The sequence below is a fragment of the Lissotriton vulgaris genome, chromosome 1_1 (genome assembly GCF_964263255.1).
Source record: "Lissotriton vulgaris chromosome 1_1, aLisVul1.2, whole genome shotgun sequence".
Lineage (NCBI taxonomy): Eukaryota > Metazoa > Chordata > Amphibia > Caudata > Salamandridae > Lissotriton > Lissotriton vulgaris.
The window spans coordinates 1668190822-1668320008 of NC_141685.1; the positions used below are offsets into that span (position 1 = coordinate 1668190822).

General features: G+C 44.7%; 1 protein-coding gene across 1 annotated transcript; it reads left to right on the forward strand.

The window, feature by feature from the left end:
- The first annotated feature begins 54821 nt into the window (after positions 1 to 54821).
- LOC147751023 (uncharacterized) lies at positions 54822 to 121193 on the forward strand. Its single transcript, XM_086932089.1, has 3 exons — positions 54822 to 55265; positions 74100 to 74160; positions 120704 to 121193. Exons 1-3 carry the CDS (start codon positions 54822 to 54824, stop codon positions 121180 to 121182), a joined length of 984 nt encoding a protein of 327 aa, XP_086788215.1. The 3' UTR covers positions 121183 to 121193.
- The last annotated feature ends 7994 nt before the right edge of the window (positions 121194 to 129187 follow it).

Genomic DNA, 129187 nt, shown 5'->3' on the forward strand with positions numbered 1-129187 from the left:
GTTTTGTGTGAGTAAAATAAGGTTTTGTAAATGCGAATTCCTAACTATATATGGTCTATAACCTATGGTTTTTTCAGTGAATATATATATATATATATATATATATATATATATATATATATATATATATATATATATATATATATATATATATATATTACAGTTCCACACCTCCTCAGAGGTAGCCGGGACACCAGGACAGCGGTGCTCCCAAGGGTCGGAGGTTACCCTTTCGTGTACTCCAAGATTCACAACGCAAAAAGAAATTGCTGGCGCACTCCCCTCCAAAGAAGCATGTTACCACTCCATTGTCAGTTGCAGAAAAAACGGGTTTATTATTCCATAATCATTAGCATGGTGTAACGAGCTGGATGCAACTGACAATGGAGTGGTAATATGCTTCTTTGGAGGGGAGTGCGCCAGCAATTTCTTTTTGCGTTGTGAATCTTGGAATATATATATATATATATATATATATATATAGAGAGAGAGAGAGAGAGAGAGAGAGAGAGAGAGAGAGAGAGAGAGAGAGAGAGAGAGAGAGAGAGAGAGAGAGAGAGAGAGAGATATGTTATTTACAGTTTTTGGCAAATGTTACCTATAATTAAAGGTATATATAAAAATGTAATATTATGTTATCGTTACCCTTTTTCTTCCAAGTAGTAACATTTAAGTATGGTTTATATAATTGCAATAGGTATTTTCTAGTTATATTTTATAGTATCTATTTATATTATAAGTATGCTTATATATATATATATATATATATATATATATATATATATATATATATATATATATATATATATATATATATATATATATTCGACACACACTGAGATGGCGTGCTCGAGCCTCTTGGATGGCGGGCTCACAACGGGGTTCGCCAGCCCCTATAATTTCACACACTCCAGGTTCGTGTTCATTTTGAGAAAAACCAGAGTCGGAGCCCAATTGTAGAACGGTGTTGTCAGAGTTTATTTGACAGACAAAAACACCCAACGCGTTTCGAGATCAGCCGATCACTTGCTCACGGGTGGAGCATGTCCGTACCATTGTTCTTTTTAAAGAAACATGCAGTATTATTTTTTGTCATGTGATCATAGACATAGTGGAAACATTTTGTGTAAACAAAGTGGGCCACCCAAATGAAAAGTTTCATGTGAACAAAAAAATTAATAAACCAATTTGGGACGGTGTTTCAGCAATTAAAGTTACATTGCATGGCAGATAATTAATGCAGCGTAAATGATAAAGCACTGGTCAAACAAAACTTCAAAAATAGCCATGTGGTCTATGAATTATAAACATCCGCCAAAAGGTTCCCATGGCAGAATTGGCTGTTTGTGTCACAACCATACATTAAAGAACCAGTCTGTTAGATGACTATACAGCCCCAGTGGGCATATGCTGCAGAGTTCAAAAACCGCCATTTGTAGTGACTTGTCCCATCATGCCTAAGTGGGCAAAATTCACAATTGCATCCCCACTCCTGCAAGGAAAGAAAAAAGCCCATTGCTACATGTAACACGTATTTCCATACAGATCACTGTTAAAACCAAGATTAAAATGTTATATCAAACTTCAGTTACCTAAGGCAGCAGCTTTCTCAGAACCCAATTTCGAACTCAATTCTCAGTTTTGGAGGTGAATTGCTAGTTCCTCCCCCAAGTTGTGCCCTATAGGTTGTATTGTGTTGTACATAATATTGTACTTAGATTCTAATTTCCTCAGCTCCAACCATCTGTTGCCACCCCTCACATTGCTGTCAACGCTGTCCAGAACACAGAATTTCATCAAGTTTGGGTTTCGATTGTGTTCATCGGCAAAATGCCTGGCTACAGGATATTGCTGGTTTACATTCCTGATTGCTCTTTGGTGCTCCAAAATTCTTAGCTTAGCCTGCTTGGTGGCACACCCTATATAAAATCTGTTGCAAGGACATTGCAGTGCATAGATGACATATTCTGTAGTGCAGCTAAGGTGTTTGGTGATTTTGTGTGGACACCGGTCTGTAGACAATTGTATAGTCTTACAATTATTACTGTACTTACAGGACTTGCACCTAAGGCATGGATAAAATCCTTGTATAGTGTCAGTTCTTTGGTTTTCTTTTAGTAAAGTGGTGCTAAGTACATCCTTCAATGATCTGGCTTTTTTAAAAGTCAAAGAAGGAACGTCATGTATTGCTTCCTGTATGTCCTTGTCCAGCCTGAGTGTGTCCCAATACTTGGATAGACTTTTGCGTAATTTCCAAAATTGGCTATTGTACGTGGTGATGAAATGTATTTTTTCATCTTGTACACGTTGTTTTGGGATTAAGAGCTCATCCCTGTCCATATTGTTAACTCTTGCTAGAGCCTGTTGGATTATTTTCTGGCTGTAGCCCCTTTCTAAGAACCGCTTCACCATTACCTTGCTTTCACAGGAAAAACTCTCAGCAGAACTACAGTTCCTCTTTGCTCTGATCAATTCCCCCATTGGTATGCTCCGAATTAGACTGGGAGGGTGACAGCTACCCGCATGGAGAAGACTATTTCCTGCGGTACTCTTTCGAAATAAGGAACTAGTTAATTTTCCCTCAATGATTTCAAGGCTAATATCTAGGAATTCTAGCCTGTCTTTGCTGGTAACACTGGTAAACTTAAGGTTCATAGAATTTTGGTTCAGGATGGACTCAAATTCCTGTAGTTGGTCCAGGGTGCCCTTCCAAACACAGAAGATGTCGTCAATATATCGTTTCCAGAGGGTGACGTGGGTACTGAAGTGGGAGATCTTATTCACCACCAGCTCCTCCCACCAGCCTAGATAAAGACATGCCAGGCTGGGGGCAAAGCAAGTACCCATCGCCACCCCCCTGATTTGTTTAAACAAAAGTTTGTCGAAGATGAAGAAATTGTTAGTTAGGCATTCCCACATCATGTCAAGGAGCATGTTTGTATGTGACAAATGAGAGATAGATCTCTCTTTCAGATAATGTTTGCATGCTTCCACCCCGAGTTCTTGTGGAATGCTTGTATACAGGCTGGTGACATCAAGGCTCACCAGCCAGTACTCAGGGCTCCATGTCATGTCTTTTATAATTCTTAGGAAATCAGATGAGTCCCTCACATATGAGGGCAAATTAGTTACAAAGGGCTGCAGGAACTGGTCTATGTATCTAGAAGTATTTTCATACATACTCCCTATCGATGAGACAATAGGTCTACCTGGTGGTGTCTGAAGGCTTTTGTGCAACTTGGGCAGTAGGTACAGTGCAGATAGTTTGGGATATTTAACATAGAGGTAATTGTACTCATCGTCCTCTATCAAACCCCTTGCTTTCCAATCTCTCAATTTGTCTCCATATGTACATTTTGCCACATTATACTCTTCCTTAGTTGCTCTAACATAGTTACTAATATCAGACAGTTGTATGCGACCTTCTTCTAGATACATATCAAGTGGCCAGACCACCACATTCCCACCTTTGTCACTGTTCCTAATGACCACATCCGCCCAACCCTCCATCTCCTTTAAAGCCAGAAACTGTTGTTTACTAAGATTCCAATTCACTTTGGGCTTCATTCTGTCCATCCTTCTCATCTCTTGTATCATGCCTTGTTCAAAGCTATCGATATAGCTGTTAGTGATTTGTGGTACAAAAATAGATTTGGGTTTAAACCCACTCTTGCTGCTCATTTCGACTGAGACCTCAGTGTCTACTAAGTTGAATAATGCGTCATCGCACACATTATCACAACCTGCTAGTATATGCACAGATTGCAAAAGTTCAGCATCATTCACACTTAGTGCACTGGGTTTGTCAACCATTAAGTATTTTCTCAGCCGAGGTTTATTCGCAAACCATTTCTTTAACTTGAGTTTGCGTGTGAAGCAAAACAAATCAATGCGGGCATTAGTAAAGTTAAATGTGGATGTAGGACAGAATGAAAGCCCTTTAGATAAAACCTCAAGTTGTGTAGGAGTTAAAGTACGTTTGAAAAGGTTTACCACTGTTCTGGGATTCACTTCTCCGCCGCTTTGCCTCTGGTTACGACGCCCACCGGACTTTGTGCTGCCTCGGATGATTTGTTGCCTCTTCCGTATCCGCCTCTGCCGCCTCTTCCACGCCCTGCTTGGCCCGGTCTGCTTGGCGACCCTTTGCCATTAGGGCTACCTCCTTTAAAATTAAATCTTTTACCGGGATTGCTTCGGCTGGCTCAGAAATATCGCTCTCGACCGATTCATTGTCTTCATCCAAGTTTGCGGGTTCACCCTGGATTGTTTCCATTTGGTTATGCACTTTTTTCTTTGTTGCCGGTGTTGCATGTACTTTGTTTTTCTTAGCAGCATCCCTGATAACATCGTACCTTTTAGCAAAGGTCAGGATTTGGCCTTTACTGTAGTCAATTTAATCTCAATGAAATTTCCGCTGCTTTTTTTCTTTGATTTCCTCCTCTATTTTTTCCAGGCGTTTATTCATTTTTTCCATTTCTGTGGTAAATTCACTCTCTGTGTATTTGGCCTTCAGTTTCATTATTAGCGCTTCCCCCTCTGTGTTCAGTTGTGTGCACTCCTTCTCTGCGTTCTTGATTAGCATTTTTAGCATATTAAGTGAACAGGTATGGTTATTGTCCATCCATTCACTAATAAGTTCGGGGTCGGGGTTTTGAAATGTAGGAATGACAAAAATCCTTAAACCTCGCGCTATCCTATTACGTTCAAGGTATTTGGTGAGGGCAGCCGCCTCCCACCAGCGCGACTGTTCACGTTTAAGGTTTTTCCACAATGCATCCCAAAGTGTCCTGAGTTCATCAATTTGCTTGCCAGGGAGTCTCATTTCCTCTCCACCACTGGCCTCTGTAGGTGTAAAGAGTTTCGCTGCTGCCTCCAATCTCCTATTGTTTCTGGATTCCGTCATATTTACTGACATGGCCAACCAGCCGGTATATAGCCGTGTAAACCGTTTGTTTCGTCTCGCTCTGTTTTGAAAATAAACTGCAAACCCCTTAAGGGCGGGAAATCACACTCAAAAGTAAGTAACACAATGCTCCGACGTGTTGGTCCACTAGCCGGAAACACTGTTGCAGGATAGCGCGGCTTCGATACACTTTCAAAGCGCCTTCGGTCAGAATGAAAAGTTCCGATGGCCGGATACAATGTTGCACGCTTACGCGGCTTTGATACAATTTTCAAAGCCCGTTTGTTCAGGTGATTGATTCCGAAGGCCGGATACAATGTTGCAAACTTACATGGCTTTCTTACAGTTCAGAGCCCGTATTGTTGCAGCGATTCCCCAAATGCAGCGTAGTTCCGATCAGGCGGGCAGGAGCAATTACTTGTAATTCGACACACACTGAGATGGCGTGCTCAAGCCTCTTGGACGGCGGGCTCACGACGGGGTTCGCCAGCCCCTATAATTTCACACACTCCAGGTTCGTGTTCCTTTTGAGAAAAACCAGAGTCGGAGCCCAATTTTAGAACGGTGTTGTCAGAGTTTATTTGACAGACAAAAACACCCAACGCGTTTCGAGATCAGCCGATCTCTTGCTCACGGGTGGAGCATGTTGGTACCATCGTTCTTTTTAAAGAAACATGCAGTATTTTTTTTTGTCATGTGATCATAGACATAGTGGAAACATTTTGTGTAAACAAAGTGGGCCACCCAAATGAAAAGTTTCATGTGAACAAAAAAATTAATAAACCAATTTGGAACGGTGTTTCAGCAATTAAAGTTACATTGCATGGCAGATAATTAATGCAGCGTAAATGATAAAGCACTGGTCAAACAAAACTTCATAAATAGCCATGTGGTCTATGAATTATAAACATCCGCCAAAAGGTTCCCATGGCAGAATTGGCTGTTTGTGTCACAACCATACATTAAAGAACCAGTCTGTTAGATGACTATACAGACCCAGTGGGCATATGCTGCAGAGTTCAAAAACCGCCATTTGTCACTACAAAGCTGTATAGACTCTGTTTTTTCTCAAAAGGAACACGAACCTGGAGTGTGTGAAATTATAGGGGCTGGCGAACCCCGTCGTGAGCCCGCCGTCCAAGAGGCTCGAGCACGCCATCTCAGTGTGTGTCGAATTACAAGTAATTGCTCCTGCCCGCCTGATCGGAACTACGCTGCATTTGGGGAATCGCTGCAACAATACGGGCTCTAAACTGTAAGAAAGCCGCGTAAGTTTGCAACATTGTATCCGGCCTTCGGAATCAATCACCTGAACAAATGGGCTTTGAAAATTGTATCAAAGCCGCGTAAGCGTGCAACATTGTATCCGGCCATCGGAACTTTTCATTCTGACCGAAGGCGCTTTGAAAGTGTATCGAAGCCGCGCTATCCTGCAACAGTGTTTCCGGCTAGTGGACCAACACGTCAGAGCATTGTGTTACTTACTTTTGAGTGTGATTTCCCGCCCTTAAACGTGAACAGTCGCGCTGGTGGGAGGCGGCTGCCCTCACCAAATACCTTGAATGTAATAGGATACCGCGAGGTTTAAGGATTTTTGTCACCCTACATTTCAAAACCCCGACCCCGAACTTATTAGTGAATGGATGGACAATAACCATACCTGTTCACTTAATATGCTAAAAATGCTAATCAAGAACGCAGAGAAGGAGTGAACACAACTGAACACAGAGGGTGAAGCGCTAATTATGAAACTGAAGGCCAAATACACGGAGAGTGAATTTACCACAGAAATGGAAAAAATGAATAAACGCCTGGAAAAAATAGAGGAGGAAATCAAAGAAAAAAAGCAGCGGAAATTTCATCGAGATGAAATTGACTACAGTAAAGGCCAAATCCTGACTTTTGCTAAAAGGTACGACGTCATCAGGGATGCTGCTAAGAAAAACAAAGCACATGCAACACCGGCAACAAAGAAAAAAGTGCATAACCAAATGGAAACAATCCAGGGTGAACCCGCAAACTTGGATGAAGACAATGAATCGGTTGAGAGCGATATTTCTGAGCCAGCCGAAGCAATCCCGGTAAAAGATTTAATTTTAAAGGAGGTTGCCCTAATGGCAAAGGGTCGCCAAGCATGCACCCCATCAAAAGGGCGTGGAAGAGGCGGCAGAGGCGGATACGGAAGAGGCAACAAATCATCCGAGGCAGCACAAAGTCCGGTGGGCGTTGTAACCAGAGGCAAAGCGGCGAAGAAGTGAATCCCAGAACAGTGGTAAACCTTTCTAAACGTACTTTAACTCCTACACAACTTGAGGTCTTATCTAAAGGGCTTTCATTCTGTCCTACATCCACATTTAACTTTACTAATGCCCGCATTGATTTGTTTTGCTTCACACGCAAACTCAAGTTAAAGAAATGGTTTGCGACTAAACCTCGGCTGAGAAAATACTTAATGGTTGACAAACCCAGTGCACTAAGTGTGAATGATGCTGAACTTTTGCAATCTGTGCATATACTAGCAGGTTGTGATAATGTGTGCGATGACGCATTATTCAACTTAGTAGACACTGAGGTCTCAGTCGAAATGAGCAGCAAGAGTGGGTTTAAACCCAAATCTATTTTTGTACCACAAATCACTTACAGCTATATTGATAGCTTTGAACAAGGAATGATACAAGAGATGAGAAGGATGGACAGAATGAAGCCCAAAGTGAATTAGAATCTTAGTAAACAACAGTTTCTGGCTTTAAAGGAGATGGAGGGTTGCGCAGATGTGGTCATTAGGAACAGTGACAAAGGTGGAAATGTGGTGGTCTGGCCACTTGATATGTATCTAGAAGAAGGTCGCATACAACTGTCTGATGTTAATAACTATGTTAGAGCAACTAAGGAAGAGTATAATGTGGCAAAATGTACATATGGAGACAAATTGAGAGATTGGAAAGCAAGGGGTTTGATAGAGGACGATGAGTACAATTACCTCTATGTTAAATATCCCAAACTATCTGCACTGTACCTACTGCCCAAGTTGCACAAAAGCCTTCATATACCACCAGGTAGACCTATTGTCTCATTGATAGGGAGTATGTATGAAAATACTTCTAGATACATAGACCACTTCCTGCAGCCCTTTGTAACTAATTTGCCCTCATATGTGAGGGACTCATCTGATTTCCTAAGAATTATAAAAGACATGACATGGAGCCCTGAGTACTGGCTGGTGAGCTTTGATGTCACCAGCCTGTATACAAGCATTCCACAAGAACTCGGGGTGGAAGCATGCAAACATTATCTGAAAGAGAGATCTATCTCTCATTTGTCACATACAAACATGCTCCTTGACATGATGTGGGAATGCCTAACTAACAATTTCCTCATCTTCGACAAACTTTTGTTTAAACAAATCAGGGGGGTGGCGATGGGTACTTGCTTTGCCCCCAGCCTGGCATGTCTTTATCTAGGCTGGTGGGAGGAGCTGGTGGTGAATAAGATCTCCCACTTCAGTACCCACGTCACCCTCTGGAAACGATATATTGACGACATCTTCTGTGTTTGGAAGGGCACCCTGGACCAACTACAGGAATTTGAGTCCATCCTGAACCAAAATTCTATGAACCTTAAGTTTACCAGTGTTACCAGCAAAGACAGGTTAGAATTCCTAGATATAAGCCTTGAAATCATTGAGGGAAAATTAACTAGTTCCTTATTTCGAAAGAGTACCGCAGGAAATAGTCTTCTCCATGCGGGTAGCTGTCACGCTCCCAGTCTAATTCGGAGCATACCGATGGGGGAATTGATCAGAGCAAAGAGGAACTGTAGTTCTGCTGAGAGTTTTTCCTGTGAAAGCAAGGTAAAGGTGAAGCGGTTCTTAGAAAGGGGCTACAGCCAGAAAATAATCCAACAGGCTCTAGCAAGAGTTAACAATATGGACAGGGATGAGCTCTTAATCCCAAAACAACGTGTACAAGATGAAAAAATACGTTTCATCACCACGTACAATAGCCAATCTTGGAAATTACGCAAAAGTCTATCCAAGTATTGGGACACACTCAGGCTGGACAAGGACATACAGGAAGCAATACATGACGTTCCTTCTTTGACTTTTAAAAAAGCCAGATCATTGAAGGATGTACTTAGCACCACTTTACTAAAAGAAAACCAAAGAACTGACACTATACAAGGATTTTATCCATGCCGTAGGTGCAAGGCCTGTAAGTACAGTAATAATTGTAAGACTATACAATTGTCTACAGACCGGTGTCCACACAAAATCACCAAACACCTTAGCTGCACTACGGAATATGTCATCTATGCACTGCAATGTCCTTGCAACAGATTTTATATAGGGTGTACCACCAAGCAGGCTAAGCTCAGAATTTTGGAGCACCAAAGAGCAATCAGGAATGTAAACCAGCAATATCCTGTAGCCAGGCATTTTGCCGATGAACACAATCGAAACCCAAACTTGATGAAATTCTGTGTTCTGGACAGCGTTGACAGCAATGTGAGGGGTGGCAACAGATGGTTGGAGCTGAGGAAATTAGAATCTAAGTACATTATTATGTACAACACAATGCAACCTATAGGGCACAACTTGGAGGAGGAACTAGCAATTCACCTCCAAAACTGAGAATTGAGTTCGAAATTCGAAGCTGCTGCCTTAGGTAACTGAAGTTTGATATAACATTTTAATCTTGGTTTTAACAGTGATCTGTATGGAAATACGTGTTACATGTAGCAATGGGCTTTTTTCTTTCCTTGCAGGAGCGGGGATGCAATTGTGAATTTTGCCCACTTGGGCATGATGGGACAAGTCACTACAAATGGCGGTTTTTGAACTCTGCAGCATATGCCCACTGGGGCTGTATAGTCATCTAACAGACTGGTTCTTTAATGTATGGTTGTGACACAAACAGCCAGTTCTGCCATGGGAACCTTTTGGCGGATGTTTATAATTCATAGACCACATGGCTATTTATGAAGTTTTGTTTGACCAGTGCTTTATCATTTACGCTGCATTAATTATCTGCCATGCAATATAACTTTAATTGCTGAAACACCGTTTCAAATTGGTTTATTCATTTTTTTGTTCACATGAAACTTTTCATTTGGGTGGCCCACTTTGTTTACACAAAATGTTTCCACTATGTCTATGATTACATGACAAAAAATAATACTGCATGTTTCTTTAAAAAGAACGATGGTATCGACATGCTCCACCCGTGAGCAAGAGATCGGCTGATCTCGAAACACGTTGGGTATTTTTGTCTGTCAAATAAACTCTGACAACACCGTTCTACAATTGGGCTCCGACTCTGGTTTTTCTCAAAAGGAACACGAACCTGGAGTGTGTGAAAATATATATATATATATGTCCTTATTTGCGGAACAGTTCGCGGATTGAACTGTGGGTTGGAGAGATGTTACGCACTCCACCGTGCGTTAAGGAGGCACCCGGGGTAAAGTGGAGCGGCAGAAGGTGGATGTGAGTTGTGAATATATATATATATATATACTCCCTTACACCAGCAACCCAGGTATGCCGAGACAGTGCATACTGGGACATGGAGTCCGCTACAATCAACACGGACTACAAACGCTGCGCAGAACGCGTTAAAGGGAGGGAACTCTGAGCCTGCAGATATTCAATCACAGAAGGGAACTGATTGGGACTGACTCGTTTAGGAGGAAGGCGCTGAGGAAGGCTCTTAAGCCGAAATGCATCCGCCGTTACCTGGACTTCTGAATTAAACGGCTACCTGAACCCAAACTCCCCGTGTGGCCGCTTCTCTTTTCTGCGAAAAGTGTTTGTTTCATTTATATATATATATATATATATATATATATATATATATATATATATATATATATATATATATATATATATATATATATATATAGATATATATATATAGATAGATATATACATACATACATACATACATACATATATATATATATATATATATATATATATATATATATATATATATATATATATATATATATATATATATATATATATATACCAATGATCTAAATCTGCAGTTCACTTACAACATGAGTAAGAAAGAGGTTAATTTTCTGGATCTTAGGGTCTTTGTGGACTCAGGCGCAATTCAAACTCCGCTTTACAGAAAGGAGACAGCGGGGAACTCCGTTCTTCATGGACGGAGTTGTCACCCTGGAACCCTCGTGAAAAGCATCCCCTACGGGGAACTGTTGAGAATAAAACGCAACAGTTCTCTTGAGGATGATTTTGAAGATGCAGCGGACAAAAGCATAAAACGCTTTAAATCACGTGGCTATTCGCAGACTGTGCTGCAGCAAGCAAAAAGAAAAGTGTTATCAACTGACAGGCAGACACTCCTGACTGAGAGACAGAACAGAGTAAAGAAGGGTGGCAATGGCATAATAAGACTAATCACCAACTATTCGGTGGCAGCGAATAAGGTGAGAGCCATCATGGTAAGGAATTGGCGCATTTTAAAATCTGATGCAGTCATTGGCAAAGATCTATCAGATCATCCAATGATAACCTTTAGAAAAACCAAGTCCCTAAAGGACAAGCTAGTACAGAGCCACCTGTCCAAAGAAAGACCGAAAACTGAACTACACGCCATGCATGGGTCGTACCCATGCGGGAAATGCAAGGCGTGCAGTACAAGTCAGAGAGTACTATCACATCAAGTGCCTCAGAAGGAAGCCAAGATCAGAATTCCGAAATTCATAACCTGCTCTACCACGTATGTAGTGTACTGCCTGAAATGTCCCTGCGGACACCGCTATGTAGGGAGTACAACTAAAGCAGTGAAACTAAGGATATTAGAACACCAACGGGCCATCGCTAATAAGGACGAGAACTATCCGATGGCCCGTCATATCGCTACGCACCATAGCAGCGATAGAACACTTCTTAGCTTCTTTAGTCTAGACTGCATCCGACAGGACTCAAGAGGGGGCGACTACAAATGGAAACTAAGACGTTTGGAGTCGAGGTATATTATTGAACTCCAGACAAAGTCACTGGGAGGGTTCAATGCGGGTGTATAACTAACATTGCATCTGTAACTATGAGGAATGAGAATAACGTTAAGCTGTGTCGATACCAGAGTACTTTTTCAGAATGAAATAAAGAAACCAATGTAGTGGAGAGTCAGGGACTCAACACAATAAACACAATACAAACACAATACAATGTACATTCCATTTAATAATATGCCCATACAGGGCTCTATTGTGGTAAAACATTTTAACACAACCATGTTTTTCCCGAGACACACCACTAAACGATATCATTATTCAGGTTATATCCAATAATGTTGGACAGTGTTCAAGTATGAATCAGAATGACATTGAATCAGAGTAACATCGAATTAACTGTTTTATAATGATTGCCCATCTAGGGCTTTAATGTAAGACGTAATTATTTATTTTGCGTAATACACACGCAAATAACACATGAATTATTTCCAACAGCAAAATGCATTGATATACCTGAACTGTTGAATGTTTATTTGGTTTAGCTATTACAAGATGGCGCTTATGATTTGGACACTGGTCCGTTTTTGATTTTGACTGTAATTGCCTTTATTTTGCTTCCGCCTCGCCTCGCCGTCGCCAGCTGACACTGACGAAGGCAAGTGCTGAAACGCGTCTGTTTGACATTTCTTTGTGCAATAAACCAAACTTGGTTTAACCTACTGGGTGTGCTGGTTTGTCGAAAGTTCTTTGACAGTGGAGCAAAGAATATATATATATATATATGGTGAATCTTGTCACACAGAACAACAGATGTCCGAATGCTTTGCAACAAAGAGGCGACCCAAAAGGTGCTGGTGAACGGTGTTTTATTTCGTGGAAGCCAGCGCTGCCGCCATGACGCGTTTCGCCTCCAAGGAGGCTTGATCACATGACAAACAGCGTGTATCGAGCTGGACTTTTAAAGTGACAGTGCATTAAGTTGTGTCATAGAAATGAAGGAAATACTTCAAAACGCAATTGCTGCATATATATACAACGGAATGGTAGATACAGCCCAAGTGGGCTACCATGATTCAAGATTAGGCAATTCACACATTTTCAGCCAATTATATACATGAATCTATACATACAAGATAAAAACATGTAAAAATTGCAAAACTTGATCAGTAAAAATATATATATATATATAGAGAGAGAGAGAGTTATATTCTCTTTTTATATATGTATACTATACTGATGTTTTGCAAACGCTCTCTATTGTTACAGGTGGATAGATAAACAAAACAGTTAGCTACTTTTACCTTGATGATGTTTTGATAAGGAATAAGCAACTTGCGATATTCTAAGAAAGAATTGCCAACCTAGGGGAGAATGAAAACAAGCATTAATAATGAATTTACATATTAGTATAAATCAAGCTGTTGTATGCTAAGAAAGAATGTAAGTAAATAAAAGTGTTTAGTAAAGAGTAGTTGTATTATTGAGTAAGTAGTAGAGAATAGTGTAGTAGAGTATGTACTATAGTGTATGTAGATAAGCATGTTTAAACATTGTGTAGTAGAGAGTAGTAAAGAGTGTTGAGTAGAGTGTGGTAATTTTGAAAGACATATTGAAAAAGAGTTGTTAACATTTTTTATAGAGTAATACAGGAGTAACAGTATGGTAGTATGCAAAATAGTTTGTAGTTGCAGTTTTATGTAGAAAGCGCTGAGAAATGTTGACAGTGCCTTACGTAAGTAAACCAATGGGAGTATGCATTTTTGTTTTCACTTTCATACTCGCCTTTGTATGAGAGTGCGGATTTGAGTGTGTGTGCGTGTTAGAAAGTATGTGTGTGTGAAAGTGTGTGTGTGTGTGTAGAGAGTGTGTGTGTAGAGAGAGTGTATGTGCAGAGAGAGTGTGTGTGTAGAGAGTGTGTGTGTAGAGAGAGTATGTGTGTAGAGAGTGTGTGTGCAGAAAGTGTGTGTGTACAGAGTGTGTGTGTACGGAGAGTGTGTGTTTACAGAATGTGTGTGTAGAGATGGAGTGTGTGTAGAGAGTGTGTGTGTAGAGAGTGTGTGTGTTTGTGTGTGTGTGTGTGTAGAGAGTGTGTGTGTAGAGAGCATGTGTGTAGAGAGCGTATGTGTAGAGAGTGTGTGTGTGTAGAGAGTGTATGGTAGAGAGTGTGTGGTAGAGAGTGTGTAAAAGTGTGTGTAGTAAAAGGTGTATAGTAGAGTGTATAATGAATATTTATTAAAGAGTAGTATAGTGTGCTTAGTAGAGTAACACAGTATATTAGTAGTGTGAACAAAGAGAAATAGCAAGTTATAAAAGTGCTGAGAAATGTTGACAATGCCTCACGTAAGTAACACTTTGAGAGTATGCATATTTGTTCTCAGTTGCGTGCTCAGTTTTTCATCACCATGTAAGTATATATATTCGTTTTTACGTGCATGCTCACTTTTTCATCATTAGCTTTTGCCAACTTATATTAGAAAATTTGAAAAAAGTAAAGAATAAAGAGAAAAGAGAGTGAAGAATACACAGTGTGTAGTATATAGTAAGTAGTAGAGAGAGTAATAGGAGGAGTCTCTGTAGTATATAGTAAGTAGTTAAGCATATTAATAAGTGTAATACAGTGTATAGAGATGTTAGTACAGTTGTAAGTGTTGACTAAGGTGCATGTAGTAGATTTCTGGGAAACTAGTAGGGTGTGTGTAAGTAATTTGTGTAATCTAGAGTGTGTATTAAGAAGTGTGTTAGATAGAGTGAGTAGTAGTTAATAGAATATTAGTAATGTGTGTAATAGACAAGGAGTATTAGTGAGTAGAAAACAATGTATTAGAGAGAGTGTTGTAAAGACAGTGTGGTACAAAGTGTGGTGCAGGGAGTGTGGTCCAGGGAGTGTGGTACAGAGACTGTGGTACAGAGACTGTGGTACAGAGACTATAGTACAGAGACTGTGGTACAGAGACTGTGGTACAAAGAGTGTGGTACAAAGAGTGTGGTACAAAGAGTGTGGTACAAAGAGTGTAGTAAAAAGATTGTGCTACAAAGAGTGTGGTACAGAGAGTGTTAGAGAGAAAGTGGTACTACTACCACACTCTCTGTACCACACTCTCTGTACCACACTCTCCGTACCACACTCTCTGTACTTCACTCTGTGTAGCACAATAATAGACACATGTCCCAGTAAAAATTTGGCTCATTGGACAACAATTCATGTTATATCACAAAATTTCCAATTTACACAAAACATTATAACAATTCGACGCAAACAATTTCCATTTTGACAATCATCTGCACGTACTATACATAAAACACAAGGACAAACTATTGTACTCCTTTATATCCAGTTTAACAATAGTAAAATACATCATTTGCATTAGGTAGCTCTCTTATTAGTAGTGAGGCTTAAATTCGCCCCTCTTCTCCATTGCTTGACTTTGTAAATAGCATACAGCCAATGGAGAACAGTGTTGTCTGTTAATTTAAGCCTCATCTTTTTGAGATTGAGAGGTGTGTTTTTTCATTTCTTTCTCTTTTTTAAGCGTCGTCTCTTTTAGACAGGTAGGAATGTTTATTTTGTTTTTTTTTTCCAAGGATGTTCTCATGTTTTTTTGTGTTTGTTGCTGGTATTTACAGAGCTATTTTCTAACATCTTAAGTAAGTTATCTTGTTTAACTTGCTCATGTTATGTATTTTTGTATTTGTTTTCCAGGTCAAGCCTGTCCTGTGTCGTCTCTGTGCAGTGGTGTGCACAAAGTAGTTCCGACGGTATGTATGCTGCTGTTTTCGTGTTTCATGTAAGCTATTTTTTTGCCAAAAATGGTGTCATTGCGGGCAGCGGTTTTGGCTGTAGTAGTCTAAAATCTATATGCGAATAAACACCCTATTCTTGGCCGCCACTGGACAGATCAGCCTAAACCTTTCCATGCACAACTTGAATTAGGAGGATATTTTTTCGGGAAATTTACGTGAAAATTCGTCAAATGTCTCTAAAGTTATAAGCAAGTCAAAAAACGCTTTTCCTATGGAAACTAGGTCCTAACTATAACTACCTACTGGCAACTGCTAATAGTTTATATATATATATAGTGTTGTTCCCGGAGACAAATATGGAAGATGAAACCAGCACACAGAATAATTTGACATGACTTGATATATCCAAAAAAGGAGCAGGGGAGAGTCCTTTCAAAGCTAAGAGTACTTTTGTTCCCATGATGCCAAAAGATGCTTTGGACGTTTTCCAGGAGTGCGTAGTAGAGGATTTTAAAAAACTCAATCAGAAAACAAAAAACCAAAAAAGAAAAAAATCGTACAATGAAATCCAATATGCAAACCTAATGAAGAAGCTCAGCAAAAACCCGAAGTAATAATCAATAAATCAGACAAGGGAGGTAACATTGTTTTGTTGCGGAAGAAAGACTATACTAAAGAAGTGGAGAAACAATTGGAGAATGTTGATTGCTATGAGAAGTTAAATGGGATGGAATACAAGAAAGCCAAAGAACAAATAAAAAAGTTACTAACCAACTACAAAAGGGAGGGCTTGATATCACTATTGGAATTTTCCTTCCTACACACGGAACATCCAGCAATTCCAATTTTGTATCTAATCCCAAAAATACATAAGATGACGACGTCGGTCCCGGGGAGACCCATTATTTCGGCAATCAACAGTATGAGTGAGCATATCTCTCAGAATACTGATTATTTTTTACAAGATTGGGTGAAAAATCTGCCCAGTTATATTAAGGATACTTGTGACTTTTTAAATAAGTTGAATAACGTACAGTGGCAGGAAGGGTGGTGTTTAATAACATTGGACATCGAATCACTGTACACTAGTATCGATCACATAACTGGAGTTAATGCTATCAAATATTTTCTAGGTGGAAAATCTTGTGAATATTACAGTCACAATCGAATGTTGTGTGACCTGGTGAGCTGGTGCCTCAACAATAATTTCTTTATATTTGGAAAGGACATTTGGAGACAAAAGAAAGGTGTGGCTATGGGATCCTGTTTCTCCCCCAGCTACTCATGTTTACATGTGGGCTGGTGGGAGAAACAGGTCCTGAGAGCAGCTCCAAATTTCGATCATGTACGTCATTGGTTAAGATTCATTGAGGATGTTTTTTTGTGTGTGGGAAGGGTATGAAACTAGTGCAAATGAGTTTGTAAAAACCCTCGATGTTAACAACTGCAATTTATTTTTTACATCCAATATCACTAAAGTTAAAGTTAAATTTTGGGATGTTCAGATCAATGTGCAGAATCACACACTAGAAACCACTTTGTTTCGAAAATCCACTGCGGGCATTAGCATCCTACATGCCAGCAGTTGGCATCAAAACATATGATTGAGAGCAGTCCGTACGGGGAACTACTACGATTAGAGAATCTGTAGTTCACCTTCTGATTTTGAAAAGTGTGCCAAGGCCATGGTGGAGCGACTTCAAATGAGAGGTTACAGCCAGAAAACTTAATCGAGGGCCCTCACTAAAGCACAGGACAGACCAAGGGAAACTTTGCTTATTCCCAAAGACCCCAATGAGCCAGATGAGGACAATACTCCTAGACTCATCACTACATTTAGTAAACAGGAAAGGCAGATTAAGTCAATAATCAAGAAAAATTGGCCAATTCTCATAACAGATGGGGTTCTGGGCAGCAGGTTACGAGCATTGCCTACCATCACATACAGGAAAGCAAGGTCCATGTGTAGCCAACTGGTAAAAAGTAGCCCGGAATTGGGTAGGAATGAGTCTTGGCTGACACCCAAAGAGGGTTTTTTCAAATGCTCATCATGTCGAGCGTGTAAATTTGGAAAGAACACAACCCATTATGGTACTCCTTTTTCCCCAGATCAGATAGCCATCAAAGGGAATTATGGCTGTAGAACTGAGTTTGCTGTGTATGTTTTGGTGTGCACCTGTGGTTTACGGTACGTTGGTAGTACGAAGTTGCAGGTGTACGTTAGAATATTGCAGCATCTCAGGGCGATCGTCAATAATGACAACTCTTATCCGGTCGCCAGGCATTTTAAAGCAATCCATGCTAATGAATTGCGATGCCTTTAATTTTTTGTAATTGATGCAGTGATGCCCCTTAGACCAGGTGGCAATCGAGAAAAGCAGCTCAGGAAACTGGAGACACAATATATTTTGGAATTGGACAATAAGAGACCAAATGGGATGAATACAACAGAAGATTTACATCATTTTTGTAAATAGTGCTGGCATCCAACATGCAGTATATGAGATGCCATCGACGAACAGCTCCCACATATATGAAACTAGAGCGATTCTGCAGCCTCGCTAGCGCACTCACTGTCTTTTTGTAAATATTTTTATAAATTCTTTTATACACTGTGGGTTTTAGAATCAAGTTTTTTAGGGTTTTTTATTCAAATATAACATAAATAGTTTTTAACAGTCTTATATATGTTTAGAGGACTGATAAGCACTTAAAGCACTTTTTCTAGGCCAGATCGCATGATTTGCACATAGATGAAGATAATGACACTCATGGTGGACTATATAAATGGAACAGGAAAAAGGGAAATCTGCCTGTTTTGCATTTGTGCAGTTAGAATATTGTCTAAAAGGACTAATTGAGTATACAGTGAAAAATATTCCCTTTATTGAAAGTTTACATGGTTAGAAATGTACACACTGAGCATATCTTTGCACATAAATCTGCACCATAGCAGTTTTATACTTGAATATTACATTTGAGATTATTTCATGCAAGGCAAATGCGGATAATGTTTTTATGGAATTTTATAAAATTATATATTTTTTTAATGAAATTGCCATACAACATTTTATAAAATTTTATTGGACATTTTATTCAAAGCATTGCACTTGTCACTTTATTCAAGCATTGAGGCTGGAATATGTAGTGTGTTTGTAGCTATACTTTTGCTATATTATATGTTTTCAAATGTTGAAACATACAAACTGTGTTTATTTGAAGATCTAAGAGAAATCCACGCAGAGTGTTTCTTCTATGTCTACACGAACAAACATGTGACTCACAAGGGGGGTGTAACACTATGCAATTATATAAAAGTATGGCTGACGCGTTTCTCTGCTGTGTGAGCAAGGGTACTTGGTGCTCGAAACTCGTAACAGAGGAAAGTTTCAATAAAGATCTACATGCTGGGTCCGCTGATGTCATTTCGCCCGCCTGGGAAGTGATGGGATTGTGAATTTTAAATATATATATATATATATATATATATATATATATATATATATATATATATATATATATATATATATATATATATATATATATATATATATATATATATATATATATATATATATGCCGCTTGCACTACAGGTACCAGAATGCTCAACAACAGGAAGTGACCTGCCAAGAAGTGACCATTGGAGGCTAGAAAAACACCAAAATCACCACGTACCTGCAGCAGCAAATCGGCTTTCCTTGAAGAACGGTGTTCTGCAACTGAAGAAGTTCGAAGGAGAACGAAACGCGTCTTGTGCAATGCCGTGCTGAGAAAGCAATTGGAAATAAAGGAGAATTGGCAAATCTGGTTGTCGTGTGCGGCTCCACCTTCCTCTGAGGGGAAAACTGTTGAAATATATGATCGGCTTGGTTCTGCCGAAGGAGACTGCGCTGCCATCTAGAGCGCCATACATCCTCCGACGTGAACCTCCTTGTTGCTCCGTGAATACGGCTGAGGGGGATGTGGTGCTCCCGGGTACTGGCACCCGGTATTGGACCTAAACGTGCTTGCAAAGGAGCTGGTTTGGGGAAACCTGTTGCCGGACAATGCTCCAAGAGAAACATATGAAAAACGCCAACGGCATTGGAACAACACCGTACCCACTGGAGGGTTAAAAACAATTAAAGAAATCGGGGAGCCGCTTGCACTACAGCAGAGGTCTTCAAACTTTTTGATGCCGAGACCCCCTTGTAAAAACTTTTTAGGCGTAAGGACCCCCTTCCGACAAAAGTTTCTAGAAACTGGTACTCCTCATCATCAACTTTTGACAACCATAAATGCGCCTGTTAGACCGCATCACATCCATCCATCATTCATCCACCCACACTTTCACACATCCATCCATCCTTTCATCCTTCCTTTCATCCTTCCATCCATCCTTCCATCCCTACATCCATCCTTCAACCATCCACCCTTTCATCCTTCCATCCATACATCCATCCTTTACCCATCCACCCTTCCATCCATCCACCCATCATTCATCCACCCACCTTTTCACACATCCATCCATCATTCATCCATGCAACCTTTTATCCATCCATACATCCATCCACCCTTTCATCCATCCATCCTTCATCCGTCCACCCTTTCATCCATCCATCCTTCATCCGTCCACCCTTTCATCCATCCATCCGCCCTTTCATCCATTCATCCACCCTTTCATCCTTACATCCATACATCTATCCTTCATCCATCCACCCTTTCATCCTTCCATCCATACATCTATCCTTTACCCATCCACCCTTCCATCCATCCATCCACCCATCATTCTCCATCCACCTTTTCACACATCCATCCATCATTCATCCATGCAACCTGTTATCCAAACATACATCCATCCACCCTTTCATCTTTCCATCCACACATCCATCCTTCCTCCATCCACCCTTTCATCCATACATCCACCCACCCTTTCATCCAGCCATCCACCCATCATTCACCCCCCACCTTTTCACACATCCATCCATTCATCATTCATCCATGCAACCTTTTATCCATCCATACATCCATCCACTCTTTCTTCCATCCATCCATCCTTCATCCGTCCACCTTTTCATCCTTCCATCCATCCACCTTTTCATCCATTCATCCACCCTTTCATCGATCCATCCACCCTTTCATCCATCCATCCTTCATCCATCCACCCTTTCATCCTTACATCCATACATCTATCCTTCATCCATCTATCCTTCACCCATCCACCCTTTCATCCTTCCATCCATACATGCATCCTTCATCCATCCACCCTTGCATCCTTCCATCCATACATCCATCCTTTACCCATCCACCCTTCCATCCATCCACCCATCATTCATCCACCCTTTTCACACATCCATCCATCATTCATCCATGCAACCTTTTATCCATCCATACATCCATCCACCCTTTCATCCTCCCATCCATACATCTATCCTTCATCCATCCACCCTTTCATCCACCCACCCTTTCATCCATCTATCCACCCATCATTCATCCCCCCACCTTTTCACACATCCACCCATGCATCATTCATCCATGCAACCTTTTATCCATCCATACATCCATCCTTCATCCACCCTTTCATCCTTCCATCCATCCATCCTTTAGCCGTCCACCTTTTCATCCATCCACCCATCATTCATCCCCCCACCTTTTCACACATCCATCCATGCATCATTCATCCATACAACCTTTTATCCATCCATACATCCATCCACCCTTTCATCCATCCATCCTTCATCCGTCCACCCTTTCATCCTTCCATCCATCTACCCTTTCATCCATTCATCCATCCTTCATCCATCCACCCTTCCATCCTTCCATCCATACATCTATCCTTCATCCATCCACCCTTTCATCCATCCATTCACCCATCATTCATCCAACCATCTTTTTACACATCCATCATTCATCCATGCAACCTTTTATCCATCCATATATCCTTCATTCATCTACCCTTCCATCCATCCACCCTTTCATCCTTCCATCCATCCACCCTTTCATCCTTCCATCCATCCACCCTTTCATCCATCTATCCACCCTTTCATCCATCCACCCACCCTTTCATCCATCCACCCATCATTCATCCACCCATCGTTTCACATATCCATCCATCCTTCATCCTTACATCCATCCATCCACCCATCATTCATCCACCCACCTTTTCTGTGCCTCTCTCATGGGGGGGGGGGGGGGGGGGTCAGTATCTCAGCTTCGTCTTCCTTCTTTCCCTGGAAGGGCATCTCTGTGCCTCCCTGCTGGGGGCGGGAGGGGGGACGTGTCACGGGACCCACAGCTCCAGGCGCGCAACATCCATTATACTCAAAGGGCTACACTACAGCCTGCTCCCCCAGACCCCACCCCCACCCACAGAGTAACCGTCCTCGTATCATTTCCACTCTAAGATGCCCCCCATACATTTCTACCTGTGATGCTGCAATAACAACTCTACTTTCCCCAACTGTAACCCTCCTCCACCCACCTTGCAACCCACTAGATAGGTCCTGCATTCCCCAGTTTCCCCACCTGCAGAGTGCCTGTCACTCAAACAGTAACATGCAATAACTAGAATAGGTGGTGTCTCAGCACCGCCGAGATAACTAGTAAAGAAAGGTACTTGGAATATGCCCCTGTGTAAACAATCACAGTCTGAAATGCCCAATTGCCATAAGTTCTATAGTATAGGAGATGTATCGATAGTCTCTGCTCACAGTTCCTTCTCTTAATTTTTTCTATTTTTTTATTTAGTTTTACAATGCAAGACTTAGTCAACTAGTGAGTGCCCAATTTGCTCAGACAGTGAGACTTGTACAGCGTTTAGATCACAGTAACACATTAAAACATTTAGCTTCCATTGTATTACACATGGTTATGGACTGCAACAACAGAGTAACAAAACTTTGCATCTCGTTCCTGTAAAGTTTTTATTCGTTTGGATGTGGGGGGCTTTCGTCTGGTGGGGATAGCTCACACTATGTGCCAACGTCTTCCATAGGTCTTGGTCTTTCTCCAGTTTGTCATCAGTTCTGGTTAATGTCATTTTGGTTTCTTGTGTGTGTGTGCCTGAAACGGTTTCAGCCAGGCTCACACACCCACTTCAACCCCCTCCGCCTCCCCCCCCCGACCCCCCCCCCCTCCCCCAGCTCGTGTGTGTGTGTGTGTGTGAGCCTGGCTGAAACCGTTTCAGGGACACACACACAGCCACACCCGAGTAATTGACATGTCTTTAAAATACCTTCTATTTGTTAATGAGCCTCTGATGTTTTTCACACCTCGGTGTGAATTAGACCTCTGACATGAGCACCCGCGATCACCCTCGATCAGCCCAACGCCAGGAATTGCATGCCCCTGACAGAATCTGCGACCCCCCTCCAAGGACTCTACGACCCCCCTGGGGGTCGCGCCCCACAGATTGAAGACCTCTGCACTACAGGTACCAGAATGCTCAACAACAGGAAGTGACCTGCCAAGAAGTGACCATTGGAGGCTAGAAAAACACCAAAATCACCACGTACCTGCAGCAGCAAATCGGCTTTCCTTGAAGAACGGTGTTCTGCAACTGAAGAAGTTCGAAGGAGAACGAAACGCGTCTTGTGCAATGCCGTGCTGAGAAAGCAATTGGAAATAAAGGAGAATTGGCAAATCTGGTTGTCGTGTGCGGCTCCACCTTCCTCTGAGGGGAAAACTGTTGAAATATATGATCGGCTTGGTTCTGCCGAAGGAGACTGCGCTGCCATCTAGAGCGCCATACATCCTCCGACGTGAACCTCCTTGTTGCTCCGTGAATACGGCTGAGGGGGATGTGGTGCTCCCGGGTACTGGCACCCGGTATTGGACCTAAACGTGCTTGCAAAGGAGCTGGTTTGGGGAAACCTGTTGCCGGACAATGCTCCAAGAGAAACATATGAAAAACGCCAACGGCATTGGAACAACACCGTACCCACTGGAGGGTTAAAAACAATTAAAGAAATCGGGGAGCCGCTTGCACTACAGGTACCAGAATGCTCAACAACAGGAAGTGACCTGCCAAGAAGTGACCATTGGAGGCTAGAAAAACACCAAAATCACCACGTACCTGCAGCAGCAAATCGGCTTTCCTTGAAGAACGGTGTTCTGCAACTGAAGAAGTTCGAAGGAGAACGAAACGCGTCTTGTGCAATGCCGTGCTGAGAAAGCAATTGGAAATAAAGGAGAATTGGCAAATCTGGTTGTCGTGTGCGGCTCCACCTTCCTCTGAGGGGAAAACTGTTGAAATATATGATCGGCTTGGTTCTGCCGAAGGAGACTGCGCTGCCATCTAGAGCGCCATACATCCTCCGACGTGAACCTCCTTGTTGCTCCGTGAATACGGCTGAGGGGGATGTGGTGCTCCCGGGTACTGGCACCCGGTATTGGACCTAAACGTGCTTGCAAAGGAGCTGGTTTGGGGAAACCTGTTGCCGGACAATGCTCCAAGAGAAACATATGAAAAACGCCAACGGCATTGGAACAACACCGTACCCACTGGAGGGTTAAAAACAATTAAAGAAATCGGGGAGCCGCTTGCACTACAGGTACCAGAATGCTCAACAACAGGAAGTGACCTGCCAAGAAGTGACCATTGGAGGCTAGAAAAACACCAAAATCACCACGTACCTGCAGCAGCAAATCGGCTTTCCTTGAAGAACGGTGTTCTGCAACTGAAGAAGTTCGAAGGAGAACGAAACGCGTCTTGTGCAATGCCGTGCTGAGAAAGCAATTGGAAATAAAGGAGAATTGGCAAATCTGGTTGTCGTGTGCGGCTCCACCTTCCTCTGAGGGGAAAACTGTTGAAATATATGATCGGCTTGGTTCTGCCGAAGGAGACTGCGCTGCCATCTAGAGCGCCATACATCCTCCGACGTGAACCTCCTTGTTGCTCCGTGAATACGGCTGAGGGGGATGTGGTGCTCCCGGGTACTGGCACCCGGTATTGGACCTAAACGTGCTTGCAAAGGAGCTGGTTTGGGGAAACCTGTTGCCGGACAATGCTCCAAGAGAAACATATGAAAAACGCCAACGGCATTGGAACAACACCGTACCCACTGGAGGGTTAAAAACAATTAAAGAAATCGGGGAGCCGCTTGCACTACAGGTACCAGAATGCTCAACAACAGGAAGTGACCTGCCAAGAAGTGACCATTGGAGGCTAGAAAAACACCAAAATCACCACGTACCTGCAGCAGCAAATCGGCTTTCCTTGAAGAACGGTGTTCTGCAACTGAAGAAGTTCGAAGGAGAACGAAACGCGTCTTGTGCAATGCCGTGCTGAGAAAGCAATTGGAAATAAAGGAGAATTGGCAAATCTGGTTGTCGTGTGCGGCTCCACCTTCCTCTGAGGGGAAAACTGTTGAAATATATATATATATATATATATATATATATATATATATATATATATATATATATATATATATATATATATATATATGTAAATATATATTACCTACTGGCGATAGCCAGTAGGTATATATAGTTAGGATTTAAATTCTATGTCTAATAACTTTGGCGTTTGTGGACGGAATTGGCTGACATTTTCAGGAAAATGGCACATTTTGTTTCTGAGCAGCCCCTCAAAATTTGGGGGGGGGGCCGTCAAGGGGGGGCCGAGAAAAAAGGGGGGTCCCAAAACGCGTTTTTCCCATTCATTTTTCCATAGGGCGGTTGGCCTCACTTTTAGCTCGAACGGCTGAATGGATTTGCACGAAACTTGGCAAAATTGTAGGGACTGTTAGCCCGATGTGCCTTTGCTAGGTCTCAATATATGTGCTTCAGTGGATTTTGAGAAATTAACGTTTAAAATAAGATATATATCTGTAACAGCGCTCCGGGCAGCGCTCCGGTTCGCGTACTTTTCGCGTAACGGAACTTTGCGATGCGAAGCTGATTGGCTCTCCGGTGTCTGTCAACATTCTAAACAGTCCGGAGCGGCCGCCATCTTGTCTCTCGGTAGGATCGAGAGACAAGAGGAGGCCAAAACAAACAGGGAAATGAAGGAAAGGGGGCAAGGTAGACCCCTTCTGACCCCCTAGGATTGATGAGGGGGATATTATAGAGCCACGCGGGGCCCAAAAAAAAAAAAAAAAAAATTCCGATTTTTTCGCCGTAGAGACGCGTCTTGGTACGCGAACCGGGCAGCTAACCGGGAAGCTAACCGGGAAGCTAACCGGCAGTGTAACGGGAGTCTGAGGAGTAGCTGATTGGCTGTCAACATTGTAAACAGTCCGGAGCGGCCGCCATCTTGTCTCCCAGTAGGATCAAGAGACAAGAGGAGGCCAAAACAAATGGGGAAATGAAGGAAGAGGGCAAGGTAGACCCCTTCTGACCCCCTAGGATTGATGAGGGGGATATTATAAAGCCACGCGGGGCCAAAAAAAAAAAAAAATCCGTTTTTTTCGCCGTAGAGACGCGTCTTGGTACGCGAACCGGGCAGCTAACCGGGCAGCTAACCGGGAAGCTAACCGGCAGTGTAACGGGAGTCTGAGGAGAAGCTGATTGGCTGTTATCATTGTAAACAGTCTGGAGCGGCCGCCATCTTGTCTCTCTGTGGGATCGAGAGACAAGAGGTGGAAAAAAAAAAGGTGTAAATGAATGAAAGGGGTAAGGCAGACCCCTCCTGAACCCCTAGGATTGATGAGGGGGCTATTAAAGTTCCCTGCGGGGCAAAAGAAAAAAAAATTGTGATTTTTCGCGGTAAAGGTGCTTCCTGGTACGTTAACCGGGCAGCTAACCGGCAGCGTAACGGGAGTCCGTCATATTGTGTTTTTTGAACGTTTGTGATATGTGCACGTGTGGATTTTGTCAAATTAAGGTTAAAAAAATATATATATATATCTTTAAGCGTGTTCTGGCGCGCTTACGTTTTGGGTTTGGTTTGCGCTGCAGAGACGATACGTCACGGTTATGCGATGCATCATGAGGCGTTTCACGGGCTACGTGATACGTCACTTAATAAAGAATATATTTTACAGCTATAGATATTAGCTTTTAGAAAAACGAATGAAATTCACAGAAAAAACCATAGGTTATAGACCATATATAGTTAGGAATTTGCATTTACAAAACCTTGAAAATTCAATGAAAAAACCATAGGTTATAGACCATATATAGTTAGGGATTAGCATTTAAAAAACCTTATTTTATTTGCACAAAACCATTGAAATTCCATATATAGTTAGTTGCACTAACTATATATCGCGGACCCGCAATCCACTGCTAATGATGTCACATATTACATCATTCATGACATGGTCAGTGACATCACTGATGACATCTCAAATGACATCACTGATGACATCACTGATGACATCTCAAATGACATCACTGATGACATCACTGACATCTCATTTGACATTACTGATTACATCACTGATGATATCATTTATGTGATAATACATCTTCAGACTCTAATATAACCTTAGATACACTCAGTGTAAACAGGCACTCACAGACTGTCACACATCCATGGAGTTACTCACACACCTAGTCAGTCATGCAAAGAATCAATCACATCTCCATTTCCTCAATTATACAGTTATACACACCTTACTTATTCAAACATATACTAACACATATTTACTCTCTTATACAATCCTTGATACAAGTTCGCAATGATTCATACAGCCACTCTCACATTCACTGGCTCTTATGTTCAGTTATTTATATATGTCAACTCTCACATGGAGTGTGTTTTACATATGTACTTACTTTGACATGTAGCACTGAGATATCCATTCACTCACCAATATACTCATGCACACAGTCAACTGTCCATGCAGCTGTTTCTACATGCACTTTTGAACCCATACACCTAGGGAATCAACTGCTCACACATCTATGCACAGAGTTATACACCTCCCAGCCACCCACACACATACTCAGTCTCCCATACAAATACTTGGGCAACCATTCAATAACCCATATAGTTTCTGATATAGCTACTGATTTAAACATGCAGCAGTTTACAGAACAACATAAATAATGATTGCCAAATTAAGACACTTTAATCACTAACCCATGCACTCAGTGAGACACATTTAATCATTCTCTCATACAGTCAGTCATGCACCTACTAAATCCTTCATCCAGACACTTATACATCCACTCATTCTTCAATATGTAAGACATATTTTAACTTTACAGAAACATACAGTCACTGGGTGTTGTCATCAGTGATGTCATTTGAGATGTCATCAGTGATGTCATCAGTGATGTCACTGACCATGTCATGAATGATGTAATATGTGACATCATTAGCAGTGGATTGCGGGTCCGCGATATATAGTTAGTGCAACTAACTATATATGGAATTTCAATGGTTTTGTGCAAATAAAATAAGGTTTTTTAAATGCTAATCCCTAACTATATATGGTCTATAACCTATGGTTTTTTCATTGAATTTTCAAGGTTTTGTAAATGCAAATTCCTAACTATATATGGTCTATAACCTATGTTTTTTTCTGTGAATATATATATATATATATATATATATATATATATATATATATATATATACAATCTCAGCTTTCTCTCACCAGGAGCCCAATTTCTGGATACCAGCGGTGCAGAAGAAGAGAGGAAGACCCAGAGTGCAGGTGAGCAGTGATTTTATTTAGTAGCGTGGAAGGCCCACCTCAGCATAACGTTTTGGCCTACACAGAGGCCTTGGTCACATGACGCATGGGGGAGGGAAGGCAGAATTTAAAGTGCAAATGCAAGATAATTCGAAACGTGATTGGTTGCAATAGTCACATGTTACTATGGACAAATAATAGACATAAATGACATATTATGAGGCTGCTCAGAGAATTGCGGGGTAATCCCCATTTAAATAGCTGTACATGTTAAAAGTTAGAGTGTAAACAATTATATCCAGAGATAACGTTTATGTACAATCAAATGAAAACATTTATTTACATAAAGAAATGTATATATAAATAAATGAATTTCATTTTGACATATATACCACAAATTATTAATAATAAATATATATTCAATTAAATATCATCAATATATACAAGCTGGATAAAAAAGCCATAAAAAGTTAAAATGCATGTATGCAATTAAACTGATGATAGAGAAACACTCTAATATACATATTTATACAATGCACATTGATGACACACTGTTAATGCTATTATAATTACTACAAGGAGGAGATAATATCTGTTTAAATACATTATCGCAGCCTCCCTTAATGCGATAGTGATAACATTTCTTGACCAACCTCCACATATAGCATATGACGTTGCAACCTAAGTGACAGTGCAAAGTGATAAGTGTCACACACTATTTTTTTCATTTTGCTTTGGTCTTACTTTTTTGGATCATAGCCTAATCCTAGGCTATGATGTACGACTGTATTGTCCACATTGCTCATCACATCTAGGGCCTATGATCTTACAACAGTATATAGCCCCACATGTACACTCGTTTCTTTCTTCTTTTTGAATCAGACATGAGCTGAGACCCTGGAATCTAGTGTATCTATACATACCAGTCTAATAGCGGGAGAGAGAGAGAGGTGTCTAGAGGCAGGTGTAAAAATCCTCTGTGGAATTGAGACCTCCCAGGGATTTGCTGTCCATCTCCAAGATGTATCTGGTCTCTAGCTTTCTCAGAGTACCCTCTCTATCTCCTCATCTTCTAAGGGGCCCTACAGAGTCAATGGCATAATATTTCAATAATGTACTGTTGTTATTATGGCACTCTTTGAAATGCTGTGCTACCGGATACGCGGAGTCATTGGTGTTAATGGCCCGTATGTGCTGGAGTATCCTTTTATGAACCTGCAGCTTGGTACTCCCAATATACCGCAGGCTACAAGGACACTCCAGCACATACACCACGTATTCACTTTTGCAAGTTAGTTGTTTATTGATCTTGCGTGGGGTAGCAGAAAAGGGAACAGTATATTCTGATTTGTTGACCCCATGGAGGCAGGCCTTACAGCTGGAACATTTCCTAAAGCCCTTGCTTTTGTCCAGCCAGTTTTTATGTATAACCACCTCAGGACTGGACTTAACCAGAGCGTCCTGCATGGAATATGCTTTCCTGAAGGTGATTGAGGGCTTGGCTGGCATTTTTCCTCCTATAATGGGGTCACATCTAATTAGATACCAAAATGTTTAGTTATAATCTTTCTGAGTGCGCCATGTTGCCTATTGTAAGCCCAAATCAGTCTACCTGATTGCTCCTTGACTCCTGTAGGTTTTGGTTTTTGCTTATGTTCCAGGGTCTGATTGCGAGGTGACGCATTTGCCTTACGCATCGCCTTCTTAATTACATCCATCTTATAACCCCTGGCCAAAAATCTAATTTTGCTGGCTTCCTGAGCTAGGCTGCATTGAGAATCAGTGCTGCATAAACGCCTAATCCGGAGCATCTCCCCAGAGGGGATGCTTCGTATAAGATGGGCGGGATGATGGCTGCTGGCATGAAGCACCGCATTCCCTACCGGAGGCTTCCTGTAAAATTTGGTCTGTACTTTCCCCTGGCAAATCTCAATAGTGATATCGAGAAAGTGTACATGCCCTTGGCTAATGTCTGATGTAAACGCCAGATTGAAATTGTTACAATTAAGAGTATCAATAAATTGCTCAGCTTCTGTACGTGTACCACTCCAGATTAAAAACACATCTCAATATAATGATACCACCGAACAATCGACCCTACAGCAATGTCTGAGTGTTCACCATAGAGGACCTGTCTCTCCCAGTAGCCCATATGCAAACAGGCATAACTGGTAGAGAAACAGGCCCCCATGGCCACCCCCCTGACTTGCTGGTAATACATGAAGAAGTTGTGATTCAGACAAAAAGTAATCATGGATAAAACCATACGATTGTGTTCAGCCATAATTAGAGGTCTCTGTCCCAAGTAAAATTCAATAGCTCTAATACCATCTTGGTGGACAATGCTGGTGTACAAAGATGTTACGTCTAACGTTATCAACCACCAGCTCGGATCTCAGTTGATATCCTTGATTTTACGGAGGAAATCACCGGAATCCTAGACAAAAGATGGTAGATTTTGTACATGTTCTTGTAGGAATGAGTCCACATAGATGGTTGTATTTTCCAGCAATCCCCCACACGCTGCAATAATGGGTCTACCAGGAGGTTTGGCTGAATTCTTATGAATTTTTGTTATCAGGTATAAAACAGGCATGATGGGATTGTCATTTTTCAGAAATTTCAATTCATCCATACTGATAAGTCCATATGACCGACATCCCATCAACAAAGAATAGAAATCTGTCTGGGCTTTTCTCACTGCCCCAACATCACAATGTCTGTAGCAGTCTGAATTGTTTAGTTGAGAGAGGGCTTCTTCCAAATATAGTTGTCTCGGCCACAATACTATATTGCCCCCCTTAATTGACTGCCTGACAATGATGTTGTCATTTTGCTGAATCTTATTAACTAGTTTTTGATATTGGTCGTTTTGTTGGTATTTGTGTTGCTTAGTACTGAGCATTTTAGTATACAGCACCTTGATCTCTTTGATGGCCGCCTCATGGAAAATGTCTATGTTGTCGTAAGGCATAACAGGAGTATATGTGGAACGTGGTTTGAAATTAGTTAGGCCCCCTAAGTTGGTATTAGGTTGTGCAGGCGTACTCTGTGATACTGATTGTTCAGATCTGAGGGACTCCATGTCCTGTAGCAACGGGGCATCCCGCGCCAAGAGCCCTAGGTTATCTGTTTCTGCTCGTGCCCCTGTTGCCCGTGTTTTATTCCCAGCGAAATGCTTTTGTAGCTTCAATTTACGGACAAATTTATATAAATCTATCCTAGTATTAGCATAATTGAAGTCGCTAGGAGGGCAGAAGGTTAGTCCCATCGATAAGATACGCAATTCAGATGCGGAAAATGCAGTATTGGTAAGATTTAACACAGAGAGGCCAGTACCTGCTATGGCCGATGGATCACTCACTTCTTGTTCCACCGCCTGTTGTATTTCTTCTTTTTTGGCAGATTTTTTCCTTGAGTTGGCTCTTCGGCGTTGGTAGCGCTTGGCGTTGCGGATTTTGTTTTTTCGGGCACTGGAATCCTGGGGCGAAGAGTCTCGCGTCTGTCTTTCCGTAGGCACTCCAACTCCTGGGCCAGTGTAAGTTTGGTAAACCCCAACTGGGATTCAGCCTGTGAAGTGTTAGAATCTATATATATATCTCAACACTCTTGGTTCCTTTTCTACGGGTGCTGCAGCGCTCTTTGTCGGTGCAATCTCCTGCAGCTGAACCACGTCGCTTTACATTCGAACACTTTTCCTCCACAAAGGAAAACACGGGCCGCACTCCCGAAGTGGGGTTTTAATACTTTTTTATTTGTACATACATTTCTTTTATGAAAGGGCTGATAGCGTATCTGATCGACGCATTTCGGTGTTCCACAACACCTTGGTCACAATCTATTAGCCCTCCCATTGGCTAGCATTTAAAACATTCAAAAAGTTCATGACATCATTTCCTGTCATCAATCCGGCCTCAGGAATTATGGTATTTGTAGTTTCTCTCAAAATCATGTTTACAAATGAAACTTTGAGTTTCTTACAGTTGAAATAAAAAAAATTCAAACGATTGTTCAATCTCTTTATCTAATTCACAAGAATCTGGTTATTTTAAACCATGACTTAAAAAAAAAAATAGTCATTGTTTTATTTTGACAATTTCTTTGTTTCCCTCCAGTGGGATTAATCCATATATCTTCATGGCCTACTCAAGAATAGAATGGTCTCCATTTAAAAGCCAAAGTTTTAAGATTCTTGCTATCAAATAACTAGTGATTTAATTTCAACAACAACTTTATTGTTCCTATTTTTTTCTTCTTCGTTTTCCCTTCCAATAGGGCTATTTATTTTGTATCCTTTAATCAACCCATTTTAGCCCAAAGCTCAAATTGCTTCATTTACAGATGAATATACAAGTCTTCCGACTGATTAAGGCCGTGTGGGTTCAGAGTTCTTAAGTTCAGAATGTAGCACGATTCCTTTTGTCGTAAACATTTTTCCCGAACTCCGCCACAATCTCTTTTTGGGATGGATTCTATTCCATAAAATTTAAGTTGTTTCCAATCTCCCTGGTGATGTTGTTCCATATGTTTCGATATTGCATTTGTTCGATCTTTATGTATCGTAGCTCTCACATGTTCCATGATTCTTTTTTTCAGCTCACAAATCGTACTTCCCACGTACCTTTGTGGACATTGACATTCTTCTATGTACACTCTGTATGATGTTTTACACGTGATCAATTGGCGTATTTCCCATTTCTTGTTGTTTGCCAATGTTATTTCTTTGGTTGGCTTGACAATTTGACACATTTTGCAAGCATGACATTTTACGAATCCTCTGGTTTTCAACCATGTATCTGCTTTCTTCTTTCCTTGGAAATGACTGTGAATCAAGTAATCCTTAAGATTTTTTGCCCTTCTGTAGGTTACTGTTGGGTGGAGGAGTGTGGCTCACTGGTTAGAGCAGGCAGACCCTGAAGCAGAGGTCAGACCCGGGACCAGGGTTCAATTCACGACGCGGCAGGGTCTTGTGCTCAAATGTCCACGGACTCGATAATTCTCGCTTCGGTGCCTGACCTAATCATGGGTTCACACTCTGCAACTCTGGGCATTAAGCTTGCATAATCTCCACTACGGCCCCCGCGGCGGGATGCCTGGCTTTCACCTTGGGGATGCCCTGTAGGGGCTATCTCACAGGGAAAAGCCAGGACGGGTTCCCAAGGCAAGCACTTAGAGACCCCTGGGTGATAAGCGCTATATAAATCCAATATACAATACAATATCCTTCACAGTGGTATCAAGTTGGAGAATTATTCAGTTCTTCCTTAGGATTTTCTCTATCTGTTTGCTTTCCTGAGAGAAGTCAGTTATCACTCTTATTTGTTCTGTCTGTTTTTTTTCTTGACTGATTTTTATTGCTAGGCATTCATCTTGTGTTTTATGGTTTGCTCTTTCCCAGCATTTTGTCACTACATTTGGTTTGTATTTCCTTTTCATTTTTTTTTAAGACGTTTATTAGCATTTGCAAGCAGTACACAATGTGGAGCCTACAACCCTGGGGCCGGCTGCAACACGACAATCAGTAGAAATAGTGATCATACATAACTCTCCAACCAATACCATCAGTCCATTAGCATGGAAAGTACTGTATGCATCATATGTACTTACATTTCATATTTACATTCAAATGGTGTCTTGTTTTTTCATTTTATAACAAAAGGAACCAAATCAATATACTCAACAGTTCTTATCCGGTTTACCCAGAAATTTTGTAATGTCGACGAGATCTTATTCCGGTATCCGCTGTGCTGATATATATGGTAGTCTAATCTAGACTCTATGATCATTTTTATTTGGATGTATTTCGTTGATTCACGTATTCAACCGGTCAATACATGAATGTACATTGCCCTTATGTAACGGTAAGCTTCTCTCCAAATAGCATTGTATTAGAGAGATTGCGGCACAAGTAAGTAAAGCAGCCTTATTGTATGCGGAATATATTTAACTTATATCAAGCCCTGCGGTAATGAGGCTAGGGCGGCTCTGCTCTACAACGTATCTGTGTTGTGCTGGATATTGCTCCGTTTGTAGGGCAATGTGGTCTCAGGATGTTGTGTATTGATGTCCTGTAGGAGGCGGCATGAGTGTGTAACTCTTGTGTGTATCCACCTCATGTCCAGCTGACAGTGTGTGGTATCATTTGGTGTGTCGTTTGGTCAGGGATGCCGCGCCGTGATTGTGTCTAGACCTCCTGATCAATACAGTTAAAATCTTAGCATACATGGCGGTTAGCCCGCCATATCAGTTCCCAAACCAGTTCCAATCGGGGAGTGAAAGACCCAAAAGGGTAATCAACCATGAAATGATAATACGGATGCGTCGAGTGCCTCTAAACGTTCCCGTAGTGCAGAGTTCTTCAATCTGTGGGGCGCGCCCCCCTGGGGGGGCACGACACCGTCTCAGGGGGGGGCGCGCACTCCTCCGTAAATCTCACCTTTGTCCTATACTGATTGAAGAAACAAATGGCAGAGTGGAGCTGCAGGGGCCCGAAGAAGGGGTGAAAACCATTAAAGCCTCATTAACAAGAAAAAGGTCTTTTAAAGTCCTGTGAAATACTCGCAGCTGTGTGCACAGGAAGCTGTCTCATCCAGGCTGCCACACACTGGGTTTGTGCGAGGGAGGGTAAAGTGGGGGGCTATCCTGGTTAATTACTACAGCTGAAATGCTTTAGCTGCAGTGGGAGGCAAGGAGCCCCCTTTTCTAAAACCGAAAGCAACTATTTCATAGCAGAGGAGACTCCTTGCCTCACACTGCAGATGAAATGAATGTCTGTTACTTGCTTTCAGTTTTAGCATAGAAGGCTTCCTTCCTCCCACTGCAGCTGAAGCATTTCAGCTCTAGGAATTTAACCCCATTGAGAAAGGCGACAATGTTGCTTTTTAAATTACACTGGCAGGAGCACAATGATCACAGGGCTAAAAGGGCTTTAAGTTGCCAAAAGACAAATCCCAGTCAGGTGTTTAAACAGCCTGCAAATTGCTTCTCTTGACACTAAACATGGGTTAAAAAGAAGTATGTATTCATTTATGATGTGACTTTTCTGTCTTTATTCCCTTTTATTATCAGTCATATCATTCAGGCAGCACTAAAACACAATTTAAAGTGCTCTCTATGTATATTTGCTGTTCAGAGTATGCACAGATAAGTGCTGAAAATAGAGCTTTAGGTGACTGCTTATATTTGTACCACCTGGGACATCAAAATAATGAGCTGGCAAACCTAATCATAAAACTGGAAATTTGTTGCAAGATCAGCCCAGTATTTATTTCCTCCACCCTCGATCCCTGGTTAATGCCATAATTGCAATAGCAATAGTTTAACATACCTGAAACCCAGCGCTGCTGTCAATAGCATGCTGAGTTAATGCAAGTGTCTGGCAATGCACCCTGCATTCAGACACTTTCATGCTCACCCTGCACTCACAGCGATCACAATTCCCTCATACTGACCCCCATGCACTCACACCATTCACCCAGCACTCAGTGATCACTCTGCTCTCACAATGCACTTCCGCGGTTTTCCCTGTACCTCAACCTGTAGCCACACAAGCACACTAAACACCCTGCACTCATGTGACACTTCACTCACCTACCCGCCCCCCACAGCTCAATCTGCAATCTCACTTAAACAAGCCCATCACTAACCATGCATTCATTAGACCTACTCTGCACAAACATGCACACCCAAATTCATATGGTCACCTCAGTAACCCTGCAGTAATTCCACTTACCCTACTCTCACACTGTCGCATACCTCACTGTGCACTCACATGAGCATTCCTGCCACCCTCACAGCACAGAGGGTTAATGTGCCTGCTACAAAGAAGGTGTACCATACAGATCAAAGAACTGAAGGGCATATGTTCAAGGAAGTTGCGGAGTGAGGCGTTAGCAGCCATGGGTTAAAGCCTCTCTCCGCCACTTCAGAAACGGAAGGCTGCACCATATTTACAACAATATGGTGCAGCCTTGCGTTTCCCCATCGCTGGGGCTACACTTAGCAGTGTAGTGCCAATGCAGACACCATTGCGCCATAGTGCAAGGGTGTCTGGGTGCAGGGAAAATATTGTTTATGTTCAGGAGGGGGACCTTCCTGTACATAAACAATCTTTAAATGCTATTCGTCTCACTTCCATGTGTGCTGCTTAATGCAGCACACACAGAAATCACAAAATGGATTTGTTTTAAAGAGTACAAATACAAGGCATTTTGCTTTTTCCATGTGTGCTGCACAAGGCAGCACACATGGATGAATCAAAAATTAGGAGAAATAATGCATTTCTCCTAGTTTCGCCAGCTTAAGACAAGGTTTTCCCTGTTTTTAATTTTAACGCTGCCTCACATTTACGCTGACCTTGTAAATAGGGTGCAACATCAAAATCAGTGGCTGTTGCAGTGGAACGCCCACTGCAACAGCCACTGCCCACCTTTTCACGCTAAGCATAGTATGAAAGAGGGCCTTATTTACAAGGAAGCATTAAGCCAAGTTAAGTAGCTTAACTCTGCGGTGTAAATACGGCAATGCCCCTATCACCACCACAATGTCGTAAAAAGTGACGGTGTGGTGTCTATAGGGTCTTGTACATATGCCCTTGAGTATGATGAAACTATGAGTAGCACTATATAAAAAATTATATGTTTGCCAGAAAGGTGCTATAGAGAGATGAGGTGCATTGTTGGTGAGTGGTAGTGAGGGAATTCATGGAGAAGGAGGAAACTCATCGTTTTGAACATTATTTGCCGGATATGGCCAGGGATATGCGGTCGATTATGTAGTGTACCAGATTTCAGAAATTTCTGTCAGGTGGTGGGGGGGCCGACATTTAAAAAAATTCAGCTGTGGAGGGCTCAACCTTCAAAAGTTTGAAGACCTCTGCCGTAGTGGGACGAGGAAGGAAGAAAAAGTGAAACAAAAGGTTATGCGGAAGAACAAGGGGAGGAGGATTTAGGGGAAGTGGGGTTGTGGGGTGTGTCATGAAGGTATTGTGCCGTGTCGTGTATCGTTGGACTTTCCTGTGGGTGGGCGCTCGGACCCGTGGCCAGTGTGGCAGAGGCGTGTTACAATCGGTACTTAATGGATCGGGGGAGGCCAAGCCCCCTCCTACCTGGAGGCGGCCTATCGTCAGTTCCCAGGTCCCGCAGGTACCAGGGGGGACAATGCTATGTGATCCCGTGGTATCCTCGCATCTCCCCAACATGTGTCTCCTCCAGTGCATTTGTATTTCCTTTTCATGAATCGTTCTGCTGTTTTTTTACTTTGTGTTTCCCCTTCCTCTTCTTCACTACAGATCCGCTAGATCCTTAGGAATTCTCCATAAGGGATGCTGGACAACAGGGAATTATCAATGTTATCAATAAAGCCAAAGTGGGCTTGTACATGCTGAAACAGAACAGCAGGCTGTCCCGAGCCCTTGAAGCAACCCAATGGGATTTTTATGAAGGAGGTGAAGGGCAAGCGGTTCTACAAAAGACGTAAAAACTTACCTGAACTACATCACCCAGAAGTCACAGCAAGTACACGCTCACTTTGGCTTTATTGATAACACCTGGCATGAACATGACCATAAGCAGGGAGCGCTGTGCCAGGTTCCGTCGCAAATAGTTAAGCGCTCCCTGCTTAATAAGCCTGCTAAAATGTGACACTGCCTTCTCAAGGCATTTAATGGAAAGCAATACTTCAAACAAAGACTCAAACTTACTAAAAGGAAATGTTCTTTGCATCACCGACTACATGTCCCAGTAATCACCAGTGATGCAGCTTTCAGCATACGCCCACTGGGGGGCCTGTAATGAATAAAAGACATTTAATTTAGTGATGTGAGCCTCGAGACCTGTTTGTGCAGTCCAGGAAGAAAGGGTTGAAATACCCTGAAACACGCCGGCATTGAATTAAAGAGGTGAACAATGACGGCAGGCTGCAGCACATAGCTTTTTAAACCACAAAGGTTACAGGGATGTATAGTTAGGAAGAAGAATTAAAAAAAATTACACATTCACTGAAAATAACAAAGGTTACAGGGATGTAATAATTAGGCTCAAATTTCACTCATTCAAAACCAGCGAAATTCAGCAGTTCATTTTACCTGAGCTAATTATAACTTACAACCCCACAATGTACTGCTTATGACCTCACATAGTACATCACTCATGACATTATTTTTGACATGACTGATGACATCACTGATGACATCTCAAATTAAATTACTGATGACATCATCCAGTGAGTGTAAGTATTTTTGAAATGTTTCTGAGTGTTAAACATAAACTAAGCTACTATAAAACGTAGATGTATAAAGTAGGTGTACTACTAATAAGTGATTCTACTTCTAACATATATTATGTGAGTGCCTGTGTGACTGTGTGTGTCCATGTGTGGGTGGGTGTGTGATTGGTTTTATGGATGTGTGAGTGGGTGTGTAAGTGGTTGTGGGGGTGTCAGTGGGTGTGTGAGTAGCTGTATGGGTTTGTAACTGGGTGTGTAATTGTACGTATGGGTGTCAGTATTCTTGCCACACCTCACTTTTCTTGACTATCACAATATACTGGCATGACTCATATCACACTTATGAATGAACAAACATCTTGTACCCTGATTTTTTACCAAATTACATGCTGTTGGTAATACCTAGCTGCAACTGGTGTTCCCGGGTTTGTTTTGAAAGGCTTAATAACTTTTAAAAATGTTTTACCATGCATATGCAAGGGCAGGTTTCAGGCACCACAGAAACATCCAGAAAATCCACCAGAATAAGCATCAAGTTGCCGGCGTAGATTACCTCAACATGAACCTTGCGGAAGACAGCCCTCATCAAAATAATCCCCTGCACCTGTTCCTGGCTATAAACAATTAGACTGCAATCTTTGTGAATATTCTAAAATACCTCCTAGAAGACAGCCTTATCAAATTAATCATCTGCACCTGTTCCTTTGGTATAAGAAATTAGAATGTGATCTTTGTGAACATTCTAAAACACCTTCTGGAAGACAGGCTCATTAAATTAATCATCTGCACCTGTTCCTTGCTATAAGCAATTAGAATGCAACCTTAGTGAATATTCTAAAGCACCTTCTATAAGGCAGCTTCATCAAGGAAATTATCTCCACCTGTTCCTTGTTACAAACAATTGGAATGTGACCTTGATGAACATTCTAAACCAGTCTTATTTAAAGACCGTCCACACTACTCCTCTTCACTTAGCCTCTTCGCCTGCCACTTACCTGTTTCCTGGCTTCTAGGACTCTGTCTTGCCAGCTCCCTTGATCCTCCTGTGTTGACCTCAACGCAAAGAACATCCCACATTAGTCTCACACCTGGATGGAAAAAAGAACAAGAAGAAAAGAAGAGATGCATTTACAGACTTGATTTTATTATGCGCTGAGCTCAGTCAGAACAACGTGCTGCAAACAGCTGTTGGCAGGGCTCTTCCAGAGAGGACTTGGGTGAAGCTAACCCTGTCCCAATTTGCTTGTGGGTTTGATGCTGAAATCATTCTCACTACAGCTTAGAGAACTTTGATGAAGGGGCCTCTACGGACAATCTAAATGAAAACAAAACTAAAGGTTAGTTGAGATTTGAAAAGCTTCTGTGAGGTGATACCTTAAGAGATATGGTTAATACTAGACTAAATCCTTATTATTTGTTTGTTATAAGTACCATATCGGCCAGTACCATTCATCAGACTGGTGTGAATGCCTGCTGCAGTGTTGCTGTTGAGTAGATGAGCCACAGCATCTTTGATTCTACATACTCTCTCCATCCAACCCCCTTCCCCCTGGGATTTGTTTCCGGAGCAGTGTCTCCTCCTGTAAACCGAGAGCAAGTCTCAGGAGGATTTGGGAACTAGCGTCGCCGCCCCATTGGAATCTTCTGGAATCCAGGTAGGTGGCTTATGACAATGGGTGTGTGACTGGGGGTGTGAGTGGTTGTATGGGTGTGTGAGTGGTTATGAGGTGTGAGTGGGTGTTTTGAGTGGGTGTATAGATGTGTGACTGGGTGTGAGTGGTTGTGTGGGTGTATGAGTGGGTATGTGAGTGGTTGAGCAGGTGTCATGGTTATACAGCGGAAGCTAAGAAGAAAGTGGTTAATCACACCCACTGTTAGGGCCTTTTCTCCTTTTCCCTATAATACAATGACTGGAGCGAGATGGGTGTCCGATGGCACGTTTATCATGAATTCACCACAAGACTACATTTCCCAGAAGTCCTTGGTATACCGGGCAAAAGGGAAAAAAACCTGGAACAATCTTGGTATTTATGTTCCCTATCCCGAGGTCGGGTCTTGACAATCCACTTCCGGAATCCTGTTTCCGGCATTTGCTAAGGTTTGTGTTCCTGGTGATTACCGGCTCTACCGCACCGCGTCCGAAGACCCCTGACAGAGAGTGTAACAGCCATTCCGGCTGTTTTCTGGATAAAGGGTGTGCTTCCCCCTTCAGCTTGAAGAGGTGGGTTGGGGGGGCGGCCAACCACCGGGAGGTCCCCACCCCCTGGTGGTTTGGGAGGGGCGGGGGGGGAGGGTTTATAGACACAGACGGACATTTTGTATATTGGGCTTGTTTTCGGGCCAGCCCAAGTGCAGCCCAACGTTTAAGTTCGTTGACTTGCCCCTCCCAGCCACCATTTTGTATTTTGGTGACCTGGTGGCTGGGTGCTGTTAGCTAGGGGTTTTGGTGGTGGAATTTTTTGTGGCGAATTTTGCTTAGGTACTTCATTTCTTGGGCGTGATGTCGTCGGAGGATGCCCGCGTTCTAGAGGCGCTTCACTTGTTGAGCGAGGCTGGTCGCCTTGATTTGGTTGTGGGCGATGTGTCTGGGCCTCCGCGCCCGGCGCGGCAAGCTTCGGCTGGTGTGGCCCCGGCGGTGGCGGCTTGCACGTCACCGAAGCGGCCCAGGTTGGTGGCAGCAGTGGAAAGGGGCCGCCAGCATTCGCGGAGGGCGAACCCGGTACGTCAGGACTCACATGGCGAGCCTGGAGGCGCTGAGGCGGTAAGTGAAGTGGACATTGAAGGCGGGAGGGCTGCGGGCGGCGTGAATGTGGCGGGGGAGAGAGGCTCTGTGAGTGGAGGGAGCGCCGCCGGTAGAAAGAGCGCGGCCAGCGTGAGAAGGGAAGAGTCAGTGATGCTGCTTTTAAAGGAGCAGCGGGCCCTTTCTGCGCCAGTGCGCGGTGCGAAGCATGGTGGGTGCCACGCTGGGAAGGGCCGCACAGCATCTTCCTCAGCGGGTCGCATGGAGCATTCAGTTTTTTGCGGGGAGCGAGGGGGACAGAGTGCACACAATGTTGGTGAGTCCAGGCGGCCAATTAGAATAGATGGTGATGGCCAGTTGGGGTCAGTGCTTGTTTCAGGCCTGGAAGCTGGCAAGTATGAAAGGTTGAGAGTGGTCAATGAGCCTTTTTAGCAGAAATCTCCCAGGGAGGTTGGAAGGAGCTCTGCGGGAAATATAAGTGGTGGAGGGTAATGGGCCACAGAGGCCAGGGCCCCAGTTAGAGCACAGCATTTTGTTTCAGTACAAGCTGGGCAGGATTTGGAAACAATGCGTGGCTGGGAAAGGAGGGATGACAGTATTGCCTTAAGCCCTCTCCTTTTTTCCCCCTCACCCAGCAGGAGCAGAGCATTTTCAGGGGTGGGCAGCTCGCCTGGGGAGGGAGAATGGGCACAGGTTGGAGGGTAGGGTGGCTTGCAACCTTTGGGGGGGTTTCAGAGCACTGCTTCGGAGGAAGGGTAAGCTGAAGGGGAGCATTTTGAAATATGTGAGGAAGATTTGAATCCGGCATCTGGGGCTCCCGCTTGGGAAGGCTTGGATGTTTTTCCTGCTTGGTCTGAGGGTGTCCAGAGTGTGGGGGAAAGGGTTTCCAGTGGGCCGGTGGCCGGGCGTCAGAGCGATGGTGTTTTAGAAGGTTTGCAGAAATGGCGCAATTATGAGGGGGTTCGCTTGGAATCTGTAGGGGGCGTTGGGGGTTTGAGTTCTGATTTTCAAGTGGTGTCAACGTCTGCACCTTTGGAACAGAATATGTTAGATTGGAGTGATGGTGAGGTGGAGGAGGTTCCTTCCTCAACAGTTTGTTCTCGGGGCTCTAAAAGTAGGTCGTTAGTGCTAGGTTTTGGTGGCACTGGAGCAGGGGCAGGGGTTTTGGAGAGTAGGCAGGTGGTTAGGCCAGTGAGTTTGTCTGGAGGTCTCAGCACACCAGTCCAAAATTTTTCCTCACAGGATAGGTACCGTCGAGGAAGGACAGGCTCGGTAGGGCGAAGTGCGGCCCGTCTGCGCCGAGGAGAAGGGAGGGTGGAGCCTAGCGCAGCACATTCCGTACCGGCGGGGGATCCCGTCGCGGTCAGCGCAAGAAGGTCCAGTGCGGCCTCGTTGGCCCCAACACCCAGCAAGGCCAGTGGGTCAGCTGGTGCCATGGAGAAGGGATTTTAAGTCAACCGTCGCAAAGGGGAGCCTCGGCAAGTACAGTCGGCTCCCCCACATGGATTAATTTCAGAAGCCTTTAGGGCTAGTGTTCATAAGGTTGGGCTGGGTAAGGCCCGGAGTGTGGGTTTTGTTTCTGATCCTCTACAGATGGAGGAACCGGTGATGTTGGATTATGAGGATGACAGCCCTGAGCAATGGGAAGTGCGGGACAATGAGGGGGGGGTGCCTTCTCATATGTCTCCTAGTGTTTTACAGACAATGCAGGTGGTGCAGCCCAGGAGGGCAGCGTCGTTGGGACCCAGGAGGGACACGGCCCCTCGTTGAGGGCTCCTCGAACGGTGGACTCAGTTGAGCAGTTGGCATGTAGGGCGGTGCCTGGTCAGGCACCATTGCTAGAGCCAGGTGAGAGTGTGGTCCCACGGGCCAAACCAAAGATGGTGTTGGTGGGAACCGGGGGTGATGATGTGCGGGAGGAGCTGGGCGGTAAGCTCCATAAGGTTACGTTAAAGATCAAGGTGTTGGGACGGGGGGAATGTGGCGCCAGGCGCAAAAGTTGAAACCGGTATGAATACTGAGCCAGAAGTGGCCGTTAAAGATCCAGTACCGAGCAAGGAATTAAAGTTTAAAAAGTTACCTTATATGGGTGTAACAAAGCCCTTGGGGGCTCATTTGATGTTGTCTACGAAAGAAAGAATTTGGAAAAGTGAATATGTGGAGATTTTAAAGTTATTGCACAGAGAAGTTCGATCTAAAGAAGGGTCAAAAGAAGAAGAATATGAATTGGCCAAGCGACCTAAGGTACCTTTAACCATTGAAAACTGGACTGCAGCTTTTTTAATATACGCTAGCGCTGCGTAGCCATATTTAAATATTTGGATGTGATTAGGAAGGCACAGATTACAGGGACTGGGTATGCCTGGGCTCAGTATGATGAGGAGTTCAGGGCTCGGATGGCTTGGGACCCAGAGGCAAAGTGGGGTGAACTAGATGCGGACTTATGGCAGCACACTATGGGGTCATCAGCTGGAGGAAAAACGGTATTCACTGCAAGTGGCTTGCCTTTAATTTATCGGCCCTTTCAAGGGAAGCCCACCCGGGGAGGGGTGGGGTCTGCATCAAGAACACAAGGAGGGTCAGGAGCATGTTGGGAGTTCAATAAGGGCATGTGCACCAGAGAATATTGCAGATTTAAACACGAATGCTCTCAGTGTGGAGATGTGATCAGGTCCCGCTGTCACCCCAGCCAGGACTGTACCCCCCCTAGAATCTTAGCGCTATCTGGGGTGTCACATACAAGCCCTTTCAGCCAAACTCCTCTGATCCGTAACATTGACGGAGCGGTAACCATGACCCGAAGTTCCCCGCCCCTCTCTCTATTCCAGGAGCCAATCAGCGGCCACCATCAACAGGAAGCACTTCGTCTCGACCCCGGAAGTCCCACCCCTGAGGCAGCGACAGAACTAGTGAAAAACGGACGCAACATCGAGAACGCCGTCGGAGTATCGTGGCAGGACACTCAGACTGGCGTAGGAGACGGAGAAGAGGAGCAACCCGAAGAAGACGTGTGGTCGGAGGACTGGTGGAGTCCCTAAGGAGGTGGCTGAAGAGCGGCCGTGGCTCACCGGAGAGCTACGGCGGACCGCGTGAGTACCGTAAACCTCCCCGTGAGCACGCTAGGTGCTCAGTGTACATACTCTGTATAGTTCTCTCCCTCTTAGTCACGTATCACGTAGTTAAAGCACTGTGAATATCGTAAAGCACCCTCACGGTATTTGAGGCAAAGAAAGAGAGTTCTCCCAAATGATTTTAGGTCCAGAGGGGGGAGACAAAAACAAGCAACGTATGCGAAATACCTCTAATTATGACCTATATTGCTTTTTAACAAGGAATAAATCCTAACAATCTTTACACAGGAGAGAATATCAAAGAGGAAAGCTAACACTTGAAAGTATTATCAAAACATATTTTTATTTATTTTTTATATAATTTATATCGATTTGAAAATATTTATGCATCTGCACATTTCATTTTGTCAGTTGGCATATTAGACAGAAATTCACCATCTTACAAAAAACAATTTGTATAATTAGGAAAAGTGCAAGATGAAACAATAAAACTGAAGAAAAAGTGCCCCTAACAATCTATTTGATCCTAACATTCTCGCATACACACTTACATACCATACATACCATAACAATTATTAAAATACATTCCTAACAAACATTGGGCCCAGCATCCACAAATCTGGATATAGTTTGGTCAAATCTACACGGACCAATTTCTAACTGGCAGAACCACTACTTCTAGGTTCTTTATGTAAACTACCAAGTACACCTTTTGGGTCTTTTTGTCTCATTGTGTTTAGTTTGTTTCCCAATGTTTGTTAGGAACATTTATTTAAAATTGTTTGGAGAGGAAAGGGGGGAATGTTATGGAAGGAATTGGTACCGTCTTTGAATAAATGGTTGGAAGGGGGGCAATGTCCTGATGTTTTGCTAATACATTTGGGGGATGATGACCTTTGCGGGGTGAAAGGTGTGGTTTTACTGAGAGCTATAAAGAGGCATTTTGCTCTTTTAAAGGAGAAGTGGGCCGGATGCCATGTCTTATGGACTGAGCTGGTGCCACGTAGGATTTGGAGGGGCGCTCGGAACCCCAGGACAGTTCACAGGGCTCGCAAGAAGGTTAATTTGGAAGTTTCTAGATTTTGCAGGTTTTTAGGTTTTGGCAGAGTTTGTCATAGGGACATTAAGTTTGAATCTGTGGAATTTTTCAGGAGTGATGGGGTTCATTTGTCTTAAATGGGCATGGACCTTTATCTATTGGAGTTGAGAGAAGTCCTTTCTAGATGTCTCAATGTGCAGCATCATTCTAGGGTGTTTTAATTACAGGTTCAGGTACTTTGGTTTTTGCAATCGGTATTAGTCAGACCCAACGTCTTTTTGGGGGGTGGGGGGGGCAGAAAGGGGGGGGCAGTTTTCTCCCCCCCCCCCCCGTCTTTCTGGGTGGCGGGGATTGGTGGAATTTTTGCCAGGGTTGGCGGAGTTGTGGTTTGGATTGTTAAAGTTGGGTCATCAACAGGGATTGTTGGGCAGGTTGATTGTTGGGGCATTTGCAGAGGATGGGCGATCGTAAAGTAGTGAAGGGGCAGGCAGGGGAGTTTTGGTATGAGAAATGCTTAGTTTTATAAGCTGTTGGTTTATGCGTTAATTTATTATATTGTATTTTTGTAATGTTGTAATGCTGGGGTGGGGGCGGGTTTCAAATAACTGTTAGGGGTGCAGGTGGGAATAGGGGTTTGGTAAAGTGTTTATATATTTAGTGAGGCTTAGTTTGTAAGGCATTTGCCGAGGAGTTTATTTTGTTATGTACACCTGTTCCAATAAAGCGGCCTTTTTCACACTCAGAAGTTGTCTGTGGTTTGCTACCCTCCCCCCGCTCTCCCTCCCAATTAGGTATTGTTGCAGGTTGTCAGGAGGGTAGACAAGGATCTCGCCACCCACTTTGGCGATTGACGGAGATCGTGTTGTTGCGCTGTGTTTTTTCTATACAACGAACAAGGATACTTTGTTTCTGTGCATTGTGATTATAACAGCACACAAGGATTGTTTAAAGTTGCTGTGCATAATAACAGTGCTCAGGAGTACTTTGTTTCTTTGACGCTTCTCAGGGAGGAAGTGCGCTACAGAGTGCTCCGTGTGGTGCCCCTTGACTCTACGCTGTGGAGGCGCTTGCGGGGACAGCCTGATGCGGGATTTTGTACAATACCGGGATGTGAATATCTCTCAAGTTATTATAGGTGTTTAGGGTTCGTTTGGGGCGTAGGGACCGAGACTTGGTTTCTCACAAACGTTTGCATTATTTTGATATTTGACATTCGATTATAAAGGCATGAACCTTGGACTTCATGCTTGCAATGGATTGCTGAGATGCTACTTCTGTTCTGATTAATTCCTTTACTGCTTGTGTCTGTGTAAGTCCTTAGGGTGTCCATGCTCACTGCAGTCATTGTGCTTGGTGTCCTTCAATTCTCTGCCTTACTTTCTTTCCATGTCTCTCACTGTAGTAATCCAAGGTGAAAGAAGTGGTTCCAGTCCTGAACTCTCCACACTCGTCCTTAGAACAGTGGAAGAAGACAACAGACCTAGCAGCACTGTTTCTTGTTTTCTCCATTCTCCCATTCCCCGAGGTGTTTTCTCTCTGAGCGGTGTCTTTTGCTACGCTGTGAGGGTTTACTCCAAAGGGAATAAGGGGACCTTACTTCTACCAATCGTCCCCATTGGTTGGCATCTCAAAGGTCAGTGACATTCTTCCTGTCTGGCAGTCCCTGACAGTGGGTGTGTGAGTGGATATGTAGGTAATTGTATGGGGTTGTAAGTGGCTGTGTGACTGGTTTTATGGGTGTGAACCTGGGCGTGTGAGTGTCAGTGTAGGTGAGTGGGTGTCTGTGTTCCTCTATGGATGAGTGAGTGGCTGTATGGGTGAGTGGGTGCATGGGTGAGTGGGTGCATGTCTGAGGGCCTATATGGATGAGTGTCTGCATGTGTGAGTGGCTGTTTCGGGGTTTGAGCTGGTGTGTGAGTGGTTGTATGGATGACTAAGTGGCTGTGTGAGTGGCTTATGGGTTTGTGAGTGGGTGTATGAGTGATTGTGTGAGTCTCTGAATAGATGCATGAGTGTCCTGTGGATGATGTCATCAGTGATATCATCAGTGATGTCACTGAACATGTCTTGAGTGATGTAATATGTGAGGTTATAAGTAGTGCATTGCAGGGGTGTAAGTTATAGTTAGCGCAGATACCTTTAACAGCTGAATTTCACTGGTTTTGTACAAGTGAAATCTGAGCCTAACTATAATGTTCCTGTAACCTTTGCTTTTTGTCCAGGGAATTTTCAAGGTCTTGTAAATTTCACTTCCTAACTATAATGCCCCTATAATATATGTATGCGTGTGTATATATCTATGTATATATTCATATATAGTGTTTATACTTACTTGTAAACATTTTCATGTTAAAGACATGCATGGTGAAGACACATGGGTTGTAATGGACGTGTTGTAAATGCATGTGTGGTAGTGGCATGTGTGGTTCCATCATACAACCCTTCGAAATCAAGAGCATCAGCAAAGTTTATTCATCTGGTTCGGATGGGTACATTGAAAATCGTTCCTTAACTGAATGGATAGTAAATAGAATAGGTATATGTCTAGTCATTGTAGGATCCCTGGTCTTTATATTCCTGCAATGTCATAAATGTACCAACTCTAAACGCGCCCCCCGTTTTGCGAAGTTTTCTATTATATAGTCATTTTCTAGCTTCAGGTTCGCATGTCACCTCTAGTTGTGGATTGTTCTGCAACGGCATCCGTGGGGAATACATCACATTAATCCCTACAATTGCCACCAATCGCAGCCATGTCCAAACAGTGCCGTCCACAGTTTTTAATGATTCAGAAAAGGGGGTGGTGATGAACAGAGTGTCTGAATTAAGCAGACCACTCTTACCCAGTCCAAAGATCAGGGCTTGATCCATCACCGTTTTTCAGCTCACTGCACCATCCCAGCTCAGAACTTGGCTATATGCAAATTAGTCCGACCCTGGCCCAGTCCACAGTTTTTAGGGGCCCGATGTAGGTAAACGCGATTTTCCGATTTCAAAATACCGAGGCGGGCCGATTCGGTATTCTGAAATCGGAAAACGAGATGTAGGGAAAAAAAAACGAATGAATACCGAATCGGTCGGCATCGGTAATGAGAATCGGTACGTTCCGATTCGGCTCGGTCCGAATCGGAAAGTACCGAATCGGCTAACAACGAATCGGAAATTACCGAATCGGCTACCACCGAATCGGATAGTTCCGAATCGGCGAATACCGATTCGGTAAAAGCCGATTCGGTAAAATCCGATTCGGCAATCATAGATTCGTAGCCATGAAAACACACCCATGGCGAAAAAGCCCATAGGAATGCATTGAATGATCCGATTCGGCTTTTACCGATTCGGATAATACCGATTCGGATTTCACCGATTCGGATATTACCGATTCGGTAAAAGCCGATTCGGCAATAGGGGATTCAGCCAATGAGGTGGCTCCCCCTCCCCCACCCAAACAGGGAGTGGCAACCCTGTCAGGTGCAGCTAATTAAGAAGTTTCTGGAAAGCCAGCCTGAGCTCAACACTCACAGTTAGCAGCAGTGGGAGAAGGAGGTTGCCAACTGAACTGGAGAACATGGCAGAGCAGTCAGAAAGCCAGAAGTCCTCCCAGAAGAGGAAGCCCAAGTTCACCACCACCGAACTTCAGGTGCTGGTCGAGGAGGTGGTGAGGGTGCACCGCCAGCTGTTTGGCAAGCTGTCCCTCAACGTGCCAGACAGCACCAAGAGGAGAATCTGGGCCGACATCGCCCAGAAGGTGAATGCTGCGGGTGTCACCCCCAGGTCCATAGAAGAACTGAAAAAGAGATTTTATGATATCCGCAGCCTCACCAAAAGGAAGATGGGTGAGTTCCAGAGGCAGGCTGGACACACTGGAGGAGGCACGAACCCGGCGCCACCCCTCACCGAGCTGGAGGAACTGGTCTCCAGCACCATTGAGAGGGAGAGTGTCGTTGGAATCGGGACCCTGGACAGCTCTGCGAGAGCTACAGCTACAGGTAAGAAGCATGCGCATCATGACACACCCTACCAGACACCTCCCCATTAGACACAATGCATAGGCAAACCCCAGCACTGTACTGTCACCAACATACAAGAGACAAGCATCATGGTACATGTAGTCAGCAGAAGTTAGCTAAATATGGCAGTGCAGAATCACAAGACAGGAAACAGTGTGACACAGTGTAAGGAGATGCAAGGACATGTGGAATGCCATAATTGTACTGACTGTAATACATCGGCACTCAGTTTACAAATGCTTCTTTGTACCTAGGGGCCCCATCAGGCGGAACAACAGTGACAGCAGAGGGAGCAGCACCGTCCGACACTGCAGTCGCAGGGCCGAGCACCAGCCAGGCTGGCCAGGAGGAGGAGGAGGAGGAAGGAGACACCCCAGGGCTAGGTATGGAGGGAGTCCTGGTCATTGACTTCCATGCAGTGCACTCCCCAGTACTGCCCAGCACACCCCCCTTGCAATTCTCCCCAGAGAACTCCCCTGCAAGGGACACCATTCCGCCAACACCAGCTCCTGCCACAACCGTGGCCTTGCCACCTGTTCAACCTGTCCTGGGAGCAGGGGCTCAGGGACCGGCCAGCTTCACACCCCCACCAGTGGCACCCCAGCCCACTCAGCAGGCCGGAAGCAGCAGTGCCCGGCGCCGTGCCATCACCACCACTGCTGCACCAGCACGGGAGGGCAGTGTGTTCCTGGGCCTGGAGGGACAGATGGTTAAAATCCAGAGGCAGCAAGCAAGATCCACTATGGCCTGCCAACGCCAGCTCCTGCAGCACAACATGCAGATGGGGGAGTTGGTCAAGGGATTCCAGGCCGTGGTGGAATCCAACAAGGAGGTGGCAGCAGGGTTAGGCAGGCTAACCACTGCCATCACCCACTCATCTGCCAGACAGGAGGAGCATGAGCTGGTGCGCAGGCGGGATGCCCGGGTGCTGAACCGGGCCATGGGCCGCCTTGCAGCGGCGACGGCACAACTGTGCCATCGCAGCGCCAACCAAGAATCTGTCCTTAGTCAGCATACGGCTGAGCTTACTAGGGGGATGGCCCGGATCACCACTGCCATGGAGGCCATGATAATTTCAAATACCGCCTCCAATCCGGCCCTGGACCTGGGTGATGCTGGGGACAGCAGCAGCCGCAGCAGCCCGGCCAGCGCTGCGTCTGAGCCACGGAGGAGCACCAGGCGCTCCGCTGATGCTGCAGGGCATTCAGAGGGGGCTGAGGGACACCCCAGTGGGTCTGGCAAGCGGGCAAAGAAATAGCCTGGCAAGGGCGGGTGAGGCAACCAGTACCTTGGACTTTATTTTATTTACCATACTCCATTTTTTGTTGCACATCAGTGCTGTAACTGTGGTGCAACACTATTAAAAATTGTTTTTTCCAAGCAACATTTAGCTGTCTTTGCATCTGTACTCAGTCAGAAATAGTTCTCAGTGATCTCCTCACGTCTGTATCTGCCATCACTTGGCGTACACACCCCAGCTGGCTGTGTCAGTGGCACAGCTTCGTCGTCGTCATGGTCCTCGTAGTCAGACAACTCCACCTCAGTGCCCTTCTTCACCGCAAGGTTGTGTAACATTGCACATACAGCTATGATCTTGCAGCAGGTGATGGGGGTATACTGCCTTGCACCTCCACTCTTGTGCAGGCATCTGAATCTACTTTTCCAGATGCCAAAGGTCCGTTCGACAACATTCCTTGTGCGTATGTGGGCCCGGTTATACCTCCTTTGGCTGGGTGTGGAGGGGTTGAGGTAGGGGGTGAGTATGAATGAGCGGAGGGCATATGCACTGTCGCCTGGAAGAGAAAGGGGTCACATTAGACACATGCATACATGTATTCCACCTACCTACTATGTGTTATGGGGGTCTGATGATGTGTCTCACCTAGGAGGTATCCTTCTCCAAATTCGCCAGCCATCAGCCGTGCATATATGCCGCTCTGTTGGAAAATATAGGAGTCATGGGTACTCCCTGGAAATTTTGCTACCAGGTCTGTGATCGTGCACTTTGCATTGCAGATCACCTGCACGTTGATGGTGTGTGTAGACTTGCGATTGCGGTATATGTATTCGGTGTCCGCTGGTGGGCAAATCGGAATGTGCGTGCCATCTATGCAACCGATGATTTGGGGAAATTGTGCCATCTGGTAGAAGTCAGCTTTGGTTTGTAGCAGTTCTGCGTGGGTTGCAGGGAAAGAGATGTATTGGTCCATCCTGTGTATCATGGCGTCAAGGAATGTGTGGAAGAACCTTGACAGGCTGCTCTGGCTCACCCCTCCTGCTGCTGCTACACCACTTTGATAGCTCCCAGACGCTAGCAGGTGTAGGCTGCATAGCACCTGGATGTGCGCAGGGATGGCGTGTGCCCTTGGGGTGTGGTGGTCCAAGAATGGCTTGAGATCCCTGATGAGCTCAAGTATGGTGTCAGCGTCCAGCCTGTATCTCTGTAGTATCTCTGCCTCTGTGAGCATGAACAGGGTTATCCTCTGTCTGTAGACCTGTTCATTTCTTAGCCATTCCCTCTGTCCTTCCTGCTGTAGCCGTAGCCGCCTCGCAATGACATAGAAAGCTGCCATCCTGCAAGTTGCAATGCATTTTGGGACTGTTTATATGGGTTGGAGTTGGTTACCACCTGATTGCAATCCATGGTAAATACCGAGTGAATTCTACCGATTTTGAGCCGATTTCGGTGTTTCTGTGCCTCCCTACATCTCCCCAACTGTCGGAATCGGGGAATTTCCCGATCGGCGATTCCTACGATTCGGCATGTTTTCCGATTCGGCTCATGTCCGAATCGGTCTTTCTACCGAATCGGTACAAGGACCGAATCGGTGAATTTCCGATTCGGTGTCACTAACGATTCGGTACATGGACCGAATCGGTGATTTTCCGATTCGGTGTCAGTAACGAATCGGTACATGGACCGAATCGGTGATTTTCCGATTCGGTGTCACTAACGATTCGGTACATGGACCGAATCGGTGAATTTCCGATTCGGTGTCACTAACGATTCGGTACATGGACCGAATCGGTCTTTGCATCCGATTCGGTGTTTTTCCGATTCGTTACATATCCGATTTTCGGTATGTACGTATCGGATTCTTTCCCATTCGGTACTCATTCCGATTCGGTTTTCACTCCGATTCTTTATGTTTTTCGTTCCCTACATCTCGATGGCTGTTTACCGATCGGTAAGGGCAAAAAATCGGTATTTTCGGCCGTTACCGATCGGTAACGCCCTACCTACATCGGGCCCTAGGTCTCTTTTGAATCTAGTGTTTTTTGTTGTTATGAATGTTGATGAGTGTCATGGGACAGTGAAATCCAGTGAAATAGGGGTTTAGCTGGTTTTAAGAGTGTAACAAAAACCGCCTCATGCATCATCTGCGGTAGGCACCCCTCAGCCAGCCCCTCCTCAAAGCCCTTCAATAGTACAGGTGCAAGCTCGTCCATATATTCTTTGTGGAATTCACATGTTAGACCATCACTAACAGTTGCCTTGTTGTTTTTCAACTTCCTGCTTGCCCCACATACCACTGAGAGGGTAAGCAATGAGCACAAGGATTCCCATTCAGCGCTCTCCACCCATGCCAGAGTGGCCTTTTCTAAATACCGATTAATGTCTGCCACCCTATGGATCTCTACTGATTCATACAGGTTGTTATAGTATTTTGTGAAATAATCCTACATAATTGCCCCTCGCAGGTACTTAATTGTGCTATCGTCAGCCTCTATTGAGACCACAGTCTACACCGCCCATCGCAGTCTCAGAAGTTTTGCAAGCGAGTGTCCTGGCTATCACCCTCGCCATATGATCTTGCTACGGCGCATTTGCTAAGGAAATGTATGTCTCTGTCTGTTTTTTTCTCTGTAATTTCATATGAATACTAAGCAACGTTTCTGTGGTGCCCTGCTCACAGTGTAGGGACATTCGATGTTTGAGTTCAGCCTCAAATTTAGCTTGGGAATTACAGACTGCTTTGGGTATGCCATGTCCTAAGCATTCACTTCCCTCATAGCACTGTTTTAAATATCCCCCAGAGTCCTTCATAAGTATCTACTGAGCCAGTATTTGTCTTAAAGTATTGAGTAATGTCTTGTCTACTCTCCTCGAAGGCATTATCTAGCAGCATAGTAGAATGGGGCACCACAGTTTGTGTATCTGTACAGGTATAATCAGTGTTAGTGTTATGGGGAATGGTCCAAAATGCATTGACACAAGGTGTTGGCGTCCGTTGTACAGCTAACCATGTCTCTCCATGATGAGGTCATGTTGTTGTAGGATAGTGTGCAGTGTCTTCTAATCCCTCCAGTGGATTCTGTCCCTATCTCCTATGGTATCCAGAGAAAGGTGCAATGTCACATTGTGATCTCTGGCCCATATCAAGACTGTAGATTTCATTTTTTAGGCTTTGGTAATGATTGACATAAAAAATATGGGATCATTGCGGTTTAAGCCATATGAGTGGATGAGAAACACATTGGACATATAATGTTGCACCTGTAAGATTATATATGGCCTTTGGGGAAACATCGTTTACAAAGCGGTGTTTACACCTTAGTACCTTTACAACAATGCCATTACAACGCAAGTCGTTACTACGACTTTCGCTGGATGGCGCTGTTGGATAAGGAATATTGTAATTTTATATTCCAACACCTTCCCTACTGTTACGTGGGCTGGTGTTGGAATATAAAATTATAATAATCCTCAATCCGCGCACACCAACGCAAGTCGTTGTAACGGCTTGCGTTGTAATGGCAGCGTTGTAAAGTATCGCGACCTAAAAGATCGCGTTGTACTGACGTACATCCGTATTCAGAGAATGGGGCAAAATCTCTAGGAGCTTGGCAATATTGAGCTCATGGTAGCACACAAGATCCGCCTCCTGAAGGCGTAATATATGTACTGCATTACGAGATGTGTAGTATCTGGTGTTTTTCTTAGGATTGTTCAGTCCACTAATATTCCTGGTGAAAGGCTTAATTTTCCCACTAACTGTATCCTGCATTTGCTGCCTGCCACACCAGTATGTATGGGAGGAGCCCGCTCCCTGCCTCTAAGTGTGCATACAGGGACCACTTAAGTAAATTACTTTCAGTGTTGACCATAAAATCCCTATCTCCGCCCCCTCCATTTTCAGTGGATTGTCCTATTCCCCAAAACCCAATTTACGAGGAATAGCAACATATTATTCGAAGGTGCCCCATATCAACCACAAAACAATGGTGTTAAGCAAATGGGAGGCAGCCTGAAAAATAAGGTATCATTAATGCCCATTTTCGAAGATATTAGCAAGAGTGGGGATCCACCTGCTGGCCCATCCTCTCAACTGGTCGAACGATGGCCATAGGCAAATCAGTCTGACCCTGTGCCTCATGGGAACAGTCCAGCCCGAACTGCCAAGCCATGCCTTCCCTGGACCGGAAACAAGCTTCCGAGGACCGGTGCTCATGGCACCTTTGATCGGGACGCTCTTACCAGTCTGTCGCCCCCTCCCTTTTCTGGTACTAAAGTAGTCCCAAAACTATATAGTGTAGCATGGTGGCAGGGACCAACACTAATTGGTGGTCTGTTAACAATGACCCCTCCAGTGACCACTCCTCTCTTTCGTCGTATCAGGAAACATGGGGAGCAAAGTCAGAGGCATGGTGGAGGCAAGTTCAAGAAACTGACGAGAACTGTTCCTTTAAGGACTCCGAGGAGGAGAACTACACACCCCATTCTGACGCGCTGTTTTATCAAGCAAGCCCATTGGAGGAATCGTACACACCCCCATCTAACGCGGTGAAAAGGGAGGAAGCCAAGGGGGAGGCGTGTCTCGACACCTGGAGGAAGAGAGGAGAGCGAAGGGAGACCGCAGAGGACGGAGAAGGAGTCACAGAAGAAACCTCAGACGACCGGAGAAAAGGAGTAGCTGTGCCTGGAGGCCACCGTTCTCAAGCACCACCCAGCCATACCCACAGAGGAGTGTGGCTCACACAGGTGCATGAGCGGGTAGCAGGGTGGCTTGGACGGCGTGGAAACGCTGTGTAAATAGTGTAAACTATCCCCAACCTCTTTCCTTCCCTTTTCCAACCCCCAACCCGCTCCCTCCGTCCCTCCCTACCAAACGAACCTTCACTTACCCTACACCAAAAGAAGTTTAACTACGAGCATTAAGAGGCACCGTGTCCTCACTTCCCGACGGGTCCTAAGGGATATAGCAGGTTTGCAGACTTGAGTCTAAAAGCCTTTCTTTCTCTCCCCGCATGTGGCGTTGGGACCCGGCCCGAGACAAGAGCCTGGAACACCCCGAAGAAAAAAGAAGGCGGACCAGTCCTCACCGATTTCGTGCCCTTGCGGATACTTTGAACCCGGCCACTTTAGCACGTGAAAGACAGACTCAAAGGAAGAAAAAAACGTTTATAAAAATAAAACCCCATTTACCTGGTCCCGCTTTGTGTGTCCCTCCTTCTGAACCGTATTCAGGTGTGGGTCACGCACTCCTCTATGTGAATAGGTTGAATAGTCTGTGGTGTGCCTCAAAGATATCACCCCCTGACGAGAAGGTGTGGTAATCAGAAACGTGGTTGGTGGCACCTAGGATAAGCGCCAACTCTCTGAGCACAACCTCTGTGAAACGAGATCCGTTTCTGTGTCAAATGCTTTGAATGCCAAAATATAGTTAAATCAACATTGTAACCAGTTCCTTCATGTTTTATTCACATGAGTTTCTCATCATAATTCATGGAGTTTCATTTCAATAGCTCATGTCTGAAATCCACTTTAGTGTATGCATTATGACATCATTTCCCAATGCATTTCGGACAAGATAGTCCTTCATCAGGGGAATCCTGAAAAACAATAATCCAATCTAAGTACGATCCACCGAGATGAAATCAAACAAATAAATACATATCGTCACATCCATTAGTAAGTCAAACGATTAATCAGTTAAAGTTGAAAATATAACAGAGATAAATAGTACCCGAAAATGTGCTTCCCCAAAGATATATAAATGAGCGATAGAATTGCAGGTTGCCTGACAAGTAAAGCGAGCCCAGTGTCGTAACAAAAAGAGTGCCAAAGAATTAAATGGTGATAGTTCGTGTCCAAACCACGTGTAAAGCGTAACCACATATAATAACCAAAATCAAACTAAGTCATGCGAGTTTCGCGGTGCATGGAACTTACAGAAAAAGTGGAGCAAGATCACGCGTCTCACTCGTGCGCCCTTCGCCGCTGAATGCAAGCAATGTGTTCCGTATATACGGAAGTGAATTGAATAAAGCAGAAAGCATAGAAAGAGGACTTTCCAAATGGCGGCCATCTTGTAGTGGTAACAAAACATAGTAAAGAGGGACCCTCAAACCAATTTAGTGAACAGTGCATGATAATCACGTATCGAGCATAAAATAACAATTATGTCCATAGTGCGAATTAAAATAAATGAAATAAAGCATTTCAGTTAGATACTTAAACTGATATAATCAATGAAACAAAAAATGTTCTTATAAGCATAGCTTCTCTACAGATAACATGTGAATTCCATCCGGTCATTAAGACCGGACGGTTTCATGGATTGAAGATATTTTATCCAGTGGTTTTCACGCTGCAATGAAAAGTTATTATTGTCTCTGTCATCACGCTTAGTCATCATGCAGCTTATGCACTTCACTTTATATCAGAGTTATTTTTCCTGGGAAGATCAATTTTATGCACAGTTGTCCGATGTAATTGATTTAGATTTCTATTCTGACAGATCTGAGCAGGGTAAACTACCATTATAGCTTCCTTTTCATAAAACAGATTGATCTTGGCCTGATAAACAATATATCCCAATTCCGTTTCTGGTCTGCCGAGCCTTCCTTCCTTCTCCTTCCTAGATTTTTTGGGGAAAAATATTCATTTTTATAGAGTAGAAAAAATTAATTTAGAAATGGGTGAAAAGGGTAACCTGATCCTCACACTCCACCTTATTTAGATGCACAGAATGAAGCATGCTGATATTTTTAAAACTTGATGAGGTTGTTTATTTCTGTGCAGTGAATAAAGTAGCTCTCCCTAGACAGTCTGCTCCACTTACACACAGCTGAGGAAGCAACAAAGAAGGCAAGATTGAGAAGTAGGTAGAAAGGGCACGGCTTGGCCCTGGGGTTTTGCACAACTACCTGCGGGTTAGACCATGGGTTCAGTTAGATCTTTGGTGCTTTCAAACATTTTCCCAGGGGCCACAAAGTATGGTCTGTGGTGTGACCAAGGACTGCATTTATGCCAGTGGGAGAAAAGTAGAGTTGTTGAGGTAAGGTGGGTGTTGGGGATACAAAGCATGTACATGGTGTGGTCAGTGAGTCAAGGGGTTGTTTTGAGGGCTTCATTCCAAACTGCCCTCTAAATTAATACTCTAGTCTCTAGAACAGTAATAGATTGGACAATACTGTGTTATTCAGTATATGAATTGTTGTCCCTCTACTGCACCTTGGGGTAAGCCTTCTCTACTTGTTATCACTACCTTGGGAGAGTCAAGTGTAAAAAAGAGTAACTTCATTATTGAATTGGGATAAAATATCATTGCTCAATATGAAACCAGAAAACCTACAATCAATCCCGGCTTCCCAACTTGACCAAATTATGTGATCCTAGGTAATTGTTTTATTTCACTTTGCCTCCCTTTTCTTTGTTATCACATGTAAGCCCAGCTTGAAATATATGTTTACAGGGTAGGCAGTGTACAAAACCTTCTCTTGTGTTTGATTTAATAAACTTTAATTTTGCCCATGTATATTTAAATCCCAGGACAACCAGAAGCTTTGACGTGACAACTGACTTGCCTCTTAGTTCCCTATTGGCATTATTGTCAGATTGTCTCTATGTTCATTTTTAAAAGCTATCGCTTTTAAAAAATACTGCTCAATGCACTGATATAATTTGATGCCCTAAGGCGAAAAGCTTCCATATGTTAATGAAATAAAATGTTTGGACTGTCATTTTTATACTCGTATGTTGCAAGATGTTTAAAAAATTAATGTGTGCCTAAAGTCAATCGATGCAGGATACCTTATTTGTTTCTTTTTTTCTGCCTCAGTTATCTTGTAAATAAAGTCTAGCTCTTTTATTTAACATATTTCTGAAAGTTAGTGCTCTCTTAAGTAAACAGCAGCCCAGTGCAGTCATTCAGCATGGGGATGCATGTGAAGATCAGTAAGACTGAAAGCGCCCCTCCTTTCACTATCACTGAGATAGATCAATTAAAACCAACTACATATCACATGCCTAAAGGCACTCTAACGTGGTGGAATAAGTGTGCACAGATTCGATTCAGGGCTTAACCCCCGAACCAGCCAAAGATCACAATTGAGGCTCGCACATTTAAAAAGGAAACAGACTGGTCGAATGGATGCCAGCAGAAGAGATTCATATGAAACTTAGCAGGAGGGACTATAAGGTGGGGGGGATGTCCTTGTGTGGTGGGATCTGGGTGACAGGTTCTTGGCCCTGGATTCTGCTCCGAACATTGGTGACAGTGATGGCACTAAATAGTAGCCATTTGCTGGGTGGGATCCCCGAGTCAGGGAAGGAGGGAGTGTATCTGACTCGTTCTGTTGTGCGCCTGTTGTTCCCTCCTTGGGCAATGAATGAGATTGACTACAACGCTGTTCCCTTAGTACACTGTGTTTACTGTTATTCCCGCTGTAAAGTTGATTTATAATAAAATGGAAAATAAATGTTTAAAAAAAAGAAAAGGCTTAACCCACAGGAACAGTACAACAATCACCTAAGCCACAGCAGTAAATATTATGTACACTTACAGGCTGAAGTTGAGTCTAGGAGACCCTTTCCCTGGCTACTGTGGTTGCCAGGCCAGGAAGGATGATGCCATCTTTTCTACACTTGAGCATCACAATCTGCAACCATGGCAACGAATGAAGCCTAGGCATTATTTCCGCAGCACATAAGCTCTTTTGGCCTTTATGATGGAGTTCCTATTGAAGTGACTGTGTTTGCCTGTGGGCAACCCATCCTTACATGTTGTGAACATGAATGACCATGAAGCGCACGACATGCCGCTGCTAGACTATGAGGACAATGAGTGCACCTGGGAGCGTACCGATTCCTGTGCCGTCGTGGGACACATCCTATTTGTGTACATTATGCTGATTATTACTGTGACCTTCATCTACAGGACATATCGTATGGTAGGCCTCTCCGGCTCCTCTGCACCTAGATGGCAGAGGTGGAAGGGTTTGGATAATTTGATATTCAATTAAAACAATTGTTATAGCGGCAAAATATTAAAGGGTAACGGTGCGGTGCTTTGAGCTTGTATGAGATAGACTCGTGAGTAACAAAAAAAATCTATTTAATGCATTTTGTATTCAAAACAGCATACTTAATCTGTTCCTTTTCACAGTCTGTTTATTGAAAGAACAATAATATACTAGTTATTTGAAGTTCTAGAAATTGTTCTGTGATAGAGGTATTAAATATGCAGATCCAAGCCTACAATTGAACGTGCACATCATATATAACACATATGGAAAGCTTAACAGTATCACCTTTCAGCTTCTACCCTTCAGATATACAAGCTTTTTTAAAAAATCAAGGATTAAACGAAAAAAGCCTTAAAAGCACGAAAATTATAGATTGTAGGCCCCAAGGATTAGACGGATTTTGAATACACTGGATGGCAAAAGCTTTTGTAAGAACTACTGAAACAGATCCAAGACAGTATGTGGCCAGGGTTTGGCATGGCAGGTCTTGTGGCATAGCTGCCAGGGCATCCGAGTTGCATTGGGAAATAGTTCCAAACGTTTTGGAAGCTGTGTTTTTGGCAAACGTACACAAGGAAACTTATGATTTAAACTAGATCATGAGCTTTCAAAGCTTGCCTTGATTTGCGAGGAATAAAGCAAGTGGCCTACAATGAAGTTTTTATTTTATTTTATTTTTTTACTTATTGCAATACAGATATTTTCTTCCTTAGTTTCTGAATGAAAGCTAGGGAGTGGTCTCCTGACCGGAACCTTTCAAAATGCAGTCTTTTGTGTACACTCTTTAATTTGCAGCTCATGCACTGTGTGCAGATCATAGTTTCTTATAAGACTACTGCATGTTTTATTCTGCACACACTACTTTGATTTTAGGTATTTCTTGGGTCTCTTCTTTTTGGTTGATTATCTTTAATAATATTTTGTCTATTGGGGGATTGGATTGCGCGTCATCTATTCGATGTATATCAGTTTTGTATCTACCTAAACCTTTCCACATGTGTGACACAGCAATGTTTGTCACCCTTGACATTTGTTTTGTAAGAGTTGGAATGAGTGTTGGGACACTCCATTTTGGCGGATTGTTTGCTCCAATATTGTTAGAAAAATATTGCATGACAGAAATATCCTGCCTTAAATGTCGTTGACAAAATGATTGTCTCGTTTGGTGGTGTTTCATGACCTATTAGCAACTCCAAAGGGGCAATGTGTTTGTTAATTATATTTAGGGCATGATATTTCTGTCAGAAGATTTGTTGGTTACAGTATTCTGGTACGGTACCGTCTGGTATGGTACCAAATTTCATCTAAATAATTGTTTTACTGGATTTTTGTTGTGGTTCTCAAGGTATTCTGTATGAGTAGCCGTTGCATGAGTAGGCATTTTCTTTAAATAATTACTAGATGCAGAGGTTTTGGTCACCCTATGAAGAAACATTCTGCCCTACACCAAATCTGTCTTCCTCATCTGATAGTTCGGGCGGTATATTTGGTAAGTTTCCTTTAATTAGAATTTCTAGCTTGTGTTTAGAGTCTAGGGTATGTGGAATGTTGTTATGTACCCAGTTTTTATATGATGTAATGGAACCTTAGCGGCAAATGGAGAGGAAGCTGTTCACGGTATGCCTGGCTATTACTAACCCTGGGCGGGTAACTCCACTCCGTCAGCACAATTTGTGGATTTTTGCCTACTCTGCACTCTGTTGCGAACGTGGAGTTTAGGCAAAACTCCCCTCTGTGGCGGAGCGGAGTTAGCCAGCCCCTCCACCCTCCCAAATTAATTAAAAACTAAAAACAGAAGGCACTTACCTGCATCGCTGCCTCCCCCCCTGCCTGGCTGCTCTCCTAACTGATCCTCGCCGTCCTTCTGTGAAAAAACCCTATGTTGTACATCTTGCGCATGTAGAGAAAGAGTTAAATAGAGTAGGGGGTCAAAACTACTATTCCCTCTCCAGTGAGTGAAACAGTAGGGAAAGTGTTGGATAGCGGAGGGGGTCAAAATTACTATTACCACTACAGTGAGTGCAACAGTAGGGAAAGTGTTGGATAGCGGAGGGGTCAAAATCACTATTCCCACTCCAGTGAGTGCAATAGTAGGGAAAGTGTTGGATAGTGGAACTGTAAAAATTACTATACCCACTGCAATGAGTGCAACAGTAAGGATTAATTAATTAATAAACTATTAATTTAAATATATTTTATAATTTTAGAATTATATGAAACTGTACAAACATATAGATAATATATATATATATATATATATATATATATATATATATATATATATATATATATATATATATATAACCAATAACATAAAATATATTTTAAAAAACATTCTATTATAAATTAAAACATTAAGCTGTATAAAAATATTTCAACTTAAATTTCCCAATACAGTCAGTGCAACAGTAGGGAAATTGTTGGATAGCGGCGGGGTAAAAGTGATTATTCCCACTCCAAATGGAGCAACAGTAGGGAAAGTGTTGGATACCGGAGGGGTAAAGTTTACTAATCCAATTCCAAGGAATACAGCAGTAGGGAAAGTGTTGGATAGCGGATGGGTCAAAATTACTTTTCACAGCGCACGCACCTAAGGAGGCGTGAATCACTTTTCTGAGGTATTTAATTATTGACAGAACAAACAAGGATGTATGCAGCCTGAATAACCAACTGAGTTATTTTAAGGTAAAACACATATTTTGGCATATAAAAAAGAAAATAACGTTGAGAGCATGTTGTCTAATGAAGTGATCTGTTGCACTGGGGTGGCGAAGTGGCGTTATGACCAATATATTGCTATTTTGCACACTGTACTTTGCACTGAACCTTTTAAAAAACAGTTAGGAAAGTAATTTTTAATTGAGCGCTACTTTCTATTTTTGAACAAATATTGACCTCACCTCCGCCTTGTTTGACACCCGCTGTTCTGTCCGCCGGCTCCCCGTTCCACCATGGGTTTCTCCCGCTTGATGTGGAGGGAGTGAAGGTGGGGCAGTGACGGGCTAGAGGTCGGGGGCGGGACCAACCCTGCTGGGGCGCTATTTAGTTCTGAGCTTTGCAGGTGCTCGCTGGATCTGTTGCACTGGGGTGGCGAAGTGGCGTTATGACCGATATATTGCTCTTTTGCACACTGTACTTTGCACTGAACCTTTTAAAAAACTGTTGTGAAAGTTATTTTTAATTGAGCGCTACTTTCTATTTTTTAACAAATATTGACCTCACCTCCGCCTTGTTTGACACCCGCTGTTCTGTCCGCCGGCTCCCCGTTCCACCACGGGTTTGTCCCGCTTGATGTGGAGGGAGTGAAGGCGGGGCAGTGATGGGCTAGAGGTCGGGGGCGGGACCAACCCTGCTGGAGCGCTATTTTAGTCGGTCATGTGTTCGTCGCGCAGCGGGCGCGCCAAAGGCAAGCCCGTCTGCGCCCGTCCGTGGCCAGACGGGACCAGGGGCCACGCCCCCTGCCCGATTCCATACAACATACAGTTATTCACGGGACGACCTACTTAGCCTCAGGGTAAAATGCTACACTCAATGTGAGACATTGCTTCTGGAAGGCTCACAACCCTTCTGCCCGGATTGCAAGTTCTCGTTTTCCTACTACCAGCTAGGAATAACTGGGGAGCACGGAGGCTGTATGACTACAAGCCCTGATAGGAACAAAGGTCATGTCAGTCAGTTCAACTTTCTTAGTACGAACTGCAGGTCGCTGCCCAAACACAAAGACGACATCTTCAATCTTCTGATTGATCAGAAGCCGGATGCGCTATTCCTCACAGAGACCTGGCTAACTGCCAGCTCAGGGCCGGATATTGCCTCAGCCCTACCCCCAAGCTATACCATAGTCAGGAAAGACCGATCGAATCAAGGAGGCGGCGGCATAGGTTTTGGACTTAATTTCATTTTTAATTGTTGCCTTTTCCCCTGGTCTTAATTACGATCTGGCCCTTACCTTGCACCTTAATTTCTGGAAACACCACCGCTGTTTGGCGGATCCGGGTTCCCGGGAGGTTGTGGGTGCCAGCGCCATCTTGGTTTGGGGAAGAAGCGTGAGCGCCATCTTGGAGCGTCCAGGTGACCTGGGACGCCGAGACGACGCTATTTAGGGCGAGCTGGACGAGGGTGAGCCTGCTTAGGTTCCTGAGGCCGAGACTCACATCGGCGCCTCGCTGCTGGTCGCGCTGGCCGCGCGCTCGTTTCTGCATTGTGAACTTTTAAAATTCCCGTTTTGGACTTAATTTCATTTTTAATTTTTGCCTTTTCCCCTGCTGCTGTCTTGTCAGCTCTGCGTTTTCATCCTTCTGGATGCAAATGTCTTTTTCCTGGTGGCCGTCTTCTGAGAAAAGGCTGTCCAGCGTGTGGCTGGCGTCCTATGGTCTCGCCAACTCCTGCCCCGCCACCTCCCATTCAGTACTGTCACTGTGCTCTATTGAATACCAGGTCCCTGGTTCGCCATTCCACGGACATTTGGAATCTTCTTGCAGACTCCAACATATCGTGTCTGTTTTTAACAGAGACTTGGTTGGGGGCAGGATCTGAACCAGATGTTGCCTGTGCCCTACCATCTAACTATACCATTTTACGAAGAGACAGAATTGGGGGCAGAGGAGGAGGAGTGGCCCTGATAGTGGATAAGGCCCTTGTGTGTTCTTCTTTTCCTGTGGAGAATATCGCAGGATGTGAAGCCTTAGGCTTTACACTTAGTCTCTCTGCCTCTCAGACCTGCACGGGGATCCTCGTTTATAGACCACCTGGGCCCATTGGCTCTTTCTTCGAGGACCTGCAGGCGGCTCTTTCCGTACCCTGCATGCGATCAGCGCACTGTGTGCTGTTAGGTGACTTAAATTTGCATATGGACTCGATTGCGGATTCCGATGCATCTAAGTTGCGGGATAATACGGCACTGTTGGGGCTAGCCCCTTTTATTGATAGACCTACCCATGTTAAAGGCCACACTTTAGATCTAATTTTTTCTACGATGTTGATTGAGGTGTCCCCGCCGCTCCCTGTCTTATGGTCGGATCACTTTTTAATAAACTTTGCTATCTCACATGAGACAAGGACCAGCCAGAGAGCACAGAAGGGTGTGACTCGACAGTCTAGAGCGTTTCATCTAGTTACAGCAGATATGCTATCGGATGCCCTCTGTCAACATCTGTGTAAACTTACAGGGGATCTAGACGCTGACTTGGCATTGGTTCAGAAATGGCTGCAAACAAGATTTGAGGAGTTAGCCCCAGTGAAGTCAGCTAGAACAGCCCCCAGCCACGAGTCCGCTCCTTGGTTTACTTCCGCATTACGTAAAATGCGCCAAGATTGTAAAAAGGCGGAAAGACTGTGGCGTCGCAAATACGACCTAGATGAGAAAATAAAGTACCGTGATGCCATAAAACAGTACCACAAACATATCTCTGAAGCCAAAAAGGAATATCTTGAGCGCAGAATAGATCAAGCAGATAATATGAGTAGGGAACTTTTTAGAATTGTTAAGGAGTTCGTTGATCCTGCCGCAGGTGCCCTTTCACATTCTCATACTGAAGGGTGGATCAGGCAGCTCGCTGACTTTTTTGTAACGAAAATAAAAACTATTCAAGATTCCTTCCCCCCCCGTGGACCCTTCCACGGACATTGACGCGTCAGCTTGTAAATGGAGGCCTGTACCATCCTTAGGGGCAGAGCCTGGGCCTACACTATCGGTCTTTCCGCAGATGTCCTGTACAACATCGCTTGAGTTGCTGTCCCGGCTTCAATCTGGCTCACCTCTGGATGTATGTCCAGCAAAATGTTTGGGCAGAGTGGCATCGGCAGTAAACAGCTTGCTGAATCCCCTGCTCAATCTGTCCCTGAGTTCCGGAGTGGTGCCTCGGGAATGGAAACACGCATTGATTCTGCCGCTGCTCAAAAAACCTCTGTTAGATCCCTTGTTGCAGGCTAACTATAGACCTATCTCCCTGCTTCCTGCTCTGGCGAAGGTGGTTGAGAAACATGTACAGCATACACTTACCAACTTTATTGAGAGTAACAACATTCTCCATGATTCTCAATCTGGTTTGACAGCCCTCGTTGAGGTGACCGAAGCCATCAGGGAGACGCTCGATCATGGGGGAAAGGCTATGTTAGTCATGCTGGACCTGTCGGCGGCTTTCAACACCGTCCCACATGAAGGTCTCCTTTTAAGACTCCGGGAGATCGGATTGTGCGGGACGGTGTTTGATTGGTTTCAATCCTTTTTATCGGGCCGTCGACAGGTGATCTGGGCTCCACCGTTCTCCGCTGAAATGCCATCGCTAGAGGTAGGGGTTCCTCAAGGGTCCATTCTGAGCCCCACCCTTTTTAATATCTATATGGCCCCTCTGGCGATGGTAGCGGAGGCTTATGGGGCCCAGGTCATATCCTACGCTGATGACACCCAGCTCCTGTTTACTTGCAGGAAAGGAGAGGTTTTTGACGGCGACAGGATCAAACACTGCCTGAGTGCGGTCTTTGCGTGGTTTCAGCGGCACAGCCTGAAATGCAACTCGGATAAGTCTGAGTGGCTTTTCTTTGGCTGTGCCCCTGACCCCGGCTGGAAGTCGTGGTGGCCCCAGGACATGTTCCCTCCGGAGAAGGCGTCCTCCCAAGTTAAAAATCTCGGGGTAGTGTTCGATGACGACCTTTCTTTTCGACCCCATGTCATGGGGCTATCAGGGAAATGTTTCGGCATCCTTAAGATGCTCAGAAAATTTCTTCCTCTGCTTTCCCTGCAGTATCGAAAGACCGTCGTCCAGGCGCTAGTAGGGTCTCGGTTAGACTATGCTAATGCGCTATACGCAGGTCTGCCCAAGTATCTACTGGCTAGACTGCAAATTGTTCAAAACTCGGCGGCTAGAGCCATATTTGGCCTGCCAAGGAGAGCCAGTGCCTCATTGCTTCTAAATAGGTTGCATTGGCTACCTATTGCTAGAAGAATTATTTTTAAAATCCTCACGCTGGCTTTCAAAGCCCTTCATGCTGCTGGTCCTAATTACATTAGAAAGCGTATCGCTTTCTATGTGCCGCGGAGGATGTTGCGGTCAGCTGATTTGGCTAAAATGGAGGTGCCGTCTATCAGACGTGTTCGGATGGGAGGACGGTCTTTCCAATATGTGGCGGCTCACCATTGGAATGAGCTCCCTCTCTCCCTTCGTAAAGCCAACAGCCTCCTAGCCTTCAGGAAGGAGCTTAAGACCACGCTCTTTTCTGTGCAATCTTGAGATCGTAGCGTTTTTGCAGCCTTTGTGTTTCTGGGTTTTCAGGCCTCTTTGTCAAAGCGCCGGGACACCCCCTGGGGTAGCCGTGCGCTCTAAAAGAAAGGCGTAACAATAACAACAATAACAATAACAATAACAATAACAATAGGTATTATCTTTAAAAAAACATTTTATTGTAAGTGGGAAGATGTTAACCTGGCCAATTGTGAAGCGGGACTCTTCAAACTGGCCCTGACTCCCCAAACCACACTCTCAGGGATCCTGATCTATCGTCCTCCAAGTGCGGCCGGGGATTGGGTGACTGCCCTGTCAGAATCCATTGCGCCACTTCTAATGGAAGCATCTATGTTCACCATTATTGGGGACCTCAACTTGCACTTAGAAGATCGCAGCTGTCCTATGATTCTTCATTTTCTCTCTGACCTTGAGGCACTCTACATCCAATTATCGACCACTGGCCCCACACACATAGCTGGTCATCTATTAGACCCGATCTTTGCAAATTTTGACTGTATAAGGTGTGAACCTGCATCTCCCATCCCATGGTCTGACCACCTCCTCATTAAATTTAACATCTGGGTTTCCACTAACAAATATCTAACCAGATCTGAGGTGTGGTTCAGAAATTGGAAAAAAAAACTCCATATAAATGATCTCAATGAACAGTTAATTCGATCTAGTCCCGGTATTGATCCTAAGGAGCTTAAAATTAGAGATTGCAAGGAGATCAACAGTTGGCTATCTAGCGCCACACAAACTATAGTACCTTTCACTTTAAGTAAACGCAAATCATGTAATCCCCCGGCCCCGTGGTTTAGGGAGAAATTGAAAGAAGAAAAAAGTATTTGTAAAAAATTGGAGAGGCAGTGGAGAAGAGACTATAATTCTATTAAAAAGGAAACATATAAACAAGCACTCAATGCGTACCATCTGTCCAGTAAAATAGCTATGGGAAATTACACCAAAAATACCATCTTAGGAGCATAAAATTATCCAGGTACTCTTTTTAAAGTTCTAAAGAACCTAGTAGGAGCAGCAGTCCAATCGGAACCCCCGACCCTGTCCACCATGCAATGCAATTCTATCGCCAATTTTTTCCATGAAAAAATATCTACAATTTATGCAAATTTCAACTCCGTTGGTGATGTTACAGACTCTCCATCAATTTCCTCTATCCCTAGTGGCAGGGATAATAGGGAATACCCCCTAAGAATGTACTTACGGTGTGGCAACCTTTGGACACCAAGATTTTTGTGGAAGCACTAAATAGCATAAAATCAGGCTCACCTCAGGACCCTATGCCAGCTCATGTTCTGAAACAGCTGGATCCATTCATCCTGGAGGTAATCAGATCACTGTTAAATGCTTCATTAGAGGAAGCATTGATACCCGGCAAGTGGAAGTATGCTATGGTGGTACCCTTGCTAAAAAAGTCTAATGGCAACCTAGAGGTTTTCTCTAACTTTAACCCAATATCCTTACTGCCGATATTTTCAAAAGTCCTGGCAAAACACGTAGTAAACAGCAGACTTTGTCAATGGCAATAATCTACTACACTATTCTCAGTCAGGCTTCAGAAAGGGTCACTCTACAGAGTCCACCTTATTAGGGGTCACGGAAGTAATCCGTCAAGAACTGGATAATGGTGGCACGGCGGCACTCATTCTTTTAGATTTGAGTGCCGCCTTTGACACCATCTCCCATATAACCCTGATTCTGGACCTGGAGGGTATAGGGGTCAGAGGAAAAGCGCTGAAGTGGCTGGATCAATTTCTATCACATCGGACTTTCCAGGTCTTTTCCAAAAATAATACTTCAAATGTCCTGAACTCCCCCTATGGGGTACCCCAGGGCTCAATTTTGAGTCCGTTGCTCTTCAATATTTATGTCACTCCGCTAGCCATAATTGCAGAAGAAATGGGCCTCACAATCTATTCATACGCGGATGACACGCAATCTGGGCTCCTGAGAATGGCGGACTGGCTACACTCAAAGAAGTTAAAGTTAAATGGGGACAAAACTGAGTTGCTCATTTTTGGCAACCAAAAAGGACCTTTGGGGCCCTACCCACTGGCCGGCAGAAATGGGTCCATCCCCGGTTGCGGTACAATCTGCTCGCAACATCGGGGTAATAATTGATGACAAGTTTATGCGTGCCCAAACAGCCAAAACGGCCTCAACCTGTTTTGTCATCCTCAAATAGTTGAAGAAAATACTGTGGCAACTACCGGATGGGGCACAGATAATAGTACTACAGGCACTAGTCGGTTCGAGATTAGACTACGGAAATATCTTATATCTAGGAGTCAATAAAGATACCTTGAACCGGCTTCAAGTCATTCAAAATGCCGCAGCGAGACTGCTTCTCAGTCTCCCAGGGCGCACAAGTACGTCAGAACACCTCAAGAAGTTAAACTGGCTGAGGATCGCCAACAGAGTAAAATTCAAGGCACTGTGCAATATGTTCAGGATTAGCTCAGGGGAAGCACCAGCATATCTACGTAAGCTGGCCCAGAAATATTTACCCTCTCGTAACCTTCGATCCATGCATCAGGCCAAATTTACTGTTCCCAGGTACAAACGGGCACGGTTTGGTGGGCGCTCATTTGCCCCCAGTACTGTGGAATTCACTTCTGCTCCAACTACGCATAGAACCCTGCTACTTCCAATTTCGGAAGGGAGATAAAGTGTGGTTGTTTAATCAATAGTGTCCACACTCCGCTTTCTGAGTAAAACAGATCCAAGGCGCCGGTAAACTCTCAGGGTAGCTGTCGCGCCATATAAATGAAATAAATAAATAAATAAGTTAGTGCAGCAGCAGGGAATAGGGGTCGAAAGCCCTTGTATTTAAATTCACTCAAGGAGTTTTTGGCCACTCCTGGGGAACATGCAGTCCGATGGAATTAATTGAAAGAATAGTTTCTGAACTACATTGCTGTTCTGGAAGACAATAGTGGTTAATTTTCCGCAGAGAGGAAAAATTAATCCTTATGTATTGTCTGGGACCTATAGGGCTTATGCACATTACAGAAACCTGATACAACTGGAGAGTTGGATGTTTTTAAGAGTTTTTTTTAACTTGATAATCATTTCACTTCCACAGTATGCATAGCAGTCACAAAACATGCACTCTTTCAAATACAGCAGGAGAAATTTCAAAGCATTGTAGACTATTACTCTTAAGGAACTGGCGATCACATGCAAATTTGGCAATTTACACAATCAACGAGTGCGTGACCAGATCGTTATGTATACAAAAAATAAGCCCATTCAAGATAAGGTATACGTTGAAGGAGAAGGGGAAGCTTGTTTCAAAGACATTGTAGCCATGGAGAGAAAAAGTTGGCCGATTGTTGCACCAAAGCTGCATTATCGCAGGAGAAGAAGGTGGTCAACTCTATTGGGAAAATCTCGGACAGTAAACCGAATAATTGGTCGAGCATTGGGAACTACAATGTTTAGAAGAAGGATAAAAGAAAAGGAGATAGCTGGGAACATGGAGAGAACTCTAACTGGTTTTAGATGTGGCAGCATGATACATTCATCTAAATTCAACAGGTGTCCTGCAAACTCTATGTGTGTAGAATGTGGCACAATAGGGCACTATGCCAGGGTGTGTAAAAGAAAGCAAAAGACATTTGAGTGGGTTTCTCCATTGGTGGTTGCCTGAAAGGTCAATGGCAAGGTTTGTCTATGTGTGGACTTGAGGTAGTTGAATGGAAACATATTAGTAGATCAGTTCCCATTACCCAGGATTGACGAAATGTTGTTGTTAACCAGGCAAGCTAAGTGGTTTTCGACATTAGGTTTGTCTGCAGTGTTGAAACAGGTGGTGTTAAAACCCAAAAGCAGGCACCTTACTACATTTTGTACAGCCTTCGGCTAATTCCAATTCAAGTGTATTTTGTTTGGATTAGCTTTAGCTGCAGCAGTGTTTCAAATGTTAATGTCACAATTGTTTGGGTTTATACGAGAGATTGCATTCTTCCAAGATGACATCTAGGTAATGGGGAGGAACAAAAAAACATCATGAAGTCTTCAGAAAGGTGCTTGGAATTCCTAAGGAGAAAGGTTTGTCTGCTGAAAGCTCTAAATGCAAGTTTGCAGAAAAAAAGGTCAAAAATGTGGACAATGAGAATTGTGATGTTGTTATTAAACCCAAGACGAACCTTGTGGAAGCTATAATGAATGCTCCAGCTCCTAATACCAAGGAGGAGCTGATCACCATTCCTTGGGTTAGCCGAATTCTTCTGAAAATTTGTGGAAATGTTTTCACATAAAACTCATTAAATGAGGCTTATAATGAAGCACAAAGTAAATTTTGAGTGAAATGAAGTATTTTGAGGAAATCAAACAAGCTATTGCTAATGCCCCTACCTTACAAAGTTTTGATTCTTTGACAGACACTAATGTTACTACAGACTCTAATGGTTCAGGATTAGGAGGTGTGCTATCTCAGAAATCAGAGCAAGTTAATGAAGTTCTAATTGTGTTCGCCTTTTGCTCTCTGGCACCCACTGAGGAAAAATACTCCATCATAGAGAGGGAGACACTAGCGTGTGTTTGGGCAATATATCATTTTCAGAAATTAATTTGGGGTAGGAACTTTACAGTACAGTCTGATCGCAAGCCTTTGACCAAGCTGCTAACTACAGAAGGCTTGTTAAGATCATCAGCGAGAATTACACGATTATCAATGAGGTTGCAGGATTTCCTGAGCAGAATGTCATTACCGCTCAGGGAAATTGATCAAGATCCATGGAATGAAATTTCAGTATCCAGCATTTTTGATAACAAAGAAACAAGCAGTTTACAAAAAGAAGAGTGGATGATGGATGATGCATTAAAGATGGTGAAGGATAAAATTGTGAATGGTTGGGAAAAAGCGCATATGAGTGAATGGGTTGAAAAACTGGAAGCTTTCTGGGAAGTGTGTGATGAGTAAAGTGTGAATGACGTATTTATATGTAGAGGTGAGAAAATTATTCCACCTACTGGAAAAAGAGGCAAAATTATTTAAATTGGTCACGAAGGACATTCAGGCATCACAAAGACCAAACACAATATAAACATGTTATAATGGTGGCCAAAGGTGGATTTAGAAATCAAGAGATTTGTGAGAACATGTGTTGATTATGAGAATGTAGTAAGTCCCCCATTATCATCTAAGCTACCTTGGGAGGATATAGCATTAGATATTACGGAGCCTATTACATGGTCTGATGGCACATCCAGGTACATTATTGTTTTGGGGGATTTGTTTTCCATGTGGATTGAGCTGGAGGTGGTAAGTAAAGTAAATACAGTCCTTACATTTTTGGAGGAGGTTTTACTAAGGGAAAGTTTTTCTTCGTCAATATTGACTGACAATGGAGTGCAGTTCAGGTCAGAGGAGATGAAATCTTTTGTAAAATTTGCAGGTATAGAACAGAAATTCGTGGTGCTATATCATCCCAGGGGAAATGCTGCTGTGGAAAGGGCAAATAGAATGGTGAAAGGTGTAATACAATTGGCATGTAAAGGCAGAAAGAACTGGGAATGTGAACTTATGAGAATGGTGTGGACATACAGAATGACACAGCATGAGACTGTGGGTCAGAGTCCGTTTGGATTGATGAGATGTCGGGTACCACATTCCAAGGTGAATCCTGGATCGATGAAGAGAAGTAAAAAGTTAGATTGGGATGTTAAGAATGTGAGAAATTTTATTTTGGCTTCACAGGAAAAGAATAAGACTTATTTTGGTACATTGGACAGTGGGTAGGAGTGAAGCCTGTTAAGAAGGTAGTCAAAGGAGAGAGTACTTTTAGCAATCCCAAAGAAGTGGTAAGAGTCATGAAGAATACGGTGGAGCTGGATTATGGAAGCATTCGTCACATGAGTTGCCTGGCCCTTGCTAAGCATGGTATGGATAAAAGATGTTATTGTGGTAGAGCACACGCACACGTTCTCCCTTTTCCATCTGCAAGTGTTTTCATTTGTAATGTTACTGTGGTGTCATGAGGTAGACACGAGCGAAACACTGCTTAGTATCACTGGTGTCTATTTCATATGCCGCTCTCAGCTTTGTGAACGGGCCATGCTCATGGGGGTGGTGGGGCGACTCAAACATTTTAAAATGGGGGTGGGGAATGTAGATATATGATGGGTGTTTGTCAGTTGACATTCTAAGGCTGTACTCACTTGTGGACGGATGTCTGCTTAAAAAACTCAGGATTATTAATAACGTTTCTTCAAGTCTTCGGTTCTGGTGTTCCCGACTTCCTTTAGTTATGGTGGAGAGGAAGAAGTTAAACAGGGGTTGTATAAGTACTGACGGTTGGAAATAGCACATGAGAATGAGCAGGTGGTGGACTGCGAAGTGCTACATGAAGAGAATGCATTGGAGTTAGAATATGGTAAAAAAGGCATGCAAAGAATGTGTGAAGGTAGTAGTTGGAATCAATCAGGGGATGCAGCTGGTTGCAGTAATAAAACATTTTTAGAAAACCTAACAATTTGGAGGAATATGTATGTAATTAAGGGACAATTATTTTTCTAAAAAATGAAATGGAGGGGGTTGTCTTTATTTCTTTGATGTTACTTATTGTGTTTTAATTGTGTTTCAAGGAAAGGGGATGTGTAGTATTGGGTATGTTTCTTTTAATTAGAATTACTAGCTCATGTATAGAATCTAGTTCACGTGGAATGATGGTAAGTTCGAAGTACATTCTAAAATTAATCAAACACATCATATTATGATGTATATATTTAAAAACAAACAAGAACAACTGTTGTTCTTGTTTGTTGGTAAGTTCGAAGTATAAATATGGTGTAATGGAACCCTAGCGGCAGATGGAGAAGAAGCTGTTCAAATTCTGCTTGGCTGTTACCTCCTTGTAACACAACTTCTTAACCCCTTCAGTGCTGCGCGAATTCCGCTGCGGTGCTGAAGGTTCTAAAGAACCAATAGAACCATGACGGAACGGTTCCGTCATAAGCACAGGCCAACCGACGCGACTAAGGTGGCAAGACTATGGTTAACTCTGCTTTAAACCTTCCTTAATTGCTAAAAGTAGTATCATTGAATTAAGTAGCAAAGCACCTATTATTAGAAGAGTCAAGTGACAAATTAATTCCTGGTGTAGTCTATTTAAATGTTCCTGGTTATGTAACAACACATGGGTAAACATTAAAAAACAGCAATAAATATGGTGTTCAAATACAGTTAACATTATAAGAGTAGATAAAGGGAGGTTTGCTATTATTTATGGATTTGAGACACCATCAAGAGCATATGAACAAGATCTGTTTGAGCTTTGAAATATCTTAAGAAATTGTGTCTGTTTCCTTCTCCACAGATCAGGCACAAGTGCTGGAAAGCTCCCACATGTCTACCGACAAAGCCTGACTGTACCACAGGTAATCTGTAGAAGGAGTTAAGTTCTGCATTTGGAACAAATTGACACCTTTAACCGCGCAGTGTATGTCTTTTAATGTGCTTGTCTCTAAATATCATTTATCATCTGCCTATTATTTAACAGTGATTCTCTTTATTTCCAGAGCCACCTGTCTCTTGACTGTCTGTCTATCTGTATTTCGATCTGTATGTCTTAAGAATTCTCCATATTCATTCCGGCAACTCTGATTCATAAACAAATACTCAAGACTCTGTTGCATCCTCTCAACACCACTGTGGTTGATGTAACTTCCATTCACAACTTGTTATGTATTCTTCACACCCTCATCTGGCATAATTGTAGTCTGTATACAAACCAGAGACTGCACAGACAGTTGCCATATATGTGACACCATTTGTGTTCATGCACCTATCCATTGACTTTGACCTCCATCACCCAACTGCTACAAACTGTTCATAGTACTTAAGTTCTCTACATACTCCTGGGAAGTCATGCACCCCTCAACATACTTAAAACATAGCATGCAAGACATCACAAAAAGTGTGGCAGCCCCACATTATCCAAACAAAAATTTCTTCCACACCTTAATGAGCGTATGTCCTAACTCCAACAATCTGTAAAATAATAAACTCATTTATTCCAGCAACAACTCTAACCGTAAATAATATTCATTCAAACCTATAATAAATTAATACTAACCTAGATCTTGTTTTATTAGATTAATATAAATCAATTATATCAATATAACTTAAATTAAGAAAAATGTATAACCTTCTTGTAATCCTAAAGCTAACCTAAACCCTACAACTAATCACATTTAAAAATGTACATTAACTTCAGCTAAATTAAATCTTACTCTAATCATAAATTGAGGTTAATTAATTTCATGTTTTTAACGTAATCCTAGATTGATATTTAATTAGCTACATGTATGTTATTTAATTGAGTGGATACTAGCAGTTATCATGATTGAAAATGTTACTGAATTCATGAAATTCATTAATTTAAAACAATTCAAATAGTAAGTGCTGTTATTTGAACCCTAACCCTAAGTCTTCATTAATTTTATTTACATTGATTTTCTATTAACTACAATACCATTAACCTTAACCCAAACAAGAAATTAAACAAAAGTGGAGTATTTCTAAGTATGTAGTTATAATGTTTCAATCTTCCTCTAGCTCTAACTCTGCATTATGCTTGCCTTAAAAATTGTTGTCACTGTGCTCTGGTAGAAGTGATAGGTGAACTAAGCATAACTCAGTAAATGCAGTCTAAACTAATGTATCCTGTAAGTCAGGGTTCTCCTAAGTCGGTCCTGGAGGGCCGGATCCATGGCAGATTTTTAACATATCCCCATTTAGATAAATGTAGTTATCTTAAGAATCTGGCAGGGATCCGGCCCTCCAGGCCCGACATTAGAGAACCCTGCTCTAAATAATGTCTGACAGAATAATAGGCGAAAGAAGTGTCAGACATGCTTGATCTTGCACTGGTACAGGATGGTTTCATCTTTGTGGATAATCCTGTTGGGTGTCAGAAAAACTGCATTCTGCACTTGTGGAAACCACAGTATGGCAGGTGTGTTGCTGATGGCTGGCAATGGAGCTGCATCGTGGCTCATGTGTAGTTGTTGGAGTTGAGGATTTCACTGTATACTTAGGGGCAGTTAACGCCACACAGCGGTGTTTCATTAACAGACGTTTATTTACATGCTACCAAGATCACCGTGGCTATAGGACCATAGATCCATTAATAGCGAACTTATGCATCATGGAGACTCACCCTTTCCTGGCATGTGTTTATTTATACAGGGGTATATAATCCAGTGCAGAGCTCTAGCTCAATGTATAGCTGGAGCCCTCGCTACCAGTAGTAGCGGCTCCTCGAGGGAGTGCTGTGTGGCGGTGAGGCAGGGCGGGGGAGAGCCAGGGTGGAGGGTAGTAAACTCTGGAATATGGCCAAAAGGAGGTAAGTAAATAAATAAATAAAATGAATTACATTGTGCGCTCTGCAACGCCAAATGGCTGAAGCACCCCCCGATCCAGTATAATTTTGAATTTCTCAGTGACTAGGAGGAGGGCAGATTCCGTGCTGTGTTCAGGACAGATCTGGGACTGGTGCAAAATATTATTCTCCTCCAGGAATTGTGAGATAATGCTATTAAAATGTTTCTCAACGATTTTGCCTAGAATTGGGAGCAATGAGATGGGGCAAAAAATCCCCAATACTGTGGGATCAGAATGAGGCTTCTTGAGGAAGGGCTTTCCATTTTTTTGACACAATGCCGGTGCTCAGAGATGACAAGATGAGGTCTGCCATTGTGGAGAGAACCAGCTCTCCACCTTGGAGAAAGAATGTGAGATGGAGCTGGGCCGAGTAGTGAACCTGATTTGATGTTCTTCAGGAGAGGACCCAAGTGTTCCATGCTTAGGGCTGGATAGGAGTCAAGAGCAGGGGCAGTTAAGAGGGCGGATAGGTCAGGACTGTGGTTCTGGCCAGAGCTCTCAGAGATGTCCTGCATAACTTCTGAGTCACCCAAGGGGTTCAGTTGCAGTGAGCTATATTTAATTTCTACTTTATTTGTAAAGAAAGTGGCTAACTCATTGCATCTCTTCTTGGAGGATTGGAGCGTGGGTGTGCTCTGTTCAATTGTGGTAAGGGTCTTCACAATTTAAAAAAGCTCTTTGTGGGAGTTGGCGATCATACTGATCCGCTCTTCATAGTGTTTTGTCTGAGCTTCCTTGATATCATTGTGATACTGTTGGATGATGCTTTTGTACAACATTTTAAGATCAGGGGCATAGGTCTTCCTCCAGTTCCTTCCTTGTCTCTTACATTTTTTCTTTTGGAGGCTAAATGGCTGTTAAATCAGGTGGCTCTTCTGGGATTGCATTGAGTTTTCATTATAGGTTTCCAAAATCATTTTTCTACTCAGGTTTCTGTAATGAACAGTATGTCGAGTGCTTCTTCTTCCAGAAGCATCCCCATCTCTATTTTAAGCCCCAGGAGGAACCTGCAATTTATGAGCCTCGTTTTCCACTGTGCTATCTTTCCCTGCATGACCTGCATGTTATCAGTGTGGTGTAGGTTCTTTATCCAGTAAATGAGCTACCTGGAAACCAGGAAGGACCATGATCGCAAAACACCTGCTATTGGTACACACCCTACTTTATTGAATATGTTTGAGCTTTTCATTTTTTTCTAATTACTGGATGGTGTGCATTCTGAAGTAACCAAAAAGTTACATTTAACACACAATACAATCCAAAATTAATAAATAAATGAGTAAACAAACAAAAGAAACTTAACATAGACAAAAACTGATATTGTGGAGATTAACCAAACTCTGCATCTTTAGTAAACACTTTTAGCTGGATTCCGTGGACCTGTGCCCCACACCAGATGAACAGTAGCCATGTAATTACTAAATTGACTCTTGCCTACATTCAGTGCAGTGACTAAGGGTTGTCCTTTCAAACTGAACATTTAGATCCTTTTCTCCATTGTCGGGACGGAGGTTCCCACCCTTCGCACCCGACATTCTACAGGCGTTTTCCCTCGGCTCATTATGGCCGAGAATTATGCCCTCAAGTATAAAGGCAATAAAGGAGATTTGCATAATGTTAGCCTCCGTGTCATGCCATAAAATTCAGGTCCCTGGAGCCAATGCATTGATGTGCTGCCCTGTAAGACCCCTTGTTTACCTTGAGCAAAGTTATCCAGTACGTTCCACACAAGAGTATCAACTGTTGTTCCAAGACCTAGGAGAGCACATTGTGGAGCCCTTTCCTTTTATTTGTTGGTGAACCTATAGAATGATCTACATCAAGGATTTAGGATGATGGGAGGGGCCCATTTTCAGTTCCAGGAAGCATGTGGTAGATTAGAGTGAGTGGAGTGGGGTAGATTGGGTAGAGTGGAATGGAGTGTGGTAGATTGGGGTAGAGTGGAGTGAGGTAGATTTGGGGAGTGGAGTGGGGTAGATTGTAGTGGAGTGGGGTTGAGTGGAGCTGGATAGATTGCAATGGATTCAACAATGGAGTGGAGTGAAATAGATTGGGGGAAAGTGGAGTGGGTCAGAATGGAGTGGAGTGGGGTAGATTAGGGTGGAGTGGAATACAGTAGATTGGCTGGAATAGAATAGGGTGGATTGGAATGGAGTAGGGTAGATTGGAGTGGGGTAGATTGTAGTGGGATACATTGAAGAAGGATGATTGGAATGGGGTAGATTGGAGTGTAGTGGGGCAGATTGGAGTGGAGTAGAGTGAGGTAGGATAGATTATAGTGGGGTGGGTGGTGTGTGATAGATTGGAGTGGGTGGAGTTGGGGGGATTGGGGTGAAGTGGGGTAGATAGATTTGGGAGGGGTAGATTGGAGTTGGGTAGATTGGGTGGAGTTAGGTGGGGTAGATTGGAGTGGGTGGAGTTGGGTGGATTGGGGTGGAGTGGGTTAGATTGGAGTGGGGTAGGGTAGATTTTAGGAGTGTGGTAGATTAGAGTGAAGAGTTGTAAAGTGGAGTGGGGTAGAGTGGAGTAGAGTAGAGTGGGGCAGATTGGGTGAATTGGAGTGTGGTAGATTGAAGTGTGGTCGATTATGGTAAATTGGAGTGGGGTAGATTGTAATAACTTGGAGTGAGGTAGATTGTTATCGAGTGGGGTAGATTATGGTTGAGTGGAGTAGATTGTGGTAGAGTGGGATGGAATTGAGTGAAGTGGAGTAGATTAGAGTGGAGAGGAGTTGAACAGATTGCAGTGGAGTTTGGAGTGAAGTGGGGTAAATTGGAATGCAGTGGAATAATTTGGACTGGGGTAGATTAGAGTGGAGTGGGGTAGATTGGAGTGGAGTGAGATGGAATGGAGTGGAGTTGGGTGAGGATTTGTAGGCAGAAGGATGGAGAGTGTTGAGGAGAAGAGTAGTGTGTGCTAGAATGTTTGTGAGTGTGGAGGAGAGTGTATGAGGCATATGGATGTAGTTGTGTTGGTAGTTTGTGTTGGTAGTGTTATGTTGTTGGTGTTGGTGGTGCACTGCGTTGGTGTTGTTTAGCTAATGGCGGATGTTGATTTTGACATACATCACACACAATTGAGGACACAGCCATTAGTGCCCACACTAAGAATACCAAGATAAAGTAGCACGCGCGCACTGGTGCATGGGGGCACAGGTACCCAGAGATACACACATACGCATAGGCACGAAAACAGCATTGTAATTATTAAAATACCCAACCGGCTTCCAATCATATAAAGACACGACATGCATATGAACCCCTTGCACCGGGAGAAGGCTTCCATGAGAAGGGTGTAAATGGGCCTAGCTCACACCACACAGTGGGGGCCACTGGCGATCCAGCGAGTGGGGAACTCTGGGTGGTGCACACGGGCATCAATGTTGTTGTCTCCTATTGGACTTGTCTCAGATTGAGCTGATCAGCTTGGGGAGGAGGCCTTTCATTGTCCGAGAATCTGAAACCCAGAGTATACCAGGCTCTGGCCTGGTCGGGACCTGATCTTTGGGGAGGCCTGGAAAGCAGATGTAGAACCCTACTCCGGATTTGAAAAACTCACTACTGTCTCCCCACTCGCCTCCCCACATCTTCACGACCTTCTCCTTACACAACTATTGGTGGACTCAGATTCATGTGAGGCAAAACGGTGTCCACGCCTGCACCTGGACCTGTTACGTTGTCTGTTTTGTATTTCAGCAGTGGAATCCTTTTAAGTATTTGTTTCAAGTGCAAACATGCAATATAGCCATTTTAAAGCTGCGGGTGAGTGATCGCGCGCGTGCGTGCATGTGCCAGTGTGTGAGTTTGTAGGGCGCCTGATAACTTTGTTTAACAAGCATTTGCAATGCAATAGTTCCGATGGCATTGCAAATGCTTAAGTTTAAAACTGAGCGCGACGCCGCATGAAGGACACCACGCTCTGTATTTTTTTTTACTTTAACCCTCTGGGGTAACTTGAGGATGGCCTACGACGGCCCCATGTTATAGTCTGACCTGGGTACAGATGGGCATGTGCCTCCCTGGCTTGGCATGATCATGGGTAGGGTGACCAGAATTTTAAAGCCAAAAACCGGGACATTTCACAAAAATAGAAGAAGGGCTACAATTTTACTTCAAGCGATGAGAGCGCTCCTCAGCAGAGAATTATAGAATAGGCAGTAAGAACATACATAAAATGCAATTTTTAAGCCCAGTAGCTTGCCTGTTAATTAAATTGCTTTCTTGAAACAACTGCTAACTATCCCTGCTTTGTAAAACATAAACACCTCCCACCGTTTTCAGTCGACCTCTCCAAAAACTGGGACATGAGCTAAACTTCTTGAAATTTGCTGGAACAACTGGTGAAAAACGGTGACTGTCCTGGCAAAACGGGGACGCCTGGTCACCCTAATCATGGGACTTTCTGCAACTCATCCTGGCACTGACACAATAATCTCATGTGATGACTGTGCGACTGCGCGGTCACAAGTCTTCTGGTGTGACAGATGAGTGGATTAAGCTCGTTCAGTACAGAGGTGTGTATATGCTGATGATGGCTTGTTCGAGTCTCGCGGATGCAACTATCTGATTGGTTGGATTTCTGTGTAACCTACAGATGACGGGAAGTAAGTCCATCCGGGCCGCCTGCCATCCTTCCAGGGTCGATAAAACGAACATGATTGCATTTGCTAGTATGACAAGTATTAGTTATTGAGCCAAGAAGAAATGTGGTGTGACCTGAACATGATCAAAGTAACAATTATTTTTCTATTTCTCGTACTGACTCAAACATTATTCAGAAAAGGGGGGGCTTTTATTCATTCTGCTATTCCACGGCGGGAACTGGAGGAAAACAAGCTGGTAAATGTTTGGCAAGCAGACTTGCTTCCAGTGATCTGCTCCTTGATGTGAGGCGGACACTTCCAATCAGGGAAGGAATCAGGGCGAGGAGGGGCGGACAGCGGGAGCAGGGAGGGGGGGAGAGGGGGGAGGCAGAGAAGGCTCCTGAGTGGGGCTGACCTCATTCTTACGTCCCTACCCATAGCGTGCTGTCCTTGAAGAATCTCCTTTCCGAAGGTGGCCTCTCAACTGGGAGGGAGTGAATGGGAGGGGGGGTGACAGAGAAACAAATACTCCTGAGTGAGGCGCCCCCGCACCCTAATGTCCTCTCACCTGGGAGATTGGGGGATACATAGGGGTGTGTGGGGGGGCCAGGGCCGGACTGGGAACCAAAACCGGCCCTGGCAAAGTGCTCAGCCGCACCCCCCTCCCCACTATTTGAGGTGCCTCAGAGCTCTTTGCCGGGGCCGGTTTTCGGCCGATTTTGGTACAGGGCCGATCTTGCAGCTATGCTGCAAAACCGGCCCTGTAACAAAAACAGCCCTTAGGGGCCCAAACCCGGCCCCCACCCGTGTGGCGAACCGGGGGATTGCCCGGTGCCCGCTATGGCCAGTCCGGCCTGGGGGGCGCTAAGGCCGGGGTATGGCTGTGTGACGCACGGTAGGCAGGAGACATGGGCACAGAGAACATGGCGGTGCTTGCTGAGGCTGACCCCCTCCTTTTGAAGCTAACCCTTTCATAAAGGTGGCTTCTCACCTGGGATGGACGGCGGCCTATGAACATGTTTAAGGCATGGGATGGCGGAGGGGGCACAGAGACGCCACGGCCCATGTGGAGCTAACCCTCCATCTAAATATACCTCTTCTTGAAGATGGCCTCTTACCTGAAGGGTGGGATACAAATATATTTAGAGTCATGAGGGGAACTGCGGCGTAATACCCCTTTATTAAGGTGACTTCTCACCTGACAGTTTTAACTTTAACTCTGAGCGTGGTATCCTTGAAGCGGGTGCTGCGCTCAGTGTTAAAGTTAAGAAATATATAAATAAACTGAGTGCAGTGTCCGTGAAGCGGCGCCGCGCTCAGTTTAAAAGTTAAAAAAAAAACACAAACAGAGTGTGGGGTCCCTGAAGTGGATGCCGCGAATATGTAAGTAAACAAGAATACAATAAAAACTGAGTGTGGCGCTGCTTGAAGGACACCGCGCTCGTTTTTAAAAAAAATGTTTAACACAGAGCGTGGTGTCCTTGAAGAGGGCGCTGCACTCAGTGTTAATGTTAAGAATCAAGCTTCAAGCCATGTTGGTGTCCTTCACTTCTGTATGCACATCTCAGCACAAGCCCGAAGTGTACAGTATAATAATTAAAATGACTTAACAAGAATCGCTAAATAAAGTATAGGCAAATCAAAAACATTATTAAATGAACATCACCCACGAGTAAATGCACAGCCCACACTGGTAAAAAAAAGTGCTGACAATCATTATAAAACCCATCTTGTCACGCCGCCAGTAAAAGATCCAGTCCGGGTGGGCGGGCCAAGCGAGGACAGGGTGGCAACCAGGAGGGACTAAAAAGCCTCCGGTACAATCATCACACTCCGTTCAGCATAATCCATGATGCCAAAAGAAGCACACCAATGAAAATTATGGGCGGAGCAGTAACACGACTTCTGAAACCGTATTGATTCCAAGAAATCCTCGCAGAGGGAGCAGCGCATGCGCGCTGCAATGCCAGGCAAGAGTTAAAAAATGTGTGTGATAGAAAAAAAAACATCCTACATCCTCTCCTCTTGCATGGATACTCAGCTGGATTGTCACATAAATTCTCTCACTTTGAAACCAGAGAGAGAAAAGTAAACACCAAGCTCCCTTAAATGACAGCTTGACCCTTGACCTCTTTCTTAAAATGCACAGAAAACATGACAAGATAAGAACAAGATTTAAAGGCCTGTTTACAGGAAGTGAGTTTGTGGAAAAGTACATTAAACAAGATTTGGGCAACGGGAGGGACGTACCCAGGCTGGAAGCTGGACAGCCTAAAACAAATAAAGCCAGCAAATAGAAAGCCAGAACATGTGAGTTACAAACCACAAAATCCAATGGACGGAATGCATTCCTAGGTCAGCTTTTTCAATGTCCCTAAGATGTCTTTAGCAAACCAGATGCGCTGTCTGATAGGCTTCAACCTAAAAATGAGGACGGGAAAAAAAGTGAGAGAAAACTAATATAAGAAGAGTCTAAAAAAAAAACACCAGCATAATCCTAAAATAGCAATACCCAGGAGAGTCCCAATGAATCCCATCCCCTATGGCATTATGACATTCAAAGGGACAGTTAGTTCAAACCAGTCTCAGTACTCCTGAATAAAGAGCAGTGAAAATTCCACCAAGTAGAGTTACTTTATTCACTCTGTTTGAGCTGCATGGACAGTTGTTTGCATCCTAAAGTCCGGTTCTGACTCTGGACTGAAAAACACATAGATCGTTTGATTGTCTTGGACCCGTAACCATATTGGGAGCCATAAGGTTACCCCCATGCCCCAGGGATTTTAACCCTTTTATGACCTGCAGGTCTTGGTTATTTTTTAAGTTTGTGAGTCAGTGCGCCGGGAAATCATGGGCATTTGCGCTGTTCAGCATGAACTTTCCCTGCCTGGCAGCAGGGCCGGCTCTAGGCATGTGCAAGCTGTGCACCTGCACAGGGCCACCAAACCCCAGGGGCCACCACGCCAATATATATCCTTAATATATTAATCCTCTGAGGATGGATACATATTTGCGTGGTGGCCCCTGGCAGGGATTTGGCGGCCTCCGGCTCTGTTCCACTTCTAAACTTCCTGACCCCCTCCCCTCTTTACTGGCCTGCGCGCTCCGCCCGGACCCCCTCTTCCGGGCCCCCTACCTACGCTCCCTGCCCAGGCCACCATGAGCCTAGAGCCGGCCCTGCTGGCAGCCACTCTCAAGCCCATACCTGCTGTAAAAAATCAGTGCCACTGAAACTAGGGGTTTGGGAGGTGCTGCAGAACCCTCATAAAACTTAAAAGCGTTTAGTTGGAGAAGGAATAATGAAGAGAACACACAAGTGTTTTTCTTTGGGCAGCATTTTCACAGACAACCTGCCACATATCCTCTATTCCTTTAGTGAGGTGATGTTACTGGACAGAGCCCCTACTGTAAAGATTGCTCAAGCGCCACTGTACAGAATTGGCCAACACTATCATTACAGTACCTGTGCTTACTATCTTTTCTGTTGAGTCAGCAATTGAGAATCTTTCGACACAGACAGGCCCTTTCCTGCTTCCTGAGCCTCTGCAAGGAAATCCTTCAGGTTCTGTTGTATTTCTGTTTTCAAGACCACTGCCTTCAGTGTGACAGGAAATTCCAAAATAAGAATCTTGCTGGCAGGGCTTCACTCTCCAAAAACCCCAGATTGGACCTCAGATTTGTGAGGGAAGCAAACACAATTTTCAAATGTATGGTATCACTTGGCTACCTCCTTATGCTCATCTACTGTCTTTTCATCTGTATCCATGTGCTGGCAGAGATGCCAAGGCTCACACCGCATCTGTAGAGCAGCTCTTCATAGTCACAATGGTTCCATCTAAGGAGCCATTTTTGCGTCTTTGTGTTGTACTCTATAGGTCTTTCAAGACGGCCTTTGCCAATTTGTCACCATGTGAAAAAGGGGCATCCTCTTCTTGAGAGCCCTAGGACATCTAGGGCCAGATGTAGGTAATCCCATTTTACCGACTCTAAAATACCGAATTTTACCAATTCGGTATTTTAGATTCGGAAAATGGGATGTAGGAAAAAATCCGGTAAAAAATACCGATTCGGTAAAATTCGGATTGGTATTTACCGGTTTGGTAAATACCGATTCGGTAACACCCATTAAACCCTATGGGCCTCCAGGCCCATAGGAATGAATGGGAATTACCGAATCGGTATTTACCGAATCGGTAAATACTGAATCGGTAAATACCGATTCGGAAATACAAAATATACCCAATTGAGCCTGTCAACCAATCAGGAACACTCCCACGCCCCACAACAAAGCAACAGAGGAACCAACCAATCAAATGCATCTACCCCACCCCACTACCAGGAAGTGGCCACACCCATGCAGGTGCAGAACAACTGAACAACATTGAGAGCAGTGTTTAGAGTGGAGCGTGGGGTCAGACAAGGATGTGTCCTGGCGCCTTTCCTTTTCTCCCTCTATACTAACAACCTAGAGGTAGAGCTTCTGAAGGGCGCCCGGGACCTCCCGCAGGCAAAACATCGCCCGATCCCCGCTCTGCTCTATGCGAATGACGCTGTCCTCCTGGCACAAACTCCCCGTGAACTCCAAAAGACCCTTAATAGCTACTCTCAATTTATGAGTACCCTGGATTTTCACATAAATGTGAAAAAGACTTTTGTGATGACGGCAGGGGTTGGGAGAAAACATCAAAAAACCATTACCCTTAACACCCAAAAAATAGACTCCACAACTGAATATTGCTATCTAGGAGTCACAATAGATAACAAACTCTCCTGGAAAAAGGCAGTGGAAGCCAGGAAACACTGCTTTAAAAGAGCATTAGCTGCATTGGTGACGTTCACACAAAAACTGGGAAAACGACAGCCCATGGAACTGTTAGCAATATACAAGGCCAAATGCCAATCGACAGCTCTATATGGAGCAGGTTTATGGGGTCATACGGATGTCACTTCCCTGCAAGTAGCAGAAAATAACTTTTTTAGATTTCTCCTGTCGGCCCCAAAGCGATCTTCAACTTATGCCTGCCACACAGAACTTGGCGTCCCACATATCGAAGATCTTGCAAAAATACAACCGCTACTCCTATGGCGCCGCATTTGGACCTCAGAAAAAAATGAACTTACAAAGACGATACTGGCAGATGCAATGTCTCTGGACCATGCTTTAAAAATCAAATGGTTAGCCTATATCAGGAACTTTTTCATTGACCTTGGGGCAGAGCAATACTACTTAAATCCCAAAAAATTGGAGAACTCACAAAGAACAATCTAAAAGTATTAGCCCTGGGACACTTGGAAAAATTAAGATTACAATCTGAAGCAGGGAAACCTTCCGTTCAACATGCAATAATGGTCCAATCCACCTTCTCAATCCAGCCCTACTTAACTCTTAACATTGGCACTTTTGATCGCTACCTTCTGATAAGACTCAGACTAAATATATTTCACAAGCTGGTAGCTTTTCCAACCCCAAACGTCTGGGATCCAAATCCACCTTTATGCCCCTGCGACGAAAAATCAACACAAACCACCCTCCACACTGTCTTGTTCTGTAAGTTTTATCAGGAACATCGCAAAGTTTGGCTATTGACACTCCTAAAATCCTGGGGTCTTAGGCAATGCCGTCCTGCCATGTTGAACCTACAGCTCTTGGACACTGAAGCCACCTGTTACCATGTTCTTAACTTCTTGAAGTGTATATATAGACACAGAAAAAATCTTTAAACTAACCTTATTGAACAAATTAATGATTTTATAACTTAGATATGGAACTTTTTTGTTCTATGCAATCACTTTGCACCTCTGTTTTTACTATGTACCGCTTTTATGGATTTCCAATTTTGAAATTCCGAATAAAGTTTATTATTATTATTATTATTGAGAGCAGTGAGACACTGAGGAACAGGCTGCCCAGAGCTGAGCTGAGCTGAGCTGCACAGTGGAGTCCCAGGATGCCCAGAAGGATGGAGCTGAGCGCAAAAGGAAACTTAAATTCAGCACAGCTGAACTGCAGGTGCTGGTGGAGAAGGTAGTGAGACACCACATCCAGCTCTTTGGCAAGCAGTCTCTGAATGTTGCAGAGTCTGTTAAAAGGAACACCTGGCTGGGGATCCAGTCCAAGGTGAATGCCATCGGGGTCACAACCAGGGAAATTGATGACCTGAAAAAACGGTGGTATGATCTTCGGATCATAACCAAAAAAATCTGGCAGCCCAGAAAAAAAAAAGCTGGTGCCACAGGTGGAGGAAGGAACCGTGCACCTGCACTGACAGACCTGGAGCTGATGGTGGAGTCCACCCTGGAGCCAGAGAGTGTCCATGGGATAGGGGATGCTGACAGCTCAGCCAGAGCTGAAAAAAACAAGGTAAGCTGCATGGACATCAATCCCCACCCCCTTCCCTGTTCCCCTTCCCCAATGTGGTTGTGTGTATCACACTCCAGTACAGGTTTTAGGATTTACCTGCAATGCATCATGGGAGACGTAGTCATAGAAACATACATCAATACATTCATCACAGAAAACAGCAAGGCATGCCACACACTACATCCAGAAGCAGTTGAGGACTATGCAATTGTGTGACAGGAATGTGATTTAATAATGACACACAGGTGTACATCATCACTGAGCCAATGTTCATATCTGTCCAGAGGAGAGTCATCGCGCAGTACAGCACAGGAAAGGAAGGAGAGGGCACCGGCAACGGAGAGGAGTAAGGACGCAGCCACAAGTGCACAGCAAAGCACTGTTCCGCCACCCACGCCCACAGCGCAGGCAGTAACAACACCAGAGCGACCCACTACACCACAGCCTCTGTCACCTCTGCTGTTTGGCTCACAACAGTTGGAACTACCAGCACTCTCCTCCACACCAACTTCAGTGTCATCCGAACTGGTAAGGCCAAGTAGGCATGATGTGCCCCCTCTCAGGATTCTGGAGACGTCCGATGAGGATGATGGGGAGGGTGACACACAAACAGATCGACTTGAGGCAGACAACGCTGGGCAGCCGAGCGCATCTGGAGGTGTGCGTACCGGTGCCTGACGCCGAAGGGTACAGGAGAGAGGTGATGCTCAGGATGGAGAGGGTCTGTGGTCCGGAGGCCACTATGGTCAAAGTCCAGCGCCTGCAAGCAAAGGGAATATTAGCAGTGCAGGGACAGGTGCGCAACTTGAATGCCAGGATGGGCAACATTGACCGGGGGATTGGCTCCATGGCAGAGAGCATGAAGTCCATGGCAGAGGGAATGAGGGACATGTTGCAGTGCATGATTGCTCTCTGTGAGAAACTAGATTCTGACCACACAGAGAGGCGCTGGGATCGACAGTGCATGAGGCAACACACCAAGCCCATGAACCGGCTTACCACAGCAACCTCCCTGCTATGTCGGCGCTCTGTCGCCATGCAAGATGGCATTGTGCACTGCTGCACGAATTTGTCTAGGGGGAAGGGGAGAGTAACCTCTGCCATGGAACTACTACTTACAAACCAGGCCCTCACTGCTCTGGACACAGGTGTCGGGGACACTGATGACTCCACCAGCAGGAGCAGCTGTAGCACTCCTATTCCTGACATTCGAAGAAGCAGCAGGCACCAATCTGCTGACCCAGGCTCCACTGCCACCGTTGCCACCCAGCCTCGTGCATCCCGCACTGCTGTGCGTGGGCGCAAACAATGATGATGCCTACAGGACATGTCACGGTGAGGTAACCTGTGACCACCCAGTGGGGTATTCAGACATTGAAGTAGCATGGTGTGCTATCAGTAAATTGCCGTAGTGCCCATTAAACTACGTCATTCAAATACAAAGCTTAGTTGTCTCCTTATTTACTTAGAAATAGCTGCGTGTGATCTCTGCCCGTCTCAGTCTCCCATCTGTGGCTTGCGCTGCTCCTGCTCCATGGGCTCAGGCTGTTCAGTTCCATCATCAATGTCCTCATGAAATGTAATTTCCACTTCTGTGCCTTTCTTGGTGGCAAGGTTGTGCAGCATGGCGCAGGTCGCAATGATCTTACAGCAGATGATAGGAGTGTACTGCCGTGCACCTCCGCTTTTGTGGAGGCAGCGGAACCTGCTTTTTAGAAGTCCAAATGTGCGTTCTACGATGCTGCGTGTTGCTCTGTGTGCCACATTGTAACGTCTCTCACTCCTGGTAGATGGATTAAGGTAGGGGGTGAGCACAAAGGACTGCACAGCATAAGCGCTATCGCCTAGGTGGAAAAGAGCGTGCCATTGGTTACATACTCATAATACATTCATCTGCAGTAACTATCAGGGTGTGTCACAGTTATTTACCTAGCAGGTATCCTTCCCCAAAATCTCCAGCAGCAAGGCGTGTGTAGATCTTACTGTTCTGGAAGATGTAGGAGTCGTTGGTGCTCCCAGGGAATTTTGCCACAATGCCTGTTATGATGTTGCCAGCGTTGCATATCACCTGCACATTGATTGAGTGTGTTGACTTCCGGTTCCTGTAAATGTATTCTGTGGCTGCAGGTGGGCAGATTGGGATGTGGGTGCCATCTATACAGCCTATGGCGTGAGGGAAGTGTGCCAGTTGATAGAAATCTGTTTTGGTCTTCACCAGTTCCGCATGTGTGTCAGGGAAGCTAATGTAATGATGCATCCTCTGCAACATGGCCTTCAGGAACTTCCTGAAGAAACGGGACAGGCAGCTCTGGGACAGACTACCTACCACAGCAATCACACTCTGGTAACTCCCAGAAGCAAGCAGGTGTAGGCTACACAGCACCTGCACATGGGGTGGGATAGCGTGCGCCCTTGGTGTTGGGTGCTCCAGGAGTGGGTGCAGGTACCTGATCAAGTCCAGGATGGTTTGGGGGTGTAGCCTGTACCTCTGCAATATCTCTGGCTCAGTGAGTTGGAAGAGCGTAATCCTCTGCCTGTAGACTTGCTCCTCCCTTCTCTAGACCCTCACTCCTGCTGCCTGCAGCCGTAGTCGCCTTGCAATGATGTAGAATGCCGCCATTCTGGTCAAACTGTTGCATTTTGGGGCCTTTTTTATAGCCTGCACCTGGTTACTACCTGCTTTCACTCCATGGTAAATTCCGACTCCATGGCACCGTGGACCTTCGTCCACCCTTTGGCAGTCTGTGTCATGCTCTGGCGCTTCCTTTAAAGCTCCACTGCTGAGGTGGAACTCCAGGATCCGCAGCCATCTAAGATCACCACTGGCTTTACAGCTCATTGTTGCTGGGGATTAACATACATGCTCATATACAAGATTATGTCCAGACTTTTTTAGTACATACTTAGGTTAAGGCTTCTCATTGCAAGTCAATGGAGCGATTTCAGTCGTTACATGTGTCTACGTAGCCGTGGCATATGATATCAAAGACTTTATTATTAATTTAATTTTCTTAAAGGATGTACTGATATTTTTTGCTTTCTTGGGTTTTCCCAAAACGATAACTTCAGACTGTGGTTTAAAATATATTTCTACAGATTGGAAGGCTATTCGTTCTGGAGTTAAAATAGAATGTGCCTTGATGTTTAAATATAATCTATGATACAGTGCCCTGCTTGAATAAATACAACAGGTACTGGGGCAGAATTTACGGAGCTTTGTGAATGCCCCTCAGATTAAGTGGAGTAATAAATGGGAGAGTTTGCATGAGGTGTTACTGTACACTCAGCTTCAGGAGTTTCTCCTTTGTTTTGCATACACATTTTACATTCAAGGGTGTTGCCTGATGCTATGCCTCCTTGGTGATGGCGTTTTCTAGGTGCAGCCTACATTCTGTGGCTAGAGAGTAACTTCCGTACCATAAGAATACCTTGAATGTTTCTGATCGCCATTGAATCCCTGTTAGTATAGTGGTGATAAAGTATGAATGTCTTAGTTTTAGCTGTCCCATTCTCAGCCTAACTAGTTCCTCCATTTTAAAGTTCTTTTATTGTTTAGTAAATCAGTAATTCGGTGGCTTTTCATGGAAACCCACCCTACATTTGGTTGCTTCACCCTGTGGTTGACATCTGAGGCACTTTTCTCCTGGGATGTGAATCCTCGTCTGCCAGTGGATGTGGATGATCATTCCGAATTTGAGATGAAAGAGATTTGTAATTCATTAATCAATGCTGTGATTGTTATTGGGAACCCGCTGCTTTTGTGTGAGTGGGTTTTTTGCTGAATTGCTGTTTTCATAAATTACTTTGTATACTTGGGGCTAGGAGGTATATTGTTACTGCGCACTGCTCAAGAACTCTGCCACCTAACATATCCGGAAAAGGGCTGGCCTGCACAGCTTTCTTCTTTGAAACGTGAGCCATCTACCCCATCTACCCTTTGCCTGCACAGGCATTGCTTAGCAAAAACCCAGGAATGCTGAAGGCTACCTAAGGGCAGAAACATGTTGGCACTACAAAGGTAAGCATTGGTCATGGTACCTAATAATGTCCTTTGAGGATACCTTTTTAGTATTTTTATATATGCCCTGGGTACCACCTAATAAAAGTATTCTTTGTGATTTACCCTGAGGTATTTTTAGTGGATTGAAGTTGAATCCCAGGTAAATTATCCAGAATAACACATTTGTAAGAAATCTCTCAAGATAGTCCCACTTGAGGTTGAATCCAGTCTGGTAGCACTATCTTACCAGGGTTGAGGGAGGTGGGCTATGATGAAGCATGCCACATTACGTGGGTGAGACCATCTTGTCATATTTCAAAACAACTGCTCAGCCCTAGAGCTGGGAAGTAGGACAGGTAGACACAATCATTAAAAGGCACAAGGAATGTACAGTTGCCTTTCTAGGAGACTCCCACATCAATCTGTGATGTGATATACCACTAAAGGCAGACGCGGGGTCCATTAAGCCTATCTATTCTCTCTTTTTTGATAAAGATAAAGCTAGAGTCCATCACAACATGGTGAAGGAAGGTGGTGGTCATGGTTCAACCTATGAATTAGGCTATGATGTTATCTGGACCAGTTCAGATTCAGCAATGACCATTTTCTCTGTGGCTAATAAATAAATGTTGTTATTTGATCTCTCAAATACACTTAGATGTTTCAAATACTTTGATTAGTACAATACCATTTACACAACGATCCGGTTAACTGATCAGTGACCACAAATTTTGCATCTTGTCATGGATATTATTTGCCTCCTCTAATCAGCGAGCATCTGTGGAGTCTTAGAAGAAAGTATACTAAAATACTTTGAATTGATGCTATTGCTACAAAGGTCTCCAGTGGCTGCTCAGCAATCTTCAGTGTCTCAGAAATATAATTCTTGTTGGATGTATTCTTAATAGAAATATCATAACTTACTACTAGTCCCTCATTAGAACTGTACTAAAGAACTGGAGCCTGAGAAATAGTAATCTTTGTTTAGATGTACTGTTTCTCTGAAGTGAGTTTTAAATAGGTACCCGCAACATTATTTTATTAATGGTTTGATTGTACAATCACATTGCCCAAATAGTAACTCCTTCTTGTTATTTAAATCTCATTACAAGTATTAACCATCAAGAATCCATAATAGCATTGTGAATTTACTCATAGGGTCATATGTTTTTTCTCAATTGGATCTATATGGGACATGTAATTTATTGCAAATAAAAACAAGTGATGAATTAGAAACACCCATCAGGATACAATTTTTTTCAATATGGTGACTGAGTGATGCCTTTGATTTGTGTTCGGACATATCCTGGCATTTCACTGAATCCATACTTTCTGATATTTTTAATCAGTGAAAATATGATTTATTTGGGTATAATTTCGTTTTTTCAAATACTTTTCAAAGACAGGAGAGGCATGTGCAGGATGGTCTTTCATGGGTGAAAGATCTATTTCTGTGGGTCTGACTATCGATCTTTAACCACATGGCTGCTGCGGGGATTTTTGCGCTGTGCTGCAAATTGCTCTTTTGCTGCAATCATGACGAGCTCAGCTCGTCATCAGCACACGACACCCGTGGGTGATGACGAGCTGAGCTCGTCATCAGCATCGAAAGGGTTAAAAGTTTGCAGTGTGTAGAATGGTCGTCTCCTACCACCATGTTTTTTGGATTTCTCCTATTTAGTTAGTGACAATGTATTGTCGTCTTCTCGGTTTGTGACATCTCTTTCTCTGCTTACCAAGTTTGCACGTTGCTTTTTTGTTTGTTTGTTCTTAAATATGTTCCTATCCGCTGGTTTGTCCCTCAGTTGTTTCACATTAAACAACCGAGGCCAAATGTTTGATGTGCTTTTCTCAGTCAGAAGTATATCTTACTTTAGCAGTAGTTGAGGATGGAAATCCTTAACCAGGAGCAAAGCATATTTTGTTTGACAATTTTTACATTGTCGTTTGCAGCATTTGTGACACTGGAGGAGTTATCCACCCACTAACTGTTTCTGAGAACTATCTTTGTTTTTTTAAATGAGCCTCCTGGTGGTGCATCTGTTTCTCTGCATTTGTTTAGAAACCTGGAGCACTGGGCAAGAGGCTTACTGTTATCCCTTACATTAGTTTGCACCTGTGTGGTCACTTCTATTACTTTATCTCTAGGTGCCCCGCTGCACCTTTTTTGTGTAGCTTAAACCCATCAATAACTTCATACACAATAGTGTATGTAGAAAGCGGATTCTGGGCTAGTGTGATAAGAGAATAATGCTTTAGCTAAGCAGGATAGCATTATGCATTATTTTCTTTTATTTACTATTCTACAGAATTTTAAAGAAACAATGGAATATAGAACGCTCAAAGAAGACACAATGAAACAGAACACTGGTGTCAAACATAAATCCACTGTTTCCATCATTTCCTCTTTTGAGCACTGCTTACAATAAGAGACCTTAAAACAATTGTTTTTCAACATGCTGGCGATAAAGTACTTGATCTAAAAGATTCATTGTTGATTATCTGAAATTAAAACACATTACAACATAAATAGAGATTTCTAAGGCAATACAGGAGTTTAGCATTATGTATGTTCAAAGTTTTTCAAAGCAAAGCCTGACACATGCTCCACAGGCTTAAAATAAAACGTATCAAATACTGTACATTTGACTAATCAGCTACCTTCACAATGTCTTCCAACCTACTACAGCACCAAACACTTTACTATCCATAGCACCTCTTACTGAATGAGCATTAAACACAGACAAGTTTATGCAAGCTTAACACATCATTGACTTCACCCATCTTTCAAAAGTTGAAGTTGAAACAGGTCCAAATTGTCCTACATAAGAAATTAAAAGTGGATCTACTACTCTGCTATTTTTCTTAACTCAACGTTCATATTCTTTAATACATCTTCTCACTTCACACAGTTTTGGTTGACTGTCATAACTAGAATAGAAGACTGATTCAGCCATTGCCTTTGTCCTCCTCCAAGCCTAAACAAATTTGATTAGTAAAACCTACTACTCAACTCCAGTGTCTTCAAGTCGGAAAGCGTTTTAAAGGAAATCAAGCAAAGTAAATTGGCCACTTCCCACTATAGCTCCCTTAGAGCCCAATTTTTATTTGTAGGCAATCCTGTAAGCAATCTGAAAATTAAATGAATATCCCATAGACTATCATCCTTTGCACAAGGAGGCCTCCTTAATCGAATTGCTCTCTTGACCCTACAAATGGCTTCTACTTATTTACCCACTTTCGATCCATGAATGCCTGCTGCAACAGCTGACCATAACAATTAATTGTTCTATGGCATAAACTTTTCTTAAATAGGAAAATAAAATTCCACAAAAAATTTGCAACTATTACTTCATCAGCATCCACGGGATCCAGGTTCATTTCCAAGCGTGAAAGTACCCACATATTTCGGCCTCTAGATATCGTTTTGGTCCCTGGGGCCCAAGACTCATTGAAGAGTTCCATGGCTTCTCCTGAAGGATCCCTAAATCTTCCAAAATGAGCTACAGTGACTACATGAGGCATGGCAGGAAAATATCACTTCAAAACTAAATAACTCAAGACTGGCTGAATTAAGTTCTATTTGACCAAGAAATGGCACTTCATCTGGGAAGATTGGTTGAGCTGTGTAAAGTTATTAAGGACAAGGAAACATCCCCCAAAAGCTGCATTTAAAGATTCTTGCATGGTACTCTAGTTTTACCATGCCTTACTAGTAATTTTGAACCTAAAATAGTCACATCATGAGATTACATTTAATTAATCAAAAGGAACACATTATAAGGTCCTAATGATACATGGTACTATTAAATGCATATTGGACCCTTAACTATGAAGCCATGACTCATATATTGTATGTCTCTATTTCCTTCTTCCTGACTGTATTTCTACATGTCTATGTCTCAACTTTCATGTTGATCTTTCTTTTCTTTCACATGTACTTCTCTGCTTGTATATTTTTCTGTTTTCAGATGTCTACCTGTCTGTCTGGTGATATGCCTTCCCGCCTATTAATTCATCTGTCTTTATATCTTCCTGTTTATGTGCCTGCCTCACTGTCTGTACTTCTATTATATCTATATAACGACCTGATGAGCTACCCCTTCCTCTATGTGCAGAAATTTGATATTCTTTATTTGTTACCTAATATTACGTTTTTCCTACTATCGCTACACAAATTAGGAAATGGAGCTGTTCAGGTAGCTCTGGAGACCAAGCCCCAAATGTGAATATAAACTTTAACATGTTCTTCATGGCATGTGGTACCATGAGCATTTGTGGAAAAAGATAAAAAGGTGTGTTAGGTTCAGATTCACTGTTCTTCAGTTAAAACAACAGAGTTAGATTTACAATTTTCCAGACGTTATGGGCCTCTTCCCCTTTACGCCATTACTGGCCTTTACGTTACTGTGGAGATGCACAAGTATTGTTGGTGAGGGTGGAGGATACTCGAAAGCTTGGCAGATGTGGCTGAATAGAGGACAAGATTGCTACATGACCATGATTGTCAGGCGGTTTAAAAAGCATTTTCTTCTTCTGAGGGAGGCACATTGCGAAACATAATATTTACTGTTTATTAAAATTAGTCTACACTCTTTACTCCTGCCTTCTTTCAAAACTCTTTCCTTATCACTGATAGCCCTCAATTGGAATGTCTGAGCATAAAACATCAGTCTACATTTATGGGATCATATTCTGAATCTGGCCCTAATTTCCTCTCCATCAAACTCAGTAATCTAGAATAATGAGTCCTCACCTCCACAAGCAATCTCAGAGCTGTTCATTGTATTACCACAAACTGTATTTCCAAGTTGCATATTTGATATACTAGTGTTCTGTTGTCCTTCATGATCATTTCTCTATTACCATTTATGGCTTTCAGAGAAGATATAATTTCTATGTGTTTTTCATCTAGCTTTCTTAATACATCCTCTACCTTGATTAGTGCTCAGGAGTGGTCACTGTGCCAGTTAGTTTATCTAATTTATGTTCCTTCCAGATTGCACATTAGCTATTTGACAGAAAAGAGGGCTCAGGTGGGGGCCCCTGTTTCTATTTGTGTATTAAGAGTTCAAAGGTCACCTTGCATCCCCTTTCTTTTTTCTGTTGTGGGCCATTCATTGTAGCAACATTGCACTCCTCACCTTTTATCTCTTCGTCTCTATCATTTCTTTGCTGTTGTATGGCTTGTACGTGAGAGCTATCCTCCTTTCTACTATCCCTCCGTAATTAATATGAAGAATCTGTAACCAAAACTAAAGTTGGTTCCATTCTACTATTTCCAACATCCACTGAGTTTTTTGGGGGGTTGTAGAGGTCTGTAGATGCTTCACCCCCTGTAATCCTCAGCTGATCTCCTCACCCAGTATGGCCACAGATGTGGAACTCCTTACCGCTCCCTTTGCGGGGGGCGCCTACTCTTCTTGATTTTAGGAAAGGCCTCAAAACCTGGCTGTGTTCTCAATAGGTTGCTTGTAGCCCCGTTTCTTGTGTGGACTTTTGAACTGTTTTTATCTGTGTTGTGTTATCTTGAAACCTGTTCACCTTACCTAAAGCGCCGGGATTCTCTTTTTGAGTAACCGTTGCGCTATATAAAAAAATTAAATAACATAACATAACATAACATAATGGGATCTTACCAAATCTCACCATGCAGTGTAGTATTCAGGTGTCACTGAGGTAAGGAATGTTGCCTCTTCTAGGTTCCATTCTCCCATAGGCCTGCCTTAGCTTTGCAGGTTGCTTCTTCTTCCGAGGTCAGTGATGGAGTGACGGAATCTTTCAGCCATCACCCCAGTGGCAAGTGGGTCCTCCCTCGTGGCTAGGGTTCCTTTGTCCTTTCTACTCCATTTTTTTCTTCGTCCTGCCTCCAGTGATTTTACCACTTCCATCCCTGGTGAAACCGCGGGCTGCACATCCACCTGCGTACCATCAGGTTTCATGCTACCACCAGCACTTTCCAGGGACAAGATAATTCGTCCTTTGCTTTCCACACTGTCTCACAGGTCATGGACTAATAGTATCCACCCCAGTTGCTCTCTCTCCTGGCATCTCACTACTTCTTCTGTAGTAGATGTGGCCTTCATTTTTTTTTCAGCTCGGGTGGAACATCTTTACTTTCTTGCCCCTTTCGCAGATGTCTGAGCCTTACAGAAATATAGTTTGAGTTGCCACCAGCCTTACCCTCTCCCCTTTCTATGAAAGTACAATCCTTCTTTCCATGTGACACTTATATATATCACCTGAAGAGCAATCCCCATTCCCAGAGAATCAGGAGGTTACATCCTCCAGCCATATAGCTGACCTGATGGCGGCTAAGAAAAAGGTCTTAAAGATTGAGGTGATAAATGGAAGACTCCATGGTGGGGTTGACATGGCAGATGTCTTCCTTTGCTATTAGGCAGCCCACTTAATAGTGGTTAATGACTTGTTGAATGGAGGATGGGGAGATCTGGCGTTTCAGCTTGAAGAGGCCATCCTGGGTCTATACAGCATTTGAGATATGCTCTATGTGAACTTGTACGAAGCTGGCTCTCTATGTAGTGCTCTAAAAAGAAGTACACTGTGCAGAGTCCTGTGGGTCTCGAATGGGTTTACAGAGGCTAAAGTCGATAATACTAATGCTCTCTTTTGTGGTAGTGTGGACAAGCAGTTAGGCTTGTCAGATGGTAGTGCTAAGCATTTGTTGTACTCACAGAGGAAATAAATGAGACACACACTCAAAGAATAAATCTGATACCAAATTAGAAAAAGATCCCTTTTTTTTAACAAATTTTGTAAAACCAAAAACTTCGTTCAAAAGTAAGTACTGTTTCTGTTACCAATTTTAACAGGTAATAAATCTTTCAAAGTTGTGTGCCGTCAACTGCAATTCTATAGAAGCAAAATTCATATATGCATAAAGGTAAGAACAGTCGGTTTCAGGGGTTCACTTACTGGGTTTCGGGTTGTAGTGGGCCAAGGTCTAAAGTACTACAAGTAATTCTTCAGGAATTGCCTGGGTTTAGCCAGGACCAGGTAGCTCTGCCTGCTACGGAAAAAGAGGGCAACCCCATCTACATACCACAGGGTTGCCCCAGGACACACGAAAAATTGGGGGAATTGGTTGGCTCCACCAAGGGCTCAAAGAGAGCTCCCACTAGTGAAGCCAACAGTAAAGAGGTGTCCCAGACTTGGACTTGTATAAAAGGCCTTGTAATGAGATGATCCAATGAAAAGTGTCAGACGAGTGTGGAGGCAAAGCATCATAGGCTTCAAATCCCTGGTTCCCTGAAAGCTTTAACTACAGCACTCTAAACTCAATTGGCATATTTTCCCAGGCTCAGGCTGAAAACAAGGTGCATGAAATGTAACTTTAAATAACTGACAACAAACCTGCAAGGAAATAGGAGGCCCTCAATGATCATAAGCATCCCTAGTGCAATTGCAATGTGACTTTGTTAGAATTGAGGGTCTCTGGTTGGCACAGGTAGGTACTTGTGACAGGCAGGGACCCTCTCCTCTAGTAAGGGCAAGGGAATTACCCTCTTAAAATAACTCCTGCTCACCCTTTAGGCGGCGTGGCGCGAGCAGTTAAGGCTAGTCCAGAGGCGATGTCAGTTAAGCATTTGTGACCACATACAGTAACCCAGTGACAACACTACAAATGGACACCACACAAGGTATTATCAAAAATAGTTAGCTTTTATATAAGGGCTTAGCACAAGACCAAATAACGACAAAAATAATCCAGAATACTGTTAGCAATCAAGAATTTTTGATAAAAGCGTGTTCTTAAAGTTCTGTGCGATTCGTACTCCTTGGTTCGGCTCTCACAGTGATGAAAATGCCCAAAAGAGAGTAACAAGCGCAGCGGAGGCTCTGGTCCGATGAGTACAAAAATGCAGTGCGATTTGTACACAGTTCCTTAGCTTGGTGTGTCCGGCACAGACGGGGCGATGAAAAAGAAAGCGGTGTACGTGGCGATGTCCTCCTGTCACGGTGCGAGCTATGGCTCGTTGACTTCATGGCTACGAGTCGTTGGGGGCAGAGTCGCGTTGCTTGAGGGGACGGTGCTTGGTGCTGTGAGATCTATTTACGTTGCGGCGTACGAGCCGCGATGCTCAGTCTTGGACGCGGTGCGAGACTGTGCGACGCGGACATGCGAAGCGTACCCTCCTTTCAGGTGCGATCGGCAGACTCAAACTCAAACTCAGCGGACGTGTACGTGTCGTTCCAGCCAGGATGATTCAATGAAGCAAAGCGCTGTACGCGTCGTCGTCGGCCAGTCACAGTGCGAGCTATGGCTCGTTTGGGGCACAGATTCGCGTTGATTGAGGCGGACGGGCTAGATATGGTGCTTTGCAGGACAAGAGTCGATCGTACGAGGCGTACACAGCTCCCGGCCTCTGCAACTACGGAAAACAGCCTTTCCCACAGCTCTCTTTGAGGCGGATGAAGTCCACTGGTCCTAGGACTTTGTTCAGGGGGCAAGCTCACTCACAAGCCCTTGGAGATCTTTTGCACAAGTTGGAAAATAAAGTCTTTCAGTCTTGCTCCTCTCCTTTAGCAGCAAGGCAACCACTGCAGGCCAATACCCCAGGTCAGGGACAGTATTCCTCCTTTAGCTTTCCCAGTTCCTACTCATCAGGCAGAGGTTTCTTCTTGTCAAATCTGGATCTAATTTCTTGGGAGCACAGTCTCAATACTTATACCCCTAAATCCTTTGTTCCTTTGGGGTAGAGGGGCCTGTGCCCAGCCAAAACCAGTTCTTGAGCATTTTGTTGACAGGACTCTGACTTTTTATTCAGGAAGCAGGCTAGAGACATCAGACACTCCACAGGAGGTGGAGCCAGCATTGTGGTGGAAAGGCACAGTCCTAAACAGAGTCCAGGTGCACTCCTCCCACCCATCTGGATGTAAATCTCTCTATTCACCACCAGGTCACCTAGCCGTACCCTCTGGAATTTCCCAGCCCTGTCACTCTCAGAGCCCAGACAGCAGATACACATCCTAGCAGAGGCAGGCTGAAATGGTTAGGCAACCAAATACCTACTTTCTAAAAGTGGTATTTGCAAACACAGAATATTAAAATAAACTTTACTAAAATATGTATTTTCTTATTCTGAGTTCAGGCATACTAAACTCGAATTTCTAGCATGTACCCTGAGTCTGTTAGGATTATAGAGTGTAACAATTCTAACAGCCCATTCTGGCCTATGGAGAACAGGTAGCCTTGCAATAGTGAAAAAATGAAAATGGCTGTAATTCACTATTAGGACAGGCCACACACATCAGGCTTGTCCTACCTTATACTTCAATGCATCCTGCCCTTGGGCCTACCACAGGGGTGACTAACATGAAGGTAAGGGAAGGTTTAGGGACTGGCAAATGGGTGCACTTGCCCAGTCAGCATGACAGTCCCAAACTGCACGCAGGCTCTGCAATGGCAGACCTTAGACACATTTTACAAGGCCACTTCTGTGCGTGGCACAACCAGTGCTGCAAGCCCACTAGCAGCATTTGGAATTACAAGGCCTGGGCACTCCTGGTGCAATGTACTAGGGTCTGACAGTAAACCAAATAAGCCAATCATGGAATCCAATCAATATAGCAATTTACACAGGGAGCACTTGCACTGTGGCACTGATTGGCAGTGGCACAGTGCTTTGGGCAGTTAACACTGTTGTGAATGTATCTAGGACCCTAATTAAATATTCCATATTTATGCCGTTATATGGTTATAATAAATCATGTCCTTATAAAGGCATAAGAGTCATACCCATATTTAGTCATAGCCCATGCAGCCCAAATACGGCAAGGCTACTTCCTTAGACTCCTAGAGAGCACAACGAGTTCTTTCAACATACCAAACATCCAGCAACCTGGGAATTCCCCATGCCCTTGTTTTGATTTGTCATAGAACTCCTGTGAGCACTAAAATAACGGCCCGTTCTTAGTGACATCTTTTATTGAAGTTTTATGTCCAACCTTACGTCAAACACGGCACCTTCCAGGTATAAATATACCAACACTTGCCTTAAGCAACACACGGTGGTGTGGAGCAGAGCGGCTATCTACTTATCCGAAGCCCAGCTGATGCGAAAGCCGAAGGAAGCCGTCCCTCCCTTTGACACACCGGGAAAGAAGCTGCCTTTTCTCACGCCGAGAAATCCAGCTCCGGTGTTTCCAGTCGCCCTTGTGGGTTATTGGGAGATCGAGTCCTGAGAAACGAGATACAAGACCTCCTTCATTCTATAACCAAGGTACGGAGCTGATTCAAACCTTCAAGAGAATTCTTGATTCAGATTCCTGGCAAAAACCCAACTTAACTTAAAACTGCAACTTACTTACTCCTTCCCACGTATTAGGCTTAGGTCAGGTACACCGGGGTAGTCGTATCTTAGAAGCACCAGTTGAGTTCGTTAGTCAATGTTTTTATGTATGTAAATATTTTATCCGTTTTTAAGTACCATATGGCTAAGAACCCATATCAATGCTTTTACAGTATTATTTCATAATACTCCTTTTACTGTACACACTTTACTTCATGATAAGTATTGCAATTGTGGCAGTTCATTTCTCTTGCATGAGAAAGAAGACTTCTCAATAAAATAACACCTTTTATTGAAAATGCCTGTCTCTCTATTTCTCTGCACCCTGGTGAAATTAAGCATGCACAATTGACTGAGTGAAATAGCTGTCTATTGTTTTCACACAACTCTGGAGATCTACTCCTTATTCTGGGGGAGCAAAGTTGTCATGTTATATGGTTGTCAGAAGCTAATCCCTTCTTGTCTAAATCAGGGAAGTTAACCCCTCCCTATTCATTCGAGAAAGTTTCTAGTGACCTCTGAGCTAGCTTGCAAAACTAATTAAGTCTAACATAGTCAGTAGGGACCTAAATGACCTCAGTCCTATGTCTACACTGCTGTTTATGTTATTCCAATGCGCAGTGACTGTTGGGAATATAGGAACTACACTACAACACCAGCGAAAACATATGAGGCACAGCAACAAAAAGTAGAAGGGAGACCCACGCCAAGGTGCCAGGTATAACACGTGTCCCCTCCAGCTGAAATGTGGAGAGAACTACCCTACCCCAGGGAGTTCTCATCACTAAAGCGGAAAAATCTGGACAGACCGTCAGCATTGGCGTAGTCTGAACCAGGGCGATGTTCCACCGTGAAAACCATACCCTGAAGGGAAATGGACCACCTAAACAGCTTTGGATTCTCACCCCTCATCTGCATCAGCCATCTGAGGGGCTGTGGTCTGTCTGAACCCGGAAGTGAGTTCCAAACAGGTATGGTCGCAGCTTCTTCAGTGCCCAGACCACAGCAAATGCCTCACGCTCAATTGCACTCCACCTCTGTTCCCGGGGAAGTAACCTCCTACTGATGAAGGCTACAGGTTGGTCAAAGCCCTCCTCAGTAATCTGGGAGAGAACAGCCCCTACACCATGCTCTGAAGCGTCTGTTTGCACAATGAACTCTTTGGAGACGTTGGGTGCCAGGAGCACGGGTGCCGTGCACATGGCAGTTTTCAGGGCCTCAAAAGCTTTCTGACAGGTGTCAGTCCAAATCACTTTCTTGGCCTGCTTCTTGGAAGTCAGCTCTGTCAAGGGTGAAACAATGTTGCCATATCCCTTGACAAACCTCCTGTAGTACCCTGTGAGTCCTAAAGAGGCTCTCACCTCGGTCTGGGTTTTGGGGGGTTCCCAAGCCAGGATGGTTTCAATCTTGGGTTGTAGGGACGCCACCTGGCCGCTCCCAACTTGGTGTCCCAAGTACACAACGGACCCTGCGCGATCTGGCAGTTACTCGCCTTGATCGTGAGGCCCGCCTTTCGCAGTGCCAACAACACTTCCCAGAGGTGGCGCAGATGTTCCTCCCAAGTGGCACTGGACACTGCGATGTCATCCAGGTAGGCGGCACTGAACTCATCCAGCCCAACCAACACCTGGTTGACCAACCTCTGAAAGGTGGCAGGGGCATTCTTCATCCCAAAGGGCATAACGTGGAACTGGAAATGCCCATCTGGTGTGGAGAATGCTGACCTCTCCTTTGCCCCATCGGTCAAGGCGATCTGCCAATACCCAGACTTCAAGTCAAACGTGCTGAGGTACTGTGCAGCCCCCAACCAATCAATGAGCTCATCAGGTCTGGTGATGGGATGCGCGTCGGTCTTCGTGACCGAATTGAGCCCTCGGTAGTCCACACAGAACCGGAGATTGAGTGTGGCACCCGTAGCTGCAGCCTTTGGGACCAAGACCACTGGGCTGGCCCAAGGACTGCTGGAGGACTCAATCACCCCAAGTGCAAGCATCTTTGAGACCTCCTCTTTGATGCAAGCCCTCACGCTGTCAGTTACCCTGTACGTCTTGTACTTCATAGGTAAGCTGTCTCCTGTATCTACATCATGGACATACCAATCTGTGATACTAGGAACCAGGCAGAACAGATCAGAATACTGTCCCAGGAACTGGCAGCAGTCATTCTGTTGCTCAGGGGTCAGGGTGGAAGAGAGGTTGACACCATCCACTGACCCATCTTGCTCTGTGGTCGCCAAGAGGTCAGGAAGAGGCTCAGTCTCCTCTTCCATTCCAGCATCTGTTGCCAAGAGCATGCCCACTTCAGACCTCTCCAAGTGGGGCTTAAGGCGGTTGACAGGCAGGAACCTCAAAGGGTTCCTGGGAGACTGTAAGTCCACCAAATAGGTAACAGGACTCTTGCGCTCCACAGCCTCAAAGGGGCCGGTCCACTTATCCTGGAGCGCACAGGGCTCCATTGGGGCCAAGACCCACACCTTCTGACCAGGCTGAAGCTCTACCATAGTGGCATTCTGGTCGTACCACCGCTTCATCTCCTCCTGGCTGGTTTCCAGATTTGCTTCAGCAAGTGCTCTGAAACGCCTAGTCTGTATCCTTAAGGCCAGCATGTAGCTATATACATTCTGGGTAGGTTTCCTGGGAGATTCCTCCCAGTCTTCTTTGACCATACTTAGAGGTTCTCACTGGGTGACCAAACACTAGCTCAAAGGGGCTGAACCCTGGAGACTTCTGTGGCACCTCACAGTAAATAAAGAGTATGCACGGTAAGAGGACGTCCCACTTACGCCTCATGGGTTCCTCAAGACCCATTATCATGCCTTTTAGGGTGCAGGTGAATCTCTCAACCAACCCATTTCATTGGGGGTGGTAAGCTGCGGTAAACTTGTAGGTTACACCACACTCTTGCCAAAGGGATTTCATATACTTGGATATGAAATTGGTACCCCGTCAGACACGACCTCTAGAGGGAATCCCACTCGGGAGAAAATTCCCATCAGTGCCCGTCTCACCACGATGGCCGTCACTGACTCACTGTCCTCAGAGAGATGGCTTCCGGGTACTGGGTGGCATGGTCTACCAGGACCAGGATAAACCTGTTGCCCATGGCTGTCCTGGGGTCCAGTGGCCCCACAATGTCAATTCCCACTCGATCGAAGGGGGTACTGATCACAGGGAATGGCTGGAGAGGAGCCTTCTGATTCCTCCCTCTCTTTCCACTTGCCTGGCAAGTCTGACAGGTCTTGCAGTGAGTGTCTGAACTCCTGCGCATTTGAGGACAATAAAAGTGGGTGACAAGCCTTTCAAAGGTCTTGTCCTTCCCCAAATGCCCTGCCAATGGCACATCGTGAGCCAGCCCCAGTAGGAAGGCTCCGAAGCTCTGGGGTACCACCAGCGCACGGGCTGACCCAGGCTCAGCAACCTTAGGCTCTGAATACAGGAGGTCATTCTCCCAGTAAATGAAATGTGTTCCAGACTGATCACCGTTGGCCTGGTCTGCAGCCTGCTGCCGCAGACCTGCGAGAGAAGGACATTCTTTCTGCCCTCTGCAGAATTCCTCCCTGGAGGGGCCTCCTTCCTGCTGCCAATGGGTCAGCTCAGGCAGGTCCCCCAGTTCAGCTATCTGTTCCCCTGTAGGCTCCAGGGCATCCCCCTCAAGGTCTGCTTCCTCCTGGACCATGGGAACGACAGGGGCCGGTTTCCCGCACCCCCTACCTCTTCTCTCTAAGGCCAGTCCCTGGGCCTCCCTCTCAGGCTCCAGGACCTCTTGAGCACCCCTACTAGCTGCCATTGACCGGGTGGTTACACACGCCAAGTCAGACAGATCCACCATCCTCAGGTGAGTACTCTTCTCTACCTTTTCCTAAGGTGAGCTCTCCAAATTGTTCCCCAACAAACATTCAACAGGCATGGCGGTTCCCACAGCTACTTGAAGAGTACCAGAGTCCCCCCCCACTCAAAGGGAACCTGAGCCATTGGACACTGACTCTCAGTGTTATCGGCGTTCACAACTCGGCAAAAGGCATGTGGGACAACCTGCTCTCGAGACACCAGGTGACACTTGACAGCTGTCACACTGGCTCCTGTATCTCTAAGAGCCTCCACCCTTTGGCCATTGACGGTCACCCACTGCCCATATTTCTTAGTGTTACTGGGCAGTTGGTACTCATGGACCACCTCACGGTCTCCTAAAGAGACAAGGGACATTTCTGCGGAACCGCACCCACCTTGCACTTCCACCTCCTCCCCAAAGGCTACACTAGCCACCTGCCGGGGCTGAGCATCAGTGGGTGCTGGTTTACCAAACAGGCGACACTTGGGATCAGAGGCAAAATGACCCAGGTCACCACACTTGTAAAACCTTGGGGGTCCTCTTTGAACAGGGGTACCTGTCAGTTTCTGGGGTGGGGGAGGCTGAGAACCCTTCCCTTGGCTCCCTTGGGGATTACTTTGGGGCCTTCTTTGAAACTCCCTCTGTTTACCCTTGTCCCCCCACTCTCTTGCTGGGGACCCTGCCCACCCTTGGGCGGAGTCTCACATGTGACCCTTGTGGGCCCTGGTACTGACCCAGCGGTCTGCCTCCTCAGCAAGCTTCCTAGGGTTAGTCAGCTTACGATCAATCAGGTGCTGGCGTAGCTCAGGAAAACAGTTACTGGACAAGTGCTTCCATGCAACTAAATCAAGGAGCCCTTGAAAATCACCAACTTTGCTACCCTTCACCCAACCATCCAATGCTCTGCAGAAAAAAAGTTACATACTCAACATACGTACTGTTAGGAATCTTTGTGCAACCCCTGAACCTTTGTCTGTACAACTCAGGAGTTAACCCATATCTGGCCATCAAAGCATCCTTCATGTGTGGATAAGAATTATGAACATCTGAGGGCAAATCCAGCAGTGTGTCCCGCCCCTCACTCAGGAACCGCCCCCACAATCCCCCTCCCCAATCTTTCTCAGAGACCCTGTGGGAGGATATGGCTACCTCGTAGGCCTTGAACCACTGCCCTATGTCATCATTCTTAAAAAATTCTTTAACCACTTACTTTGGTATGCACACTCTTGATTCTACCTGTACTGGCGGTGTGCTGCTTCCAGAGGGAGTGCTCTCTAGGCTCTTAGCCTTTAGATCCAATTCCCTCAAAGCCATCTCATGCTCCATTTGGAGTCTTCTCTCTTCCAGAGCCAGCGTTTTGCTTTCCAGCTCCAGTTGCCCATTCAATTTAAGTTTTGACATCTCCATTTCATGTAGTCTGGTTTCCTTCCTGTCTGCCAACTCTTCTGGCGACAGGCCTCTGCCAAAGCCATTGTTGTCCTCTGCCTGCTCAGTTTCCACCAAATCTTCAGGGTCTCTCCTTGACTCAATCCAGGCTCTCATCGCCTTTTGGTAGTCTGACTTGATCTTGAATCCAACATGGGGAACTTTGAACTTTTTGCAGAAGCCCTTCAGCTGGGTCTTAGTCTAGCTCTCTAGTCTCTCCTCTTCCCATTCTACTTCTTCGCTTTCAAAGACTACAGATGCTGCCCTTTCTACACTGAGTGAACCAGGCATGATTTTAAAAAATGGAGATCTCTAGCAAACAAGAATCAAAAAAGTATGTGGTTGCGTTATGGTCTGCGCTCACAAAGTAGTGTTCACCAATCACTGTACATGAGTCACAAATGCAAATTCGGAATCCTTTCTGCTTGACTTCCAATGTTAGAATTGGGGGTCTCTGGTTGGCACAGGTAGGTACTTGTGACAAGCAGGGACCCTCCCCGCTAGTCAGGGCAAGGGAATTATCCTCTTAAAATAACCCCTCTCACCCTCTAGGCGGCATGGCGCGAGCAGTTAAGGCTAGTCCAGAGGCGATGTCAGTTAAGTATTTGTGACCACATACAGTAACCCAGTGACAACACTACAAATGAACACCACAAAAGGTTTTATCAAAAATAGTTAGCTTTTATATAAGGGCTTAGCACAAGACTAAATAACGACAAAAATAATCCAGCGCAGCGGACGCTCCGGTCCGATGCGTACAAAAATGCAATGCGAGTCGACACAGTACCCTAGCTTGGTGTGTCCGGCACGGACGGAGCGATGAAAAAGAAAGCGTTGTACGCAGCGATGTCCTCCTGTCACGGTGCGAGCTACGGCTCGTTGACTTCGTGGCTATGAGTCCTTGTGGGCAGAGTCGCGTTGCTTGAGGGGACGGTGCTTGGTGCGGTGCGATCTATTTACGTTGTGGCGTACGAGCCGTACCTTGGGAGCCGCGATGTTCAGTCTTGGATGCGATGCGAGGCGTGCGAAGCAGACGTGCGAAGCGTACCCTCGTTTCAGTTGTGATCGACAGACTTGAACTCAGTGGCAGTGTACATGTCATTTCAACCAGGATGATTCGATGAAGCAAAGCGATGTACGCGGCGGCGGCGACCAGTCCCGGTGCGAGCTACAGCTCGTTTGGGGCACAGAGTGGCGTTGATTGAGGCGGACGGGCTAGATACGGTGCTTTGCAGAACACAAGTCAATTGTACGAGGCGTACACAGCTCCCGGCCTCTGCAACTACGGAAAACAGTGTTTCCAACAGCTCTCTTCGAGGCGGATGAAGTCTACTGGTCCAGGGACTTCGTTCAGGGGCAAGCTCACTCACAAGCCCTTGGAGGTCTTTTGCACAAGTTGTAAAATAAAGTCTTTCAGTCTTTCTCCTCTCCTTTAGCAGCAAGGCAACCACTGCAGGCCAATCCCCCAGGTCAGGGACAGTATTCCTCCTTCAGCTTTCCCAGTTCCTTCTCATCAGGCAGAGGTTTCAATGTGACTTTGTTAGAATTGAGGGTCTCTGGTTGGCACAGGTAGGTACTTGTGACAGGCAGGGACCCTCTCCTCTAGTAAGGGCAAGGGAATTACCCTCTTAAAATAACTCCTGCTCACCCTTTAGGCGGCGTGGCGCGAGCAGTTAAGGCTAGTCCAGAGGCGATGTCAGTTAAGCATTTGTGACCACATACGGTAACCCAGTGACAACACTACAAATGGACACCACACAAGGTATTATCAAAAATAGTTAGCTTTTATATAAGGGCTTAGCACAAGACCAAATAATGACAAAAATAATCCAGAATACTGTTAGCAATCAAGAATTTTTGATAAAAGCGTGTTCTTAAAGTTCTGTGCGATTCGTACTCCTTGGTTTGGCTCTCACAGTGATGAAAATGCCCAGCCTCTGCAACTACGGAAAACAGCGTTTCCCACAGCTCTCTTTGAGGCGGATGAAGTCCACTGGTCCTAGGACTTTGTTCAGGGGGCAAGCTCACTCACAAGCCCTTGGAGATCTTTTGCACAAGTTGGAAAATAAAGTCTTTCAGTCTTGCTCCTCTCCTTTAGCAGCAAGGCAACCACTGCAGGCCAATCCCCCAGGTCAGGGACAGTATTCCTCCTTTAGCTTTCCCAGTTCCTACTCATCAGGCAGAGGTTTCTTCTTGTCAAATCTGGATCTAATTTCTTGGGAGCACAGTCTCAATACTTATACCCCTAAATCCTTTGTTCCTTTGGGGTAGAGGGGCCTGTGCCCAGCCAAAACCAGTTCTTGAGCATTTTGTTGACAGGACTCTGACTTTTTATTCAGGAAGCAGGCTAGAGACATCAGACACTCCACAGGAGGTGGAGCCAGCATTGTGGTGGAAAGGCACAGTCCTAAACAGAGTCCAGGTGCACTCCTCCCACCCATCTGGATGTAAATCTCTCTATTCACCACCAGGTCACCTAGCCGTACCCTCTGGAATTTCCCAGCCCTGTCACTCTCAGAGCCCAGACAGCAGATACACATCCTAGCAGAGGCAGGCTGAAATGGTTAGGCAACCAAATACCTACTTTCTAAAAGTGGTATTTGCAAACACAGAATATTAAAATAAACTTTACTAAAATATGTTTTTTCTTATTCTGAGTTCAGGCATACTAAACTCGAATTTCTACCATGTGCCCTGAGTCTGTTAGGATTATAGAGTGTAACAATTCTAACAGCCCATTCTGGCCTATGGAGAACAGGTAGCCTTGCAATAGTGAAAAAATGAAAATGGCTGTAATTCACTATTAGGACAGGCCACACACATCAGGCTTGTCCTACCTTATACTTCAATGCATCCTGCCCTTGGGCCTACCACAGGGGTGACTAACATGAAGGTAAGGGAAGGTTTAGGGACTGGCAAATGGGTGCACTTGCCCAGTCAGCATGACAGTACCAAACTGCACGCAGGCTCTGCAATGGCAGACCTTAGACACACTTTACAAGGCCACTTCTGTGCGTGGCACAACCAGTGCTGCAAGCCCACTAGCAGCATTTGGAATTACAAGGCCTGGGCACTCCTGGTGCAATGTACTAGGGTCTGACAGTAAACCAAATAAGCCAATCATGGAATCCAATCAATATAGCAATTTACACAGGGAGCACTTGCACTGTGGCACTGATTGGCAGTGGCACAGTGCTTTGGGCAGTTAACACTGTTGTGAATGTATCTAGGACCCTAATTAAATATTCCATATTTATGTCCTTATATGGTTATAATAAATCATGTCCTTATAAAGGCATAAGAGTCATACCCATATTTAGTCATAGCCCATGCAGCCCAAATACGGCAAGGCTACTTCCTTAGACTCCTAGAGAGCACAACGAGTTCTTTCAACATACCAAACATCCAGCAACCTGGGAATTCCCCATGCCCTTGTTTTGATTTGTCATAGAACTCCTGTGAGCACTAAAATAACGGCCCGTTCTTAGTGACATCTTTTATTGAAGTTTTATGTCCAACCTTACGTCAAACACGGCACCTTCCAGGTATAAATATACCAACACTTGCCTTAAGCAACACACGGTGGTGTGGAGCAGAGCGGCTATCTACTTATCCGAAGCCCAGCTGATGCGAGAGCCGAAGGAAGCCGTCCCTCCCTTTGACACACCGGGAAAGAAGCTGCCTTTTCTCACGCCGAGAAATCCAGCTCCGGTGTTTCCAGTCGCCCTTGTGGGTTATTGGGAGATCGAGTCCTGAGAAACGAGATACAAGACCTCCTTCATTCTATAACCAAGGTACGGAGCTGATTCAAACCTTCAAGAGAATTCTTGATTCAGATTCCTGGCTAAAACCCAACTTAACTTAAAACTGCAACTTACTCACTCCTTCCCACGTATTAGGCTTAGGTCAGGTACACCGGGGTAGTCGTATCTTAGAAGCACCAGTTGAGTTCGTTAGTCAATGTTTTTATGTATGTAAATATTTTATCCGTTTTTAAGTACCATATGGCTAAGAACCCATATCAATGCTTTTACAATACTCCTTTTACTGTACACACTTTACTTCATGATAAGTATTGCAATTGTGGCAGTTCATTTCTCTTGCATGAGAAAGAAGACTTCTCAATAAAATAACACCTTTTATTGAAAATGCCTGTCTCTCTATTTCTCTGCACCCTGGTGAAATTAAGCATGCACAATTGACTGAGTGAAATAGCTGTCTATTGTTTTCACACAACTCTGGAGATCTACTCCTTATTCTGGGGGAGCAAAGTTGTCATGTTATATGGTTGTCAGAAGCTAATCCCTTCTTGTCTAAATCAGGGAAGTTAACCCCTCCCTATTCATTCGAGAAAGTTTCTAGTGACCTCTGAGCTAGCTTGCAAAACTAATTAAGTCTAACATAGTCAGTAGGGACCTAAATGACCTCAGTCCTATGTCTACACTGCTGTTTATGTTATTCCAATGCGCAGTGACTGTTGGGAATATAGGAACTACACTACAACACCAGCGAAAACATATGAGGCACAGCAACAAAAAGTAGAAGGGAGACCCACGCCAAGGTGCCAGGTATAACACGTGTCCCCTCCAGCTGAAATGTGGAGAGAACTACCCTACCCCAGGGAGTTCTCATCACTAAAGCGGAAAAATCTGGACAGACCGTCAGCATTGGCGTAGTCTGAACCAGGGCGATGTTCCACCGTGAAAACCATACCCTGAAGGGAAATGGACCACCTAAACAGCTTTGGATTCTCACCCCTCATCTGCATCAGCCATCTGAGGGGCCTGTGGTCTGTCTGAACCCGGAAGTGAGTTCCAAACAGGTATGGTCGCAGCTTCTTCAGTGCCCAGACCACAGCAAATGCCTCACGCTCAATTGCACTCCACCTCTGTTCCCGGGGAAGTAACCTCCTACTGATGAAGGCTACAGGTTGGTCAAAGCCCTCCTCAGTAATCTGGGAGAGAACAGCCCCTACACCATGCTCTGAAGCGTCTGTTTGCACAATGAACTCTTTGGAGACGTTGGGTGCCAGGAGCACGGGTGCCGTGCACATGGCAGTTTTCAGGGCCTCAAAAGCTTTCTGACAGGTGTCAGTCCAAATCACTTTCTTGGCCTGCTTCTTGGAAGTCAGCTCTGTCAAGGGTGAAACAATGTTGCCATATCCCTTGACAAACCTCCTGTAGTACCCTGTGAGTCCTAAAGAGGCTCTCACCTCGGTCTGGGTTTTGGGGGGTTCCCAAGCCAGGATGGTTTCAATCTTGGGTTGTAGGGGCGCCACCTGGCCGCTCCCAACTTGGTGTCCCAAGTACACAACGGACCCTGCGCGATCTGGCAGTTACTCGCCTTGATCGTGAGGCCCGCCTTTCGCAGTGCCAACAACACTTCCCAGAGGTGGCGCAGATGTTCCTCCCAAGTGGCACTGGACACTGCGATGTCATCCAGGTAGGCGGCACTGAACTCATCCAGCCCAACCAACACCTGGTTGACCAACCTCTGAAAGGTGGCAGGGGCATTCTTCATCCCAAAGGGCATAACGTGGAACTGGAAATGCCCATCTGGTGTGGAGAATGCTGACCTCTCCTTTGCCCCATCGGTCAAGGCGATCTGCCAATACCCAGACTTCAAGTCAAACGTGCTGAGGTACCGTGCAGCCCCCAACCAATCAATGAGCTCATCAGCTCTGGTGATGGGATGCGCGTCGGTCTTCGTGACCGAATTGAGCCCTCGGTAGTCCACACAGAACCGGAGATTGAGTGTGGCACCCGTAGCTGCAGCCTTTGGGACCAAGACCACTGGGCTGGCCCAAGGACTGCTGGAGGACTCAATCACCCCAAGTGCAAGCATCTTTGAGACCTCCTCTTTGATGCAAGCCCTCACGCTGTCAGTTACCCTGTACGTCTTGTACTTCATAGGTAAGCTGTCTCCTGTATCTACATCATGGACATACCAATCTGTGATACTAGGAACCAGGCAGAACAGATCAGAATACTGTCCCAGGAACTGGCAGCAGTCATTCTGTTGCTCAGGGGTCAGGGTGGAAGAGAGGTTGACACCATCCACTGACCCATCTTGCTCTGTGGCCGCCAAGAGGTCAGGAAGAGGCTCAGTCTCCTCTTCCATTCCAGCATCTGTTGCCAAGAGCATGCCCACTTCAGACCTCTCCAAGTGGGGCTTAAGGCGGTTGACAGGCAGGAACCTCAAAGGGTTCCTGGGAGACTGTAAGTCCACCAAATAGGTAACAGGACTCTTGCGCTCCACAGCCTCAAAGGGGCCGGTCCACTTATCCTGGAGCGCACAGGGCTCCATTGGGGCCAAGACCCACACCTTCTGACCAGGCTGAAGCTCTACCATAGTGGCATTCTGGTCGTACCACCGCTTCATCTCCTCCTGGCTGGTTTCCAGATTTGCTTCAGCAAGTGCTCTGAAACGCCTAGTCTGTATCCTTAAGGCCAGCATGTAGCTATATACATTCTGGGTAGGTTTCCTGGGAGATTCCTCCCAGTCTTCTTTGACCATACTTAGAGGTTCTCACTGGGTGACCAAACACTAGCTCAAAGGGGCTGAACCCTGGAGACTTCTGTGGCACCTCACAGTAAATAAAGAGTATGCACGGTAAGAGGACGTCCCACTTACGCCTCATGGGTTCCTCAAGACCCATTATCATGCCTTTTAGGGTGCAGGTGAATCTCTCAACCAACCCATTTCATTGGGGGTGGTAAGCTGCGGTAAACTTGTAGGTTACACCACACTCTTGCCAAAGGGATTTCATATACTTGGATATGAAATTGGTACCCCGTCAGACACGACCTCTAGAGGGAATCCCACTCGGGAGAAAATTCCCATCAGTGCCCGTCTCACCACGATGGCCGTCACTGACTCACAGTCCTCAGAGAGATGGCTTCCGGGTACTGGGTGGCATGGTCTACCAGGACCAGGATAAACCTGTTGCCCATGGCTGTCCTGGGGTCCAGTGGCCCCACAATGTCAATTCCCACTCGATCGAAGGGGGTACTGATCACAGGGAATGGCTGGAGAGGAGCCTTCTGATTCCTCCCTCTCTTTCCACTTGCCTGGCAAGTCTGACAGGTCTTGCAGTGAGTGTCTGAACTCCTGCGCATTTGAGGACAATAAAAGTGGGTGACAAGCCTTTCAAAGGTCTTGTCCTGCCCCAAATGCCCTGCCAATGGCACATCGTGAGCCAGCCCCAGTAGGAAGGCTCCGAAGCTCTGGGGTACCACCAGCGCACGGGCTGACCCAGGCTCAGCAACCTTAGGCTCTGAATACAGGAGGTCATTCTCCCAGTAAATGAAATGTGTTCCAGACTGATCACCGTTGGCCTCGTCTGCAGCCTGCTGCCGCAGACCTGCGAGAGAAGGACATTCTTTCTGCCCTCTGCAGAATTCCTCCCTGGAGGGGCCTCCTTCCTGCTGCCAATGGGTCAGCTCAGGCAGGTCCCCCAGTTCAGCTATCTGTTCCCCTGAAGGCTCCAGGGCATCCCCCTCAAGGTCTGCTTCCTCCTGGACCATGGGAACGACAGGGGCCGGTTTCCCGCACCCCCTACCTCTTCTCTCTAAGGCCAGTCCCTGGGCCTCCCTCTCAGGCTCCAGGACCTCTTGAGCACCCCTACTAGCTGCCATTGACCGGGTGGTTACACACGCCAAGTCAGACAGATCCACCATCCTCAGGTGAGTACTCTTCTCTACCTTTTCCTAAGGTGAGCTCTCCAAATCGTTCCCCAACAAACATTCAACAGGCATGGCGGTTCCCACAGCTACTTGAAGAGTACCAGAGTCCCCCCCCACTCAAAGGGAACCTGAGCCATTGGACACTGACTCTCAGTGTTATCGGCGTTCACAACTCGGCAAAAGGCATGTGGGACAACCTGCTCTCGAGACACCAGGTGACACTTGACAGCTGTCACACTGGCTCCTGTATCTCTAAGAGCCTCCACCCTTTGGCCATTGACGGTCACCCACTGCCGATATTTCTTAGTGTTACTGGGCAGTTGGTACTCATGGACCACCTCACGGTCTCCTAAAGAGACAAGGGACATTTCTGCGGAACCGCACCCACCTTGCACTTCCACCTCCTCCCCAAAGGCTACACTAGCCACCTGCCGGGGCTGAGCATCAGTGGGTGCTGGTTTACCAAACAGGCGACACTTGGGATCAGAGGCAAAATGACCCAGGTCACCACACTTGTAAAACCTTGGGGGTCCTCTTTGAACAGGGGTACCTGTCAGTTTCTGGGGTGGGGGAGGCTGAGAACCCTTCCCTTGGCTCCCTTGGGGATTACTTTGGGGCCTTCTTTGAAACTCCCTCTGTTTACCCTTGTCCCCCCACTCTCTTGCTGGGGACCCTGCCCACCCTTGGGCGGAGTCTCACATGTGACCCTTGTGGGCCCTGGTACTGACCCAGCGGTCTGCCTCCTCAGCAAGCTTCCTAGGGTTAGTCAGCTTACGATCAATCAGGTGCTGGCGTAGCTCAGGAAAACAGTTACTGGACAAGTGCTTCCATGCAACTAAATCAAGGAGCCCTTGAAAATCACCAACTTTGCTACCCTTCACCCAACCATCCAATGCTCTGCAGAAAAAAAGTTACATACTCAACATACGTACTGTTAGGAATCTTTGTGCAACCCCTGAACCTTTGTCTGTACAACTCAGGAGTTAACCCATATCTAGCCATCAAAGCATCCTTCATGTGTGGATAAGAATTATGAACATCTGAGGGCAAATCCAGCAGTGTGTCCCGCCCCTCACTCAGGAACCGCCCCCACAACCCCCCTCCCCAATCTTTCTCAGAGACCCTGTGGGAGGATATGGCTACCTCGTAGGCCTTGAACCACTGCCCTATGTCATCATTCTTAAAAAATTCTTTAACCACTTACTTTGGTATGCACACTCTTGATTCTACCTGTACTGGCGGTGTGCTGCTTCCAGAGGGAGTGCTCTCTAGGCTCTTAGCCTTTAGATCCAATTCCCTCAAAGCCATCTCATGCTCCATTTGGAGTCTTCTCTCTTCCAGAGCCAGCGTTTTGCTTTCCAGCTCCAGTTGCCCATTCAATTTAAGTTTTGACATCTCCATTTCATGTAGTCTGGTTTCCTTCCTGTCTGCCAACTCTTCTGGCGACAGGCCTCTGCCAAAGCCATTGTTGTCCTCTGCCTGCTCAGTTTCCACCAAATCTTCAGGGTCTCTCCTTGACTCAATCCAGGCTCTCATCGCCTTTTGGTAGTCTGACTTGATCTTGAATCCAACATGGGGAACTTTGAACTTTTTGCAGAAGCCCTTCAGCTGGGTCTTAGTCTAGCTCTCTAGTCTCTCCTCTTCCCATTCTACTTCTTCGCTTTCAAAGACTACAGATGCTGCCCTTTCTACACTGAGTGAACCAGGCATGATTTTAAAAAATGGAGATCTCTAGCAAACAAGAATCAAAAAAGTATGTGGTTGCGTTATGGTCTGCGCTCACAAAGTAGTGTTCACCAATCACTGTACATGAGTCACAAATGCAAATTCGGAATCCTTTCTGCTTGACTTCCAATGTTAGAATTGGGGGTCTCTGGTTGGCACAGGTAGGTACTTGTGACAAGCAGGGACCCTCCCCGCTAGTCAGGGCAAGGGAATTATCCTCTTAAAATAACCCCTCTCACCCTCTAGGCGGCATGGCGCGAGCAGTTAAGGCTAGTCCAGAGGCGATGTCAGTTAAGTATTTGTGACCACATACAGTAACCCAGTGACAACACTACAAATGAACACCACAAAAGGTTTTATCAAAAATAGTTAGCTTTTATATAAGGGCTTAGCACAAGACTAAATAACGACAAAAATAATCCAGCGCAGCGGACGCTCCGGTCCGATGCGTACAAAAATGCAATGCGAGTCGACACAGTACCTTAGCTTGGTGTGTCCGGCACGGAAGGAGCGATGAAAAAGAAAGCGTTGTACGCAGCGATGTCCTCCTGTCACGGTGCGAGCTACGGCTCGTTGACTTCGTGGCTATGAGTCATTGTGGGCAGAGTCGCGTTGCTTGAGGGGACGGTGCTTGGTGCGGCGCGATCTATTTACGTTGTGGCGTACGAGCCGTACCTTGGGAGCCGCGATGTTCAGTCTTGGATGCGATGCGAGGCGTGCGAAGCAGACGTGCGAAGCGTACCCTCGTTTCAGTTGTGATCGACAGACTTGAACTCAGTGGCAGTGTACATGTCATTTCAACCAGGATGATTCGATGAAGCAAAGCGATGTACGCGGCGGCGGCGACCAGTCCCGGTGCGAGCTACAGCTCGTTTGGGGCACAGAGTGGCGTTGATTGAGGCGGACGGGCTAGATACGGTGCTTTGCAGAACACAAGTCAATTGTACGAGGCGTACACAGCTCCCGGCCTCTGCAACTACGGAAAACAGTGTTTCCAACAGCTCTCTTCGAGGCGGATGAAGTCTACTGGTCCAGGGACTTCGTTCAGGGGCAAGCTCACTCACAAGCCCTTGGAGGTCTTTTGCACAAGTTGTAAAATAAAGTCTTTCAGTCTTTCTCCTCTCCTTTAGCAGCAAGGCAACCACTGCAGGCCAATCCCCCAGGTCAGGGACAGTATTCCTCCTTCAGCTTTCCCAGTTCCTTCTCATCAGGCAGAGGTTTCTTCTTGTCAAATCTGGATCTAATTTCTTGGGAGCAGGGTCCTCATACTTATACCCCTAAATCCTTTGTTCCTCTGGGGTAGAGGGGACTGTGCCCAGCCAAAACCAGTTCTTGAGCACTTTGTCGACAGGACTCTGACTTTTCATTCAGGGAGCAGGCTAGAGACATCAGACACTCCACAGGAAGTGGAGCCAGCATTGTGGTGGAAAGGCACAGTCCTCTTCAGAGCCCAGGTGCACTCCTCCCACTCATCTGGATGTAAATCTATCTATTCACCACCAGGCCACCTGGCCCTGCCCTCTGGATTTTCCCAGCCCTGTCACTCTCAGAACCCAGACAGCAGATACACATCCTTGCAGAGGCGGGCTGAAATGGTTAGGCAAGCAAATACCTACTTTCTAAAAGTGGTATTTGCAAACCCAGAATATTAAAATAAACTTTACTAAAAGATTTATTTTCTTATTTTGAGTTCAGGCATACTAAACTCGAATTTCTACCATGTGCCCTGAGTCTGTTAGGATTATAGAGTGTAACAATTCTAGCAGCCCAATCTGGCCTATGGAGAACAGGTAGCCTTGCAATAGTGAAAAACATAAATGGGTGTAATTCACTATTAGGACAGTCCACACACATATCAGGCTTGTCCTACCTTATACTTAAAATGCACCCTGCCCTTGGCCTACCACAGGGGTGACTAACATGAAGGTAAGGGAAGGCTTAGGGACTGGCAAGTAGGTGCACTTGCCCAGTCAGCATGACAGTACCAGACTGCACGCATACTCTGCAATGGCAGACCTTAGACACATTTTACAAGGCCACTTCTGTGGGTGGCACAACCAGTGCTGCAAGCCCACTAGCAGCATTTGGAATTACAAGCCATGGGCACTCCTGGTGCACTGTACTAAGGTCTGACAGTAAACCAAATAAGCCAATCATGGAATCCAATCAATATAGCAAATTACACAGGGAGCACTTGCACTGTGGCACTGATTGGCAGTGACACAGTGCTTTGAGCAGTTAACACCAGCGAAAACATATGAGGCACAGCAACAAAAAGTGGAAGGGAAACCCACGCCAAGGTGCCAGGTCTAACAGACTTGCACAGCTGAAGCCATTCCCCTAACCAGACTCTAATGTTCCCACTATAATCTCTCACCTTGCACTCTGATAGCTGTTGTTTCCTGGGCACCTCCTGGGAGAGGCATAGGAGTTTAGAGGGTGTGAAAAGCAAGAAGATCTACTCCGAGACTTCTAACAATTCCTGCAGTAAGAAGAACTACAACAACTCTTCCAGCAAAGATCCACTGCTAGTACTAGAAAAATAAGTGCTTCTCCATTGATAGGTCTTTCTGAATGGCAACCTCTGTACCATACTACTAAAGTGGAATACTTTCTCCCTGACGGTTGAGATATGCGTTTGTCATTACATTGTACATACCTCCACCCTCTCCCCGGATAGAGAAAATAAACACAGCCAGAAGTAGCAGATTGAACTTGACGCCGTACAAACCCTGCATACAAAGACTGAACATTGTTTACTAGCGATCGAGCTGCATAATTAATAATATCATAAAGAATGCCTGCAAAAGTTCTTAATTATAATTTTGTTGCTGAAAAAGGAGGAGACGCACACTTTGCTCAAGTGCCTATTTGACACTCTGATCACTCTTCTCTCAAAATACTTCAGCCAGTGTTTTTTGATCTTTCTTCTTGGGCTATTTTCAGACAGATCTTGATTGGAGGAAACTGTTTCCTAGGCTCTTGTTTCTCTATCTCCTTGTGACGATTACCCCCACCCCAGTGCCTTCATCTTCCCCGGACTTGTTGGAAACTGAATGCTCTTTCCCTGCCTCATGTTATAAGGGCTCAATTAAACAAAGTGAACAGCAGCAATTCTTAAGCCAAAAGAATAAAAATTAAGCCCCATACAACCTACCCTTATGGCAGGGGTCTTCAAACTGCCCTCCCCTCACCCTAGGGGGGCCTTAACTGTCCCCAAGGGTGGAACCAGGCTCTGTTCAAAAGAAGCATCATACTGATAGGTTGACAGCAGTGCTTTGTTTTAAGCTAAAAACAAATGATCAGCAGTAAGCCACCCTGTAATGGGACATTACTAACATCTTTTATCATTCAGATTTCACAGAGAGTATGTGTCAATAGGGAAGGGACTCAAGATATTTTTCAAACGTCCCTGCCCCTAGTTCAGATAATCACACTGTGGATGCATTTACACGTTAGTAAGGCCGAGCAAACCAGAATAGTATATTTGGCAATTATGTATTTGATTGCTTTTTTAAATGGTTTAACATTACTGTAATGTTTAAATACGTATTGACCTATTTAAACATTGCAAATTTAATAGAATAATTGTGAAAAATTCTGGGGGGCCCTAATGATTCTTTTTTATACTGGGGGATGCAACATTAAAAAGTTTGAAGACCACTGCCTTATGGAGTCATAGCATGTTAGTCAATTATTTCAATGATTCCAGAGTCTACACCTAAAGGCAGCTGCCTGTGCTTTGCTCCATAGCTGTCATCCCAAAAATATGGGTCAACTGTCATATATTCCCACAGGCTTTTAGCCCACACCAACATACCAGATGGACATCAATGCAACAGTGAAAGTTGGATAGTTGCGGATGGGCCAGACCAATGTGGCCGGTCGTCATTTTATCTTCTTGCATAGCCAACTGTGGGAAATAGATGGCTGGGAATGCCTACAAACCTGCGTTGATGTACCAAAGTTCCCGTCTATAATAATTCTACAGTACCAGATCAAGGGTTTCCTGTACCACTTGCTAGCCCCATGCCCCAGTATCTCAAACTCAGCTGAACCTATCTAGGTGAACAATAATCCCTCTCAATAAGGGAGCGCGCTCAAATCTTCCTAGACAGGCAATAGGCTACCAAATGTCTGTCAGATCCAGCAGAGGGCTTGTGAGAAGAATACCAAATGTAGGTCAGATCCAGCAGATGGCCTGTCAGGAGGCTAGAATAGAACAGCCTTACAATGTGCCCGCATGATGGAAAACAGTATTGTATTTGGGCTGCAGGTACCTGTCGTTGGAAGTGGTGACTCCTCATACTGGGAACTGGGACAAGGTAAAAGATGAGGCGGCAATGCTTGTGCATGCTCCAACTTCTGACTGAGAATGGGGCTAAAACTGTGTTTAAAGGGTTGTGCGGTGGTGGGAGGATGGTGATGTTAATGACAAAGGCAAATTATTCCTTCCGACTACAGTGTGATGAAGTTGAGAATGCAATACAGTACCACTGTCCACCAGAAAACAGCTTCTAGCCATGTACAACATTTTTTATTTGATTCTATGCATAAAATATGTTGATGTTTGGCTCATTCCTTTTCCTTGTATTGTTCTTTCCATGTCTTGGTAGACTCGTCAGCCTGCAACCTCCATAAGAAGCCCCGTTCCTGGAATTCTTTTTTAAATCTGTTCAGGACTCAGAACAAAAATGTCCACGTGCGGATCTCTCGCTCGACGGAAGCCATGTACACCAGAACGCCCGGGCAGCTCCCGAAGAAACAAAGACGTAGATTCTGCTCGCGCAATGTCCACCAGCGCGTGCGCTGCATCGACACCGCCGACGAGGGCTCGGCCTCTGACAGCACTTCCTGGGGGAACAGCGAAACTGAGCCCGAGTATTGCAAGCGTGGGGGCCCGAAGAGCCCTTGCGCGCAGAAAGTCAACAAGAGGTCTAAACCCAAGCTCAGTCGGGACGACAAAGCACGGAGCACGAGGGACTGGCTCGCCCAGAACTGTGGCCATGATGGCAGGAGCAGCACTGAAGAATGTGGCAGGAAAAGCAATTGTCATGACAAAGCACCTCCTAGGGGCCAGTCACGTGGGCATTGACGCCATCATAAAATAAAGACATGTGATGAAAGAAACACTGTGCTGTTAAATTGGCAGGTCTGTTACTTTAAAAAAGAGGGGGCTTAATTTTTTTAAACATTTCTTCTACTTATTATTATTGTTTGATTGCATTGTTTCTGCAAGTTTTGGCTGGACGACAGGGAAATGGAAGATTTTCTTATAGGTCTGGTGTGTTATTGTATTGTAACATTTAATAAGCTCTTACTAGCCCAATGAGGGGTGCTGAAACACTTCCCTACAGGAGTAGCATGCTATACCATGTAGGGTGTGTGGATTGAAATATGTGGTTGGAAAGGTATTCCCTTTGTTTTGAATCTATGTGTGAAGCGTTTCTATGTTGTGCATGATGACCACTGAGGTGTGGTTATCATGTTATGGGAGGCAGTGCTTAGTGATGGATGAAGAGGTGTGAGAGACAGGCCCACTATTTATTGTTTTTGATAAACTGGGGGTTTGATCGGGTCTGCAGGTCCTTTTATACACAACAGAGCCCTCGAAGTTGGTTAAGGGACAGGGTTGTCTTTTCTGAAGTTTGTTTAATGGTGTACCACTGCTTCATTTCTACTGTCCTCTCTCAACAGCGGCACACAGCCCCACATGATGACAGCCTGTAATCTGGTTCTTTCATCTACCAACTGGGGACAGCAGCTGTCTCATGCCTGCAGTACATGGAGACAGTGCATACGGGCATGGTGGAGGGGGGAGGAGGGAGGAGGGAGGGGTCTAGTTTATGACCATCGAACAAAGGCTTACCGTGTGGTGCCCCCAAGCCTGCATCTGCACCCACCCTATGCACTCATGTCAGACAAAGATACATGTGGCTGTTGAGGATATGCTGGCACAGTTCCAGTCGCTGTTCTACGGGGTGGGCTACATGAAGAATAACACCGCGAAACTCCACATTATCTTATTCTTTGAACTGGAGTTCCTAGTTCATCAACGTATACTGTTGAATGCCAGGAGCCAGGACTGTAGAAAATAGAGGACATGAGGCAGACTCCTTAAGTGTTCCCAATTATTGTTACTGAGTAGGCAAAGCAGCTGAGCCAAGTGTGCAGCATGTGTGAGGATACACTGTTTATTAATTAAGCCATCAGTTGTTAAAAGCCCTGATCCCAACCGTAGATGACCGGTAATACCTCACTGCAGTCTGGTGGGTCCCAAAGTTGGACCTGAATGCTGACTGCCCCCAGTTTTAGCTGCGGAAATATTCCAGGTCTATTACATAGTTCTCCACTTATGTTTGGACTCTGAAGACATACATGATTAAGCTTTGGAGTATCCTTAAGTGGCAAAGGTTTTAGAGAGGGCCGTCTGGGAGATCCTGGTTGCCTCCTTGGTGTACTCAATGTCAGTGATAGCCTACTTGTCTATGCTCATGCACGAGAGAAAATCTCGAGTTTCCAAAGGCAAAGGGTGACAAAAGTGCATGTTTCTGAAACCTGGGTTGCAGTTCTTTAGCTTAAACATACTCATCGTCTACAGTGATGTCTGACCCCTCCCCCCCCCCCCCCGAAGGTGCAGGCTGCCAAGATGACATGCACACATCAGCAAGTGTCAGAACTTTACAGATTTATTGAGATGGCCACCTAATATGGGCACTTCTTGCCACACCTGCCACCCCCAACCCCACCACCACCACCAGGACTGCTATTTGGATATTGCTGTGTGACAATCTTTTAGCGGGAAGCAACACATGGTTTTACCCACCAAGGCATACTACATAACACTTTGCACCAGAACTCTTAATATACATCCAGCACAGCCAAATAAGCAAGAACGGACTATTAAGACATCTAAGCGCACGTGGTACAGTGGGTTATATAACACAAGTAATGGTGATGTGGACATTTTTAGAAGACATGGTTGTGGTTGAAGAAATTCCTGTTATACTTCAAAATTAAAAAGTTGATGTACTTTACTCAGAAATAAGAAAAGGTTTTATTACTTGCCGCTTCATCAGGACCTACTCTTAACTAAAAACACGGTTACTACAAGAGATATACATAAGCATACATTGAAACACCAATTAGTACACAATGAAATTAGTTGATGAGAGTAGAGAAAGAGGGAAAGGGAAAAGGAAAGACATGCATTAAAGTAAAAAAGAGAAGAGGACAAAAAATTATCATATAGGAATTAATCACAAAATATAAAGCTTGACATTGTTGCATAGCTCAAATAACACACTTCACATCCTTTGAAATGAACAAGTAATCTCAATTTCTTGATTTAAGTAATTTGACATTTAATGGATTCATCTCAAGTCAAAGATACTTGAGCATAATGTTAAAGAATTATAAAACAGTTTGGATGTATCAGATCTCCCATTTAACTGGTCACAGCCAAAATGCGGTTACAGGAATGCTTTTATGATTCCATAATCACACAATATTAGCTTCAAAAGGTGAAAAACACAAAAGAAATTATGGGTTTTGATTATATTGACCATTTATTTTTGTAGCCAAGGTCAATTAAATAACTTGTCATACCTATATTTTGCTGACAGTATTAGAGGAAGTAAAGCCCCTCAGAGATCTATTTAATGGACCCGAAATTTGGAGGTAGCACAACTAAATCACTGTTCCTAATTATGTAACACAGATTGTGCTGGAAAAATAGTCAACTGAGTTAATTTCACATTACAATTGGACAGGCATGACAATTGCAATGCATCAAGTACAAGTGTGAAAGATAAACTGTCATTGTGACCCCTGTTGCATCAAGTCAAAGAGCCTGCACTTATGTGATACAAGAATCAAGCTGTAATGTTACTCAGGATTTCCCCAAATGAACATGGACAATTCTTTAAAATTATGCTCATGTTTCCATACCTTGTGATACATTGAACATTCTTCTTAAACTTGCAGTTTCCCAAGAAACTTGTGCTTAGGTGGGTCATACCCCACTCCCTCATTCTCAGGGTAAAGTTGGCACATGTAAGATACCATGAAGTTGTAAAGACATGCATTCAGAAGCAAGTGTGCTTCCCTGCTTTAGACTAGCAGGCAATGGCCTGCTGCCTTATGCCAGGCTTCAGGGGACGATGAGAGCTGCCGGATATGCGGTATGAAGATTTGTGCATGGAGCCAAAGGAGAAGCTGCGCTGTTACTTCTGTGCCGTACTAAAGGGGGTGGTGATGGACAGAGCATCTGAATCAATCAAACACTCACACCCAGTCAAAAGATCTGGGTTTAATCCATCACCGTTCTTTAACCCACTCTGCCACCCCAGTTCAGACATGGCTATATGCAAATCAGTCTGACCCTGTGCCTCATGGGAACAGTCCAGCCCGAACTGCCAGGCCATGTCTTCCCTGGACCGGAAACCAGCTTCAGAGGACTGGTTTCTGGCATTCCAGCCATCTTCAGCCCGGCTTGCTTGAATCCAGTGGCAAAGTGAGCAAGGGACTCATGTCTGAGCATACCCTGCCACACTTACGGCGGCCAAAAGCGGTACAAAAGGGGGTGGTGATGGACGGAGCATCTGAATCAATCAAACACTCACACCCAGTCAGAAGATCTGGGTTTAATCCATCACCGTTCTTTAGCCCACTCTGCCACCACAGTTCAGACATTGTCAGCGACTAACCACTCCTCGGGTTCCGTGTGATGCCAAAAGGGGTCCACCTCCAGACTTCCCCAACTCTGGAAAGAAGCAACTCAGAGTAATGCGGTAGTCAGGCGAGGGAAAATGTGAATAAGGACTGGACCAGTGGGAAGCGGGAGACCTGCAACAAAAAACACAGATTTAATACATATCCAAGCAAAGCTTACTACCCTCATATTATTCTCACTAGAACTCACTAGTACCTTTCCACTGGCTGTGTATTCCTGTAGTGAAACTTCTAACAGGTAGGGACTTCAGCTTCAACTTAAAGTATCCTACAACAATAAACCACAAGGATTAACTTTCCATTCTGCTACCATAACTTACTTCCAAACTGCAAATAGTCGAACATACATACCCATATTCATACATCTAGATACAACATAAACACTGCTCCCAAAATAGGGCTTCCTTCCCATCCAGGAATGAGATTTGGACAAGCCCCAAACAAAAGTGCTCCGTCAGTTCGGAGTGGCAGGCAAGTGATTATATAAAATAATAAACTCAGGGTCCATTGAAAATGAGAGAAAAGAACTCCTCAGGAGTAACAGTAGTTTAACCAACAACACTTCCCTCAGCGCTGTAGTTAATAAGGATGAGATCCGAGCCAAGGAAACAGTTACCACCTACATGCTCCGATTGTATACAAAGGAAAAAATAGGCTTACTGTAGGCGAAGGTTTGTCTCCATGAAGATAACCGCTTCCACAACGCTAAGGAACATGAACAAAATGCCAAATCCAAATTCGTACCCACAAGAGATCTCCCTAGAGTTCCAGGCAGGAGATATAGCGTTGCAAAGAGAAGCGCTTCCTTCAGCGCAAACGAAATCCTCACAAGCTGATGCTTTCCAGCTCTGATGGGAATCGACACACCCCTCTTCCTGTCCGGGAGCTTCGGTCCGAAAACAAGACGCTTTCAACAGCGCCAGAAGGGATAACCACACTGGAGACGGCGTGAGCGCGGCACTTCCTCAGCGCACAAGGTAGGTCCGAAGAATCACGCCACACCGCTAGGAAACAAGAATCGAGTAGAGAGAGCCTCCACGCAGCCAGCGTGAGACTCGATGCACGAACAACAAACTGCAAACGGCAGATTACGCGCACCTCAGCCCATACCTGACTGGGCAATATAGACGGTGCTCCTCCCCCATCAGGCATTCTGGGAGATGTAGTTCCGGGCGCATCTACCAGGTAATGTAGGCGCTTTGGTCACTTCAGGCTCCGGTCAGCGCCTGACAGACATGGCCATATGCAAATCAGTCTGACCCTGTGCCTCATGAGAACAGTCCAGCCCGAACTGCCAAGCCATGTCTTCCCTGGACCGGAAACAAGCTTCCGAGGACCGGTTTCTGGCATTCCAGCCGCCTTCAGCCCGACTTGCTTGAATCCAGTGGCAAAGAGAGCAAAGGACTCACGTCTTAGCATACCCTGCCACACTTATGGCGGCCAAAAGCGGTACAAAAGGGGGTGGTGATGGACGGAGCATCTGAATCAATCAAACACTCACACCCAGTCAAAAGATCTGGGTTTAATCCATCACCGTTCTTTAGCCCACTCTGCCACCCCAGTTCAGACATGGCCATATGCAAATCAGTCTGACCCTGTGCCTCTTGGGAACAGTCCAGCCCGAACTGCCAAGCCATGTCTTCCCTGGACCGGAAACAAACTTCTGAGGACCGGTTTCTGGCCTTCCAGCCGTCTTCAGCCCGGCTTGCTTGAATCCAGTGGCAAAGTGAGCAAAGGACTCACGTCTGAGCATACCCTGCCACACTTATGGCGGCCAAAACCGGTACAAAAGGGGGTGGTGATGGACGGAGCATCTAAATCAATCAAACACTCACACCCAGTCAAAAGATCTTTTGACTGGGTGTGAGTGTTTGATTTTTTTACCCTTCCCCCCAGTATCTAATGTATGAATGGTGACTGAGTGAGTGTTTAGGTCTCTCCATTCAGACCTCTGGATTCCTACCCTCATTCCAGCCATTGACCAGGAGATTCTTGAATACTTAAAGACCCTCCGCTTCAAGGAATTATTACTAAACGAGCACTGGTGAGTGCGCAGTGACAATAATCACAGCTCAATGTTTCGAGTGTTTTTATAACCTTGCATAGGAATTAAGGGTGCTTATTGTTCTTTCCTTCTAGCATCTACGTTCTCTGGCTGCCATTCTACACGACCTCAATCCTCATCCTATGGGGAGAGTGGTGGACACTCCTTGGTTTTATTCCCCCATACTTTTAGAGAAGCATCTTGGAGTGAGTTTCAAGGTTCTCCTTTAAGTGCTGCTTTTTGGAAGTTGGGGGATTCATCTTTGCTCCTGTGGATCTGGGGTGGCAGAGTGGGCTAAAGAACGGTGATGGATTAAACCCAGATCTTTTGACTGGGTGTGAGTGTTTGATTGATTCAGATGCTCCGTCCATCACCACCCCCTTTTGTACCGCTTTTGGCCGCCATAAGTGTGGCAGGGTATGCTCAGACGTGAGTCCCTTGCTCACTTTGCCACTGGATTCAAGCAAGCCGGGCTGAAGACGGCTGGAATGCCAGAAACCGGTCCTCGGAAGCTTGTTTCCGGTCCAGGGATGACATGGCTTGGCAGTTCAGGCTGGACTGTTCCCATGAGGCACAGGGTCAGACTGATTTGCATATAGCCATGTCTGAACTGGGGTGGCAGAGTGGGATAAAGAACGGTGATGGATTAAACCCAGATCTTTTGACTGGGTGTGAGTGTTTGATTGATTCAGATGCTCCGTCTATCACCACCCCCTTTTGTACCGTTACTTCTGTGCCAGCTGTGGTTGGGGTGAAAAAGTATACTTGGGACCGTGAGATTGAGCTGTTGTCCACCACCTTCACAGAGGCAGTGGCTCCCAAGTTCATCAGTGGAGTAACAATAGACCCCACAACCCCCGGTTCGAGGGGAGCCCCGAGCTCCAGGGGGCCCTGTGCATGGGTGGGCCTGAGAGCTCCTGACTGGGTCAGGAGTATGAGATTCCCCTTCCATGCACTTTGCAGGGGGTTCCGCAAGTTTTGCTATGCCACTGAAGTTGATGAGATTCTGTTGACCATCCCCAAGGAAAGCAAAATACACAACTGACACCCTGGTGGTCTCAAACCAATGACAACATTAAGAGATTCATACACACCATTAAGAAAGCGCTATTGATAACTGTTCCACAGGAGATAGACCTTGAGCTGATCCTCTATCACTTCCAGCAGGAATACAGATGCACACAACTTTTCCACCCTCCTTCTACTCCGCTGATGATGTTAGAAAAAGAGGGAAATAAAAGGGAAAGACAGACATAAAAATAAAAAAAGAGAAGAGGACAAGAAATGAGCATATAGGAAATAATCACAATAATAAACCTTGACATTGTTGTGTAGCTAAAATACACATTTCAAATCCTTTGAAACAAAGAATTAATCTTATTTTCTTGATGCAAGTAATTTTACATTGAATGAATTCATCACAAGTCAAAGATACGTGAGCATAATGTTAAAGAATTATAAAACAGGATGGATGTTTCAGAACTCCCAATTAAATGGTCACACTCAATTTGTGGTTACAGGAACACTTTTATGAACAAATAATCACACACTACAAACTTCAAAAGTTGAAACACACAAAGGAATTCATAGCTTTTGTTTATATTGACCATCTATTTATGTAGCCAAAGTCAATTAAATAGCTTGATAGTTGTAGTCCGAGCCAACCATCAAGGGCCTCAGAAAAGCTGAACTCCACTCAGTAGCCACCCATAACAAAAAATATGAACACCTGAGCATTTGAATGCAAACGCTGGTCAAAACCACCACCCACGTTTTCACTGTTTCAGACTTACTCGTAGGCATTTGTAAAGGGTGCTATGGTATCAGCTACCTGAGGTGATGCCAGGACCACTTACAATTTCTCTGAAAGATCTACAGATTAAGATCTATAAGGCGGTTTTCAATCTCCCAAAATCCGCCTCAGTTTCTCAAGTCAGGCTGGAATTTGGACTGCAAAACCAGTATTTCCGGAGCATGAGTGGTTTCGTAAAAATGTGTAACAAACTTCGTTCTGCAGCTCCAGACACAATGGACTGGCTGAGCTGGGAGGAAATCAAACAACGGGCGGAGAACGACTCTGGAAATACATGGGGGAAGTACCTGAAACTGTGTGTGGAAAAGCTGAACCTGGAACAAGCCTGGAAAGTTGGGACAGACAAAGCAACCCTAAACAGACTAGCTAGCGGGGCAGCGAAAAAGAAATCCTTTTTGGAGGATAAATATTCCCTTGCAACTCGTCGTCATGGCTGGACCATTATTAACTCTTTTACAACACTTAAACCTCTTGCATATCTCACATCCCATTTTAATGGTTATTTAAAAA

Excerpts from the sequence above, each read along its gene's own strand:
- LOC147751023 (XM_086932089.1), top strand. The coding sequence starts at position 54,822 with ATGGTGGCAGGGACCAACACTAATTGGTGGTCTGTTAACAATGACCCC. Across the intron at positions 55,266-74,099 it reads GAGGAGTGTGGCTCACACAG|ATCAGGCACAAGTGCTGGAA; the intron begins GTGCATGAGCGG and ends CCTTCTCCACAG. Across the intron at positions 74,161-120,703 it reads AAAGCCTGACTGTACCACAG|ACTCGTCAGCCTGCAACCTC; the intron begins GTAATCTGTAGA and ends ATGTCTTGGTAG.